The sequence below is a fragment of the Loxodonta africana genome, chromosome 26 (assembly GCF_030014295.1).
Source record: "Loxodonta africana isolate mLoxAfr1 chromosome 26, mLoxAfr1.hap2, whole genome shotgun sequence".
In the NCBI taxonomy this organism is placed as follows: Eukaryota; Metazoa; Chordata; class Mammalia; order Proboscidea; family Elephantidae; genus Loxodonta; species Loxodonta africana.
Genome location: NC_087367.1, coordinates 45,678,061 through 45,804,019, shown reverse-complemented (window position 1 = coordinate 45,804,019; position 125,959 = coordinate 45,678,061). Strand labels below are relative to the sequence as shown.

Here is a 125,959-nt window from a genome sequence, read left to right as displayed (position 1 = left end):
GGCTGCAGTTTTCAACAGTTCCCACCCATCCCCACTGATTTTCCTGGCTGCTTCTCTTAATATAGATATTTGAGTGTGAAGCCCTAGTGTTATCCTAAGCAGGTCCTGCCTGGCATGGCTTTTTGTCAATAAAGATACACCAAGGTGAGGAGGGACGAAGAGTGTTTATTGCAAGAGTGCAGGCAAGGAACAAGAAGCAAGGAGGTGTACACCTTAAATCAAGCTCCCCGAACAAAGAGAGGCAGAACCTTTTATACCATCCTTCACAAAGCAGTACATACAAACATGATGGACTACATAGGTTATCATGGCATGCAGGCACAGTAAGACAAATTACATTTTTGTGTTCTTAGTATGTACAGAAAATGGTGGATAAGTCCTGCCCTGGGTGGAGATCTTATAATTTTTAGGCTAGTAAACTGCATTTGACTGGCTTAAGGCAGGAACTGAGCCACGCATAGCATTCAGTTGCTAATTGAGCTACACATGGTATGTCTATCACTTACGGTTTTGCTTGGTGATGGACAGGAGGAGCAGGTCTTGCTTGATCATGGCTGAGCAGCTACTGACTGCTCTGGTTATCAATCCCTCCTTCTCCTTGGGGGATATGGTGATAAGCCATATTTCTTCGGTTGTGGAGAAGATCTTCTAAACTGGGCAATGGCTTCTTGATGTAGGAGATTGTATTAAACATAAGCTTTTATGTTTGGTTTTTTAAGCTTGCACTGATATAGACAAAAAGGATAGTATAGAATAGCAGACAAAAATTCCTGTTACAATTAAAGTAAATAAAAACAGTAAACAAATGCCCTAGCCAATTATAGCCAGGTATCCAGGAGGTGAGCCAGCCAAAGACATTTGACCTAACTTGATTGGGAATATGAAGCCAAGTGGCTTTCTGACATATTGACAAATCCAACATTTAGTCATGTTGGTCGCACTTGCTACTGATTGGGCTAATCTGACAAAAGCATTACTATGCCAGGCTTGGGCTAGGAGTAGGAACGGGGATAAAAATGTAAAGAACTTCATAGCTTTTTGAACAGAAACTTTACGTTTTGTAAGAGCTCACAGTAGTTGGTGAATCGAGGTCTGGGGAGAGCACAGTCTTTAGCCGGGTGTGCTGAATCCAAGGCTTGACTTCTTTTAGTTTGACCACCACAAGGGTGATGAAAAGCACCTCAAAGCCCCTTTCCACTTGGGCTGGAGTGGCTTGTCTTTTCAGGAACACCTACGCCACAAGGGTTGTCTTGGTTATCTAGTGCTGCGTAACAGAAACGCCACAGGTGGATGGCTTTAACAAAGAGTTTATTCTCTCACAGTCCAGCAAGCTAGAAGTCCGAATTCAGGCGCCAGCTCCAGGGGAAGGCTTTCTCTCCCTGTCAGCTCTTGAGGAAGGTCCTTGTCATCAGTCTTCCCTTGGTCTGGGAGGACCTCAGCACAGGGACCTCAGGTCCAAAGGATGTGCACTGTGCTCCCGGCGCTGCTTTCTTGGTGGTGTGAGGTTCCCGACTCTCTGCTTGATTCCCTTTCTTTTCTCTCTTGAGAGATAAAAGGTGGTGCAGGTCACACCCCAGGGAAACTCCCTTTACACTGGATCAGGGATGTGGCCTGAGCAAGGGTATTACATCCCACCCTAATCCTTTTTAACCACAGGCAGGGATTATGATCTATAACACATAAGAAAATCATAAAATGGAGGACAACCACACATGGCCTAACCAAGTTAATACACACATTTTTGGGGGACATAATTCAATCCATGAGAAGGATTTTCAGGTGCACAGCAGAACCCAATCTCCAGGTTGAAATGGGTAGACCGTCACCTCAGGAGGGTGTTCTTGTCTGGCAAGGGCGTATCTGTGGAGAGAATAAAGGACAGCAGACAAAGAATGCAAATACTCTTGTACAACATTGTCACCTTTTACACTTAGTCAGTCACCCTTCGTCAGCCCATGATTTTTTCAGGAGGGGCTTCCTGTAGACTAGCTCAAAAGGGATTAATTTGAGCTTGCTTCTGGTAGCTGTCCTAACCCTAAGCAAGTCTATAGGGAGAATCTGTATCTATGTTAATTTTGCTTCTTGATACACCTTTGCTATGTGTCTTTTAAGTGTCTGGTTCATTCTTTCAACCTTTCCACTGGCTTGTGGTCTCCAGGCTGCATGTAGTCTCCAACTGATTGTCCAGGAAACGCGTGACTTTTTGGGTTACTTCAACTACAGAGTGAGGTCCATTATCACTTCCTATGGAAGTAGGTAATCCAAACTGTGCAGTGATGTCATGCATAAGATGTTTAGCTACTTCTTTAGCTTTTTCAGTTCTACATGGGAAGGCTTCAACCTAGCTGGAAAAAGTATCTACAAAAACTAAAAAATACTTGTAATTCCCAAGGGTGTGAGGCATCTCAGTAAAATCTAATTGCCAATCTTCTTTGGGTGCTGGGCCTTGGTACTGCGCAGCAGGGAAGGAGGGAGGATGATGAGATTTTGGATTGCTTTTTCTACAGATGGGACACCTTTTGATAACTTTGTTTAGGTGGAATGAACTTTACTGTTTAATATATGCTGTCTTACCCATTCATACATAATTTCACGTCTGTAGTAGGAGGATGCACAGACTTTTTTTCAAAATGGGGTAGAGCATCTCTTTGGGAATTACAACTTTTTCTTGCAGAGTACACTTCCAGTTTTCTACTCTTGAGTGGCTTCCCACTCTTCAGCCCATTCGAGGTCTTCTTCTGAGTACCTGGGTCTTCTCCTTTTGGGATTTCTATCTGGGGTATAAAGGGGGCCACAGCGGCAAAATTGTGACTGTGTTTTGGCCACTGTTTTTGAGGCTTCATCAGCTCTCCAGTTTCCTTGAATAATGTCTGTACCTCCTTCTGGTGTCCTTGACAATGGATGACTTCTACTTTCCTTGGTAACCAGACAACTTAAAGCACCTGGAGGATTTCTGCTGCATATTTAATATCTGTCCTGCAGTACTGAGGAGGCCCCTTTCTTTCCAAAGGGCTCCATGAGCATGCAAAATTCCAAAATCATACTTTCAGTCCGTGTGAACATTCACTGTTTTATCTTTTGATAGTTGGAGAGCCCTTACCACGGTGACGAGCTCAGCCTTTTGAGCTGAAGTTCCCGGTGGAAGTGCTTGGGCTTCAAGAGTTTCCCACAGTGTCACTGCAGCATATCTTGTTACATTTTCCATAAAGCTACTTCTGTCTGTAAAGATCTCAAGGTCAGGGTTCTAAAGAGGCTCATCACTCAAATCAGGTCTGCTGGAATAAGCTTCATCTATTGTTTGTATACAACCGTGTCCCAAATCAGGGGTGGTCTGTGAAGACAACAATGTAGCTGGGTTTAAGGTGGTTGTTTCTTTTAAACTTATAGCTGGGTTGTCTAATAAGGCAGCTTGATACTGAGCCATCCAACTTGCTGTCATTCAGTGGGCTCCTTTTTGTTCTAGGATTGTCAAGGCTGAATGAGGAACAAACACCTTGGTTGGCTGTCCCAAACTTAGCTTTTCTGTCTCTTTTAAAATTAACACTGTGGATGCCACAGCTCATAGACAGGCAGACCACCCCATAGTAGTCAAGCCTAGAACCTTGGAAAAATAAGCAATAAGTTGCTGCCAGTTCCCCAAATAAAGCTCCCCAGGGAGCTTTATTTGGGGAACTGGGGAGGCAGAACCTTTTCTACCATCCTTCACAAGAAAGTACATATAAACATCACGGACTACATAGGTTATCATGTTGCACAGGCACAGTAAGGCAAATTGCATTTTTTTTCCCTTAGTATGTATAGAAAATGGTGGATGAGTCCCGCCCTGGGAGGAGATCTTACACTTTTGAGGCTAGTAAACTGTGTTTGACTGGTGTAAGATAGCAACTGAGCCACACATCCCGTTCAGGGTCTTTGAGGGCAATGTACAGGAGGGGGCAGATTCCACCTGGTAATGGCTGAGTAGCTGCTAATTGAGTCAGACACAATGCAGTCTATCACTTAAGGTTGTGCTTGGTAATGGACAGGAGGAGCAGGTCTTGTTTGAGAATGGCCGAGCAGCCGTTGGCTGCTCTGGCTATCAGTAGCTTTACCGTCTAGGGATGCTGAATTGCTGTGTTTCCTGTACATGTCATTGGCATATACTGATATTTCTTTTTCGCGGGACACCTTGTCTTGTTTTACCCCCTGCAGAAGCTAACTCTTCCTTCAACAGTTCCATTCATTTCCCTCCAGGAGCTTTTGTCTGAACCCACGATGAATTCAGCATCCTTTTCTGTATTCCCACATCGCGCCAAACATCCTTGATGACATCTCTTGCCACATTATATTCAGATTAAAAGTATGTTTGATGCTTGAGTTCCTCACAAGACTCACCTCATGCAGGGAATGACTGGAGATCCTCTGTGGAGATTTCTTAAGCCATTCATTCCATTAATTCATTCCATTGTTCCTTCGACCACCGTGAAGAAAGAGTCAACACTAATCCTAGATTTTAAAAGATGACTGTGCCCCTGGTGGCACAGTGGTTAAGAGCTACAGCTGTTAACCAAAAGTTCAGCAGGTCAAATTCACCAGCTACTCCTTGGAAATCCTGTGGGGCAGATCTTCTCTTCCTATAGGGTCGCTATGGTCTCAATGCCAATGTGTTTCTGTTTTTTTTTTTTGGCGCCCATCAAAACCCTGTTCCCGTCCCCTAGTTCTGCAGCAGCACGGTGTCACAGAGAACTACAACTCCCAACAAGCCCTTTGGCATCCCGGCAGCCCGAAGGAGGAAATAGGACTTCGGAACTACCACTCCCGTGAGACATCGCTCCCTACGCCTGCGCCTGCGCAGAGCTCAGAGCCACGTCGCTGATGCGGCGAAAAGAGACCACGCTCCGCTAAAGGAGACCACGGTCTTCATGGCTTCCGCGGAGTCGCAGCAGGTCAGAGATGGCGGCGGTGCTGGAGGAGCCTTCCAGCCCTACCTGGACTCCTTGCGGCAGGAGCTGCAGCAGAGAGACCCGACGCTGCTGTCAGTAGTGGTGGCGCTTCTCGCCGTGCTGCTGACGCTGGGTGAGAGGCCCGCCGGTGGCTACGGCGGGTGCGGGGCGGGTGGCCGGGCTTCGGCCGAGCTGCCGCAGGCGCGGGCTCAGGGCTTTCGGGCCAGCTAAAGAGGAAGGCTCGCCCATCGGGCCGCCCCAGCCCACCGCCTGAGCTGTGCGCTGCGTTACAGGGTGATCCTCGGCGACCTCCGGAGGGACGTCCTAGCCCTTATGGCACGGGTTACTCTTCCTTTATCGGCCCCGGCTCTGCCTGTTCCCACCTTCCACTCCTCTTAATTGCGAAGATTTATAGGCTCTTTACACCACCTTTGAGCTCCTTGAGTTTGCGAGCTGGGCATCGGGGACACAAAGGTTCCAAGATTGCACTTGAGTAGTCCATAATCGGGGAAGGAGCCTTGGTGGCGCAGTGGTTAAGCGCTTGGCTGCTAACCAAAAGTTTGGCGGTTGGAACCCACCAGCCGCTCTGCAGCAGTTAGAAGTGGTAGCCTACTTCCCTAAAGATTACAGGTTTGGAAACTATGGGGCAGATCTACCCTCTTCTATAGGGTGGCTATAAGTTGGAATCAACTCCATGACAGTAGATTTGGGTTTCGGTTTTTTTTGGTGCAGACACAGAAAAGTTGACAGTAACTGGTATATAATGGGTCCCTGACAACAACAGTAACAATTATAATGGTGGGGAGAACAAAAAAAGTTATGTTCCAGTAGAGTGAGGTATTTTTATGTAGACTATGTTAATTTCCCCACCCCAACCATACATGCAGACCCTTGATAATCAAGGCATAATATTTTGGTGTTTTTTCTGTCTATTCTGCAGTATTCTGGAAGTTCATCTGGAGCAGAAGGAGCAGTCAGAGAGCTGTTCTTCTTGTTGGCCTGTGTGACTCAGGGAAAACGTTGCTGTTTGTCAGGGTAAGTGTTTTTTGATTTACACCTCTGTTAAACTTAATAGAAGATTTTAGGGTATCCCAGTATTCCTGAGAGCTCATGCTAAATGAAAAACAAAACGAAACAAAAAAACCGATGCCAGCAAATTTGGGAGCTAATTCTTGACACACTTGGGAGGACAGAAAGGCTCTTGGAAAATCCATAAACTGGAATTTGTTGACCATTTCTATTTTCAAACTTGCCAAATGCTGACATTTAGTCCTTAATCACATTTAAGGGTTTTATGTAACTAGTTTCATCCTGGAAACCCTGGTGGCTTAGTGGTTAAGAGTTACAGTTGCTAACCAAAATGTGGGCAGTTCAAATCCACCAGGTGCTCCTTGGAAAGCCTATGGGGCAGTTCTACTCTGTCCTATAGGGTCGCTGTGAGTCAGAATTGACTCGATGGCAATGGGGAATGGGTTTTTTAGTTTCATCCTCTGGCTAAGGATGACCTGTATATAGTTTATAACTAACTTCTGAGAAGCTTATCAAAAAAAGTTTTTTTAAAGGGTATTTTTCTTTGACATATTTGACTACTTAGGCTTATTTTTACTAATATTTAATATGTCTAGTATTTTTAATTCTGTGCATGTGTGTGTGTTTGTGGTACTATGACAAATAACAGGAGAGGCTTTCTCCTTTTTACACTTCCCTTTGAGAGTCTAAATTGTTTCTTTTCCACTAAAGAAGTAATCTCTATTAGCTTTCTTTCTCTAATTTTTGATAGTTAAAAATATTTATGGAAGGTCAGTAAATTTTGCCACTAACCTTAGTTTGAAAATAATATCATTTTTTTTTTTTTCCTCCTAGTGGAAGAGGGAAATGAAATTTGCAATTAATTAGATTGTTCTACAGGTTCAAACAAGCAAACAAAAAAACAATTAGGTGTTACAAGCAGCATTCATTTATATGACTTTACATCTGGAAGAGCTAGAGCAATAGTATGCCTTTTAGGTTTGCTATTACGTTTACTCTGATATCTCCCATGTCGTTTCTCACAGTTGTTAACAGGCCTTTACAGAGATACGCAGACTTCCATCACTGATAGCTCGGCTGTGTACAGAGTCAACAGTAACAGGGTAAGGTGTTTGTGGAGTGTTAGAATCTGACGGTGTTACTTTACTGGGGTCAGTAAGTGCAGTTCCAGGATGAATTAGTCTGAGGTTGTGGGTGCCATTTGTAACTTATTTTTATGGAGAAATGTAGTTTGTGTGACAGATTCTCCTCTTGACCACATGTGCTGCAGATTTAATCAAGCCCACTTCTGTTTTCTTGTACTTTAGGCACATTGATGCTGAATCACATTTTAGTCTTATTTTTTTGTTTCTGTGTGTTTCCAACTTTAGTATGAGTTCTTAAGTGTGGATGTTAAGCTTTTGCTTTTCATTCATGTTTTAAATGGGTAATACATGTACATGGGACAAAAATTCACAAGGCTAAGAATATTTGTTGGAAAGTAATTTTGCCTCCCCCGCCCCATTGCCCAGGTTCCCTCTTTAGAAGCAATAACTGTTAACCTTTTCATGTGTAACCTCCAGATGTTCTGCGCATATACAAACTTCTGTGTATCTATTTCCTCTAATTTTTTTTAACACTCTGTTCTGCCCCCTTGTTTTTTTTTATTTAAAGCTATAGCTGATACAGCTTGGAATTTCCCTGCACATTAGTACCTGGTTCATTTATGAGCTGCATAGTACTTCATTGTGTGGCTGTGCTATACAATTAAATTTTTAGTTAATCAGAGCCCAATTAATAGCCATTTAGTTTTGTTGTTATCTTTGCTTTTACAGACAATGCTGTAATGCATATCTGCAGAGTATATATGAGTATATTTCAAAAATATCAAAAAAGAATCATGGAAAGACTTTTTATATGCCTGTCTAGCTCCACAACGGAGCTCTGGTAGCTCCAGAATGTAGGCAGTATCCGCCAAGTTGGTTATAATGTTTAATAAATATTTGGTGAGTGAGTGATGGAGCGAGGGCTGGGTGGATAGAGGAGTGGATGAATTAGAACGATGTTAGAGACGTTTTCGCCTTCTCCTTGGTTCCCCCCACCTCCTCTGTGGTGCCTCAAGAATTAAACGTTGTAAGCAAAGCAAAGATAAAGGGACGTTCCTTTAAATGTCTTTGAGAAAATTTTGCCTTTTTCAATAATGGTACTCTTTCTGGTCCAGTCCTTTTTAAACTTCCAAGGAATCTGATTTTGAAATTTCAGGTTTAGGAGCTCATTCAGGTTTTTGGTATTAGTTTTTTTATATGGGGGGTATTCCAGAGTATACTTTAGACCTGTGCCTTCCAGTACAGTAGCCACTAAGGATGTGTGGGTATTAAATACCCAAAACATGGCTAGTCCAAATTGAGGTGTGCTATGGTGGCGCAGTGGTTAAGAGCTCAGGCTGGTAACGGAAGGTCAGCAGTTTGAATCTACCAGCTGCTCCTTGGAAATCATATGGGTTGCTATGAGTTGGAATTGACTCAGTGACAACAGGTTTTGGTTTATAATGGGTCTAGGTATAAAATGCACACCAGATCTTGAAGACTTAGTATGAAAAAAAAGAATGTAAAATATCTTGTTAATAATTTCTTGTTTTTTATTACATGTTGAAATGATAATATTTTGGCTATACAGGATGAAATAAATATTATTAAAATTAAGTTCATATATTAACTTTTTTAATATGCCTACTAGAAAATTTAAAATTACACATGCATTGCACTATGTTTATTGCACAGTGCTGCTCTAGAACATTTAATAGTTGATTTTTCCTTTTTTCCTCCCTCCTCCCACCCCCTTATGATTTAGATCTAGTCTCTATCTAGATAGTAATGAATCTTCTGGATTGCTTATAGTGTATAAACTGATTTTGAGATGGAGCAGTAGGTCCCCACCTGGGATCCCTGGAAGAAACAAAGAAGCTAATTAGACACATAAAGGGGTTGCACAGACAAACTGGAAGGTCATGATGAATCCCGGTGGCATGATGCGGAGTCCCTCCTGTTGCCTGTGGACAAAGTAGAACATCTGAGCAACGATCGGCGGGTCTGAGACAGGTGCCAGGGCCACGTCAGAGAGGCTTACCGAGCATAGCCACACCTGACATCTCCGCTGAACGTGGCGGCAGGGAGGAAGGCCTGTAGCGGTGAATAGGACTTAGGCGGATGCATAATGGGCTGCTTGATGATGGGGTCACAACTCCTAGGTTTCAGTGATGGCAGTCTGGATCAAGAAGTGACACAAACATTTGATAGAGTAGAACAAATAAATGGCGTATCTGCTAGACAAGTATTTAAAAAGTAGAAATGGTAAAAAGGTGCTTGGGTGCTATAAAGATTGGGATCCCCCGTAATGAGTGGTATCCTGCTACATGATAAATTTTAGGTTCCTGAATTACATGATTTAATTTGTGAATGTTTGTTACTGTTTTTGTGTTTAACCATACTGGTGTGTCTTCTAGCCTCAGATGGACCACACTTCCCTAACTTCCCCAGACAGGGTCAGCTTTCTTATGTACCCTCAAAACATTTGTCAAAGTTGTAATTTCAGATGTATGTGTAATTTTCCACTGTGTTGATCTTCCTCATTATATTGTAAGCCCTGACAGAATAGGGACCATGTCTGTTTTTGCTCACTGTTATCTCAACTTGACTAATTTGTAAGTCAAAGATACTCAGTGAACATTTGTTTGAGTCTTTAATTAATTATGTGCAAGTCTGGTACCTGAAGTCTGAAACTAAATGTCAGTGTTGTGAACATGGAGCTGGACTCAAACATTACTGTTATTTTTGCCATCCTCAGGGTAATAGCCTGACCTTGATTGACCTCCCTGGCCATGAGAGCCTGCGGCTTCAGTTCTTAGAGCGGTTTAAGGCTTCAGCCAGGTAAGTAGGAGGGAATGAAGTGGGTCTGTCTGAAGTCTGTATTGAGGCCACCCATGCTGGCGGCCGCTTTGGTGGTACTTGGGAGGGAGCACGGGGATGCTGGAGTGGAAAGAGTATGAACCTTGGGGTCGGCCAGTTCTGGGGTGCTTTTGTGAAGGTTATACAGATCATGTTTAAAAAGTGATTCTCAGAGTGGGAAGTTTTAACTCTTATTACCATTGGTATTAAATTTCGCATTTACTCTGAGAACAAATTTAATGACATGTAGGATTATTAAAATCTTAAAGAATTTTAAAGCTAAGAGGAATCTTAGAAGTTATTAAAGTCCAACATTACATATAAGTCAGTTCTTAAATTACCAAAAATTAATGCCTCAAGGAATTCAGAATGAGATATTTGCATTTCTTTTAATATCCAGACTCAGTTGACTCTTAAGTGCTTCCTGAAAATTCTTGTGCTGCAGTTTAAGATGCTTTCTTCTTGTTTGCATTCTAACACTGATCAAACCTGGAGGTGAATATTAGTGTGCCACATTTTAACATCTTTAAAATTGGAATGCTTCTTATAGTCAACAGTGTCATAGTTGAGTTGGCAGTATTTCTCTTAGTGGCACCAGAAATGATTACATGTCTTAATGGTGTCTTAGGTTTGATGAAACGTGGTACTTGGTTTTTCCCTTATTTTTGAAGATGTCTGGGCTTATATTTTGTTATTGCTTCCTTGCCCACAAGATGGTGGTGATGAGCAGTCTGTCACAGATGAGAATGTGTGATTTTTATCCCTCAAACAATTGAGACAAATCTGTCTCAGTGACATTTCATTGTGGGTAATGTGCCTCCTTTTTGGGTAAATTTTGTCATAATTGGGCTTAAAAATGTTTTTTCTGTTGTGAAGTCTAAATATTTTACAGCTTGCAGTATGATTACTCTTTGATCCAAGTATTTTGGGTAAATATAAATTATCTTCAAAATTTGAAGATAAAAATGAGTTCAAATAAGTCATAATCACAATAATGCAGATTGAATAAAAAGACATTTGTGACTTCTTTTTTAATCCTTTTTTTAACATTGCCTTCTTAACAAAAGTCAAAAATTAATAATGCATATTTCCTTTTCCTGAACCTTGAAATACCTTAACTTTGATCTTCTTCACATCTTCCTTTTATTTTATCTCCTTTTTAAGCCCCTTAGTAATTAGTAATTTTTTCTCATACGTTCAGTGATAACAGATTTACCAAGATGTTTACAGAGTAATTTGCTCCCTGTTGCTTTCTACATTCTACTCCTTCCTTTTAGGTTTAGTTTTTCTCTTACTGAATATACTGTTTTTTCAGGGAGAGTGAATAAGTGGTAAAATTTCTGGTCCTTTGTTTATTTGAAACTGTCTTTATCTGGCCCTCATTTTTGAATGACTGAGTTGAGTATAAAATAAAAACACTGAAAGCATTGTTCCTGACTTCAGACCCTGTTGTTGCAGCCGAGGAGGCTGCTGTCAGTCTAATTGTCGTGTCATTTTGGGTGATCTGTCCTTTTCCCCCTCTGTTCATGGGTAGATTTTCTTTTGTTCAGGGATAGACTTAGCTTTGTCGTGCTTGGACTTCAAGTGTGTTGTTGACATCTTCAGTTCTGGAAGAGTCTCGCCACTATCTCTTCAGGTAGTGCTGTTCGCCGTTCTCAGTTCTCATCTCCCGGAGCTCTTACTCACGTCCTTGAACCTTACCATTTCTGCCCTTCTTGTGTCTTCTCCATCACGTCTTCCAAACCTTTCTACCTTGCATATTGTGTGATTCCCTCAGATTTCCTTTCCAGTTTAGTATGTTCTTTCCAGCTGAGAGTAATCCTACTTAGCTTTTCCATTAAGTTATTAATTTCATTTACTGTACTTTTCACTTCTAAAATACTTATTTTTTCAAATCAGCCTGTTTTTTTTTATACTATCCTGGGTTTGCCATGAGTCAGAATTGACTCGATGGCAACTAACAATTCTTTTATGGTCTCTAGTATGCGCTTAAGTAATTTTAAACAAACATATTTTATAAGTTGTTCTATTTCTGGTTTTTGGGCTACTGATTATTCTCCCTCAAAATAGTTTGTTTTCTTTTATGGTTTGTAATTTTTGATCCAAAACTTCTCTTCAAGGGAATTGGGTTTTGTTGTTGCTATTATTGTGGTTGTTATTTTTTAATGCGTTAGGATATGAAAGTTTCTCTTCAGAAGGGGTTTCTGTTTATGTCTACTGGGGCCCTAGAGGTTCAATGAATCTGGCCCAAATTTTATGTAAAGCTTTCAGCTTGGGGATCTCACACATGAGGAGGTGTAAAGTCAGACCCCACATTTGTGTGAGGCACAGGAGGCCTGGTGTTTCAGTTTCTCTTGGATTATTTTCCCCTTCACCCAACCCCCACCCCAAGGCCTCAGCCATCGAACTTCCTTAAGGTTTCCCTGAGCCAATGGTAGAGTTTTTCTGTTTCCCTTTCATGGATTAGACTGCTTTTTGAGTTCTAGGCTTTGTGCAGGGGCTTCAGTTCCAGTTCCCCAGCCTGTCTCCATCTGCGCACCAAAACCCTTGCTTCTGAAGGCTAGAGTTTTGATATTATCCCTGATTTCCCTGGGCTGCTGTGCTTTAGCTTTGATATCTTTTTGTTTTTGGCACATGAGGCTGCTTGCTGCCTTACGTTGGGCTCTAACTGCTTCTAGTTTGTCCTCTAAGATTTGTCTTACATTTAGGCACCAATATTCAAGTCTCAAGTTGCAAAATTGAAAGATTCTATGGGGAAAATATTAAACGACTCAGGAAGCATCAAAAGAAGATGGAAAGAATATACAGAGTCACTATACCAAAAAGAATTGGTCGACTTCAAACCATTTCAGGAGGTACCATGTGAGCAGGAACCAATGGTACTGAAGGAAGAAGTCCAAGTTGCATTGAAGGCACTGGCAAAAAATGAGGCTGTAGGAGTTGATGGAATACCAATTGAGATGTTTCACCAAACAGATGCAGCGCTGGAAGTACTCACTCATCTGTGCCAAGAAATTTGGAAGACAGCTACCTGGCCAACTGACTAGAAGAGATCTATATTTATGCCTCTTCCCAAGAAAGGTGATCCCACTGAATGTGGAAATTATCGAAAAATACCATTAATATACACACAAGTAAAATTTTGCTGAAGATCATTCAAAAGTGGCTGCAGCAGCATATCAGCAAGGAGCTGCCAGAAATTCAAGCTGGATTCGGAAGAGGAGGTGAAACCAGGGCTGTCATTGCTGAGGTCACATAGATCCTGGCTGAGAGCAGAGAACACCAGAGAAATGTTTCCCTGTGCTTTATTGATTCTGCAAAGGCATTCGACTGTGTGGATCATAGCAAATCAAGGCTAGCATTACGAAGAATGGGAATCCCAGAATACTTAATTGTACTCATGAGGAACCTGTATCTAGACCAAGAGGCAGTCCCTGGAACAGAACAGGGGGATACTGTGTGATTTAAAGTCAGGAAAGGTGTGCATCAGGGTTCTCTCCTTTCACTTTTCCGATTTAATCTGTATGCTGAGCAAGTAATCTGAGAAGCTGGACTATAGGAAGAAGAACGGGGCATCAGGATTGGAGGAAGACTCATTAACAGCCTTTGTTACACAGATGATACGACCTTGCTTGCTGAAAGTGAAGAGGACTTGAAGCACTTACTGATGAAGATCAGAGACCACAGCCTTCAGTACGGATTGCACCTCAACATAAAGAAAACAAAAAATCTTCACAACTGAAACAGTAAGCAACATTGTGATAAATGGGGAAAAGATTGAAGTTGTCAAGGATTTCATTTTCCTTGGATCCACAGTCAACACCCCTAAAAGCAGCAGTCAAGAAATGAAAAGATGCATTGGGCAGATCTCCTGCAAAAGACCTCTTTAAAGTGTTGAAAAGCAAGGATGTCACCTTGAAGACTAAGGTGCACCTGACCCGAGCCCTGGCATTTTCAGTCGCCTCCTATGCATGTGGAAAGCCGGGTGATGAATCAGAAGACCGGAGAAGAATTGACGCCTTTGAATTGTGGTGGTGGAGAAGAATATTGAATATATCCTGGGCTGCCAAAAGAACAAACAAATCTGTCTTGGAAGAAGTACAACCAGAATGCTCCTTAGAAGCAAGGATGGTGAGACTACGTCTCACATACTTTAGACATTGTTGTCAGGAGGGTTCAGTCCCCGGAGAATGACCTCATGCTCAGTAAAGTAGAAAAAAAAGAGGAAGACCCTCAACAGGATAGATTGACACGGTGACTGCAACAGTGGGCTTAAGTATAACAACAATTGTGAGGATGGTGCAGGACCAGGCAGTGTTTCGTTCTGCTGTACATCTCACTGTGAGTTGGAACCAACTTGATGGCACCTAACAACAAACAACAACATTCTTCGTGAGGTAGAAAAATGTAAACCCCATAAGTTAGTGTGTGACGTCCTTCTTTTTCCAGCATATACCCACACCCCTGAGGTACCAGCTTACTTTGAGTTCACTAGGCCATGTTATTTTATTGCTTTGTGTCTTGCCCATACTACTTTCCACAGTTTGTGCCCCATAACTTGGTCTTGCTAAAGTTCAGCTCAGCCGTTAACATCCATCCTTTAAGTCTTCTTTGATCCGGTCTCATTTATTTATTTATTTTTCTTTATTGTGAGTTAGGTGAACTTTTAGAGAGCAAATTAGTTTCTCGTTAAACAGTTAATACACAGATTATTTTGTGACATTGGTTGCCAACCACACAATGTGTCAGTACTCTCCTCTTTTCCACCCCAGGTTTTCTGTTCTGTTCATTCAGTTTTCCTGTCTCTTCCTATATTCTCTTCTTTGCTTTTGGGCTGGTATGCCCATTAGTCTCTTACACGTGATTGAACCATGGAGCACGTCCCTCATGTGTGTTATTGTTGGTTCTGTAGACCTGTCTAATCTTTGGCTGAAGGGTGAACCTCAGGAATGACTTCAGTACTGACTTAAAAGGGTAGGTCGGGGCCATACTCCGGGGTTTCTTCAATGTCTGTCAGACCAGCAAGCCTGTTTGTGTGTGTGTGTGAATTTGAATTTTGTTCTACATTTTTGTCTCGCTCTGTCCGGGACCCTCTATCGTGATCCCCGCCAGAGCAGTCAGTTGTGGTAACTGGGCACCAGCTAGTTGTTTGGGCTCAGTCTGATGGAGGTTGTGGTCTGTTAGTCCTTTGGACTAATCTTTCCTTTTTGTCTTTGGTCTTCTTCATTTCTCGTGTCTTTGGTCTTCATTCTCCTTTGCTGCAGCCGGGGTGGGACCGGTAGATGTATATTAGATGGCTGCTTGCAGGCTTTAAGACCCTACTCACCGCAGTCAGATGTAGCACATTTTCTTCAATAGGCTGCGTTATGCCAATTGAGCGAGATGTCCCCCAAGACCATGGTCCCCAGCCCTCAGCTCGGTAGCTTTTGGATGTGTCTGTGAAGCTTCTGTGACTCTGTCCTGGTCAAGTGGTGGTGACTTCTCCTGTATTGTGTACTGTCTTACCCTTCACCAGAGCTACCACTTGTCTAGTTAGTGCTTTTCCCTCCCCGTGCCTCTTCTCTCTCATAACCATCAAAGATTGCTTTTTATGTGTGCAGACATTTTCATAATAATGGTCTCATACAGTATTTGTCTTTAATGCCCTCCATGATCTGGTGTCTCACTTAAATGATTTTCTTCTTTCTTCCTTTTATACTGTGTACATAGGTCTCTCCTCACATTTTATCACACTGTTCTGTATATGACTTCTTGGTCTTTGAGGGCAGGCATCATTTCTTATTATCTTTCAGCTACAGTCATTGATACATAGTAGTGCTCAGTAGTTCTTTGTTATGAGCATTTGTGTTGTGTGAGAGCATGTGCACACATCTGCATGTGTCTGTGTGTTATTTACTAGGACCGACTGGGTGGAATTAAGGATACATTTTTTCCAAGATGATGCTGCACTACAATATGATGCGTGTTCACATGCTGGCTTTTCTGGTTTTCCCCCCAGGGCTATGGTGTTTGTTGTGGATAGTGCAGCGTTCCAGCGAGAGGTGAAAGACGTGGCTGAGTTCCTGTATCAAGTTCTCATCGACACTATGGGTCTGAAGAATATACCGTCATTTTTAATAGCCTGCAATAAGCAAGGTTCTGTCATATTTTCTGGCAGTAGTAATAGAGATTTTTCTGGGATTGCTACTAAGAATTAGTATAATTACCTATGAGTTTTATTATTGAGGATGAGAGATAGTTGCCGTGTAATGTACCATAAATTCAAGAATTTTAAATCTTAAAATCTATTTTTGCCCCGACGTTTTTGTCACCTTTCTTACCAGGCTGTTTTAAAGAAGACAACAAACAGAGACTATTAACAATTTTCCCTTGATTTGGTGTTTTTTCTTTTCAGTTATAAATTATCTTACTTCAGTGAGTTAAGCTGATTGGATGGATGATGTATCATACACACAGCTTTGGAGGGACAGGCTAGAGTCTCCTTTCAAATAAGTTTACCATGCAGCAAAATTTATCAAAGAAAGTTTGCAGAAAGTTCTTTAACCTGCTACCTGTTAAAAAACTTTCTAGTCACAACCAGTTAAACTGGTTTTTAGTTTCATTACCTGTAAAATAAGACAGCTGGACTAGATGATCTCCGTGGGCCTCTTTCTGATCTAAAATTCTGTGTCTAGGAATAGCCCGAGACGTTTCTCAGAAGTGATCAGGTAATAGCCCTAACAATGCCAAATCAGGAATGTAGTGTTCGAATTATTACTTGACCCTCTCTTTATTTCTTATTCAGTATAAGGAGGGGAATTAACATTTATCGGGCATCTGCTTTGTGTCAAACTACCTCTTACTCCTTATCTGTTGTGCAGTTGATGCTTTAATATATCATCTGAGTAAAACACCCACCCAATGCCGTCGAGTAGATTCCGACTCATAGCGACCCTATAAGTAAAAAAAAAAAAAAAAATTTTTTTTTTTTTTGACCCTATAAGTAGCAGCTGAAAATAGCTAACTTTACCTTTAAATGACGAGTAGGGTATTATCTGTTCGACTTAAAGCTCTTCTTAAAATTACAAAGTTGGCAGGTTTTCTTTTTGTTAATATTGGCTGGACCTACATATGTGTTCATTTAAAAGGTCTGCAAGGTGTAGAAGGAGCCCTGGTGGTGCAGTGGTTAAGCACTTGGCTGCTAAGTGAAACACAAGGTCGGGTGTTCGAGCCTACCAACTGTTCCGCAAGAGAAAGCTGTGGCAGTCTTGGAAACCCTCCGGGCAGTTCTGCTCTGTCTTACAGGGTTGCTATGAGTCAGAACCAACTTAGCGGTAGCGGGTTGTTTTTGGGTTTTGGTAAGGTGTAGAAAACTGTAGTGAAAGAGCCGAAGTCATTTTTAGGGTCACCAACATAGTATATTTATAAGCATTATCTTAGGAAAACCTTTATGTGCAGATATAAAGCTTACTTTTGATAGAGAAGGAGCTAGCGATAAACACTGTCTTTTTTAAAAAAAAGGAGGGGGCAAGAAAATTAATGGTTTAAATAGGAATTTTCCGTCTGTTCCAGAAGTCTTGGGAAGATTCTTTCTGGTTTAAATGACAACAGTGTATTTATTTCTTTATAGATATTGCAATGGCAAAATCAGCAAAGTTAATTCAGCAGCAGCTTGAAAAAGAACTGTAAGTGTGAACGAGGCCTACTGGGTAATTACGTATCTTAACCGCATATTCGTAGTTCTTTTCTTTGGTTGTGTATAATTATCACAATAAAGCTGCAGATTAGTGTAAAATATACTTGTTAAATACTTGGTGGGAGAATTAATGGAATTATAAAAGCCTTAATGGGATCCTTATAGAGATTTTTAATCTTCATGAGAAGATCTCAGATTTATTGAAAAGGTTACACTCAATTTATTTTACTGTTACACGTTAATAGAAATTAAAGATTTTAGAAGTTAAAAAATTTTAAAGCCATTGGAAATTATTGTTGACTAAATAGGAACAAGTAGGAAGAATTAAAAAATACACCATCTTCATAGCTTCTTTTATGTTTTCAAGCTACTTTAGCAATATCATTTAGCTTGCTTTTAGTATTTAAAAATTTATGAATTGAGCTATAAGCTTTTGAATTTTAAGGAATCTAGCATGTCTTTGTGTTCTGCCAGCTTATAAGAGCCAGCCAAAAGCTTGCTTACACAGAAAAAGATCCACATTTTAATAAAGCCAATTTTTTTTTTATTTCTTTTGTGTAAGGACTTTTTTTAAAGAAAAAGATCTAATAAGGAAAAGTGTGTGAATTCAACCTTTAGCACGTTTTTTTTTTCCTGACGACAATTTATCTGCTCCTTTATTAACTTAACAGGCACCTACGGTGCGTCTGCTGCACGCCAGGCCTCGCTGAGCCCATGGCCATAGGGAGACATATGACGCAGCTCCTGTACTCAGAGCTTAGGGCTGGTAGAGGATGGGTTGTGCCAGGGGTTGGCACAGTCCTGCCCAGGGGTCTGCAAGCTAAGAATGGTTTTACATTTTTAAAGGGCTGTTAAAAAAAAAAGAAGAATATGCCACAGAGACTGAATGCAGCCCACAAAGCCTAAAATGTTTGATTTCTGGCCCTTTGCAGAAAAATTTTGCTGGTCCTGGCTAAATCATTTCCCAAGGTTTCTATGCCTTCTAAAGTTGCATTTTTACCATCTTTTCTTGCCATACGCTTGATGCTCACTCTCTTGAGGCTGTACACATTGCTGTTACTAGGCTAAGGGAATTGGAACAGGTAGCTGATTTGGTTTTTTCTAAAAATTTAGTTGCAATTGTGAGAAATTGTTTTGGGGAACAAAGGCTATCATAATGTTATTTGCATATCAGTTTTTTTTTTTTTAACAGCATAGTCCAAGTCTTCCAATATTTAAAAGACGTATTTGCCCTAGTCCATTTGTGTTTCACTATTAAGAGCCACAGAAAAACAGACCAAGCAGTGAAGTGAAATGTTGGAAAGTTGTAAAGATTAACATGAATTAAGTTAGTCTAATCCGTTGTTTTTTTTTTAATCCGTTGTTAGTCAGAATTACGCCTTACCAGCTTTGAAACACTTTCCTAATCTTCTAAAATCAAGGTTTACTATATCTGCATAACCCTGTGGCAAAGGCTAAATAAATACATTTAATGTTTTTCTATCTTGAAAATTTTTTATTGTAAAATATATCTTACATATGAAAGAGTAAATGTGACACATGCGTGGAGTTTAAAGAAAACTAAAATGAATACCTGTGCACCCACCAGTTTGCTTAGGAGGCAGGCCCCTGTTGTTTCTCCCAAAAGCTTTTCCCTCTTTCCCTCAAGAGATAAATACTATTCTGAATTTTGTTATTAATTATGTATTGTTTTTAAATGCCTCTACTGCTTGTGTATGTGTCTGTCCCTGAACTAAGGCACTGTGTAGTTCAGCCTGTGGGTCTCCATTCAATTTCAGGTACCCTTGCAGAATCAAGAAATGCTTTATTTTGTAAAAAGCAGATAGGTATCATGTGATTCCTCTGTTTCTTGAAAGGGTGGGAGAGGTAGAAAAATGATTTCTTCTGAGAAAAATTCGTGTTGCTTACACATCTCTTTAAGAAGCCATGGTGTTGCAGTGGTTGAGCGTTCGGCTGCCAACTGAAAGGTCGGCAGTTCTAATCCACTCCACAGGAGAAAGATGTGGCAGTCTGCTTTCATAAAGATTTTAGCCCTGGAAACCCTATTGGGCAGTTTTCTACTCTGTCCTGTAGGGTTGCTATGAGTCGGAATGGACCCGATGGCACACAACAACATACACTTCTTTATTGCAGCCAGCAGGTAGCAATAAGGGACGGTCTTAGTGGTTAGAGGCTGGAGAATAGTAATTTTGCCCAAAGTAGACACAGGAATCTGGAGTTCATGGATTTCTAAGCTCCATATCCAAACAGAATCAAGATAAAAATAAATACCCTGTCTACCCACACTTACTCCCAGAAACTAAGTTTTTATAACACACTATAAAAAAATATACTTTATTTAAGAATATATTTCAGAATGGCGTTGTTCAGGAGATCCTAGCTTAGGGGCACCAAGCTGAAAGGTGGCATTGACCTGGGTCCACGACTTCCCTGTCACTAGCTATGTAAGGCTGGAGCCTATCACACCTGTCTAAGAGAGTGATGTACAAATGCAAAGGATTACTAGGCAGATGGTATAATTCAAGGTTATGTATTTGAGTGTTGAAATATTTAGGAACTAATTTGATTCCTTAAAGGCCTGAATTGCCACATAAAAATTAAACTTTTTGCTTCCTGACTTGTTTACCATTTGTCTTCCAGCAACACCTTACGAGTCACCCGTTCTGCTGCCCCCAGCACACTGGACAGTTCCAGCACCGTCCCCACTCAGCTGGGAAAGAAAGGCAAAGAGTTTGAATTTTCACAGTTGCCCCTCAAAGTGGAGTTTCTGGAGTGTAGTGCCAAGGGTGGAAAAGGGGACAGTGGCCCTGCTGACATCCAGGACTTGGAGAAATGGCTGGCTAAAATCGCCTGAGCAGAAGATGTGGATTTGTCTGTGACCGACAGCTTTGGAAAAGGATAGATCTCAGAGTTGATAAAGAAGTCGTACAAAATAAGGTTAGAAACAGTTCCTTGTTCCGGAAACAAATTACTGTTGAAACCAGTTTGGGATTTTTTTTTTAAACTTCAGGTCTTCTTTACTACTTCTTTTCCATCTGTGGTCATTTTCATTTGACTCGTGTACCTTGCTTCTGGTAAGGTGTATGTAATATCCCTTTAGCTTGTGCTTGATGTAGGGTCAAGGTCTTTGTGACATAACAAGGCAGACTCAACATGAGAGGATATTATCATAAGAATGTTTTAACCTGAAAAGTTCTCTTATCCTCTGCTTTTGTGCTTTGGTCCCTTCTTCCTGGAAACAAATCTGCCTTTTTATGGAACCAGTTGATTTGCAGTTGCCCCTGGCTTTCCTTGCAGTACATTCCCTAGTCCTCTGTGAATTCTCACATTTGTAGATCCAATTACAATATGGTTTTCCCCACATTTAAAGGCAGGTAGAAAGCAGCAACACAGAGTGGAGGTGTGAATGCGAGGCAGTGGGCTCTGTCTCTCATCAGCTCAGTGAGGTGCCCACACTCCAGCCTATGGCACTTCTGAAACACACATTCATGAACCCGTGGAGCCACTCCTAGATGGTAGAACTTTAAATGCTAACCCCTACTTGCCAAGAGTCTATGTGTTCTAGTGGTTTCCCATAACCGGGAAATATAGGGAGATTTAGAAACTGGTAGGTTCCACTGGGTGGCTGAGGGCTCCTAGGCTATCTTCATGTGTTGCTCGATCAGCTCTTATATTGTACCTTTAGCTAAAACGCTATGGAACAGATAGGAAATGAAAAAAATTCTCTGCAGAGTTTTGAAGCGCGTATTCATCAATGCAAAAAAAAAAAAAAAAGTCTGCCTTTTAAAAGCGATGTCCTTTGCTGCCTTCTTAAATGTTTTTTTATGGCTTTTATAAATAATTAATACATTTCTTGGTAAATAAAGCAATCTGTCTGGCTTAAAGAAATGAAATAGAATGATATGGTGAGTACAGACATGTTAGAATTCAGGCCTAACTCCAAGTCCCCAGGGCCCAAAGATTGCAAGTGCACACAGGAACCAAGTCCCTTATCCTGGGACAGACTCACCTGAAGTTTCAGAGGAGACACACGGGGTGGGGGAGGTGGGGGGGACAGGCGAGCAGCCAGTCATAGGACCGTGTCATAAGAACCATAGTAGGGGAGGTACAGGGTGCTATGGGAGCACACAGCAGGGGCACCTCACCTGGTCGTGAGGGATCAGGGAGAGCCAAGTAAAAGCATGGGGCTATTCACATCAGAGTTTGAATGTGGTCCCTGTCCCACATACACCACGGCCCAAGCCTCTGCCTGCTGTGTAGCGTGTCTCTGCCTGCGGTTCACTTAGGGGCTCTGGGTAAGTATGTATCACCAGGATCCACTGCCGTGCTGGCAGAACACTCCAGCGCGCCTTCTGCCGGGCCCTTAGCAGTGCTGCTGGTATATGAAAAATGCCACCAGAAACAGAGAAGTCTTTAGACTTTGTCACTGTTCTTATTTGAGAGGCTCATTGCTACTGGTGTTCTTACTGTCTTATGGACTCTTTCTTGCCCTTTCCCTATTAGTGAAGTGGTAGCTTAAGGAAGCAGCTAAGAAAAGTGATCCGACCCTCAGGAAGGCATGTGATGAATGCCACACGTTCTCATAATCATTAGGCGCTCACTGTTGATGGAATAAAAGCCAATGGCTTGATGCCTGTCAAGAGGCACATGTTCTTTTTTAGCCTTTTTTTCTTTTTGTTTATTGGAGGAGGCAATATGCCAAAAAGGTGACTAAAGGAGAGCAAGGTTGGGTTTTATTCAAGGCATAAACATGGTCTTCTAAAAATAGGAAAGTTATATCTGCAATCTTGAGTGATTTTCAAATGTTAAGATTTGTCAGAATTACCTACAGTACTTGTTAAACAAGCTGACTTGAGGACCTGGCCCTTAGGCATTCTGTTTCAATAGTAGGTCCGGTGTGGGCTCCGGAAGCTGCATGGTTGGCCAGTGCAGTACCGTCACGTGGGGATCTTGGGCACACACTTTGAGGCGATCCGGCCTGGAGTATCAGGTGTGCCTTTAGCTTTTTCATGTGCCTTAAGTCTTTGGGACCCTAAGCTCTGCTTTTCTTAACAGGGTGAAGTCAGCAAGCAGGGTGCAAAGTCCCTCCTGGGATATCAGCCTGCTTACTACTTCTGTACTACAGCCATCCTGTTCTTGACGGTTTGGGCCAGGATGAGGTCATGGTGATTAGTCCTTGGCAGCCTGGGAAGGGTTTTTAACAGGATGGAAAAAAGTGGTCAAATGTGATCTCTGCTCTGGTGGTATCCTTTTGTGGCCCTGTAGTCACGAGGGCAAAGTCATTCCATTTTTTCTTGAGATATGGAAGACAAGTGGAAAGAGGGCTGTCAGGTTATGAGGACAGGTAGACTGGGGATGACTGTCATGTATGAGATAGCTGTGCTTGGAACTAACATGGCAGTGTTAGTTAACATGCCCCTTGTGTGTATGGGCACCAAGACCTGTTCCCAGAACCACTGCCATGTGATACAAATGACCTGTTCCATAAGGCTGTGGCGAGAGGCTGCTGGTGGAGGGGCAGCTGTGATGAACAAGCCATGGGCACTCTGTTGGGAAGTTACTGTCTGGTTCTGAGGTGGGATCTTCCAGTGGGTGGTGTAGACCAAGAAGACTCTGGGCACTGGCCATGTGGTTCTTTATTCTGGCTTTCTTGAAACACCTTTTCAAGGTGTCCAGTTCTAGGGCCTTGGCAGCCTCTGCTGCCAGGAGCCTGACGGCTTGTACCGGGTCCTAATTCCTGAGCAAGAACAACTGCTGCTGATGGAAAGCGTCTGGGGTCTGCCACTTACCTTCCTGTGGTCCCCGTGTCAGTGCCTCCTGAGATTCCAGCATGAGGCACTTGGCCATGTTCTGTTTACTTGAGATAATTTCAGCTAGATTATTATGCCTTTTCTTCTTTTTCTTTCTTTGAGTTTAGCACAAAATTATCAAAGCGTCAACTGGCCTATGCCCATTGGTCTATGCCCATGTCACCTGAAAGATACTAGCAATTAAGATGCTTAGCTCCTCTATATCAGCCCTTCGCATATTTAAAGAAGGGTGACTACTACACCTGGCTGCTTCTGCTTAGGAAAGTAATTCCACTTCCCTTTCAGTTCTAAAGCCCTAAATACCATTTCAGCTGGGCAAGACACCGCCCCAGGCCCTGGAAGTAAAAAGCGTGATTCCCTTAGAGGCATACGGTCCCATCTGAGGTTAAAACGGTGCCTCTTCCAAGTAGCCCCTGCTCCCCTCCCATCTCATTACTTGTGTGAACTCCACCATGGCTGCACTGTCAAGTGCCCCAGGGCCGCCCTCACTTGTCCTGCTGTGCCAGCTATGGAGCCCCAACCAGGGCTGCTGCTTGATGGCCCCTTTATTGGTGCTTCTTAGGATCCCAGTGTTTCCCTGTGGCCCTGGTATGTGTGAGCACTTGGTATTGTGGTCACGGAGATCATCTTGTTTCAGCCAGAATGCTTTTTCTTTTACAAACTTTTTTAGCATAAGATTATCAAAGCTCCTTTTTCCACTCTTGGTCACTGGGCAGCAAAGCACAGCTGCTGTGATGAGGAAAACGCCCCCAGGGCAGCACCCCTGGGTGCCACACTGTCCAGTTTAGGCAGGGCATTTCGCGAAGACCAAAATCTCCACGTTCGCGTCTGGGTGATTCCCAGCAGTGCTGTGCGTGGCATTCTTCATCATTAATGTCAGTGAGCCAGAGGGTGCTTCCTTATTCTGGCAGGTAAGACTGCTGGACGTGTATGAGTTTAAACACTCTACAGCGAGATTACTCACTCCCTTTGCTCTCTGAAATTTTCTTGCCCTGAATACCATCACCTTGGGGAATGATTGCTTGCCCTGGAACAGCTTTATTCTGGCTGTAATCTACCCCATACAACACCCACACTTTGGCTTATAGGCCTCTGCCATTTGCTATCTCCTGTACCTGCTCTGCCTCATGTTTTACTTCTGACAGGCAGAAAAAGTAAGGCTTAGTGGGTAGGGGCAACTGCTTCCTGTCTGTCATAGAGATGACTTCATTGAAGTAGCAGATTGGAGAATGTTCCAGAACCTTTAGGAACTAAAGGGGAGAGGTAATTTGTGAAGTTGGACTTGAAGAATGAGACCTGGTGAACTTGGCCTACTCCAAGCCCCAGGAGGTAAGTTTCTAATGCAGCTAGCATCTCAGGCCAAGGCAATTCTGCCCCATTAACCTTGGCTTTTGTGTCCTCTTTGGAATGGTCCCAGAACTATCCTAGCCTTCAGGGCACCTTTTAGCTTGGAGATGACTGAGGCCTGATGCTTCCTGGTTGGTGTAGGGTGAGGTTGCGGGGTGGTATGTGGCAGCTTGGTACACCTCAAAGGTGATTATGGCTCACCTTAAATTCTTGCCTTTAAATGGCTTTTTGGAAGTCACCAAAAGGAAGAGAGATCCAGTCCCTGCACACACCTTCCTAACACCCAGCCATGGTAACTGCAGAGCGGGGATGAAGGAAAAGATCACACATCTCTGAGTCTCAGTTCTGCCTGAGGTCTCCTGTCCGTCAGCCTTTAGGCAGAACGGAAATTGTGGAATGGAAATGAGTGTACATTCAATCTCATCAGTCTGTCCTACCTTCCCCTTCAGAATTAGTGGAGAGACCAGGTGAGAGGAGGAGGAAGCAAAGGGCTTTAGGAGAGGGACATACCTCCCAGACAGAAAAGAAGGGTGTTTGTGGAGCACGGACTTGAGGAAGCCTTTCTGAACCCCCTTGTGTGACTACACCACTTAGAAACATCAGACAGGAGACTCTGTGTTGAGAATTAGGACAGTTTATTGTTTGATCAACATGCTGAGTCTTTTCCACATTTTACACAGTTTTATGTAAAGTCAATATGCCGCTATTGCCTTCTGAGCCAGTGAGAGATGGAAACGCCACCCCCTGTGCTCCTCGCAGCCAGTCACTCTGTGGGGGTGGTGAGAGGAAGGTGAGGGGAGAAGTTGACACACACCATGAGATGCGGGCTAGCCTTCAGTGCTATGGAGGAGTCCCACCTCCTGAAGGAACCACCCAAACCTCCACGCAAGATTCTCCTGATAAACCACACCCTGCTGGGGGTGCCGGCCAGATGGGGTCTGGAGTCCAGGGAGCTTGAACATTGAGACCCCCAAGGTTTTGGAATACCAAAATAGTTCATTTAGAACAAAAATTCAAAAGGTGCACTGGCCTTTTGATGCCTAAAAGGATGTCCAAAGCAATTATGTTGGACTTGGGGATTGGCCCTTCTTTTAGGTGGAGGAGCTCAAAATTCACCTGGATTCTCTCCCAGCTTACACAGATACACTGGGAGGAATCACATCCTCACCACAGAGTACAGCCAGCCTGGGGAACACATCCATGTGCAGCAGTGCTTTCTGCATTAAGTATACAGTCACACCTGTGCACATATAGGTCAGGAATGGATGAACAATACCTTGGTTCTAATCACTTCTGACCTGCTGGGTAATTGTGAGCAAGTCACCCTTCTCTGTCTTGGTTTTCCTGCCTGTGAAAAAGGACCTTTGCCTCACACTGCTGTAGTAAGGTGACAATGCCTTACTACTTGAGGAAGAGGTAGTTTGGAAACTAGTGAACATACAGCCCTACCTTGGTCGATGCACATAGCAGCCCCTCACAGGGCTCAGAGACATGCCTTTCAGTCCTAGGCTACCTGTACTCACGTCCTGACAGCCTCACCTGCCTTGTGAAGCAATGAGGCTGCTTTAGCTGCAGGACACTGGAGTCAGCAGCACTCTCCCCCGAGACTCTTGAACTGGTCTGACCATTGCTCCTCAGACCCAAAAACATTACAGAATGTTTGAGGATGGAGCCAGGAAGAGGGTGGCAATAGTGCAGTAGGGAAGCCTTTGACCCAAGGTAACTCTTGCTTATAACCACCCATTAGGCTAACCTCGGGCTACACAATTACAGTCCTGGCATTAAAGACGCCAGCTTCACTCCTTCATGCTGGTGTGTGTGTACACGTATGCGTGTGTGCTTTTTCATATCTCACTCAATTTTTTTGATGCTTGGGAAACAAAAGCATTATTGAATCCTGAAGTCCCCAAAGAAAATCAGTTGCAGCCAAAAGGAGATGATCCCACCCATCTCCCGGTTCAGAGAGAGGAGCTGAGTTACTAACTTGAGATCATGTCCTAAAAGGAATCATCCACTTTGCCCTTTTCTAGTCTATCTGGATTTGATAAAGATGCAATACTCTTACTGGGAGTGCTGAGGCAATTTCATGACATCTTCTTCAAGGGAGTATGATCATTTTATTGAACTGTAACTCTGAGCAAGATCCTATCTACAAGCAAAAGGATAGTGATGCTACCTGCTCAGGACAAGAGACAAGGACCAAATGCACTTTTGTCAAAGTGGTCTGACTGCCTTAACAGAACCCAGGAAACCAGGGGTAGAAATCAGTCCTGAGGACTGGAGAGTAATGGCATGGAATTGCTAAGATGGGAAGACAACAGCAGGCAATTGCCCTCAGCTTTGGAGGCCCACTGGGCTGGAGAGTCCAGAAGCCAGGGAGAGGATATGGAGTACATGCTAGGAAATGCACGGCTCACTACAGCACATCAAGCCAAACGGCATCTACCACGTCTCTTCCTGCTCCTCTAGGGCCAGGTGGAAAAACAGTCCATGGTGCCTCGGATGTGGGTGCACGTGAGAAGGGAACTGAGTTCCTACTTTGTTTTACAGGAATGGTTTATCAAAAGCTACTCTTTAGTGGCCAAGAAAATAAAAATCCACCATACACTCATTCACTGCCACCCTGTGCGTGGGGAATGGGGCTGTCCCAGAGGCCACCAGTGATGGCATTGCCAACGAGGCTGTATGCTGTAACATGGGCTCCTGTGAAACCTCGTGAGGTAAGTGCGCACGCTTCCCACAAGCACCACTTGGGTGTGTGCCCGTGGTGGGGGGATTCTGGCCCACACAGGCATGTACACCCATGCATATAAGTACAGAGAGAGATGGTGGAGATATCCCCGTGGGTGATTTATGCCTCTAGTTTAAGACGTCTATGCATTATTTTATTGATGGCAAGACAATCGCAAGTTATTTGACAATATTAAGTATTTCTTATTTCAACACATTGCAGTACTTTTGAATTTCCAAAACTGTTACCACAATACAAGTTCCAACTGAGAGCAGGAAAAATAAAAATATATAGTAAGCACATGTACCGCCGTGTGAGAATGTGTTTGTGGAAGGTGTATACATACAAGTCTATCTATATATAATTATGTACACACTTATAAAAATTAAACACACGACATCGGAATTAGGTTCGTACATTGGTCTTTGCCTTCTGGAAGAGGTGCTCAGTGGGAATTCTGCTTCCTCTCTTCTTCATCTGAAGATAAATTCCTCTCTAAATATCAGCTATGACATACAGTCTCCTAGGCTGAAAGCCTGTGGCTGGCCCTTGGACAAATATCAGTGAGTCCCGCCAGGTTTTGCTGCACTTACTGGTCACCATTTTGGATTCGTTTCTGAGAAGTTCCAAAATTCATTCCAAAAACCTTTTTGAGTCCTGTCTTGGGGAAGCGTTCACCCCCCACCACACCACCCACTAACCCACTGCTGTCGAGTCAATTCCGACACCGGAGATGGTCCTTTAGCCCATCAGTGACATGCCCACCAGTAGCCTGGAAGGCCAGCTTAGGAGGCAGGGTTTACCATTTTGGTCAGACTCACTGTCCATGGTCTGGCTTTGCACAGGGTCAGCGTCCACGAGTCTGGGTCTATTTGGAATGCTGGCCAAGTGGGTAACAACACCTATTGAGAAGACAGTGTTCTTTTCAGAGACTTCACAGGTCCTCAGGGCTGAGCCCTTCTCAGGAACGAGTCAAAAATGGCAGGGACAGCTCGCTGCGGGTGGGGCCCAGGGACCTGCACAGCCTTCTGGAGATCCCACACCTCGCATTCCCTCAGGCAACCACAGTGCTGCTACAATATCCACAAAGGTATGCGCACAAGGATTCAACTGTACTGTGTCAGATGAAAAATCAAGAAGTCGACTTTTCCAGAACAGCACTCAGCAATATCAGCCACTGAGGACTGAGAACAGGTACTTTCAAGGAGGTGGTTCTGCAGACAACCTTCCCTTCCCCAACAGCTGGACTGATCCCACAGGCTCTGGCCTCCCTGACACCCCAGCTCAAGGGGAGGGCTTCAGGGAGGCACGCTGCTCAACACCACACAGTTTCTTTTTGTCCTTAGATTCAGCCCAGATACGTGTGCTGAGAGCTGCGTGGCTGGCTCAAGCATCTTCAGAACTATACACCATTGCCAGTCTATAAACCCCCACTTCACCACAGCCCACATTTGCCAACGGCACCCCATCCTTTCAACGACCTCTTGCTCTGCCATCAATGGGTGGCCACAAAGAACACGAAGTTCCTGCAGCAAGCACCTTCCACACTCTCCAAGGCTTTTCAGGGGAAGGAAAGAAGATGCAGAAGTAATTCCCTTGGGGCCTGCCGCTGGGCTCCTTGCAGTCCACAGGCCTTAATTTCAGCTCAGAGCCCTGGCTGATGTCCCACTCTGGCCACCAGAGGAGGACTGAGTCAGAGCCACCTCTTCAGCGGCTGTTTTGTTCAACCAATGTTTGATTTTAACCACGTAGGGCCTGCCTGGTGGGACATGGTTGGTCTGGAGTCGAATTAAGTGGCCCAATTAATTGTTTTACTGAATTGGGCTGGGGCTGGGAGGAGGGCAGAGGTGATGAGCAGAGAACAGAAAGCTCAGAGAACAGGAAGGAGGGGGTGTGTGGAAAAGGTCCTCTATAAGTTTACAAATATACAAAAACAAAAAGCACATCTTTCAAATAAAAATGACTACATTTTTATCTGGCAAAAAGTTGTATACACATGATTTAAATTTTTTTTTTTTTAATTTTAACAGTTTTTGGCAATCTTAATAAAGTACAATATATTACAACCAAACCAAAAAATAGTTGTTTAAGTAACAGCTGTTAAGAGTGACATGATCCCTGATGCCCAGCCTCCCCCCCACCCCACCCTACTCCTAGAGACAGAGAGAAAAGAACAATCCTCCCATCCTGATAAACTCATTTCCCGCCCCCTTTAGGAAGCTAACCAATAGGAAGCAACACGACAAGCGAGTAGTTTCAAAGGAAGCCAGCCTGTCGGGCTCGCATTAGCAGGAGCAGCCGCCCTCGCTGGCCGGGGGCTCCTGGGGCTTATCCAGCTTGATGTCGATCACTGTGGAGGCTGTGCTAAGGAAGACGACTGTCACAGAGAAGCTGCCACCCCACTCAGCCTGTGCACCCCTCAATGCCCTGCACAACCCCTGGCAGCTGCTGCTGTTCTCTGCAAGCTCCAGGAGGACGGATGAGGAGCCACCAGCTCCCACTCCTCCCTCCCCGCAAAGCAAAATCCCCCCAGGGCTGTGGTATCGCCACTCGCACACAGGCCAGAGTTCCTTTCTCAGAAACCTCCCTGGAGACTGGTGCTCAGGCTCCTGGCCATGGCCTCAGCTTGCTACCTCTCGGCACCACCCCAAAGTGCACTGGGGTGGAGAGTACCCCGGGAGGCTGGAGTTCTGGTTACACCCAGAATTCTCCCAGCTCAAAGCACTTTTTTTTTTTTTTTTCAAAGCACAGGCATATGTGGACCCCGGAATCCTGAGTGGTGCAAATGGTTAACGCACTCAGCTGTTAACCGAAAGGTTGGAGGTTCAAGTCCACCCAGAGATGACTCAGCAGAAAGGCCTGGAGATCTACTTCCGAAAAATTGGCCACTGAAAACCCCTGGAGCACACATGGGGTCAAACCGACAGCTCACGATTACTGGTTGACGTGGGCCCTGCCCTCGTCCGCAGCAGGCCCATCTACTCAGGCCCCAGTCAGAACATCACTTACATCCTGGAGGTGGCTGCTGTGAGACGACATGATCCCTGCGGCGAGAAGCAGCAGCCACGGAGAACTGCCGAAGCGCAGCCCATTTTCCAGCCCTTGTGGGGCAGGGCCGGAGAAGCACCTATCAGAGTCACCAGAGGACCAGGCTGTCCCCTCTGCCTCCACCAGGCTGAAAACAGCAACTTTAATGATTTGAGGTTTAAACCTGTATCCAACTAGACCTAATTACAGCTGAGGACCAGGCCCTGTGGTAGGTCCCAGTATTGTTCTTCCTGGACTGGACTTTGGCATCCGCTATAGGATTGCATGAGGGTGGGTTGAGTGGGGGTGGAATAAGAAGCCCTGCTATTGGACTTGTTGCTGATATCCTAGGCAATCAACTGCTAACTGAAAGGTCGACAGTTCAAAACCACCAGCGGCTCCGCGCGAGAGCTGTGGCAGTCTGCTTCTGTAGAGATTTACAGCCTTGAAAACCCTGTGGGATTGCTGAGTCGGAATCAATTCAACGGCAATGGGGTAGATTATGTGAGGACTATGGGAGAGATTATTTCAGCTTTAAGTATCAAAAGCCACGCTTCTCTGGACTATCACTTCTTCCCTCTTTGTCTTGGCTGCTAGGAAACTCAGAGCCAATTTTTTGATTATGACTTTATCTCTGAATTTTCCTCGTTGTCCTACCTTTATTCTCCCTGTGCCCAATCTTCTTATGTGTGTGTGTATACATACACACAAATAACTTTATCTTGTTTTTTATGCATGTGTTTCCATGCGTGGACTTTTTATAACATGGCAAAATCTAAGTGGTGAAGTAAACAGATAATGAACAACTGCCTTCTTTCCCCACGCTAGTCCACCTTTTGTCTGCTCTACTCCAGTCAAGCACACCTGTTTCTCCACTTCTTACTGTTCTTGGCAAAACCCACTGCCACAAATGCTCTGCCCAGCAGTGGTTACAAAGCACTACAGGCCCACGCCGGCCCAGCAGCCCCAGTCTACTCCTGCACTGCTGGCCCAGGTGTAGGCCTCACTGTGGTCTCCTGGTCTTCCCCAGGTGCCCCTTCTGAGCCTAGCTGGTCCCCTTTCAGCCTGGTGGCTTCCCAAAGCTAGTTACGGTGACAACCACGTCACACTCCGGTGCAGAGACACAGTGTCCACAGATCTCTCATTCTGGTGTTTAAGGTCTCCCCATGAGTCAACTCCAGCTCCTCCCCTCCCTCAACCACACATTAGTTCCTTCAACCAAGTTCTCTCTTCTTCAAACATGTCCTACACTTTCCTTCTTTGCTTTGCTCATGTTGCTCCCACCTTTGAGAAGTGATATCCCCTCCCCCAGCCCAGGCCCATCTGTAAAAAATGTCCTCATTCTTTGGTCTAAGGCTTTAATATTAGTCATCTCTTCTGTGAAGCCTTTTCAATTAATACTGAGCACCTACTGTGTGCCAGGCTCAGTGCTAAACCCTGTAAATGCATTATCTCATTTCAACATTCCAAAACCAAACCCATTGCAGTCAAGTAGATTGCAACTCATAGTGACCCTATACAACAGAGTAGAACTGCCCCATAGAATTTTGAAGGAGGGCCTGGTGAATCTGAACTGCTGATCTTTTGGTTAGCAGACATAGCTCTTAACCACGACGCCATTAGGGTTGCCCATTCAACATTACAACCCCATTATTATAATACTTACCTTCCAGCTTGGAAACGGAGGCACCTGGGTTCAAATTCAAGGCTATGTGATCCTGAAGTTTATGCTTTTCTATGACCTGGCCGTGCTAAGGCCCTCTAGCACAGGTCCCGCAACCTCAACACGACTGACATTTTAGGCCAGGTAATTCTTTGTTGTGGGGACTGTCCTGTGTATGCAGGATATTTAGCAACACTCCTAACTTCTTTCCATCAGATGACAATAGCACTTTCCTCTCACTTGTGACAACCAAAAATGTCTCCAGACATTGACAATGTCCCCTAGAGGGGAGGAGGCAAAATTGGCCCCAGCTGAGAACCACTGCTCTAGCCGGAAGAACAGCCACTGTTACGTCATTACCTTCTGCTCAATGTTGAAGTTATCTGCCTGCCGTTAAAAAAAAAAAAAAAAACCTCTCATGAGCAATTGGAGCCAGATGCTTCCATACACTGCACAGCGGTAGTTCACAAATGGACTGCATCTAAATCTCCTGGGAACCTGTTAAAAATGCATCTCCCTGGGACCCACCCCACCTCCGTAGATCTGGGGATGGGCTGGGGTGTGTATTTTTAACAAGTTCCGTGGGAAATTCCCAATGCACAGAAACCTGGAGAACCAATTCTACTGATACTTTCAGAGCCACACTGTTCGACAGAACTTTCTACAGTGGTGGAAATATTCTGTATCTATACTGTTCAATATGGTAGCCAACAGCCGTATTGGCTATTGAGCACTTGAAATGAGGCTAGTGTAAATGAGGAAGAATTTTATTTAATTTAAACGTGGTGACAGTACTGCGTAACACAAGTCTAGATCATCTGCTAGGTGCTTTCACGCATACTAGAGATCTCATTTAAAGTCACCTGGCTCCTTGTAATGCCCTGTTGTGCTGAAACATGGTGCTGAGGGGTTCATCACTGATTGGAAAGGCCAGGAAGAAATCAGTGGGCCCAGGGTCTAGATAATGCCCCAGGAGAGGAAACTCACTGTTAGCATTTCCCATAAGCCTCGGGAGACTTAACATATGCCTTTCCTGTGGGCAGAGCCAGTGTCCACCTGCCTCTTCCCTCTTGCTCAGGAATGGCCCCATCACACACCTCACGTAAGGGCGAGTGAACCATCATCATCAGGTGCCCACCGCCTCTTCTCTCTGGTTTCTGGAAAAGTGAAGGGTGGCCCCAGACAGCTTGTTACAAACTTCCCTGATGCTGGGTAGCTCCCCCCATCCTGGTGCCTCTCCATGACTGCACGCACAGATGGGGCACAAAGCCTCCCACAGCTCCGTGTGGGAATCAGTAGAGAACACAGTGGCTGTGTGCTCCAAGCACTTAGATTTGGGTCCAGCTTTCTCAATCAGCCATCTGGGAGGCCCTGGGCATGCCCGACCTTGTTTGGGCCTCACTGTCATCAACTGCGTGGAACCACTTCATAGACTGCACGTTCTTGCTGCTACTTTACATCTGCCACCCTTGTTCGGAAGGAGCCCAGGGCCTTTGGGGTGGAGGAGTACTGTGTTTGGGCAGAGAGCAGGGGGAAAAAAAAACAAAAAAAAACCCAGTGCCATCGAGAGAGCAGGAGAGGGGGCTATATATGCAGACTCAGTGGGGCTTGCAGCTATGCCATCTTGTGGCCCCTTGGCTCCCCCTTGTTGAGAAAGTAGGGATGTGTGGGGTGGGGCTGCTGAAGTGGGAGGGTTGCCAGGGCTGCCCTTGAGGGATGCCTGATGTCTTGGGTATAATGACAAGATACAGCAGCCATTCATCTGGCCCTGGAAGCAGGAGACAGAAACTCCCAGGCCTGAGCCCACTGCATGAAGCCCAGTACTTACATTTCATCAGCATCACAAAGCAGTACCTCTGTGTGGCTGCTACTGTTGCATACAATTCTCAACACGACCCGAAGTATCCATCTTCAAAAAGTCTGGATTTGAACTGCAGGCAAACAGGAATGCCTGTACACTGCCCCCGCAGACCCGGAGCGGTGGCTGTTCCAAGCTGGTAGCTGTTCCAAGCTGCACCAGTACCCACCTGGCTGCTGGCTCCAGGGCAGTGTGAGAGGGTGGGGTACATCTGCCCAGATCGGGGGACCCTAAAGCTGGAAGGGACGCTGGCCACATCTCCCTCCATGGTTCGCTTACAATCTGCCTTGTGCTTTTTTTCCTGAAGAGTCCAAAGGTTCCCCACAGCTGGGGGACACCAGGCACACCAGGATGGTTATAACACGGTAGCTGTCAACCTGGACCCTGAGCCGAGTCTGACCTGACTGTGGGCCCAGCACAGAGCCCTCCTCCGTGAGCCTCTGGGAGAATGCAAGGGAAGGAGTTACCACTCAGACCAGTCTGCGAAGCTGGTAGGAGGGGCAGCAGGCTGCCTGCCTCATTTTCTTCACTTGCAGATACCACAGAGAACCCCTACTCCTTGCCCCTCTGCTCTCTCTGGGTCTCCCTCCTATCCTGCCTCCAGCTGGCTACTGTATGCTCCTGGCATCTCAAAGGAGCCCCATGTGATGCATGACACTGTGGTGTGGCAGAACATAGCTCTCTGAAGGGCTGAGCAGAGCTCTGCTACTGAGAGCTGTGGGGTGCCCCTGACAAGCCTCTGAGCCTCAGTTTCCTTACCTGTGATTGGAGGCTTCATGGCTACCCAAACTGGAGATACTCTAAAGGGATGTGCAGGGCATGGGACTGCCAGCAGTGCCTTTTCCTTGGCAATGCTGTCTGACCCAGCGGGGGTCTCAAGTCTGCTCTAAGAGCTTTGCACGGAAGGCCAAAGAGGGCCCAGCTTCCCTTGCAGTCTCGTCACTCAGTGTCTGGGTCCCTGCCCCACCCGAGCCCCAGAACCAGGTACCTCAGGTGGGTAAGTGGAAGCACAGCCATGAAGTTGTCTCCTCCTAATATCAAGCTATCCAAGTTTCTTTTGTTTCATCCGTCATCAGCCTGACGCTGCCCTTCGATGGGCCCCATGGTCCTTCTCTGGTCAGTCACAGGTGTCTACCCTTGGAGGCCAATGGGGATGAGGGGCAGGACGCTGGGAAACTTCGTGGGGACATTTCTGAGGGACACAGGCCAGGAAATGAGTATCCAGGGTTTAGGGGCACCTGACTGCCTCCTCTTCTGGCGGTCTAGTGCAAGGAGGCCAGTCCACCTACAACGTCCTCACCCACCAAAACAGTTTTCCTGTGATCCTCTCAGATGCCTTTGGAGAGACACAATGTCCCAGAATGGAACAGGGCTGCACATGCAGGGAGCAAATCCTAACTCCATAACGTACATGCTGCGTGACATCGGGCAAATCAGACAACCTCTCTGAACCTCAATTTCAGCCACTGGGTGTTGCCTTAGGTTTGGGCTGGATGATGTGAGTGGTGTGCAGACCCTGTTCCACAAAACACTGGAGAGGTGCAGGGGCTGTGCAGGGGTGCCTGCAAGGAGCCAGCGGGGCCTGGAAGCAGGCACGTGTTGGGAGCTGTCTTTTGTAGCCAGTTGAATGAAACATGCTGAAACCATGTACTCCACGTATAGAAACCTCACTTGCAGTGGAGATTCTACTTGTATTCATGACATACAAATCGATGTTCATTGTAAAGATGGGCAGAGAGTTACTATTTATCACTTCCTGCCCCCCACCATCCTCCATACACGGCCCTTTGGTACCCCACGTGGTTTTGAAAGTAGAAGTATCGATGGACAGAACTGTCACAGATGGGTAGAGTCAGACAGGGGCTTAAAGACCATGGAGTTCAGCTTCGTCTCGGAAGGAATGAGCCCTGGGGCCTCAGAGAGGAAAGGACTGCGCCACACCGCCCCCACCAGTCCAGGAAAGGCTGGGCTGGAGACCCAGCGAGTGCCCATCCACTTCAATAAAAAGCTAAGTGGATAAATACACAGATAATTGGCTTCTCCAGTATATCATTTCACTCACTTGTCAAAAGAAAAGGATACTCCCTTCTTTGCTTTTCTCCTGGACATTCTCCATTCCAGGCAGAGCTGACGCCACACGTCGGAAGAGCTGATGAGAGCGGGAGACACCACGTGAACCCCAGCCCCTCCTTCTCCTCCCAGCCTGTCCCGTGCCTCTTCTGGGCCCCCATCCCCTCTGCACTGCCTCCCCACCATCTCACCTCTTCTCATCCTGAACAGGGGGCTTTCCCTTCCTGTCTGCCTGCTGACTGTGTGCCCCTAGGGCAGGGCTGTACCAGCTTCTCTCTCCCCTCAGCACCCCTGCGTCTCTCACACTATTAAGACCTCAGTAGATATTTGTGGACACCACATCCTTAGGGACAGCTTCAGCCTTACACTGAAAGAACTGGGAAAGCAGTGGACGTGGTCAGAGCATGCCAGTGGCAGTCCAGCTGCAGGGGAACACTTTGCCCTGGGAGCTCTGGGGACCAATATAGGGGTACCCTGGGACTGCCCCTGGCTGCTGCCCTTCCGCCCTCTCTCTCTTCCTGCTCTTCTGTGTCCCTCCTTCCCCATGCCACCTAGTACTGCCCCTCCCCCCATGGGGTAAGCCATCACTGCATCCAGAAGGTCAAGGTCATGGCTATACTGCTGCATGGCAGGCTGTCCAGTATTCCCAGGCTCTGCAGAGAGTGGCAGGGTCCAGTGAAGCCACGCTCTTCACTGAGCTTACCCCCAATCACCCACAGGGTCGCTATGAATCAGAACTGAATCAACAGCACCGAACAACATAACATTACATTACAAAGTGATAAGAAATTATCTGTGAGTTCTTCTGGTGATAAAGTCACGGGTGCTGCTAATAGCACTGAGGCTTGCTGCCTATATTCATCACTGAAGGAAATGCGAAAGATCAGTTCGAGGTTCCCTTAAACCTGTTGCTATTCAGTCGATTCCGACTCATAGCGACCCTATAGGACAGAGTAGAACTGCCTCATAGGGTCTCCAAGGAGCACCTGTTGGATTCGAACTGCTGATCTTTTGGTTAGCAGCCGAACTCCTAACCACTACGCCACCAGAGTTTCCAGTTAGAGATTGGTGAAGATAAAGGTGGTGTTTTTTCCAGCCCAAGTCTGCTGAACTGCTGAATTGTATCCATGGGCTACCTGAGCTGTGTGGGCCCAGGTTAAGCACCGCTGCCCCAAGGCTCAGCTCTAACTCCACCTCCTCTGTGGCTTGTCTGACTGCGCTGATCCACGAGACCTCGCCCTCCTGTGAGCTCCAACCATACCACAAGGCCACTTTCTTCTCTAAGCCCGCCTCACCCTCCGCAGCCCAGAACACTTGCCAATGACAAGGCACGAGTCCCTCAAAATACTGACAGAATTGAATTTCCAAAACATGGTAAGATGCCAGGGAGACCTCGGTTCTCGCTGCCACATGCAGGTTGGTGGCTGGACACTCTGACTGGACTCCACAGGGCCACTTCACTGGTGGCTGCACACGGCGGCTAATGGCTGACATTTGCCAGGTGGCCCCTCTGAGGGCCTGTGCAGCTTCCCTCTCTTATGCTTTACCAGCTCTGGAGGTCAGCTTGTCCCCCCAATAGGTGGCTTTATGGTTGCTCTGATTGGCTGCTCCCAACTGAACTGCCAGTCCCTCGGGGTAACCATGCCCAGAACCCTTGCATGGGCTTCCACCGTCAAGCTTGGCCAGGACCAGTGTCCTCACCTGCTTCACGTTGTAGCCGGTCTTTGCACTGGTCTCAATGAACATGACGCTCAGTTCTTTGGCGCGCTGCTCCCCTTCCTCAATGGTGATCTGCCTGGAGATGAGAGGCAGAGGGGAGAAACAGTTCAGCAGAGGGGAAGCCCCTGGTAGAGGTGGAGGGAGGAACCTGAGGTGAGGAAGGGGCCTGTTCAGCAGGGCAGAGGGAGAAGACCAGGTCCCCGAGTCAGCCCTGAGGACAGGGCTGTGATATCCGGGGTCCCCCTCGAGTCTCCAAGCATAGTCTCTCCAGGACAAAGAGGGTACAGTAGGACACCAGACCCTTTCCCTATTCTTTCTTTAGTACCTGCCCAGCTTAGGAGCAGGTCCTGGGGCAGGCTTGGGGTGGGGGCCGTGCCATACCTGCCTTGCCCAATTGTCAACAATGCAAGAGTCTATGATGGTAAAGTTCTCATGGTGACCCCATGTGACAGAGGAGAACTGCTCCATGGGGTTTTCTAGGCTGTAATCTTTACAGGAGCAGATCGCCAGGTTTTTCTCCCATGGAGCCACTGGGTGAGTTCCAATCGCCAACCTTTTGGTCAGCAGCCAAGCACTTAACTGTTGCACTAGCAGGGCACATGGGGTCGCTGAGTCAACAATAGGCTCGATGGTGCCTAACAACAACAACGTGTTTACAAGGAGCTTCGAGCCACACACCACCTTTCTGGGGTGGCGTTATTAGTCTTCTTTGCCAAATGAGAAAACAATTTAAAAGTGGCTCCCCCAAGATCACAAAGTTACTTAGGGAAGGAGCTGGGATTTGGGCCGAGCTTTCCTTACTTCAAGGAGGGGCTCTAGAAAAGCAGGATGCAATTCAGATTACCCTGAAATGGTCAGGGTGCATTTCCGGAAGCCCAAACTGCTTTGCTGGAGTCTGACCTGTTGCTGTATCTGCCTAAGTCAGGGTCACAAGAGATGAGTGGACCAACCAACCAGCTGCCATTGAGTCAATTCTGACTCTTGTGATCCCACGTGTGTCAGAGCACAACTGTGCTCCAGGGTTTTCAAGGCCGTGACCTTTCAGAAGCAGATTGCCAGGCCTTCCTTCTCAGGGGCCTCTGGGTGGATTTGAACTGCCAACCGTTGTTTAATAGCCAAATCTTAACCATCTGCGCCACCTGGGGACAGATGTATGTAAATGGCATGAAAACCAGTTCTCTGCACAGGAGGGCAGGGATGCAACGGCCATTACAGAGAAAGCTTCACATCCAGACACAGGAACAAACCAGGGAGAACGGGCCGTGGAGGCACGTTCACGCTGTACAGAAATTCTGCATGGTCACACCTGAGGACCGGGATATTCACCCGCCATACACACTAGTGCATGCGTGGCACAGAGGCAGAGGCATGAGGCCAACGCAGAGGCCAGCTGGAGCCTGAGGGACTGCTGTGTCTGGGGCTGTGCACCGCTGGGCTGGGCAGAGTCCCATACAGCCCAGTACACAGGAACACCCTGCCCCTGGCTCTGCCTGGTGGTAAAAGATGGGAGCTTTAGACATGAGACACTGTGGGTGGAGGCTCCCCTAGGTGTTCTCGAAGGCCCCAGTGTACCAAGGGGCTTTCCCCACAGGCATGGGGACAGATCAGAAGCACAGACTCACCACCCACACCTCCCAGCCCCCTGCACCTCTGCGCCTTCGCGCCTACCTCTTGTCAGCCAGGTCGGTCTTGTTGCCCACCAGCATGATGATGACATCACTGCCCCTCTCTGTCCTGACATCATCAATCCACTTAGAGGTCTGTTGGAAGGAGTTGAGATCTGGAGATGGAAAGCAGAGATAAAACTGGGAGTGAGAGCCAAGCTGGGGAGGATGGAGAGGGAGACCATGAGGGAGGGGTGGAAGCAAGTCTGCACAGACCAGCTGGGCCTGGGACCCTCCAGAGGGAAGCCCATGTGTGTCTGTAGAGCTGCCACAAAGGAGCTGGGCCCTGCCCTGGGCCCTGGGAGAGCCCCTAGCACTGCTGAGCCACCCTTTGCGGGAGAGGGGTTACTCCACCCAGAAGATCACTGTGCTGTGACTTGCTGCACGGACTAGTGACTTCAGGGCCCACGTGACAGACAGGCCTGACTTTGGGGGCACAGAGCAGAGAGGAATGGGTGCATTGGAGGAGGCTGAGTGGTGCAGGTGGATAGAGGAGGGCCAGGGAAGCCCCCAGAGAAGGAGGGACACTACACGGCAGCCTCCCTGCCAAGGCCCCTGTGAAGTCCGGCTCAGGCTGCTGGGGAAAGGCTAAGGGGTTTCTGAAGAGAATCCTCAGGCTCTCCAAGTGAGAGGAGAGAGGAAAGGAGGCCCCAGGGCCAGAGTCAGGGGAGCCAAGAGCAGATAAAAAACCAGGAGAGGCAAGGCCATTTCTGGGCAGCCCTCTTCTCAGTCAGAAGCCATGACAGGCCTTGCAGAGAGGAGCAGTCATAGAGCACCCAGGAAATGCCTTCTACAGCAACAGAGGGCACTGCTTCAACACATGCATGCACAGAACGCCAGCTGTGCACACGCGTACACACACACGCGCGTGCACGGGCTGCAGCCTGGTTGCTATTTCGCCCAGGTCCTGAAGCCCCCGTGAGCACCCTCTCTGGGCACCCAGTATGCACTCACTTGTGATGTCATACACCACCACGGCCACTGTGGAGTCCCGGATGTAGCTGGGGATCAGGCTGCGGAACCGCTCCTGGCCTGCTGTGTCCCAGAGCTGCAGCCTCACCTGTGGCAGGGAGAACCGGGAAGAGGGCAGAGGGGTCAGTGTGGGGCAGCCAGGTCCCTGTGGTGGGGGTCGGGGTGGCCCAGGCTCTACAATCTTGACACTGGCAGCGCCAGCGCCCCAGGTGGGCACAGCTGAGCGTCCCAGGTGATAAACCCAAAGGACTTGCCCCCCCCACCCAGTTCTAAAGATCTAAAGGTGGCACTCACTGTACGATCCTCCAGGTACATGGTTTTTGACAAAAAGTCAATCCCAATGGTTGCCTGTTAGAGAAAAGCACAGAAAGGTCAAAGTTTAAAGGTCTCAGACAAAGTGGCAAAAGTTCAGTAACCCCAGGTATCGGCATAACCAGCAAAAGGGACGGCCATGCTAGTTGTCCCTGTGCACCCTCCCAGTGAACCCTTTTCATCCCTCTCAGAGGAGGGGATTTAAACTACAGGTGGGGTGGGTTTTTGCCTCTTGTTGGGGTGGGGTGATGGTACACTTTGAGGAGAGGAGCCATGCTTCAGGGATGGGGTAAGAGCGTGGTGAGGTTTCTGCAGGAACAACGTCACTGGAATGTGCACCTCCTGGCCTCCCTTCAGGTGGGAGCCTCGAGGAAGCAGGAGCCACTGAGGCCCCCCTGCCTGAGCCTGCCATCTCCCCCTGCCTTCCTCCCCTGACAGCCTTCCCCGTATGCTCTCAGAGCCTCTCCCTCAGCCCTGGGATACAACCTACTCAGGCCTGGTTTCACTACTGCCCCAGGGTGGGAGCAGAGAGCTTGCTGCTGCATGGGGGCAGGGAACAGGGGATTCCTCTCTGCTGCGAGCATTCGAAGACCACCTAGAGCAGTCTTGCTGGGAAACCCCACCCACCACCCACTGGCTCTTTTTTCCCCAAATCCACATGTTGGGAGCCAAATGTCACTACCATCTCTGCACCGTGCATGCCTATGCCTGTGTCCTGGCCCCAGGGAGAGGCAGCTGGGGAGGGTGCAGTCAGCCTTTGAATCAGATGGCCAGGAAATACCACTCACTTGCTATGTGACCTCGGGCAGGTCACCCAACCCCTCTGAACGTTAACTGCACCCAGTGTCTGTGAATAGGAGCTCAGCTACTGTCAGTGTGAAATGGGGCTATCACTGCTACACAATTAGTAACAATGAAGAATCAGACACGGACGAATATTCAGGACACCCACGTGATCAGGATCCTAGCAGCCATTAAAAATCATGTTCTTGAAAAATATTTAAGGATTTGGGGAAGTGATCATTGAGTGAGAAAAGCAGTTTGCAAAACATCAAGTTTAGTGTTGTGTGATCCCAATGTGATTAACTGAAAACATGTGTGTTTGTTTTCTTAGACACGGAACTAAAAGGAATACACTGAAGCGTTGATAGTGCCAGCATCTTAACATGTGACAATAAGTGATTTTTTCTTTTTTGCTTTCTTCATTATAAATTTCTTACGTTTCTATAATAAACATTTAATAGTTCTAGAATTTAAAAAAATGTATTTTGAAACAAAAAAATAAAGTTTAAAAATAAACTTAGTTGTATGGAAAATTGTGCAGTGATTTCTCGGCATAAAAACACAGCCAAGGGAAGCCCAAGGTAATAGAAAAACCCAAGCTTCAGGACCCCCAGGCTGACTGCAGGCATGAGTACATGTGTATGCATGTGGGCATGTGTGTTTACATATTCACACTCCCAACTCATCGAACAGAAGATTTGAAGTGGCTGAATCCTCCTGGAAGCTTGCTTTAAGGCAAAGATATGGAGCGTAAAGGAACCACAGAATTTTAGAGCATGGGTGCTAGATAAACACTTTAAACACAATCCAATCCAAATCCCTTCCTTTGGAGATGAAAGAACAGACCAGGGAAGTTAAAGGTTATTCTTCATGTGACTCTGCCAACCAGCGGAAGAGCTGGGAGGATCTAAAACCTTAACCGCACTTAGGCTTTTCCTACCCCAGCTTTGCACACTCTTCCTGCACATGTAGCCCCTGGGGAACAAGTCTGTAACTGAACAGTGGCTTGTTGAGGACTTTGTTTCTCAACAGTCACACACATCTACTCATCGGTACATATCAGAGAACTAGGGTTGTGGAGAAGGCGCGAAAGAGGTGGAAATCTCTCAACTCATCAGTGCTCAATGGGCTTCACAGGGAGTGCCAAGTTTCTTCTGTAGAGCGAGTCTTGACTAAGAATCAGGTGCGTGTGTTCAGAATTAGTAGCAGGGACTTCCAGCTGCTCCCATATAGGTAATCTCCCTTTTTATACTAATAAGACTCTGGGTATGTAAATGGACTCATGGCTACCCCAAATAAAGACTATATTTCTCAGCTTCTCTTGCAACTGGGTATCTAAGTTCTGGTCAGTGGAATGTGATAGTGATGCATGCATCTTGGACAGGTCCTTCATGGGTGGGGCTGTGCCCACAGGTGCCCCTTTTCCCCTTCCTACTGCTTGGAATGCAGACCTGGTGGTGGTGAGTCATACTGGTCCATACAGATGAGCATGACAGAGTAGTGATGACACATCAACAAGACAGAGGAAGCCTGAGTCCTCGACACTGCGGAGTCACCTCAGCACCCTTGGACTGCTTACACCCAGACTATATTGTTTAGGCCACTGTTATCTTGGTTTTTTTTTTTTAAACACAGCCAAACTATATACTAACTAAAAGAGCAAAGAACCATGAAGATATGTGTCCCTCAAAAGTGGGCACCATTTATGGTGATAATGATGTTATTGATGATAACTGTAACAGTGACAACACCATGTCATCTCATGTGTGTGTTAAGGCATTCTGCTTCCCATGAGGTCAGAGAAGTCACCAGGTGACATGACTAGGAACTGTGCCACCTGGATTAACTCTGGCAAAGCTCAACCCAGTGGCCTGCATAATCATAAACATCATTTACTGGACACTCGCTCTTACTATACCTCATAAGAGCTTGACCAAAATAGGCGGTAATGAGAAAACAAAGGCCAAAAGAAGCCAACTTTCTATCTCTCCAGCTTTCTAACACCTTTATTCTCACTTCCACGCTTCTCCTACTGTAGAGAAACCTGTGGTTCCCGAACCGTCCACTCTTTCCTATCTGTTCTGGCCTCATTTCCCACCCAGCCAGGCCACAGAGCCACTGCAGACCTTTCCACAGCTATAAAACTCAGTATCATCAGTCAGAACAAGGCCAGGGGCCCACTGCAGATCAGACCATCAATTACTCATATGCAAGTTCAAGTTGAGACTGAAGAAAATTAGAACAAGCCCACGAGAGCCAAAGTACAACCTTGAGTATATTCCACCTGAATTTAGAGACCACCTCAAGAATAGATTTGACGCATTGAAAAATATGGAATGACATCAAGGATATCATACATAAAGAAAGGAAGACGTCATTAAAAAGGCAGGACAGGAAAAAAAAAAAAAGACCTAAATAGATGTCAGAAGAGACTCTGAAACTTGTTTCTTAAATGTCGAGTAGCTAAAGCAAAAGTAAGAAATGATAAAGTAAAAGAGATGAACAGAAGATTTCAAAGGGTGGTTCAAGAAGACAAAGTAAAGTATTATGATGACATGTGCAAAGACCTGGGGATAGAAAACCATAAGGGAAGAACACGCTAAGCATTTCTCAAGTTGAAAGAGCTGAAGAAAAAATTCAAGCCTCAAGTTGCAATACTGAAGGATTCTATGGGGAAAATATTAACGACACAGGAAGCATCGAAAGAAGATAGAAGGAATACACAGAGTCACTATACCAAAAAGAACTGATGTTCAACAATTTCAGGAGGTAACACATGATAAGGAACTGATAGTACTGAAGCAAGGCGTCTAAGCTGCACTGAAGGCACTGGCGAAAAACAAGACTCCGGGAATTGACGGAATATCAGTTGTGATGTTTCAACAAACAGATGCAGCACTCAAAGTGCTCACTTGTCTATGTCAAGAAATTTGGAAGATGGATGCCAATTCCCAAGAAAGGTGATCCAACCAAATGTGGAAATTTTCGGACAATATCATTAATATTACATGCAAGCAAAATTTTCCTGAAGATCACTCAAAAGCGGTTGTAGCAGTATATTGACAGGGAACTGCCAGAAATTCAAGCCGCATTCAGAAGGGGATGTGAAACCAGGGATATCATAGCTGATGCCAGCTGGATCCTGGCTGAAAGCAGAGAATACCAGAAAGATGTTTACCTGTGTTTTATTGACTATACAAAGGCATTCAGCTGTGTGTATCATAACAAATTATGAATAACGTTGTGGAGAACAGGAGTTCCGGAACACTTAATTGTGCTCATGAAGAATCTGTACATGGATCAAGAGCCAGCTGTTCAAACAAAAGAAGTGGAACTGAAAGATTTAAAGTCAGGAAAGGTGTGCATTGGGGTTGTATCTTTTCACCATACCTATTCAATCTGTACGTTGAGCAAATAATCAGAGAAGCTGGAATATATGAAGAATGTGGCATCAGGATTGGAGGAAGACTCATTAACAACCTGCATTACAACCTTGCTTGATGAAAGTGAAGAAGACTTGAAGCACTTACTGATGAAGATCAAAGACCACAGCCTTCAGTATGGATTATACCTCAGCATAAAGAAAACAAAAATCCTCACAACTGGACCAATAAGCAACATCACGATAAATGGAGAAAAGACTGAGGTTGTTAAGGATTTCATCTTACTTGGATCCACAATCAGCATTCATGGAAGCAGCAGTCAAGAAATTGGAAGACGCACTGCATTGGGCAAATCTGTTACAAAAGACCTCTTTAAAGTGTTGAAAAGCAAAGATGTCACCTTAAGGACTAAGGTGCATCTAACCCAAGCCGTAGTGTTTTTAATCATTTCACATGCACGCAAAAGCTGGACAATGAATAAGGAAGACCGAAGAAGAACTGACGCCTCTGAATGGTGGTGCTGGAGAAGAATACTGAATATACCATGGACTGCCTAAAGAACGAACAAATCTGTACTGGCGGAAGTACAACCAGAATGCTCCTTGGAAGCAAGGATGGTAAGACTACATCTCACATACTTCAGACACGTTATCAAGAGCGATTAGTCCCTGGAGAAGGACATCATGCTCGGTAAAGTAGAGGGTCAGCGAAAGAGAGGAAGACCCTCGACGAGATGGATTGACACAGTGGCTGCAACAATGGGCTCAAGCATGGCAACAAACAATTGTGAGGATGGCATAGGACCAGGCAGCATTTAATTCTGTTGTGCATAGGGTTGCTACGAGTCAAAACTGACGATGGCACCTAACAACAACAGCTTGTCCCTCATTGCCTCCTACTCCCATCTACCTCAACGATGGTTCATAACATTCTCCCCTCTGTTTTGTCCCCTACTCTATCCCTAGCACTTCTCACTCTCAGTTACTGTTGTTGTTAGTTGCTGTTGCGTTAACAGAGAGCCCATGGGTGCAGAGTAGAACTGCTCCATAGGGTTTTCAAGGCACTGACTTTTTTGAAGCAGATCACCAGGCTGCTTACAAGTTGCCTCTGGGTAGTAAAAAATTAAATCTTACTTTACATCATTAGTCATAAACCATCTCAATATGCTGCTTTTACCCTCCAATAAAACAGAGAAAATATTGACGTTATCAAGGATTTCATTTTATCTGGATCCACAATCAACACCCATGAAAGCAGCAGTCAAGGAATCAAACGACACACTGCATTGGGTGAATCTGCTACAAAAGACCTCTTCAAAGTATTGAAAAGCAAGGATGTCACTTTGAGGACTAAGGTGCGCCTGACCCAAGTCATGGTATTTTCAATCAGCTCATATGCATGCAAAAACTGGACAGTGAATAAGGAAGACTGAAGAATTAACTCCTTTGAATTATGGTGTCAGCAAAGAATATTGAATACACCATGGACTGCCAGAAGAATGACCAGATCTGTCTTGGAAGAAGTACAGCCAGCAGCTCCTTAGAAAGGAGGATGGTGTCCCTAGAGAAGGACATCATGCTTGGAAAAGTGAAAGGTTACTGAAAAAGAGGAAGACCCTTAACAAGATAGACTGACATAGTGGCTGCAACACTGGGCTCGAGGATAGCAACAATTGTGAGGATGGCACAGGACCGGACAGTGTTTTGTTCTGTTGTATTATGTAGGGGTGCTGTGAGTTGGAAATGACCTGACAGCACTCAACAATAACACCATCTAATAAATGTAACAAAAACCACAATGATAACTACAGTAACAATGATTAAACACCTGAGTATCTATTATACGCCAGCCTCTACGCTAAGTGTTTACATCATTATTTAACTTAATCCTGATAATGAACCTGTGCTATGAGTTAAGCTCTTTAGTATTCTTATGTCACAGCTATGAAGACTGAGTATAAGAGTACGTTACTTGCCCCGAGGCAACGGGGCAGAGCCAGGATTCAAAGGATATTTGCAAAGTTGTCTACATGTGTCCAGCCTTACCGTCCCTGCCACCCCCCTCCCCGCCACCGACCCCGGTTCTGACTATTTACTCCTTCTCTTGTTCAAAGTAAGCCTCTCCTTGGAGGTCCTCTTGGCCCTGCTCTTCTCCTCGCTCAGATGATGCTCTCAGTCATCTCCTTTCTCTTCTATATCTTCAACTTTCATTCTCTACTTCTTCTTTCCTTTCATCCAAGAAACTGTCTCTAGATTCTCACAATCTTAAAAAAAAAAAAAAAAAAAATCCTTCCCTGGCAAATAAGTTGCTCTCTAGCTGTCAATCTGTCACATCTTCTCAATGGGTATGCTTCTTGGGAAAGGACCCCAAACTCACTGTACCCACTTTCTTTCCTCCTATCCATTGCTTAACTAGGGCCATTTGGTTTCCATTCCTTTGCCCGTTGAAGCTGCTCATGCTATGGTCACTGTTTTAGTTATCTAGTGCTGTTATAAGAGAACTACCACAAGTAGGTAGCTTTAACATAAATTAATTTTCTCACAGTTTAGGAGGCCAGATGTCTCAATTCTGGGTGCCAGCTCTAGGGGAAAGCTTTCTCTCTCTGGTGGCTCTGGAAGAAGGTCCTTGTCTCTTTTGCTTCTGCTTCCTGGTTCCTTGGAAATCTCCATATGTCTTGGCATCTGTCTTACCCCATTCTCTCTTCTGCTCGCTTGTTTAATCTTTATCTCAAAAGGGATTGACTCAAGATACACTCTACACTAATCCTGCCTCATTAACATAACCTAATCCATTCCAAAATGGGATCATAACCACAAACATAAGGGTTAGGATTTACAACACATATTTTTGGGGGACATAATTCCTATCAGTCACCAATAGCCATTTCATCTCCAAATCCTATGGATACTCTATAGGCCAGACTCTACTTGATGCTATTTTTGATGCATTTGACCCTATTGACCATTTTCTCTTCCTTGACAATCTTTGCTCTGTTGGTTTTTGTAACACTACTTGTTTCTGGCTTTCCCTGCCTCTCTAACTACTGTTCCTTATTGGTCTCTTGTAGGATCCTCTTCCATTCTCTGTCCCTAAAATGTTGGTGTTCTCTGTTTTGTTTTCAAGGGGACCTCATCTACTCATCTATAGATATGCTGATGGATCCCCAATCTATACACTAACCATTACCTGTCTTGAGCCTCAGATATCCATATATCCAACTGTTGACTTGACATCTTCCTCTAATAGTCCTCTGGACATCTCATTAAACACAGGGTATACCCAACATAGCCTATTATCTCCCTCCAAACCTGCTTCTCCTGTTTTCCCTATCTCAATGAATGGCCTCTCCACCATCTTAGATGCTCAAGTCTCTGGAAGCCTGGGAGACCTCCTAAATCCTTTTCTCCACTTGCTCTCTCATCTACTCTCTCATATCAAATGAATACTGAAGCGATTACTTTGCTTCCTAAGTGTTTTCGATTATTCTCTCTATCCCCACCACCACTGCCCTAGTTCAGATCTTGAACCCCTTTTGCCTGAATAACCTCAAGAGCTTCCTGACTGGTTTCTCTGCCCTCTGGTCTTCCCCTTCTAATTAATCTGTCACGCAGCAGCCAGGGTTATCTTTCTAAAATGGAAATCTGACCCAATCACTCCCTACTGCCCCAAGGAAAAAGTCCAAACACTTCAGCTTGACTTACAAAGCTGTTCAGGGCTTTCCCTTTGCCTCCTGTGGTGCCAGTTCCCCCTTGCCCAGCCTGAACTTGACACTCTAGTAACACTACTCTTGCTGGGACTTCCCATATACAGCAGCCATCTCGTGTTTCCCTCCCCAGAATGCTCTCCCATGTGGCTAATACCGATTGTTCAGAGTTCAAGACCCAGCTCCTCTGCAAACTGTCTTCTGAACACTCAAGTGGGCCCTCATTTAAGAGATTCTTTATTGAATTGGAATGATCCCATTCTGGTTAGTCTTTCTTATTGGCCAGTGATTCTCAACATGTAGCCTGTGAACCACTTGCATCAAATCACACAGGAAGCTTTTAAATATGCAGATTCCTGAGTCCCACTTAGACTGAATCACAATCTCTGAGGTGTTAGCCTGGGAATCTGAATTCCAGACAAACCCTCAGATAATTCATTTGTGCAGTAAAGTTTGCAAACAACTGTCTAGATTCTGGGCTGGAGTCAAGAGAAGGTGTGGCATTCAGGGGGAATGCCAGATCCCCTGCATGGGGTGAAGAGACAGAGGGAGATGCCTCTTTCATGTGGAAGGTGCTATTCACAGATGAAGAAACCGAGGCCCACTCAGGAGCAAGGTCACACAAGTGGTAGTAGCAGGGCCAGGATTTGAACCTAGGTCTCTCTAATTGCAAAGCCCCTGCTCTGAACTATCCAGCTTGACTCCTTCTGCTTCCTGAAAATTCCTTAATTTCTGAAGCTGTCAACTGTCCTCTGAGACTGTTAATGGGTTTACGTAGGGAGAGGGGTCACATCCTGTCTGGCTCCATATTGTCAGAATCTTATGGTCATTAGCTATAACAGATCAGCAGAGCCCTCTTAAGAGGAAGTTCATTTGCATTTTAACAGGAAAAAAAAAAAAAAAAGCACAGCTCTCTAAAGCCAGAAGAGATCAAAAAAAAACTTTTAAGCTGGCTTTGGCTGGGCCTCGGCTACCAGCTGAAACTTCTAGCTACTTGACATCTATTTTTCCAGACACAAGGCACAGAGCAGCTGGCCCCACAATACTGCCAGCTGGAGCCTATCTCTCCCAGGAAGGCCAGATCTGCAGTGAGAAGGTGGTCGTTAGTCTTCCCTGGGCAGCTCCTTTCTGACAAACAGTGCAAGCAATTAACACTCATCCACTTACTCATTCTTGAGTGCCTACTGTGTGCTAAACACAGAGCAGAACAAACCATGCCCTCTCCTCATAAGGAGCTTGCAACCTTATGGACAAAATACCTTATGGAGCCAAGATACGCATACAGAACTGTGGTTCCTGACAGATGAAAAAAACTACTACAGTTAGAGGAGCCCTGGGGGTGCAGGGGAGAAAGACCTTGCTTTTGACTTATTTCTTGAGGAAAAGTGGGGAAGCTATGTATGGCCTTAAATAAATACTAACTTTCCAGTCAGTGAAGGGAGGGGAATAGCGGAGGATGGAAGGGGTGGGGAGAAACATCCCAGATGAAGGGAATGGGGGAGTTTTGCTTCTGGTAATGGCAGAGCTCATATCAGAATAAACATCTTGTGGGTTACTATTATAAACAAAACAAAACACCCATTGCCACTGAGTCGATTCTGACTCATAGAGACCCTATAGAACAGAGCAGAACTGCCCCATAGGGTCTTCAAGGCTGTAATCTTCATGGAAGCAGAATGTCACAGCCTTCTCCCACGGAGTGGCCAGTGGATTAGAACCGCCAACCTTTCAGTTAGCAGCCGAGTGCTTAACCATGGTCCTACGGGGACTCCTCTACTATTATAAATAGTATAATTTAAATAGTGTAAATAAAACAAATATAACAACTATCTGAAGGGACTGGAAAATCACCAAAAGCAGGTAGAAACTGGAGTGAAGCCAACACCTGAAAGAAGGGAACAGCACTGGGTGATGTTCCTGTTTATGCCTGAAAGCAGGTCCCAGTTGAAACTGAGGGCTGATTAAAACTTCGAAAGAAAACACAGTTTTACTGGTTGAGAAATCAGAGGACAGATTGCAAAGCTATCACAGCAGTTGGAAAGTGAAGTGGAAAATCCTGGAAATGAGAAAGTCAAAGAGAGGCCACCCCAAATTCTGCATATAAATGCTGCCCAAATCTCTGACTGGCCCAAGCAAACCCCAAGAAGCTTACCTAAAAAAAAAAAAAAAAAAAAAAACTTTCGACTGCTGCCTACCACAGTGAAAAGAGGTGAGAATTCTAGTCCAGCCAATTTAACTGCTTGCTAAAGCAAAGGTGATTACTTCTGTTCTCTTTGGAGGAGCAAACAGAATCCACAATCTCAAGCACAATATCTAGGACACAACCCCAAATTTCTAGACATTTGAAGTAAGAGGGAAATGTGAGCCATTCTCAAGAAAAAAGGGGAATTAATGGAGGCCAACTCTGAGATGACTCAAATGTTGAAAGTAGCAGACGAGTATTTTAAAATAGCTAACAATTATGCTCAAGTAGACACATAAAATTATAAAAGCAGCTACCAGAGAAAAACGACACATTACATACAGGGGAACAATGATAGGGATGACAGCTGACATCAGAAATAATGGAGGCCAGAAAACATTGGCACGACAAAACTAAAGTGCTGAAAGAAAAAAAGTATTGGCTCAGAATTCTAAATCCAGTGAAAATATTCTTCAAAAGTCTAAGCAAAATAAGAACACTTTTAGATAAATGAAAGCACGAAAACAATTTACGGCTTGCAGAACTTCACTATAAGGAATGTTGAAGGAAGTCGTTCAGGCTGAAGGGAAAAGATACCAATGGAAACCAGGAAGAAATTAAGAGTTCCCGAAATGGTAAATTCATGGGTAAATGCAGAAGACTCTCTGTTATAGCTCACACACTTCGGACATGTCATCAGGAGGGATCAGTCCCTGGAGAAGAACATCATGCTTGGTAAAGTAGAGAGTCAGTGAAAGAGAGGACGACCCTCAATGAGATGGACTGACACAGTGGCTGCAACAGTGGGCTCAAGCATAACAACGACTGTGAGGATGGTGAAGGACCGGGCAGTGTTTCGTTCTGTCGTACATAAGGTCACTATGAGTCGGAACGGACTCGACAGCACCTAACATCTGTTAAAGATGAAAGGAATGCTTTCAGCAAAGAACCTGTGGTGTGAAGCCACACATTATCTTCCCAAAACCAAAAATGATTCAGGACCAATGGACTGTGATTATTTGTAGAGTTGTTGAGGAGAGGACAAGTGCTCAAAGGGGATCCAAGGCAGATAATGGGTTTGGGTCTCCCTTGTAGTTTGGGCTTTGGAAAGATCATCTTGCTGAAGGATAGAGAATGGGACAAAGGCAAGAGAGACAAGGAACCTGCTGCAAGGGTCTAGGAAATGGGCAAGGAGGTATGGGTAGAAAAGAGCAGGTTGGAGAGGAAGGGGCACATGTGAATGACATCAGGAAAAACAGGTGGAAGATGAGAGGATAAGAGATGCAGAGAGGCTAGGTAACCAAGACAAGGGTAACCTTTAGCAAGAAATGAGGGAGTGGACTGCATGTCTGGGAATACCATCTCCACTTTGCAGATGGTTTGTCAACCATAGCTTCACAGAAGGGAAGTGACTTGTCCAAGGTCTCACAGCAAGTCTGCAACATCATGAGGTATAGTGCAGAAGGACTATATATTGATTCTTTAAGTCACGAGAACTCAACACCTTCTCTGATGCTAAATCATGGCCTTTCTGTCAAGGAAGTAAAAGAAGACCTCTATGGCCTGGCAGCTTTGGAGCATATCCAGCTAGGGTAGCCTTAAAGGGCATGGTAGCACCTTGGGCTTCTCTGGGAAGCTTCTGCAACCACACCACCAGAGCTAAGAATAAGTGACCACACTTGGGTGGCACTCATGTAATCTGCCAGAGCCAGAATGATGGGCATTCTCCTTCCCATAAGGGATGCTCATGGTCCAGGAGTCTTGGGAAGTGGCTGGGATGACCAGGCATTGCTCAGCATGAGAGCAGATGGGGCTCCTGAGGTTCCCGGGCTCCTGGGGCTGTCTAGGAGCTGTGTCTACCACAATTCTGCTGGGTGCTCCAGACTCTGTCTTATGCCAAATCACATCCTCAGCAGCCACGGGCCCTGGCTGCTTTGCCCAAACTCTCCAGGATGGTTTCAGCCACAGCTGAGCCAGACAAGGTGGGCATCACACTTTGGCTGTCTGTGACAATCCGTGTCACAAATTACCATGCGAAGCATGTCTCTGCCTCACCGGTCACACTGCCATTTTAACACCCTGCCTGCCAAGACATTTCATATGCCTGTTTGCATACTGGCCCAAAGAAACCCCGGGTTCTAACCCTGACCATGGGCCCTGGCTTGCTGCATGACTTTGATCAAGTGCTAGCAAAGTATGGCTCGCCACGCAAACCCGGGAGCTTCTTACCTGGGACCATCTTGGTGTTTCCTTTCCTTGTGGCCGTCAGGAGACTCAGAGCTAAATGCTGAGCTCCTTGCAGTATTTCTGCTGCCACTATCTCCCCCACCTTCCTTTCTCCCTCAAGTTTTTTCTCCTCTACATCTGTGGTACATACATATCTGTGGTTTCCACTTCAGGTCCTCTTTGGAGGCATATGGTGATATCAGACAAAAACAATAACTACCTACCCAGGTAGACCACGTTCTTATACAAAATGCCCAAGTAACCTTGGTGATTCCCAGCTACCATGCTTCTCAATGGTCAGAACAGGGCAGTTAGGTGGATGAGTGTGTACTGATGGGAACACGTGTATGGGTGCATCTGTGTGTGGCCCACGTATGAATGCGCATACATATTTGTGCATGTCACTGTGTATTTAGCTGCATGTAGAAGTATGTGTATGTGGGTATAAATGGGGATATTATGCTTGTGCAGGTATGAGTGTGGGGCTGGGGAAGGAGTCACTTCAGCTTCAAAGATAAGACCCAGATCCATGATATGTACACAGCTCCAGTGAATCCAGTAGGCTGGGTGAATAGGAGTCTTCATAGGCCTTTCTAAGGAATAGGATCGGGGACGATTTCTGCCAGTGAAACTAGCCTCCCTGTCAATGCCTCCCAGGGCAGACCACAGCCACTCCCAGAGGATCTGCTGTGCGCACAGCTAGCAGAGTGGTCCACCGAAGTAGGCCGGGCTGGCGTCATGTGCCCAGAGGGGTCCCGTATGACTTCCAATTCCTTTCCCCAAAGAAGGTCTTTTTTAAGTGACTTTGTTCTAGTGCCTTAGTAGGGTCTGAGTGCTCTGTGGTGGGCTCAGAAGCACACTGGATTGAGTCAGAAGACGCTAGTGTCCTGGAAAAATGGCTCAGCCTCTCTGGACCTCACCTTCCTCATCCACAAAATGAGGATAATCAAATGTCCTTTTAGGATTGTTGGATTAAATGAGTTACGATACGAGAAGGTACTCTATATTCTGTGATATGCTATACAGACAAAAATGAACAATTATTGTTTGTGACCAACTGACCTGGGTTTTCCAAGAGAAACTGTAGAGCCAACCCCATAGGAGACCCTCTAATGATGTTTCTCTGTCTGGCCATGTGAAGTATAAGCCCTATGAGACCGTATTCAGGAAAAAAGGCAACTGGGAACAGTATTCCTGGGAAAGGTTACATATCTAGCCCCCTGGAGAGCCATAACACACACTCTTATATAAAGGTTCTGAGAAATCCTGTGCTGAAGAGACATGGTCAATTTCATCTCGCCCATGTTTGCCAGTGTTTCTATGACCCAGGAGCTATTTTGCTTGTAATCCCTACTGTGCTCCCAAAGCTTCAGGAAAAGCTGACCCTCAGAGAGTAGGTTCCGAAGGAGGTTATGTCCCTCTTCTGGCCTGCCATGGAGTCTTCGTCAAAGAGTTCATTCTCTGTACCTCATTTCCTCTTGCTAAGTTTGGAGTAAATTATTCTTGTTCATAACTATTCTACTGGCATGTAAGGATGGGACATCAAGACAACAGAAGCAGCAGTCTTGACTTCGGGGACCCTCCTGCCAGTCCATGACTCCCTCTTCACCATCTCTACTATGGCGTATGTGCCACCTGTACTGTGTCACACCCCTCTGAGGAGGCTGGGCTGCATTCTGCTGGGATTAGGTCGTCCCAAACCCAGTAGTGCTTGTTTATTCCTTTAATATCTTTGAGCTGACAAACTGCACTGCTTATGAAAAATAGCAGGCACTTCATTTTATACAAAATGTGAGGAAACTTAACACGCACAGATTTCAGGGCCGCATCCACATGTTTCTTTTCCGAACGTGCTATTAAACAGTGGCAATAGGGGTTCAGACATATAGCACAGAGCGACTGTACACTACATGCCTCCCTCTGCACAGACGCTTCCAGTGGCCCAGCTGATCCCCGAGGAAAGAGATGTTTCCTGAGGCACTCGTTGTAATCTTCCTTGCTATGTGCATTTATTATGAAATGTAATTTTGTACCGACATTCTGACAAGACACTGTAATAAAGTCTGCAGTGGAAATCTGCATTGTAATTTGTATAAACTGACTCAAGATTCTCTTCTCAGGAAGAGAAATAATGAAAAGGCAAGTATGTGTGTCTTCATTTTGCCTGGGCTAAGCCTTGGCCCATGGCTGGGGAAGCAGCTGAAAGTGGCACAAAGCAGCTGGGCATGACAAGCCCTCGACAATGAAGCTGCTGTTCGTGCTCTGCACCACCAACCATCAGACTAAAGCATCCGGGTAAAGGCATGCAAATTGGCATGCAAATGACGCTGGCAAAATTTAAGGCTGGCAAGTGGGTGCTTTAGGGGGAGGAGCAGCAGCTCCTGGCAAACATGCTGGGCAGGAGTTGTCCTTGCCTGAATCTTAGCAGTGAGCTCTGGGGGAGGGGATGCTGGCTCATGGGGCCACAGTGCAGGTACCTGGATTCTTTCAGACACCTCAGCTTCCAAGGGTGCACCTTCCACCTTCCCAGTGGCCACCATTCTCCCACTGAGAGTGGCTTGTACTTTGGTCGCACCCAATTTAAATATTTATTGTTTTTTTATTTCATGACTACTGACCAAACCATATGCATCTTCAAACTTTAAATAAGGAGTTAAATGTCATCAGAATCAGTCAATCCCTTCAAAAGCCACCTAATTGCCCAGGGATGTGTGGTTGGAAGCTCCCTGACTGGTTTCCTGGAGGGTTACAAATGGACCCAAGTGTGCAAGCTCTCTCCTTAGCTCTATAGCAAAAGATGCTCTAGGTGTGGACTACTGAGGACGTTCAGGTGTTACGTCAAGTCCCTGGGTGGTACGAATGGTTAACGTGCTCCTCTAGCTGAAAGTTTGGTGTTTAAGTCCGTTCAAAGGTGCCTCAGAAGAAAAGTCTGGTGACCTACTTCTGAAAAATCGGCCACTGAAAACCCTGTAGAGCACAGTTCTACTCTGACACACCTGGGGTCACTATGAGTCAGAGTCAACTCCGTGGCAACTGGTAAGAGCTACCTACCTATGGGTAACCTAAAATGTGTATTAGGAAGGATTACTAAAATATGGGGCAGAGAAACTACATCATGAGCCCATTTAGCTTAGGAAATGTAGCTACTGGTGGACTAACCCATACCCATTGGCAACCCCTTCTCCCTTGCTGGCCACTATTTTTTAGACTGTAAATGCTAAACACTGCTGTCCCAACCTCTCTAGAGGCAAAGGGTGACCACGTGGCCCAATTCTAGCCAATAGGACACAAGCAGCAGTCTGCTGAGGGTGGGATTCTAGGACAGCTCTTGCTTTCTCCTCCTGCCTGGGACGCAGATGTGACGCCTGCAGCAGCAGCAGTCGGCCTACAGGGGGAGGAGAACCCATATGCCAAGGAGGCAGGAAAGAGTGAGAGCAAAAGCCGGGGCGCCCAACAGTATCACTGAGCAGCTATGCCAACCTCAAGTGCCTCCATGACTTCTTGTACCTGGAAAGCCAAACATCATTCTTTGTTTAAGCCACTACTAGTTAGCTTTCAAGGGGCAGTGTGGCTCAGTGGTAGAATCCTCACCTTCTACGCAGAGATCTGGGTTCAGTTCCTGGTCAATGCACCTCGAGCACAGCCACCACCCGTCCGTCAGAGCGGGCTTGTGTGCTGCTATGATGCTGAACAGGCTTCAGCGAAGTCTCCAGACTGACAGACTGTGAAGAGAGGCCTGGCGATCTACTGAAAACCAGTCAGTGAAAACCCTACGGATCACAACAGTCCGATCCCAACTCATCATGGGGATGGTGCAGATCAGACAGCGTTTCCTTCTGTTGTGCACGGGGTCACCACAGGCTGACTGGATGTCAGCTAATAACAACAGTCCGCTTTTATGAGAAGGTGGCCACATTCCTAATTATTAACATGCCATCAGACTACGTATGCTTGAGAAAAGAGAGGGAGAGGAGAGGGGTGGATGGGAGGAAGTGTGCTGGCCAGACCCCAGCGGATCTGAGGGTAAGGCATCTCAGGGCACTGACTGGCATTCAGGGCAATTTCACTGTATAAGACTGTCACCTCACATTTTGTCTGTAGAGCCTGATGTCTGCAAAAGATAGAACTTTACTGTATTAATATAATAAAATCATCATGTGGTTAGAGACAACCAAGGACTGGAATTCAGTGTTCTCCCAGAAGTCTGGAAGCCAAGCATCATCTGGCAGGGTTGCAAAGCCACTGCCTGCACAAGGACAGAGGGAGGGACAGCCGGGATGCCCCCGATTTCCCCTAAGGATCCTGCTTTAGCAGGGGTTCCCAGCAGGGCTGCCCCGCTGCTGCTGCTCTTCACTTGCTGCTATTCGTACTTTTAAATGACAAGTTATTGTTAGTTTCACTTCATCATTATTGACTTAGTTTGTTTGTGCTTTTCTGCACAGGATGTGGCGCAGTGGTTAAGAGCTCAGGCTGCTAACGAAAAAGTTGGCAGTTTGAATCCACCGGCCACTCCTTGGAAACCCTACAGGGCGGTCCTACTCTGTCCTATAGGGTTTCTATGAGTAAATCGACTTGATCACAACGGGTTTGGTTTGCTTTTGGTACGGTGTGTAGTAATGCACATTTCTATCAACTGTATTTCTGGCCAATAACTTTCCATTTTCTAGACTTTAAAAGCTGTATGAACGTGGTCTCAACATGAATGAAGCACTTTCCTATTACAGAAGAACTATACGTGCCAGAAGCACAGGTGCGCACACGCACGTGCACACACACAGACCACCTGCCTGAGGTCTGGCTGGCTGAGCGTTAGCAGAACGTGTTGCCCCACAAGAAGAGACTTCAGATCATCAACAGCCACACGTTTCACACACTGTGATCCCTGAGTATTCCTGAAGCTGAATCGTATAACCTGCTCAACCCACACAACCCGTTGCTGTCAAGTTGATTCTGGCTTGTAGTGACCCCACAGGACACAGTAGAACTGCCCCAAAGGGTTTTCTGGGTGGATTCGAACCGCTGACCTTTTAGTTAGCAGCCTAGCACTTTAACCACCGTGCCACCAGGGCTCCTGTTACTTCCCTAACAAACCCCATAACCACGAGTATGGTCTGTGAGTTCTGTGTGGCCACAGCAATGAATTACTGAACCCAGCAGAGAAGTAGAGAGTGCCATGGGAGGGATGGTGTAGGGATAGGTAAAAACCTTGGAGGGTGGATGCATGTCTCACCTTCCCTACACGGCAATCAGCCTTGGGCTGCTGATCTTGATTCTCCTTCCTCCTTGTGAAGTCAGAGGTGGTCAGACACCACCCCCATGTCATTTTTACACTTTTTTTTAATTAATATTTTTTTATATAATTTTTATTGTGCTTTAAGTGAAAGTTTACAAATCAAGTCAGTTTCTCACATAAAATCTTATATACACGTTGCTACATACTTCCAATTACTCTCCTCCTAATGAGACAGCCCGCTCCCTCCCTCCACTCTCTCTTTTCATGTCCATTTTGCCAGCTTCTAACCCCCTCTACCCTCTCATCTCCCCTCCAGGCAGGAGATGCCAACATAGTCTCAAGTGTCCACCTGATCCAAGAAGCGCACTCCTCACCAGCACCCCTCTCCAACCCATTGTCCAGTCCAATCCATGTCTAAAGAGTTGGCTTCGGGAATGGTTCCTGTCCTGGGCCAACAGAAGGTCTGGGGGCCATGACCACCGGGGTCCTTCCAGTCTCAGTCAGACCATTAAGTCTGGTCTTTTTATGAGAATTTGGGGTCTGCATCGCACTGCTCTCCTGCTCCCTCAGGGGTTCTCTGTTGTGCTCCCTGTCAGGGAAGTCATCGGTTGTGGCCGGGCACCATCTAGTTCTTCTGGTCTCAGGATGATGTAGTCTCTAGCTCATGTGGCCCTTTCTGTCTCTGGGGCTCATAGTTGTTGTGTGTCCTTGGTGTTCTTCATTCTCCTTTGATCCAGGTGGGTTGAGACCAATTGATGCATCTTAAATGGCTGCTTGCTAGCATTTAAGACCCCAGACGCCACTTTTCAAAGTGGGATGCGGAATGTTTTCTTAACAGATTTTATTATGCCAATTGACTTAGATGCCCCCTGAAATCGTAGAACCCAAACCCCTGCCCCTGCTACACTGGCCTTCGAAGCATTCAGTTTATTCAGGAAACTTCTTTGCTTTTGGTTTAGTCCAGTTGTGCTGACATCCCCTGTATTGTGTGTTGTCTTTCCCTTCACCTAAAGTAGTTCTTATCTACTATCTAATTTGTGAATGCCCCTCTCCCACCCTCCCTCCTCTCGTAACCACAAAAGAATGTTTTCTTCCCAGTTTAAACTATTTCTCAAGTTCTTATAATAGTGGTCTTATACAATATTTGTCCTTCTGCAACTAATTTCACTCAGCATAATGCTTTCCAGGTTCCTCCATGTTATGAAATATTTCACAGATTCCTCATTGTTCTTTATCAATGCGTAGTATTCCATTGTGTGAATATACCATAATTTATTTATCCATTCATCCGTTGATGGGCACCTTGGTTGCTTCCATCTTTTTGCTATTGTAAACAGTGCTGCAATAAACATGGGTCTGCACGTATCTGTTGGTGTAAAGGCTCTTATTTCTCTAGGATATATTCCAAGGAGTGGGATTGCTGGATTGTATGGTAGTTCTATTTCTAGCTTTTTAAGGAAGCGCCAAATCGATTTCCAAAGTGGTTGTACCATTTGACATTCCCTCCAGCAGTGCAGAAGTGTTCCAATCTCTCCACAGCCTCTCCAACATTTATTATTTTGTGTTTCTTGCATTAATGCCAGCCTCGTTGGAGTGAGATGAAATCTCATTGTAGTTTTGATCTGCATTTCTCTAACGGGTAATGATGGTGAACATTTCCTCATATATCTGTTAGCTACCCGAATGTCTTCTTTAGTGAAGTGTCTATTCTTATCTTTTGTCCATTTTTAAATTGGGTTATTTGTCTTTTCGCAGTTGAGTTTTTGCAGGATCATGTAGATTTTAGAGATCAGGAGCTGATCGGAAATGTCATAGCTAAAAACTTTTTCCCACTCTGTAGGTAGTCTTTTTACTGTTTTGGTGAAGTCTTTGGATGAGCATAGGTGCTTGATTTTTAGGAGCTCCCAGTTACCTAGTTTTTCTTCTGCATTCTTAATAATGTTTTGTATACAGTTTATGCCATGTATTAGGGCTCATAACGTTGTCCCTATTTTTTCTTCCATGATCTTTATCATTTCAGATTTTATATTTAGGTCTTTGATCCATTTTGAGCTCGTTTTTGTGCATGAGTGAGGTATGGGTCCTGTTTCATTTTTTTGCAGATAGATATCCAGTTATGGAAGCACCATTTGTTAAAAAGACTGTCTTTTCCCCATTTAACCGTTTTGGGGCCTTTGTAAAATATGAACTGCTCATATGCGGAAGGATTTATGTCTGGATTCTCAGTTCTGTTCCATTGGCTGTTTTGACTACTGTGGCAGTATTAATAGGTTCTAAAATCAGGTAGAGTGAGGCCTCCCACTTTGTTCTTTTTCAGTAATGCCTTATTTATCCAGGGCCTCTTTCCCTTCCATATGAAATTGGTGATTTGTTTCTCCAACTCATTAAAGAATGTTGTTGGGATTTGGATCGGAATTGCATTAAATGTATAGATTGCTTTTGGTAGAATAGACACTTTTATAATGTTAAGTCTTCCTATCCATGAGCAAGGTACGTTTTTTCCACTTATGTAAGTCTCTTTTGGTTTCTTGCAGAAGTGTACTGTAGTTTTCTTTGTATAAGTCTTTTACATCTCTGGTAAGATTTATTCCTAGGTATTTTATCTTTTGGGGGGCTCCTGTAAATGGCATTGATTTAGTGATTTCCTCTTCGATGTTCTTTTTGTTGGCGTAGAGGAATCCAACTGATTTTTGTATGTTTATCTTGTATCCTGATACTCTGCTAAACTATTCTATTAGTTTCAGTAGTTTTCTGGAGGATTCCTTAGGGTTTCCTGTGTATAAGATCATGTCATCTGCAAATAGAGATACCTTGACTTCTTCCTTGCCAATCTGGATGTCCTTTATTTCTTTATGTAGCCTAATTGCTCTGGCTAGGACCTCCAAGACAATGTTGAATAAGAGCGGTGATAAAGGACATCCTTGTTTGGTTCCTGATCTCAGTGGGAATGCTTTCAGGCTCTCTCTATTTAGGGTGATGTTGGCTGTTGGCTTTGTATAAATGCCCTTTATTATGTTGAGGAATTTTCCTTCTATTCCTATTTTGCTAAGAGTTTTTATCATGAATGGGTGTTGAACTTTGTCAAATGCCTTCTCTGCATCAATTGAAAATCATGTGATTCTTACCTTTTGTTTTATTTATATGGTGGATTACATTAATTGTTTTTCTAATGTTGAACCATCCCTGCATACTTGGTATGAATCCCACTTGGTCATGGGTAATTATTTTTTCGATATGTTGTTGAATTCTATTGGCTAGAATTTTGTTGAGGATTTTCACATCTACGTTCATGAGGGATATAGGTCTATGATTTTCTTTTCTTGTGGTGTCTTTACCTGGTTTTGGTATCAGGGATATGGTGGCTTCATAGAATGAGTTTGGTAGTATTCCGTCCTTTTCTATGCTCTGAACTACCTTTAGCAGTGGTGGTGTTAACTCTTCTCTGAAAGTTTGGTAGAACTCTGCAGTGAAGCCGTCTGGACCAGGGCTTTTTTTGTTGGGAGTTTTTTTTTTTTTTTTTTTTAACCTTTTCAATCTCTTCTTTTGTTATGGGTCTATTCAGTTGTTCTACCACTGTTTGTGTTAGTTTAGGTAGGCAGTGTGTTTCTAGGAATGCATCCATTTCTTCTAGGTTTTCAAATTTGTTAGAGTACAATTTTTCATAGTAATTGGATATGATTCTTTTAATTTCAGTTGGGTCTGTTGTAATATCGCCCATCTCATTTCTTATTCGGGTTATGTGCTTCCTTTCCTGTTTTTCTTCTGTCAGTTTGGCCAGTGGTTTATCAATTTTGTTGATTTTTTCAAAAAAACTGCTTTTGGTCTTGTTAATTCTTTCAATTGTTTTTCTGTTCTCTATTTCATTTGGTTCAGCTCTAATTTTTATTATTTGTTTTCTTCTGGTGCCTGATGGTTTCTTTTGTTGCTCTTTTTCTATTTGTTCAAGTTCTGGGGATAATTCTTTGATTTTGGTCCTTTCTTCTTTTTGGATGTGAGCATTTATTGATATAAATTGGCCTCCGAGCACCGCTTTTGCTGTGGCCCAAAGGTTCTGATACGAAGTGTTTTCATTCTCATTGGATTCTATGAAGTTCTTTATTCCATCGTTAATGTCTTCCATAACCCAGTCTTTTTTGAGCAGGGTATTGTTCAGTTTCCAAGTGTTTGATTTCTTTTCCTGTTATTGATTTTGACCTTTATGGCCTTATGGTCAGAGAAGATGCTTTGTAATATTTCAATGTTTTGGACTCTGCTAAGGCTTGCTTTATGACCTAATACGTGGCCTATTCTAGAGAATGTTCCATGTGCACTAGAGAAGAAAGTATATTTGGTTGCTGTTGGGTGGAGTGTTCTGTATATGTCTATGAGGTCAAGTTGGTTGACTGTGGCATTTAGATCTTCCGTGTCTTTATTGAGCTTCTTTCTGGATGTCCTGTCCTTTGCTGAAAGTGGTGTGTTGAAGTCTCCTACTATTATTGTGGCATTGCCTATCTCACTTTTCAATGCTGATAGAGTTTGTTTTATGAATCTTGCACACCTGTCATTGGGTGCATATTTAATATGGTTATATCTTCTTGGTGTATTGTCCCTTTAATCATTATATAGTGTCCTTTCTTATCCTTTCCGATGGATTTAACTTTAAAGTCTATTTTGTCAGAAATTAATATTGTCACTCCTGCTCTTTTTGGATTGTTGTTTGCTTGATATATTTTTTTTCCATCCTTTGAGTTTTAGTTTGTGTCTCTTAGTCTAAGGTGTGTCTGTCAACAACACACAAAAAAAGACATCAAAATGATAGCACTAAATTCATACCTATCCATAATTACCCTGAATGTAAATGGACTAAATGCACCAATTAAGAGACAAACAGTGGCAGAATGGATTAAAAAATAAGATCCATCTATACGCTGCCTACAAGAGACACACCTTAGACTGTAGGCAGCATATAGATGGATCTTATTTTTTAATCCATTCTGCCACTCTCTGTCTCTTTATTGGTGCATTTAGTCCATTTACATTCAGGGTAATTATGGATAGGTATGAATTTAGTGCTATCATTTTGATCTCTTTTTTTGTGTGTTGTTGACAGTTTCTTTTTCCCACTTAATTTTATGTGCTGAGTAGATTATCTTTATATATTGTCCTTCCCTCATATTTGTTGTTGTTAATTTTGTTTCTGCTGAGTCTGTATTTTTCCCTTGTATTTTATTTGATGAGTAGGATAGTTTGTCTCCTTTGTGGTTACCTTATTATTTACCCCTATTTTTCTAAATTGAAACCTAACTTTTATTTCTTCGTATCGCGGTATCTGCCTCTTCTTATGAAGGTGTATGATTACATTTCTTAGTCCCTCTTTATTAGTCTAATGTAGTCTTCTTTTATATAATAACGTCGCTGTTACCCTGTTTTGAGCTTTTTTTTTTTATAATCTTGCTTTGTTTTTTTTGGATTTTCCTCTCTGGGTTGAATTCTGGTTGCTCTGCCCAGTGTTCTAGTCTTGGGTTGATACCTGACATTATTGATTTTCTAACCAAAGAATTCCCTTTAGTATTTCTTACAGTTTTGGTTTGGTTTTTACAAATTACCTAAACTTGTGTTTATCTGGAAATGTCTTAACTTCACCTTTATATTTAAGAGACAGTTTTGCTGGATATATGATTCTTGGCAGGCAATTTTTTTCCTTCAATTTTTTAAATATGTCATCCCATTGCCTTCTTGCCTGCATGGTTTCTGCCGAGTAGTCCGAGCTTATTCTTATTGGCTCTCCTTTGTAGGTGACTTTTCATTTATCCCTTGCTGCTCTTATAATTCTCTCTTTATCTTTGGTTTTGGCAAGGTTGATTATAATATGTCTTGGTGACTTTCTTTTAACATCTACCTTATGTGGAGTTTGATGAGCATCTTGGAGAGATATCCTCTCATCTTTCACAATACCAGGGAAGTTTTCTGCCAACAAATCTTCAACAATTCTCTCTGTATTTTCCGTTATCCCTCCCTGTTCTGGTACTCCAATCAATCGTAGGTATTTCTCCTGATAGACTTCCACATGATTCTTAAGGTTTCTTCACTTTTTTAATTCTTTCATCTGATTTTTCTTCAAATATATTAGTGCCAAGTGATTTATCTTCGAGTTCTGAAATTCTACCTTCTACTTGCTCAATTCTGCTCCTCTGACTTTCTATTTAGTTGTCTACTTCTGTAATTTTATTGTTAATCTTCTGAATTTCTGATTGCTGCCTGTCTATGGATTTTTCCAGCTTATTAAACTTTTCATTATGTTCCTGAATAATCTTCCTAATTTCTCCAGTTGCTTTATCTGTGTGTTCCTTGGCTTGTTCTGCATATTGTCTCATTTCCTTCTTTATGTCTTGAAGGGTTCGGTATATTAAACTTTTGTATTCTGCATCTGGTAATTCCAGGAATGCACTTTGATCTAGATCCCTGGATTCTTTGTTTTGAGAGCCTGTTGAGGTGATCATGGCCTGTTTCTTTATGTGACTTGATATTGACTGTTGTCTCCGAGCCATCTATAAGTTATTGTATTAGTTTATGCTTGCTTACTATGTCGTAGCTTCTTGCTTTGTTTTGTTTTGGTATACCCACATGGGTTGCTTGAGTGAGCTAGCTTGATTATTTTCGCCTTTGGAGCTCTGACGTCCGGTCCCCAGATGGCTAGAGCTGTTATCAGGTGTATCAGTCTAGGAGTCCATTCAGTTTTCTTGCATGAATTCAGCTCAGGTTTCCAGGTAGCTGATCATCAAGTGTGTGGTACAGGCTCTGTCCTCCAGTCTTAGAGGGGCAGTGGTGATTGGCATATTTACTGGTATCTGATTGTAGCAGGGGTCACACTCTGAACAAGGCAGGGGGCTGAGAACCGAGCCCTGAGTGTCTCTGAGGAAAGCGCATCCCTGTTCCCTAGAGTGTGCAGGTGGGTGGGTTCTGCAGATGGACCCTGGGCACCCAAAGTTTTTGGTTGTAAGAACTGGGAGGTATCAGTTATCTTTGGACCCCTGTCACAGGTGGCTGGGTGACCTGAGTGGAGCTACCAGTCCTTAGGTCCCTGATGTGGGTAGGTGGGGACCTTGTTTAATAGGCAAAGCAATGTCAAACATCAAACACCCACATCTCCACCCCACAGCTGAAATGGTCGGAGTCTGCCAACGAGGGCCTATTCTCCCGAAATAGGCCCACACAGGTCCATGTAGAGGGGAAATGTCCTCAAAGTCCATGGACGGTTTATGCCTGGACAGGAGCTGCTTCTGTCCTGAGCTCCCCCAGTTAGTGGAGCTAACAAATTATCTTTTCCCCCAAATGCAAATTTTTTCTTTCCCCAAGGCCGGGAGGATGGCTCTAGGTGCTCAAAAGGGCCTATCTCAGGCCCAGGGAATTCAGCCGCTGAAGCTGGTTTGCGGGGGGGGGGGGGGGGGGGGGAGGGGGGGGGCGGAGCGCATTAAAATATATGCAAGTACTTAGCTTTTGCCGAGAGCGCCCTTCTCCTCAGATTCCAGAGGTGGGAGTGGGCTGCGCGGCTGGCTGCTTTTCCCTGAGGAAACTGGCCCAAAGCTAGGACCAGCCCGCTGCCAGCACCGCTCCGGGAATGGTGCCTGAGGGCTCCTGGCAATTCAGGTCCAGTAACTCCTCTCCGCTTCTGAACGGTCTCTTTCTCCCCTGCCCCTCAGTTCATTTTCTAAGCTTGCCTTTGAAGCTCAGGCTCCCAGCTTGTCACAAATATACTTGTTTCATTTGTTTTTTTCTGTCTTTGTTGTAAATTGGGCTCGCTGGAACCATCTGTCTATTCCACCATCTTGGCTCCGCCTCTTACATATTGTATTGAGATTTTGATGAAAGTTTACAGAGCAAGTCAGGTTCCCATTTGACAATTTCCACACATATTGTTCAGTGACATTAGTTACATTTATCATAATGTGTCAACACTCTCTTTGTGTTCTATTTGCTCCATTTCCAGTACTCTAGTTTCCCTGCCCCCTTACCTTATCCTTGCTTTTGAGTAATTGTTGACCTTCTGGTCTCATACTGATGATTTTTAAGTAGGGCCCTGATCATATGTGTAACATCCTTTATTTTGTGTGTCACTCTGCTATTTTGCTAAAAGATGATCTCAGGATAGCCTCGGTTCTAGGTTTAAAGAGTGTCTCAGGGTGATGGTCTCAGGAGGGTCCTCTATTCTCTACTGTTTCAGTTTGTCTGGCTTTTTTTTTTTTTTTAAATAAGAATTTGAGTTTTGCTCCATATTTTTTTTCCCATTCTACCCAGGGCTAACTATTGTGTTTTCTGTTTTGCTTTGTTTGTTCTTACATGACTCAAACTTTAATAGCATTCCCATCATACAGTCAGGAAGTAGAATAAGCCCTCAAGAAAAAAGCAAAAATCCAAGTTCTTCTCCAACCGCAAGTATTTTTAATCTATGAAACAGAATTTCCACACAAATGAAGTAGTTTTTACAGTAATGATATATATATCATTGATGTGACCTGTTTAATGACTGTTGTTAGAGGGGAAGTTGGGTTGTTATGTTTCCAGAAATTGAAAAAAAGTACCAGTTAAGATAAGGAAGAGAAAGATCTGTATCTGTCTTCTTGGAACCTGTAAGGTGATAGCGCAGTCTCCCAGTTGGAGATTTGTGAATATAGCTGGAGAAAATGGAAATGCTTTCCAGTAAGCGGGGTAATCCCTCTTCCCTGAACACTGTTGTTTTGGCCAGAAATTTTCACCGTAGATGGGTAGTCACCACTGGGTGTGTTTCGTCTTTGTTCCTGATTAGAAGAGTTGAAATGGGGAAATCCTGCACTCTCAACCCTTAGCTTCTGGTAACATCTTGCATCCAACACAACCATTTTGGGTGTTACACTATTACTGGCCTTATAATCTTGGAGTGGTACATAAGCCTCTGTGAGTTGGATTCCAAAAAGAGTGGCTAGAGAATTACTGATGCAGCACGCGATCTTCTTGCCAACAGCTAAAGCACAGAAGTTCTGTTGTTGTTGTTAGGTGCCATCGAGTCAGTTCGAACTCATAATGACCCCATTTACAACAAAATGAAACACCGCCTGGTGGTCCTGCACCATCCTCACAATTGTTGTTATGTTTGAGCCCACTGTTGTGGTGGCTGTGTCAAACTATCTCATTGAGGGTCTTCCTCTTTTTTCTTGGCCCTCTACTTTACCAAGCATATAGTCCTTCTCCAGGGACTGGTCCCTCCTAATAACATGTCCTAAGTACATGAGACAAAGTCTCACTGTCTTTGCTTCTAAGGAGCATTCTGGCTATACTTCTTCCAAGACAGATTTGTTCATTCTTCTGGTAGTCCGTGGTATATTCAATACTCTTCACACTAACACCGTAATTCAAAGGCATGAATTCTTCTTCAGTCTTCCTTATTCACTGTCCAGCTTTTGCATGCATGTGAGGCAATTGAAAATACCATGGCTTGGGTCAGCGCACCTTAGTCCTCAAAGTGACATGTTTGCTTTTTAACACTTTAAAGAGGTCTTTTGAGCAGATTTGCCCAACGCAATATGTCGTATATCATTTTCTTCATGCCACTTTCACCTTGTGTTGCTAGAATAATCCCACATGGCCACATCTAGAAGGTTCCAAACCCAGGTCTTAGAGGGCTCCTTGAGGAAACTTTCCTGGTAGATTCTCACTACAAGGTCCTCCACAGTAAGAAGTTCTAGGTTGTACCTGATTTCTGAGGCCTTTGCTATAAGCTTCAAATGCCAGTTGATTCTGTGTCTATCGTCAGACTTGGAGTAGATAGGTGGCCAGTTCCCTGGGTCGGGATGAATAAATCTATAAACGTTTTGTGACCCGTTTGCTTGGTCATGCCCAGATTCAAAGTTTGACATAGGAATCTTGTGACTAGAATCACTTGCAGCCTGACAATGAAACCTAAATCCTTGTGGAATTTCACCAGGATTTATAAAACTGGGGAAATCTGCCGAAATACTTTTTTTTCTTTTTTTGTTGATTCAGATTACACTTCTATAGACAAACACCAGACTTGTACCTGATTATAAACGCAATAGTGTGGCTCATTTGGGTCATAAGTCCAATCGACCTGACTGAGTCAGATTCTGGTCCTACTATTGTCTGCTGAGAGATTTCTTGTACTGTGGTTGATGATGAAGAACATGACAAAGAAGAAGAGGAGGGGGAAGATGATGACTGCTGGCTTGAAGACTTGGGGTTACTTTTGCTCTTTCTCACTCTGCCAGCCGGCTGCTGGTGACCTGGCGTTCTGTGTTAATGTAGTCCTGGGTGCTGAAGGTGATGGGTAGCCAGTTGTTACCCTGAGCATTGGCAATTCTTTTCCCAGCCGCAAGTCATTATCCTTAAATGCTTCATAACTGGCTTTTAAACTTGATGTTTCTTTGTCCCTCTTTCATCTGAGCTATAACTTGAACTGCTTGAGCTCTGCCATGGTAACTGCCCCGGCACCAGGTCCTGAAGATAGTGAGCCAGTGCTATAGGATGCCACGGGCCGGAGAAATTCACATTGTAAGCATGATTAGAAGAGGCTGTGGAATTGTTCTTCCCACTCCTGGGTGCATTTTCCCTGGCAGCATCTGACGTAGTAGATAGAAGAGTTTCAGATTTAAACTTCTCGGGGATAACATCTGTCGTCGTATGGTGAGGATCTGGGCTGTATCTCCTCTTTTCCATTGCAGTATGTGAATGAGTGTGGTGATTATTCACTGCCTATGAAGGGATATCTAATTCCAAAGATCGGCTCTAATATTTCGGCAATTCCAGCATTATCAGCTTCCAGCTCTGTTTCAAAACTTAGCCAGTTTCTGATCCAGCTTTCTCAAGTGTCAGCCTACCAAGTCATAAATCTGGTTTGCCAACTGTACCTTCTCATCTGCATCTTCTAAAGCTTTACAGTAATCTTTTCGGGTGGATGTCATTTGTTCTTCTCTCCATTCAAGTGTATTTTTCTCCAGGCTGACGAGGACAGGTGGCATCTCCCGGGACCTGCCAGCAGACAGAGCCTCTCAAGAGGTCTAGCAGTGAGACCTAGCTCTGCATAGCTGGGTCCTGGCCAGCCTCTCGGGGCCTCATGCTGTTGAGTACCAGGCAAATGGAGGATTTACCAACTGCCACCCAGGATAGGGGATGACCCCCCCTCTCAGCCTCCATGACCCAGCTGAGGGCAGGGCTAGATTCTTGGTCTCTCCAATTGCCACTCTACACACAGAGCAGGTACTTGACAAACACCTGTCTTCAGAATGAGTGACTGGGAGGAGAGAAGTGGAGTGGGAAAGAGACAGGGACACGCAGAAAGAATGGATGTTTCTACCCTGGGCACTGTCTGGGTACCTTAGCTGATCAAGGCAGGGCAGGCTGTGCGGCTCCACTGCTGAGTGACAGGATGTTTATGAGGGTGGCAGGGAGTCATGGTGCTGGGGAGCAACTTGGAAACAGTAAGGGTTAAGTCTGCCCCGCAAAACCCTTGAGGATCTTGTCTTCTTCCCAAATCTCTCTGCCACCATGTTTGGAAAACAAAATAAACAAAGTAACATGTCCCCCTCTGGACCTCCAGAGAATTCATTAAAACGAGCATGTGTATGCACAGAATTGGAGCCCTGGCCACCCAGGCTAATTACCATTTTAAAGGGGATTGGGAAAAGAATTCCACCTGCTGCAATTAAAAAAAAAAAGGCAACCAACCAGGCCTGCAGTGGGGAGGGCAGTTGCTTCTTTCTGGGTCTCATCACAACGAGTCTGTGGCCTCAGTCTGACAGGGTCTGAAGGCTGACGCAGACAGTGCATCTCCAAGTCACTTTCATTCCCACAGGCACTTGTGACACTGGCTACAGCCAGACCCTGTGCTGGGCCCAGGAGTGCGGCCAGAAGCACATCGGGAATGACTGCAGAATTGGGAAGGCTAGGTTAGCCCTGAGGACACTGTGCCGCAGGAGAGAGGAAGCACAGGGAGCCCACAGCAAACATTTGCCCTGAACCTTGATGAGTCGGAAGAATTTTTCACAGCAGAAAGGAGAAGAGGGGAGGGCTTTCCAGCAGGGCCCGTGGCGTGAACCCACGTGTGGGGAGCAGCGAGCAGGCAGGCCCACTGGACCATAGGGTGTGGGACTGGGCAATGGGATACGACCTTGGAGTTGGAGGTGGAGTAAGGTTTTGAGGGACTCAGATGGCATGGGGAGTTGAGGCTTTGGCCTACACCTATGCAGAATGCTGCAAAGGCCTGAGGCCACCTCTGCCACCCACCGCTGCCAACAACACCAACTAGACAAGAGTAGTACTGTAGACGACAACAGGAGGCATTACTGTATTGTTAGTTGCCATTGAGTCGAATCTTGACTCATGGTGATCCCAAGCGGGCAGAGTAGAACTACTCTGTAGGGTTTTTAGGCTATGACCTTTTGAAAGCAGATCACTAGGTCTGTCGTCCATGGAGCTGCTGGGTGGGTTTAAACCACCAACGCTTTGGTTAGTAGTCTAGTATGTAAGAGTCTGCTCTGCCCGGGGACTACTAGGAGGCATTATAAGTGACTTAGTAATAATAATAATAATAATAAAAACCCAAATAATCAAAATTCAATAATCAAAAAAATCAAATAATTAGATATCTGAGATCATTTACACACACACACAAATGAACATGTCAGACTTGAGAACTGAAGTCTGTTAGAATTGTCATCTCTAATCCAAACTGATGCAGCAGAACTCCCCTTATCAGAAGGACAGGCTTTAGCAAGCCCCTGGTGGTATAAAACCCTGGTCTAGAGAGGACATGACAAAGGCAAAGCGAGGCCAAGACCTACATCCCAGGGCTGTGTACATCACTCAGGGCTGTGCGCATCACTCAGGGAGCCTCTCCCAGGGAGCCTCTCCCAGAGCCTTGTGTTCTGACCTTACAGTCAATTCTTACCAAGTCTGCTATTTCACACCACAGCAGAGTAAAAGTGGGAAATTAGAGGAAGGCAGAGAGAGAGGCAAGGACGACGGCTGGTTCAGATGGAAACAGCCAGACTAAAAAGTACACACAGAACTGTGAGCTGCAGTGAACCATGTGCCATGTTCTCTATGACCCAGTTAGGGAAGCGGTGGACACCTTAGAACTGCAGTCTCCAGTGAGTTCTATAAATATTCGTCCTTTGAGAACTTGATGACAAAAGGATTCCATTATCAAATACATCTGGGAGATCCAGCACACTACACACCTTTTCAGCAAATCCAAACCATACATGGACATAGCATAGGCCCTGAGAAGTCCTGCGGTACAGAAGTCGATCCACTCTCGCTCACTCAGTGTCCCCCAAATCTGTGCAAGGACTTAACCTCTCTCGTCCTATTTGTTTTCAAGGAACACTTACTAATATCTCTTGGAACTAGTATCTCATAAAACCCACTGGCCTCAAAAACGTATTACAGTTCATCTCTAAGGAAAGTAAGTATCTTCTCTTAAAGTGGTTGAGAGGATCAAGTTTGGCGCCGTTTGAGAAAAGCTACAGTTGCAGGGAAAATTCACTTGCACAAACCTCCCCACTCACCAATGGTACCCGGAAAGTGAAAGTCCCTGACCCCCACAAGCTCACCTTTGTACCACCTGGAGCACAGTTCTGGGCCTCTGGCTGGCCCCAGACCACCCTTCCAGAGCCATGAGCCGAAGAGGTCCCTCAGTCCAGCCTCCTGCCACATGGAGCAGTGCAAGGCGCCAGGCAAACCACCCCCGGGGGAAGGCAGTGCCTTAGCAACCCTGGGTCATGCATGGCCACGCTCGTCGAGAAGTAAGCTTCCCTAAAGCTTTAACTTTCACCTCTCTTGTTTTTCCCTTTGTGCATCCTCCTCCACCTGAGGACCCCCCCCGCCCCCGCACCAAGTAACCAAACATATGATGGTTTAAGGCTGCCCATGAAGAGTGAGATCACGCAGACTGGAATGCATCATCTCTCTAATTTCAGAAGTTCCCTCTAGAAAATTTTTCCTTGACCAAGGACTGGATTTTCAGCAGGGCTCGGAATCTTCACTGGGCTGGGGCCAGCACACAGACAGGAAGCTCCTCCAAGGCCAAACGGACTCCCTGGCAGCCCAGGACAGTCCCACTCTTGTCCCAGCACTTCCAAGTCCTGGAGAGAGGCTGGGTTGTGCACTCCAGGCAGCTGTCACAGCTGCAGACACTACGGGGTTGGAGGGCAGGGCCCAGGACCTCACCTGGTATGTGTTGTCGAAGCTGTCATACATGAACCTCGTGATCAGAGACGTCTTCCCGACTGCAAAACAAGAAGAGAGTTGCTCAGCCATGGCACTCCAAAACTAATCAGCTGCTGTCGAGTTGACTGACTCATGGTGACCCCAGGTGTGTCAGAGTAGAACTGTGCTCCGCAGGGTTTTCTTCTTCTTTTATTTTAAGTTTAAAACTGTTTATTGTAGGCCTTCCTGAAGCCTACAATATCCCTGAGAGATATTGTTGGCTCCACTGCCAACCGAAAGGTTCAAATCCACCCAGAGGTGCCTCCGAAGAAAGGCTTGTTGATCCACTTCTGAAAAAGCAGCCATTAAAAATCCCAGTTCCATATAGTTCTCAAAGGCTGATTTTTCAGAAGCAGATCTCCAGGCCTTTATTTGAAGGAGCCTCTGGGTGGATCAAACTTCCAAGTTTTCTGTTAGCTGAGCATGTTAACTGTTTGCACAAACCCAGAGATAGGCTCTTCTGAACACATTTCATTCAAAGAAAACAGGAAAACTAAAACAGAACAAAAAGCACAGAGGAAAAATAAGTTGTAAAAACAGGAGTGGAAAGCAGGCCCTGGGCTAGGCACCCCAGGACTCAGTCTCTACACCAGGTGGGATGCTGGCCCAAGTGCTGAGGGCACCTCCAAGAAAGGAGCCTCCCACTGTCCCCAGAATTCTCTCCACCCAAATCCAGGTCTTCTTTGGCCCAAGGAGCCTAACTGATCCAAAGCCATCTATGGAGAATGGAGCAAGTGGGCACAAGACCAGGTGCTCCTCTCACATGTGCCGTGCTCTTCATTGGTCACACGCAGGGATGGAAGCACGTTATTTCCCATTGATTAAGTCTTGGGAATGGTTAGGAAGGTGGCTTTCCATGGAGCCGGGAGACACGGCAAGCACATGGGTCATTCCCTAGCATCTCTCTTGGGCAGTGCGTGACTGACCGTCTAGCTCACTGAAGAATGGTTAGTCTCCCTGGACCCCACCAACAAATGCCAAAAGGCTGGATCCCCAGTCACTGTGACCACCCAAGACTACCCTGCACATGGGCCAATGCCCTCTAAGGGGCAGTAACATCCCACTGCGACGGCTATGAGAAACCATGAAGTCTCTTGGGAATCCCAAAAATGCTGCTAATTTCCCAAACTGCAGGAGTTGGCTTCTGACCTCACCCTGTGCAGGTCTCCTGGGGGCTGGCAGTGGCGGAAATGCCTACTGCTGCATTTCTAATCATTTGGAGGGGAAGGAGGGTGAGGGAAGTAAAGGAACATTTGTTAGGTGAGGCTGCCACAGACTGCTTCCCGACACTGTCCCCTGAATCTCTGCCATGGGCCTGTGAGGCTCGGCGGGGGCACTTGTCTGGTTGAGCTTGGCTCCAGCTGAGCCTCTTTTGCTCTGGGCTGCAGGACACTGACAACCCTGGCCAGGGACGCAAAGCAGGCAAGAGCTGTTCATTCTGCCCCTCCCTCTTTCCCGAGGTAGGATGTGCACAGGCTGGCCGGGCAGGGTGGCTGGTCGCTGCCTCAGTGGAACAACAGTGCAGCCCTCTCCTGGGAAAGGCTCTTTACCAGTTTCGAAGCCTCGATAAAAAGTCATCTGCTGTCAAGTCAGCTCCGACTCACGGCGACCCCCATGTGCGACAGAGGAGAGCTGTGCCCTACAGGGCTTCCGATGGCTGAGTTTTCAGAAGCGGATCACCAAGCCTTCTTCCGAGGGTGCCACTGGGTGGACTAGACCCTCCAACCTTTTGGTCAGCAGTGTTACATTTTGCATCACCTAGACTACAAAACAGATCAGTGGAATCATCTCTCAACAGCAGACATGTGCCAAGGGAAAAAGAATTGTCTTTTATCCAGAAGGAACATCTGACAGACTGTTTGTGTTTGGGGTAAATTCAGAAGGCTCCACCTTTGGCCAGAATTAGTTAACCAGATTCAAATCTAGCTGGGGTGCTTATTAGCTGTATCGCCTTGAAATGGTCACCGCCCCCTGGACCTCAGTTCCTCATTATAAAGTGGGATCAATAATAGCAAAGATCTCAGAGGGCTGTAGTAAGAATTAAATAAGATAAAGTGCCGGGCACATAGAAAATGCTTAATGGTGGAAGGAGGTAGCAGTATAGTATCTGAAATAGCTGATGCCATTTCTGAACGTTAGAGGGAAAAAAACAATAGCCCCGCCACATTTCTGGAGGAAAGTCTCAGGGGTACGCAGCAACGTATCCAAGGTCTCTTCTAATTTTACCTGTAAATGCTTTGTGCTTCTGATAGAAATTAAAGCCGTAAAGTGCTTTGAATTTGGTTTAAATCTCTCCTTAAAAATTTCACAGGAATGTCAGAAGCGGGGGGCTTCCCACACCTTAAGGATCAGCTCTGAGGGCAGGAGGCCTTGGGCAGACCTGGCAGGGAGCTGCAAAGGCGACTGCAGAGTGAAAGCTGAGGCAACCCTGAGCTAGCAAAAAAAAAAAAAAGGCAGGGAAATTCGAGCGGGAAGAATAGCCTGCTCCCTTTTAAGTGCAGTGGAAAGTTACTGACGCCTCAGGAAGAGCCTACTGGCAACTCCTCTATGCACCTGACACCTCAGGGAAAAGGGGCGAGTTTCAGGGAGCAGGGCGAGGAGAGAGAAGGAAGACACGGATTCTCTTCTCCCAACAGGTCCTTCCCTGAGGCAGCTGATGGGGCAGAGAGGAGAGACAGTGGAATCCTAAAAAGCCACTAAAGGAACAGGAGGTTCATGAAAGTAGTGGAGAATTTAGAACTTCCTACCAGGGGTTTGGACGCCAAGTTGGCCCTTCTAGAGACACGAGCCACTGACAGGGGAGCAATGCTGGCCTGCAGGGCGAAGTCTAAGTGGAAGGAGAAACTTCGAACAAGGTGCTTACCGGAATTGTGTCAGTGGAGGCTTGCATGGTGCTATGATGCTGAACAAGTTTCCACGGAGCTTCCAGATTAAGAAAAACTAGGAAGAAAGGCCTGGTGACCTACTTCTGCAAACCAGCCAATGAAAACCCTGCGGACCACAACAGTCTGATTGTTTCTGTGCACGGGACTGCCGTGAGTCAGGGAGCAACTTAACAGCAACTAACCGCCAGGACTGTGCAGGAGGAACTCTGAGGTGGAGGGTCCTGGCCAGCACCAACATTTTCTGAGCATTCCCACGATCCCCGTAATAGGCAAGACGTGCAGCCGGTATTTAGGTGCATGTTCCAGGCACAGGGTGGGGGCCGTGCCAGGCACAGGGTTTACTCGACAGCAGTGAACAGAAGAGACGCGGCACCCGCCTGCCTGAGGCTTGCAGCTCTGTGCTTGCAGCCACACTGCATTAAGGCCCTTAGCACCACCCCTTTTAGTCGTCAACTCTAAAGCTGGTACTAATGTAAGTTCCATTTTACACAAGGGGAAATTAAGTGGACAGCTACTTGCCCAAGACCACAGAGCTGTGTGGGACCAGGATGTGGCTGCCTGACCAGGAACTGAGTTCCTATTACTCTTATCCCCGGCCTTCCTTGGGATCTTTGGGTCATGCTGGGCCACAAGATTCTGCCAGGTCATTACTGCCGCCATGGTGGATGTCACTGAGCTCTAAGAAATAGCCCTGGCCATGCCAAAGCACCTTTTTATTGCAGCAGGCTGGAGGTGAGACCTCTCTCCACTCAGGGGGTGCTTGATGCAGTCTGGAAGATCAGAAACAGTGGCATAAGGAGGGCCCAGAAAGCAAGGGTGAGTGGACTCTCTTGAACACCTGTTTCTTTAGGCCCAATTTTCTCATTTCTCAGAGCAGAGGTCCCCTCATGCCCCACCTACAGATCTCCTAAGGCTACCCATACCTCCCTGATGCCAGAATACTGTGGTTCAGCCCCAGTGTGAGCCTGTTGGCTCAGCCACCTCTGCTTCAGTCCTTCTGGTGCCTCCCCATTTCTTATAGTGATGTGCCCAAGCCCCCCAAGGCCCTCCTCATCTGTGCCCCACCACCTAAGGGTTCACCTTCCTTCTCTTCCAAGTGCCCTGCTAGTCAGACTGGAATCCTTGTGACCTAAAGATGTGTCCTACAGGGAGAAAGGCACTACCTGCCCCCCAACGTCTCTTGGCCCCTTCTACTTCAGAATAGTTCCTGATGGGCCCAGCCCACACCTCTCATCCTTCCCCGGCTCCCACAGCCCTCGGCGGGACATCTCTGTTCTTCGCAGCATTCCATCTGGTCAGTGTGTAGGTGTCCTACCCCCAGCCACCACCTTGAGCAACTCTGTGACCTCAGGGTCTCTGCCCTGACCCCTGGCTCTGCGGCCCCCGGGTGGGGCACACCAGCGTGCAGGGGGCTGACTGCAGTCAGAGCAAAGCTGGGAAATACATCCTGACACGGCCTCAGGGAAGGCACCCTCCACACTGTCTCGGGAAGCATCCTAGGCAGAGCTGATTAAAGGAGCCCTCTTGTCCACCGCTGCCCAGCCTCTACCACGGGATACATAACAGAGCCGAGCAGGTTAGGGGGCTGCCCTGTGCTAAGCTCCTTTCCTCTCTAAAGGCCAGAAGCCCCTTCCTCACCCCACACCCTACCTTCAACAACTGCTGGGTAGAAGGTGCTAGAACCTGGGAACAGAGAGCTTGACCTAGCTGTACGTTCTCGCGGTCTCATCATGGAAGGTGAGAGGGACAGTTGGCACCTGTCACCTGACTGGGCACTACCATCAGGTTGTAGCCAAGAGGGGCAGCGCCTCTGACCAGATCGAACAGGGGTGGGTGGGGGGAGAAGTTGAGGGCCTCCCCTCTGAGCCCTCCTGCCCTCCACCAGCTGCTGGAGCCCCTGAGGGAGCCGGAGCCCCTGAGGGAGCCGTCCTCCACACATGGCTTTGTTCTCAAGGTCACGCTGTCCTCTATCCCTTCTAATAGCAGCTCACGGACACCGCTGCAGCGCAGCTTGGTTCCTTCTGAGGGCACATTCAGCTCCGATGGCAGGATTTTATTAAAAGCAAGCAGGCTAATCATTATTGAGTTTTTTTTTTTCTCCCTGCTCATGGCTCAGCAATATTCTTATAATCTTCTGGTAGTTTAGTCCCACATGATTAAGCAGGGAGATAACATTTTTCCCCTTTCATTGAAATGAGGGTGAGAAAATTCATTATTGAGCCTTTCCCAGGTGCCTGGCATTTTACAAAGGGGAAAAGAAACACTAACTCTTACTGGGTCTGTACTCGGTGCCAGACAAGGAATTCGGTGCTTGGCGTAGTCTCCCTCATTTAATCCTCATCACGATCCAAAGAGTTAGTTACTATCCCCAAGGTCACAGAGCTAGTAAGCAGTAGAGCTGGGGTCTGAACCCAAATCTGATACCAAAGTCCCCACCTCATCTATGACACCGTGTTGGTTTATAGAAAGGTTTGACAAGCAGCCAAGAAGGGGGTCCCAAAAATCAGGGTCCAGGCAGCTGGGCAGTCAGAAAGGCTGTAGGCAAGAGGCAGGACGGCTGAGCTAGAAGGATGAGGGTGGGGGAGAACAGGTTTTCCAGGCAGAGGGAACAGTGTGAGCAACACACAGAGGCGGGGAGATAAAAAGCTTGTGAAAAGAGACAGGCCAGGCTAGATGAGGTGGGCTGGGGAGCAGGAGAGTATCCAGGGGTGACGCAAGACACACTAAGAAGCCCCAAAGTCTGAGGTTTATCACAGAGAAAACAGGGCCAGACGAGGTGAGGAGACCAGTTGCCACTGACCGACTTGTGGCGACCCCACGTGTGTCGCAGTGGAACTATGCTCTCCGGGGTCTTCAGTGGCTCACTTTGCAGGAATAGGTCACCAGGCCTTTCTTCTGAGGTGTCTTTGGGTAGACTCAAACCTTCAACGTTTTAATCAGTCCCTGAGTACGTTAACCATTTGTACCACTCGGGGACTCCACAAACTGTTCAAGGAAGTTCCACGTGGTCACTGGGTCGATTAAAACCAAAATCCATCTTGGGGGCCAGGACAGGGGAGGGAGGTGACAGGTAGCCAGCAGCAAGGCAGGTGGAGACAGGGGCCAGACCCCATAGGCCATGCTCACCACATCAAGGAACGTGGATTGTGTCCTGAGGTTAGTGGGAGTTTCAGAAGGGTTTTAAGTAAAGGTGTCAAATTACGGAAGTTTGTAATTCCCAAGATGGGCCCGCCAATATTCCCCATCCTGCATGCCCTTCTACAATGTAACACTGACACTCCAGCAAGAGGTGACTCTGGGTGGGCCTGTGACCATGGCAGAAACGACATCGTGTGACACCCAAGGCTAGGCTGGAAAAGGCAGTAGGTTCTGCCTGGAGCATTCTCACTTTCTCATACTCTGGAAGCTAGCCTTTCAATCCAGCGACCATGCTGGGAGAAAGCCCAAAGTAGCCTACATGGGGGAGACCACCTGGAGATGCCCACATGGACAGAAACTGAGGCCCCCAGCCAACAGCCAGCATCAACCACCAGATATGTGAGTACATGAACTTCCAGATGACTCCAGTCCCCAGCCTTTGAGCTGTCCCAGCTGATGACGAGTGGAACAAGTCCCTCTAAGCCCTGCCCAGAGTACAAATTTGTGAGCAAAGTAATTATTCTCTGTTTTGAGTCACTATGTTTTAGTGTGGTTTGTTACACAGCATTAGGTAACGAGAGCAACAGACCTATTTTTTAAAAAAGAAAGAAAACTTACACGGCTACGGGAGAATGGCCTACAGGGGCCACAGCAGGGCAGAAGTCCAGCGAGAGATGGCAGGATCTCAAAGAAAGCAGAGGCAGTGAGGAGGGGAGAAATGGACAGCAGAGGAGGGAGACAGGACCCAGTGACCACTGGTCAGGTCTGGAGGAGAGCTCAGGACGCCTCCCTGTCACCTGCCTTTGAGATCGGCAGATGACAGAGCCATTCCTTGGCCCAGGCAAACTGGAAGAGGAACAAACACCAAACAATCACCCTGGATTCAGGTCACCCATGAAAGCCTTCTTTATAATTGTCAAACCAAAGCACAAACATCACCACTGTGTTCAGGAAAAAAAATAAGAATAAGAGTAATTCAATGCCATGAGCTGAGGACCTAAGCTTATTTTCCATTACTGGCATCACAGTGAAACAGCTATTTTCTTGCCCACTGTGAGCTGTTGGCCAGGGGTCTTGCATACCTGTGGGCTGTGCAGAGGGGCTGGTCCCACATACCCTGGGAATTTCACCAACGCAGGATGGACTGAACGCAGGCCTTCTCTATCAGCTACCAGTGCCCACCTGGACCGCACTCATGGGGCCCTCACTCCCCCAGCCTCCCACAGGCCCCAGGCCCTATCTCTGCAGCAGGTCCCAGGTAAATATGTTTTTGTGCATTCTGGTGGCTTCGACTGGTGGTCACAAAGGACAGTGGGGCTCCTCCACCCCCTCAGCAAACACTCCCCAGGGGCTTAATCTGGCCAGGCCTGTGCTGGACACAGAAACCACAGCAAGAAACCAGATGCACCTCTGCCCTCAAGCAGCCCACATGCAGTGGTGGAGGCAGATTCAGATGCAAACATCTAACACACAGGCTATATGGGAGGGGTGGTGCTACTGCAAGGCCAACAGAAAAGGAAGGTCACTAGCTGCCCTGCTGGAGGAACCACGGAAGCTGCCTGGAGGAGGTGACACTTGGGCTGGGCCTTGATTGGTGGAGAGGGGGATCAGCGGAACAGCACTCCCAGAAGAAAGAGTGGAGGGTGATGCAGGGCTGAGGAATCCTCTGCATACAGCAGTCATTACCCACATTTCTTCACCATTCCACATGAAGCAATACCACCCAGGACTGTGGATCCAGTGCCTAGGAGGGCTGGTGCACTCAGCTTGTGCCAGGCGACAGCTGAAAGCTGTTCCAGACTCCTGATCTGACACACCTCCGTGAAGGACACCTCTCTTTCCTGTCATCTCCCACAGTACCAGCTGTGACCCCAGGTAGCACTGGGTAGGAGGGCTGTGTGTGGACGGGTGGGAGGTGTGTGTGTGTGAGAGAGTGTAAGTGTGCAGGTGGGAGGTGTGTGTGTGGGCAGGTGGGAGGTGTCTGTGGCTGGGTGGGAGGTGTGTCTGTGGGTGGGTGAGGGGTGTGTGTGTAGGTGGGTAGGAGGGATGTGTGGCTGGGTGGGAGGGGTGTGTGGGTGGATAGGAGGTGTGTCTGTGAGCATGTGGGGAGTGTGCTCTAAGGGCTGAAATAGGGCAGAATGTGGGCAGAGCACAGGAAATCGGCTGGAGACTTTGTGAAACACAAGGAAAAGCTCTGTGTGGAGGGTTTTCCATGACCTGGCAGAGGGTGTACCGCCCACCAGGTAGCACGTGGCCGAGCCAGGCCAGAACATTTACCCAGAATCTGCTCTCTGGTGTCCAGCCACATGTAGCACCTCCACCAGCTCTGTGATGCTCCTGGACAGACAGTGGGACCCTGCCTGGCTCTCCTCCTGGTCACAGAGCACAGGACCTGGTGTAACTCACTGCCATTTCTAGGCCTCCCTGGTGACCTGCCCACCTCTTAGTTGCTTGTGGTTTCAGGAAGGCAGTCCCATGCCATGGATGGGGTCTCTGCATGCTCTGCCCACAGCCTCTATCAGCCAGCCCCAGGTCAGAAGGCGGCCCTTGGGGCTCAATGGGAAATCTGCTTCCTCAAGGTTTGGGCCAGCAACCCATGTCTAGGATGGGCCTGGCTGAGCCAGACATCCCCTCTGCTCAGCTTCCGGCACACAGATGGGATGCTGTGCGAGTGCCAGGAAGTGCTTGCTGAGGGGTCTCAGCTCTTGCCCTGAAGCTGTGAAGGAGAGCAGGCCATCCTCCACCACTTCCCTGCAGCCCCTGCCCACAAAGCTCCCATGACTGCCCTGGCTACCGGGTGCATGGCCTCTGGGCCCTGCAGTAAGGAAAGAAATAGGTGGGGATACCAGCTACATTTCTCTGACCCTCGTTTCCTTTTGCCCTATTTTCACAAAGCAGAAAATCTAGTGCCAGCCCTCCTGTGAGGTAGACAGGGCTGGGGGCCTGGGGGCCAGGTACCTCCCTCCCACCCCCAGCTACCATGCTCCGAATGACCATGGTCACATGCTCTGACACTCCTATCTCAGCCTGAGGGGCCAGCTGGCTCACTGTAGACTAAATGAGGAAACACATGAAAAATCCCATTTCAAGCCATCCCCCAAAAGACCCAGACAGTAATTAAGAACTATGCAAAGTTCTTCATTGGACATTTTAATTAAGTGTGTGAATTCCCTCTGCCAGAGGATGCTCAGCTGCCTGGGCCTCTCCGAGGGACCCAGAGAAGATGGGACAGAGGAACTGAGAACGAAGTTGGGGGAGGTCAGCAAGACAGAGGTAGAGGGGGTCTGGCCCAGGCCTGTTCTCCTGCACCAGCTGGGAGGCTGTCACAGACCTGTTTCTCACCCGTCACCTCCCCATTGGGTGCTTCTATTTCATGGTTCTCCCCTACCTGGTCCCCATCTCCTCTATCCAAGACCGGGGACTCCAAAAAATCTGTCCTGACTCAGGGGCTGTGGAGTCCCGCCTACTCCCAACACAACTGTCCTTCACCCCATCTCTGCCTGTTGGAAAAGGCCAAGCCAGGGGTTGCAGGAAGAAGCTCTGGCCTCATTCTTGCCCCTGACTGGCTGTGTGACCTTGGACCCATCAGTACCCCTCTCTGAGTCTCAACTATCCCATCAAGAAGGGCAAGACAAGTAGGTCTTATATAATCTCATCAGTGTAACAGTCCATGCTTCAACTGTGTAGGAAGGATAAGGACAGAAAAAGGAAAGGCAAAATAATGGTCAACGTGACACAAGAGACCTAAGGCTCCAGATGGGAGTGTTCCCAACATCTAAGAGCCCAGGATGACCTCCCAGGATGGGTGGTCCTCCACGTAGGTGCTGCATACCATTCGCTCCTTGTGAACACATTCAGCTCAGCTCTGTGGTTGCCAGGGACATGACAGTGTGCTGGGGCTCCACACAGGGATCAGGGCCTGGGATTTGAAGGTTCAGCCTCAGTTTCCTTTCCTGACCATCCTTCTTGGCCCACCTCTTGCTTTTGTTTTTTCTCAGGGGTTCCACCTTTGGCAGGAAAAGACAAGTCCAGGGAAACAGGTTGTCATAGGGGCTGGGCTGGGAGAGGCCCTAACCTGAGAGGCCCATAACAGCACCTCTGGCTTTGGGAGGGCTCAGCCACCCATCATTCTGCCTTGTACAGGTGTGCTCTCATCTTTGGTTTTTCCCTTTTTCTGGATCTCTAGTTCCCCTTCTTCACTTTTCAAAGCCCCCAGCCCCAACTTGTACTAGGGAAGAGCCTTGGTTCTTCCCTCCCACACAGCCCCATGAGCTCTCAGGAACCCCGTGCCCAGCCCAGCTCCTACCTAGCAGGACCTTCCAACTAAGAGAGTCCACAGCTTACCTAAGACATCTGGTGTGTGACTACTGTATACAAGGAGTACATGCACTTATTTTTATTGCCTGAGTAAACCCCTCCCTTTATTTTCCTGAAAAAGGATTATTTGGTGATTTGTGAAAATAAGATTTGAAAATATAATTCTTTAAATAATATCAGGATATAGTAGCTATCAATAGTGTTAGCCTCTTAACCACTTTGAATAGCTTTACCGGGTTTGTGGAGGTTCAAAACCATCTATCCCAATACAGGAGCCTCCTTTGCAGCTGGGTTATAAGCACATGACCTAGGCTTTTCCATCAGATGCTCCCATGAGATTCTACAAGAAACTACCAACATGAATCTAGTGGGCCATAGAATCCACTCTAGACCTGGTGTACGGAGGCCGCCAAGATGTAGTTCTAGCATTAGCTCTGCCAATACCCAGTAGAAGAACTGTGTCTGTTCCTGGACCACTCCTGGTGTGATTCAGGCTGCTGCTTCAAGTCTGGTCCTTTGACCTTCCCAGAGACTCTATGACCTACCCAATCAATCCTCTAATAGATTCATTATCTGCTCAAGTCAGCCAGAGAGCAAGAGCGGATTTTTCTTGTTTGCAACTAGGAATCCTGAGATAGACAAAGGCATAGAATAGGCAAACCAGAAAAGAGAAAGCTAGAGAAAAAGTTTATTACAGAAATACATCTTGTAACATCTTACCTAGTAATTGAAGTCAGACTAAGAAATTGCCTGAGCTCCCTGGCAGTCAAAGCAAAAACAGGAAATATGACCAACTGTAATATTCACAGTATTCATGAAATAAAACCATTATCAGTTGCTAATATCGAGCTTTTCATAAGAGTTCATAAGAAAGTTCTCACAAGAGAGTCTGCAATGCAGAAATTATGTGGCTAACTTAAGAGCAAATCTACATGTATAAAATCAACTGAATGAATATCACCAGTGAAAATCAATACTGCTAACCAGACCAGACAACCCTCGCCCCCAACTCAATGCTCACAGCCATACAAATGAATAAATGAAAAACCAAGCGCTCAGGACTTCAGCTTCTGGCCAAGATAGAGCTGAAACAATCAAACCACAGACAAAATATATGAAACAATTTTTGACACATCAGACATCAGGCAATGAAGGACAGTTAGTCTCGAGAGACAGAAGACAAAAGAGGGGAGTTCCCACAACTGCCCAAGCCTATTGCCTTGAGACAGTTTCAGGCCACAGCATGGAGAGGACGGAAATGTACAGAGAGAAAACTCCAGAAATCTGCAGAATCTCCCTCAAGTCTTCAGCTGAGTATTAATCAGCATGTGTGTGTGTGAGGAAACTCATAACCCAAGGCTAGGGAAAGAACAACCAAAATGGGTTAGAGGAAACAATGCCTGGCACTCACACAGGGTTGAGAATAGTGCCTGTTCCTACCAGTCAGAGCAGAAAGCTCATTATTCATGGGCGATTGATTGGAGAGAATGCTCTAAAGGGTTGTGCCTCAACCAAACCAAACCAAACCAAACCCACTGCCATCGAGTCGATTCCAACTCATGGTGACCCCGTGTGTTACACAGTAGAACTGCTCCATAGGGCTTTACTGTGCCTCAGTAGTGGGTAATAATTAGCCCTAGACTGAGCACTACTTCAGTCCCTCCTAACAAATCTTAAGAATATTTATAGGAATACAAAAACGCAACATGGCAAAATTCATGATGTCTGGCATCTCTAAGGAGATTTAAGTAATAATTGTAAAAAATCTTACACATTTACCTATCTGGTGACTGTTTCTTCTGCTATCATTCCTTTGTATAGATTCACATTTTCATCGGGTAACTTTACTTCTTACTAAATTTAGGACTTCCTTTGACATTTTTTGTAGTGAGGGTCTACTGCTGATGAATTCTGTTGCCTTTGTATATTTAAAAAGTCTTTTTCTTCTTCATTTTTGAAAGATAGTTTCTGTGGATATAAAATTCTCGGTTGATAGATTTTTGTTTGTTTTTCTTTCAGTATTTTATAGATATTGCCCCATTGTCTTCTTGTTTGCATTGTTTCTGACGAGAAATCTGTTGTCATCTTTGCCTACCTTTCTCTGTAGGGGAACGTGTCTTTTTTTCTCTGGCTACTTTTATGACATTTTCTTTCTTTTTTTTTTTTTAATTTTTATTTTGCTTTAAGTGAAAGTTCAAAAATCGAGTCAGTCTCTCATATAAAAATTCTTGTAAAAAGACCAGACTTAACAGTCTGACTGAGATTAGAGGGACCCCGGAGGTCATGGTCCCCAGACCTCCTGTTAGCCCAAGACTGGAACCATTCCCAAAGCCAACTCTTCAGGCAGGGATTGGACTGGACTATGGGATAGAAAATGATACTGGTGAAGGGTGAGCTTCTTGGATCAAGTGGACACATGGGACTACATGGGCAGCTCTTATCTAGAGAGGAGATGAGAGGGCAGAGGGGGTCAGAAGTTGGCCAAATGGGCACGAAAAGAGAGAGTGGAGGGAAAGAGTGTGCTGTCTCATTAGGGGGAGAGCAACTAGGAGTATATAGCAAGGTGTATATAAATTTTTATATGAGAGACTGACTTGATTTTTAAACTTTCACTTAAAGCAAAATAAAAATTTTAAAAAATGTGTAAGATTTTTTACTATCATTACCTAAATCTCTTTAGAAGACAATTGAATTCAATCAAGTATACAAGACCAAATGGGCAACACCTATTCAAAAGCAAAGATGAGAAGGCAGGAAGGGACAGGAAAACTGGATGAACGGACATGGGGAGCCTGGGGTAGAAAGGGGGACAGTGCTGACACACTGCAGGGATTGCAACCAATGTCACAAAATAATTTGTGTATAAATTTTTGAATGAAAAACTAATTCACACTGTAAACTTTCACCTAAAAGCACAATAAAGAAAAAAAAGAGATAATTGAATATTTAAACAAAAATACAAGCGATGCATTGGATCATACACTCTTCTAAGAAAACATAGAAGAAAATCTTTGTAATCTTGCCAGGAACTATGCAAATCAGAAGAAAACGGAGCGGCGGTGCTACAAGAAGTACTAAAAGGACAATACTGTCAACACAGAATTCTAAACCCACCAAAAGTCTTTAAAAAATGAAATGAAATAAAGACAAACGCTGAGACAATTCACTGCTAGCAGGCCTATGTTACAAGAAAAGAAGTTCTTTGGGCAGAAGGAACAGGACTCCCGCACATTCACACTCACATCACAAATGGTCAGTGCTTATGCTTTAAGGTCTGGCACACCTGACGTTTAATCCTGACTCTGATACTTATTTGCTGTGTGATATTGAGTTAGTTTCTATCCTCTCTGAGGCTCAGTTTCCTCATCTGTACAATGGGGGCAGGAATACCTACCTCACAGAAATGTTGCAAGTTCTATGAGAGCAGTAAAAAGTTAACACTTGGAGAATGTGAGTGAAGGGCATATAGTAATCCTTTGTACTATTCTGGCAACTTTTCTATAAGCCTAAAATTATGTTAAAATAAAAAGTTAAAGGAAAAAAAGGAAATCACATCAGTTATATAAATAATATAATCATGTACACACAGGCACACATCCATGTCTTTCAGACTCTTGGCACATTCAGGAAATGGCTTGTTCTGATTAGTTAAACCTTCGGGTCAACATGAAATTTTTCTAAGGAACTGGAGTATAACTGCACTTGACATCAACTTAGTCTTCACAGAGGACCAGGGCCTAGCTGGGCAATGGTGGAACTGCTGTGAGTCCTTCCAACCCCAGGCCAGCAGATGGAGAAGGCCTGCATGAATCAGCCTGGAGGACAGTGCCCTTGTATAACCGCCACGTGTGCACAAGCAGAGAGGTGCATGCAAGTACACACACGTGCATGCCCAAGCCAGCAGGCGCCAGGGGCCTGGTGCATGTGGAAACCCCCTAGTTTCCTTGTCTCTTGTCTGTGAGAACTAAGAAACTTGCCCATGATGACACCTTCCAGATTTGTTCAGAATCTCCTGAAATCTGACCACGCAGCTGGCAGAGCTACTGCCTATCACTATCAGCCCACTCACTGTATGAATCCTCTCTGCCCTACTGCGTCATCTCAGCCTCTTCAGCTTCGAAAAGGCACATGCTCCCGAACTGGTGCCAACAGCAGCACCAGCACCATCTAGCTCTGTGTCCTAGCCACACTCCACATACAGCTCAGAGAACAGGAGGCCCTGCCCACAGCACACAGTTACCCTTTGATGTGGTTTCTCTGGAAAGCCAGGCCAGGGCAGGCAGAAGGCACACCGTTGCAATTGGCTTGGGGCTCAGCCCAACTCTGGCCAGATGCTGTACAGGCCACTAACGTCCATGTGTTTGAGCAGCTGCGTGGACACTGTAAAGAATGAATTCATAATGAATACACGTATGTTTGAGAGAAGTAGAACGCACATGCTAATTTCGCACCACCAGCTGACCCCTTTCTTCCCAAGGTTAATTGCTGGTGGTGTTGATGTAAAAAGCCTCACTGATAAGAGAAGGGTATGGCAGTGAGAATAGGCGGCCAGAGTGTTAAAAGGCACGGCTTGTGTCTCCAGGCTGTCAGCTGCACTCTAGTCAGAGTGGCTTTGTGACAGAGCCAACACCATGGGGGCACAGCTGTGGCCTGGCAATGAGACCAGGTTTGCTCAGGCAGATGGAAGGCAGCCTCCAGACCACAGGCTGACGTAGGCAGGGCATCTTCCCATATGCTCACTCCCTTCTCAGAAGTACCCTTGGGCTAGACAACCATTGGGCTAGGTGGCAAACCAAGGAGACTCTGTGGTCCCCATGAGCATAGGGAGCTGCTTCCTGCACTCCTGCTGGCCCCAGCTTCTCTTCCTTTCTTTGCATACAATCCCGCACAGCCTGCTCACTGCTTTGCCATGGGGGAAATGGGCACATTCCCAGCCCTTGCACCTCCATCCTTGCCTGAAGTCCTCTCAACCCCACTTCCAGAGCCAACTAGTAGAGGAGACCTTCTAGACCTCCTCATTCAGTCAACAGGAAGACCCTTCACCCAGCGCTCAGAACAGACTCAATGTCATCTGCTCAGGATTCACACAGCGAGTAGGAATGGCCTTCTGGGTGAAGTTTAGAGATGAAGACCATTGTTTCTGGGGCGGAAAACATACTCTAGATCTCAAGGACCCTGCACCTGGGAGTAGGCAAAGGGCCACCCTGAAGGCAGGGAGGGTCACTGTATCTCCAGCTCTTGTGGGCCAGAGACTACTGATAGTCAGGCACTGGGGAGGCCAGAGAGCCAGCTCAGGGAGAAGGAGCTGGATCAATATCCACATCTGTCCCCCAGACTCAGATGCCTGGGTGCCAGGGCAAGAAGATAGTAGCTAGGCTCACTTTGTTCCTATCCTGAAAGTCCCAGGTCCCTAAGGAGCCCTTCTCAAAAGCTTCACCACAGCTGGTGTGAGGCACAGGGGACTCTGTAGCTGATCTTGTCCAAACCCCTCACTGAGCAGAAGAGATGCAAGGTCAGGGAAGAGGACCTACTTGCTCAAAATCACATAGCACCAGGGTCACAGCCAGATGGTATCTCTCCTGATACACAGCCAAGAGTTCAACCTCAAAGACTGTGCTCCTTACTCCCATTCTTCCTGCTAATCACAGCCTGCCAGGCTCACCAAAGTGTCCCTAGGATAGGCACGTCCTGCCTCATGAAGCCCCAGTGGAAATACGCAACTTGGGAACTACCATTAAGGCCCAGAAGCCTGGCTTGTAGAAGGATCACAGATTAGAATGGCCTCAGAATACCGAGTCATGGCAGGAAGAAGCCTAGAGAATGCCTGGTCCAAGGCTGCATGTGGCAGATGAAAAACCTGAGGCCCAGGAGGCCAGAGGATCTGCTCAAAGCCACACAAAGAGAGAGCAGTTAACAGAGCAAGAACTACAGCCCAACCCCCAGCAGCCTCCCTCAAACCTGCTTTGGCTTGGCCCTGACCAGCCTTATAACCTGGGGCAGGTCACAGCCGCTTCTGGAAGCTCCAATTCCTTCTCTGCAAATAAGGACATCTCTAAGGCATCTCCTCCCTCTAAAATCTTCAGGCCATGTGTATTAGTTTTCTATTGCTGTGTAACAAATACCACAAGCGTAGTGGCTTAAAACTACGCTTATTATCTCACAGTTTCCAGAGGTTAGGAGTCTGGGCACAGCTTAACTGAGTCCTCTGCTCAGGGTCTCACAAAGCTGCAATCAAGGCTTGTACAAAGCTCCTTCCTGGAGCTCAGGGTCCTCTTTCAAGCTCATGTGGTGTTGACAGAGTTATGTTCCTTGCAGTTGCAAGACTAAGGTCCCATTTTCTTGCTGCCTGTCAGCCAGGGGCTGCTCTCAGCTCCAAGAAGCTGCCCACTGCTCCCTGACCCATGGTCCCCTCCACAACTTGGCAGCTTACTTCTCCAAGGTAGGAGGAAGAGTCAGTCTTATAATGAAATATAGTCATAGGTATAACTATCCCATCACCTTTCCCATATAATGTAACCTAATCAAGTGACATCCCATCTCCTCTGCCATACTATATTGTTTAAAAGCAAGCCAGAAGTTCCACCTGCACTCAAGGGAAGGGGATTAGACAAGAGAGTGACTCATTGGTGGGTCACCTTAGGGTGTGCCCACCACACTGTCTGTCCCACATACACAGGCTCCTAAGAGATGGTGCGTAAGTATCACTGTGGCTAAAATGCAGTCATTACTCTTCACTCAGCCTCTGCTTTCTCTCCAACTTTGGTGAACTGGGCTGATCACCTAGAAAAATACCTCACAAATCTCTTTCCCTTAAGACTGAAGCTGTCCCATCTGGTCAATAGCCTAGACTGAGGCTATGGGCTGCAGACTACGTGTAGGCAGGGGCTGAACTCTGCTCCTTCTACTGCACCGTGTATTTGCGCTCTTCCGTGCTCAGTTATCAAGTGCCCTCACACGCACATCAACCCAGTTCTTTCCCAAGCTAAGGTAGGTAGAAGAGCTGCCATTGCTATCCAGACCAGAACTATGGCATAACTGCTTCTCAGTATTTTGGCTAAAACCGAGTGTAGAATTCTGGCTTAGATTGGCCCTTTTGCTGCATGATGGAGGCAGGAAGGAAGCTGGTTTCTCCTGGCCCAACATCCAGGACTCTGCCTCTTCTGGTGTATGGGAGAGGACTGGGGTGGGTGGACTAGTTAGTTGGTGGGCAGCTTTCAGGCCTTCATTCTACATTCTAATCTGGGGAGCAGCCTGCAGTGTTTTGGCGGGATGTGGGTGGGGTGTGTGGGTGGGTGGGGTTTAATATTGGAATCGGGGAGAATTTCCAGATGCTGATGCTACAAGTAGGGTATGTGAATACCCTAAAAATAAGTGGCTAACTTGGGAGTGTTATTTCCTCCATGGAAGAAACTTTCCTTGGAGATGCGCTCAACTCAGGGAAGAGGAGAACTAAAACATCTTCTGGCTCCAAGATCCATTCCTACTCGCAGCAGCCCAGGGACAAAGTCTGGGAAACACTGGGTCACAGTGGGGTAGAGCCAGGTGGCTTCGGGGGCAGGGAAATGCCAAAGCTCAGTCTGCTCCTCAAAGCCCGGCTTTGGTAGCACTGAGGCAGTGAAGCTGATGAACATCCTCCTTCGCCCCCCAACGACATGGTTAGAGCCCTCCTCTCCACTCCTTCTGCTCTGCTAGGTTGGGGACATCAGCCCTCACTTACAGCAGCAGCCCCTGCTCCTCATCTCACACCACTCCTGTGCCCAATACTCATCAATGGCTCCAATGGGAACCTCCAGCCTATAATTTTATTTGGTCAGCACCTTGGAGTGGACAGCACCACTGCTTGGTGCTGCAAACCAGTCTGGTTTCCAAAGCCCCAGTGGCATGGCCAAGAAGCACCATAACTGTGGCACATCTAGGTCTGTCTGTGTCCCCATGTCTGTTCCCTATGTGTGTGACTGTGTCTGGGGGGCTCAGCGTCTGTGGGCATCTCCCTCCTCTGTCTCAGTACTTCCACGGGTCTCTCTTGCCTTGTACCTCTTGACTCCCCCTCTTCTTCCTTCTGGCTCTCTCCCTCAAAATGGCAGGGGAAATAAACAAACATTTGTTCTCAATGCTTCCCTTTACTGTGTTCAGCCTGTGTGGTGTTTACTCTCGCTCATCAAAAGGGTCAGAACAGAACATTTTCCCTTCCTCAGAATCAGCACATCCCCGCCCCGAGGAGATTTTCTTTGTCTCCAGGGACCTATATCTTGGTGTGAAAGCCACAGTCCACAACTCTCCAGTCCTGAGCTGGGGATGGGTCTTCTGCCTGTCCCTGTCCAAAGTATGGGGGCAATGATGGATGACAGTGGGTTTGGACAGGCCAGAGTGGGTACACTGAGTTGCTTGTGGCCAGCTTCTAGGCCAGTTTTCCTCTGACCAGCAACTGTAGGCAGGGGAGACACCTTTACTGAGCACCAAGCTGAGGGGACAGGTCTTCCCACTCACCCCGACCTACAGACAATTAACCTGGCATTGGCTCAAAGGGGCCATTGGCAGTGGCTGGAAACTGCTGTGATCACTGAAGATGCATAGTTAGGATTCTCTCCGCCTAGCAGCCACACTGACAAAGGAATACCCAAGTGGTGCTCAGTAACCTCCGTGGGCAGTGACTGAGCAGAAGATGGGAAGGGCAGGAAGCAAAGGTTACCAGGGCACTGGGGGGTGAGTTTCAGGCCCAGAGAGAGCATACATCCCCAGGAGAGCAGAACTTCAGAGCCGAAAGGAAGCTTAAGCGTACACCTCTTACAAGTGCCTCCTCTAAATTCTACCCTCTGAATGTTCACGGCCTTACCTGGTTCGGGTCACCCAGATCTCCTGCCTCCTATCAAGCCACATCCTGCCTTTTAATCCATCAGCATGTCCCTCCTCCATCAGAATGCCCCAGTGGGTCCCCACTGCCTGCAGGGAAGACCTTGCATGTAGAAACCAGGCCTGACCCTGCCCAGTTCTCCACTACTCTCCTCCACCCAAGCCAGGTCCTCTCTGCTTCTAGCCCCCGTGAACCATGCCCTTCACCTTGGCTCACCAAGGTCCCCTTGTCGGTTGAAGAATTCTTGCTCATTGTGCAAACCTCCTCTGGGAAGTCTTGCCTCGACTCCTTCAACCAAAGTGTGTCCACAGCCTTACCTGTATATACAATATTAATACTGGCTGTACAGATTTGTGTCTCCCCCAAAATATGTGTTTGAAAATTTTAATCTCTATACCTGTGGAAGGAGCACTCAGCTGCTAACCAAAAGGTCAGTGGTTTGAACCCACCAGCCGCTCCACAGGAGAAAGACGTGGCAGTCTGTTTCTGTAAACGTTACACTCTAGGAAATCCTATTACAGTCCTACGGGGTTGCTGTGAGTTGGAACAGTTTGAAGGCACACAACAAAAACAACATACCTGTGGATGTAATCCCATTTGGAAATAGGATTTTCTTTGTTACATTAATGAGGCCTATCAGTGTATGGTGTGTCTTAAGCCAATCACTTTTGAGACATAAAAGGAGCAAATTAGGCAGCGAAGCAAGGAAGCACAAATGGGGAAGCACTGATACCACCCAGAGATCACCAAGGAACCTTGTATAAGGATTTTCTCCCAGAGCGGACAGAGAACCTTCCCCTAGAGCTAGTTAGCGCCCTGAATTTGAACTTCTAGCCTCCTAAACTTTAGAAAATAAATTTCTATTCATTAAAGCCACCCATTTGTGGTACTTCTGGTATAGCAGCACTAAGAAACTAAGACACTGGCTGCTTACCTTGGGCCAAGTACTATTCTAAACACTTCATATGTCTGAACTCAAATACTCACAGCACCACAAAGCCTCTGCCCCTGCAGCCCACTCAGGCTGGGCCATCCAGGGAAGTACCATCGTTTCGAAGGTGAGTGCTGGGGGTGCCCGTGGGGTGGAGCAGGGTGAACTCACCCCATTTCCTGCTGGTCCAGTGGCTACGTAGGGAATGGGGGTGCGGGTGGGTAAAAGAACACCGGCTAGGGAGTTAGAGGCCTGGGCTCTCGTCCCTGCTCAGCAGTTACCATTTCTGGATCCTGCAACCTGCGTACAGCCTTCACCTCTCAGAGCCTCAGTTTATTTATAAAATGAAGATAAGCGGCTGTACCCGTGGGATCATGAGGATGGCACCCTGTGGCTCACGATACAGAAATTATCAATGATTCACAAAACCTCACACATCTACAAAGGCAGGGGAGCAGGGATCGCTGTCACTATTTCATTAACAAAATTCCCTATCACTTGAGCTTTTAACCAACAACCAACCACTTGCTGTCAAGTCGATTCGGACTCATGGCCACCCCATGTGTTGCTGAGCAGAGCTGTGCCATGCAGGGTCTCCATCACTGTGTCCTGTATTGGTGCATCAGACCTTACGGATTACTCACGTGGTGGCACTGCTCACCTTACTGTACGGGTGAGGAAAACCAGCCCAGGGTGGTCTGACAGCGAGAGGTGGGCTGGGGTAGAAGCTCAGGGCTCAGGAGAACTGATGTAAGTGATGGGGTGCAGGCAGCAACTAGGGTGGGTTTCTAAGTCCCACTTGGTCTGGTCTTTTCCCTGCCCTCCCTGCTCACCACCGCCCACTCACCCACCCACTTGGCTTTAAGAAGGAAGTGTCCTGGGCTAGGAGCACCTGGGAGCATTCTCCTCGGGGGCAGGGGCAGCAGCACACAGCTGTTACATGCCCTGTTGTGCTCACAGGAGTCCTTCCTCTCTGCGTGGAAGAAATATTTCCTGACAGCAGGAAGTGCAGGATAGCCAGCACCTGTTGCCTGGCAACCTGAGCCAAGCACATCACCAGGAGACGGGAACCAGAGTGCCCCTGGGGGCACACCAGGGATGGCTGGGCCCCAGGTGTAGGGAATGCCTCCCAGGAGAAGAGGTAGCAGGGCTGGAGAGGCCCTGAGGTCCTGGTGTAGTTGTGGGAGATAGCTGGTGAGCACCATCCCTTGTCTTAATCCCTGCAACTAGGAGATGTGCCTGCTTCCAGGCTGGGAGTGACACTGGTTAACATCACACTCCAAGCTGGTGCTGAATTATGACACCAGGATTAGCGCTCCATCAGCCCCAGATGTCACCTAGCTCAGTAGCCTCAGGGACACCTGGCGGAAGCCAGGCCCAATCCTACAACCAGCCAGTGGCAGATCCAGAGTCCTGATATCTTCAGGCCTGGACGGAGGGTGTAGCCAGGGGAAGGGTTACCCTAGCGCAGGTGGGAACCAGCCACCTAGTTTGGTTCTTCCTTCCTTAGTAATTCTCAGCTACAACCTGGGCAGCCTCTGTCCTCCATGGCAATGACAAGGTCTGCCTTGTGAGGACTTTAGCTGCCCCCATAGTATCAATTCTCTCCAATCACCCCAAATAAGGAGTTCATTCTGCATTTAATAACGGAGTGTCTGCTATGCAATCCCAGCTTCAACCAGACTCCCACACGAAGCCCCTGCTTCCTTCCTGCTCGTCCCCCCTTCCCCAGCCTGAGGGAGATCAAAGGCTTTTCCTGGACCCCCTCCCATGCTGTGGCCTGCTGGCTCCACTTCAGCAAGAGCCTGGCACATATATTCCCCATGTCATTTATGGTAGACTCAGTGCCCTTTAGACCTCGAAGTTATCCTGCCCTCCCCTGCCCCCACACTCGGGGCCTTTGCCTGCCTTTGAGGCATGAGACCCAATCATTCATTGTTTCTCATTGTGACCTGAGTACCAATTCTAATTTATTCTGCACATGCTAGCAGTGAGTCCTTGGGCATGCCCATCTCTCTCTGAGCCTCTGCCTCCCCTAATCCTCAAAATGGGGGATAATCCCAAGTTATCACAGGGTTTCTGGGAAGCATAAAGTGCCCCGTGTGGTGCCTCAGGCATTGTGGGTGTTCAATAAATGCCTTCCAGGGTTGATGGAAAGAAGGACAGAGAAACTGAGGGCAATCAACTCCGTTGCATCAGACTCAGTCTGGACCCCTCCCAATCCATCCTCCTCTTCAAGGCCCTGGAATGATGGCTCCCTTCCTAGGCATGGATGAGACTGGGTTTCTCCCCAGCTGAAGGTCCTCCAACAGTTGCCCATTTCCCCAAAACAAAGGCCCTGCTCCTGGCTGAGCCAGCCTCGCTCTAGCCACAGGGTGACTGGGTAGGCTGGTTACCTGATATGCTGGCAGCCCCTTTTATTGGGGAGACCCCATTAGGGCCAACAAGCCCTAACGTCCAGTCCCTGGGAGACGGCTGTGGTCGCAGCATAGCATGAACACTGATGGAAGTCTTCTTCCTCCCCTGACCCAACCAGGCCAAGGCACCTGCCACGAAGTCTGCAGCCAGAGCTCCAGCCTGCCATTCTTTCTATGCATGTCCTGGAAGTACCCTTTGCTTTAAGGCCCCTATTCTGCTTTCAGAGGCGAGGTATCATCTGCTTCCTCCTGGACCCCGCCCTCTGCCTTGGGTATGTTGCCACCTGAGGACAGGTGGTGCCTGGTTCAGGGCATGTGGTCTAGTTACTGGGGCGCCCACTAGCCTCGTTACCAAGAGATCAGGGTAAATACGCTTTCCTACTAAAAAGAAATCATTCTATTAAAACTATAAAGTATCTGTAGTAGTGAAAACTTACTTTTTAAAAAGACACCCCTTAGTTTAGGGGAACAACTATGGAAATATTAATAGGAATTTGAAATTTCATGCTCCAGTACACAGAAAAGAAGCTCACGTAAGAGTTCTCGGAGTTACGGATTTCCGTCCTTCCCTTCATTTGTTCCAGGAAGCAAAGACTCCCTACCATTCCAAGTCCCCAGGCCCTGCTTGGAGTTCCATTTCCTGGCAGCCTGCCTTCCTGGTGCAAACAAAAGCATCTTCCAGCTAACCGCTTGCTGCCCATCTTAGAACAATCTGTCTGCTGCTTCCCCTGCCAACCTCCACCCAGAGCTCCCCATCTCCTCTTCTCTGTGGTGAGAAATGAAAAAGGAAGGACAGGCAGACAGCTGAGAAAATGCCCAGTACAGTTTTTATAGCAGTCCACCCAGAGGCTTATGGATTTTGCTGTTCTACCTCTCTCTCATCATCCCTGGACGGTGCAAACGGTTAACGCACTCAGCTGCTGACAGAAAGGTTGGTAGTTTGAGTTCACCCAGAGACACCTAGGAAGAAAGGCCTGGCAACCTACTTCAGAAAAATAGACACTGAAAACCTGATGGAGCACTACGCTACTCTGACACACATGTGGTCACCATGAGCTGGAATGGACTCGATGGCAAGTGGAGACTGGACCCTCTCTCTTACCTTCTTCAGTGATTCTGTCCAACAATTTCTCTCACTTTTTTACACTGAGAGCAGACTGCTCTGCATACCCAATGGGTCATTTATTCAGCAACATGGAGCGGGTGGCCCTGGCAGAGGAGGCAGGGGTTAAAAAAGACAGGGAGAATCTGAAGCCTAGATGCGGCAGAGATGGAACCCCTGCCCCCGGGCCTGCCCTGGGAGAGTTTGCAATATCAGGGCAACAACCAATTAGGACGAATATTCATGGACTGAGTTTAGGAATGTAATAAGTAACCAAATGACAACGAAGTGTTTTGTTATTTTATAATGTGATTCATTATAACTTCAGGGCTGTGAATGATAATGATAATCAGATCATGGAAAAGATGGTAATCACATCTGTACAGCCAGAACACAGCCTAGCAGTCTCTCTTCCCCTGTTTAGTTCTCTCGTCTCCACAGGAAGAGCTGAGGGAACCACTCTTCTCTCATACCAAGTGTGGGCGATTCTCATCCTGCTGTCTGTCTGCCTTGGCTCTCTCACACCTCCTTAAACAAATAGAAAAGCTAAAGTTCTGGATTTGTCCCTAACATTCAAGGTGCCCTCTCTCATCCCAGCCGCCAAGGAAGGGTGAAAAATTGGAGGGAGAGACGAGACTGAGAAACTGAGGCACAGAGCAGCTTGGCTGTTTCTGTGAGATCTCGAAGTGCATGCTGGCAGAGTCGGGCTTGGGTGCGGCCCTGCCGCCTCCTCCTGGGGCCCTGTGCCATTCTGATATTCCAGCATTTGTTTAGAGCTGTGCCCTGAGAAATTCGGGTTCTTTGAGGCGAACTGAGAGTTGGCCAAACCAACGCTAAATAATCAAATCCTCTGAGAAAGATTCTTCAGTGTTGCAGGTAAAAATCTAGGGTTCGAGAAAGCCGCAGGTGTCAAGGCTGAAGAAACCCTATTTCAAAGCTGCCTGGATTCTCTTCGCTTTTAATCTATTGATGGGCCATCCGCAAATCTCACACAGCGAAGATAATCTCAGCGTTTTCAAATCAAGAGATTTAATGAGCATAAACCGCCCGCTGGTGGAGAGGGGTAAAAAGGTGACTAAGACAGAATCCTTGCCCTTAAGAAGTGTTTAAAATTCACTTAGGATTTTTGTGTCTAAAAAGTTAACAAACGTTTTAAAACCCTTAATTAACAAAGATGACAGAAGGGAGGTCACGGGGCAGCAGTTGATTAACTGCGAAAAACAAAATGCTCAGGGCCAAAAAGTCCGTGTCATGGTGCGTGCGGTGGGCTGGCAGCCCAGCCGGGCAGGAAGGAGCTGGGCACACCAGAACAAGGGCGGCCGGGGGGAGCCGGGGAGGAGAAAACATCTGGGGCACGCTTCGGGCACAACCACGTGGTCAGTGGAGGGTTATCTGTGTGGTCATGGGGGGCGAGTGGCTGGTGGGAGGGCAGGGGTCAGGCTAGGCTGAGGACAGAGGCGTGTCAGGTGTGTGAGAGTCTCCAGGCACGCAGGAGGGGCCGTGACGATCCCCAGCCCTTAACCAGAGAGTGACGAGATGAGAATGGTGGGATGACCCCCACTCAGCACCAGCAAGCCAGACACCTGCAAGTCACCCTTATCCTCCTCCTGCTCCTCCACACTATATGCTTTCTCTATAGAGCAGGGCAGAAGAATGGATACTTCTCTCTAGGGACAGTGGGCTCCTTGCAAGACCTATTACCCAGACCAAAGATGAAGGCATACCAGCCTGTTTGTCTACAGGAGCCTCTCTTCCAGGAAGCCACCTCTAACACCTCAAAGCTGGGTCACACGCCCCAGCTCTATGCTCCTAAAAGCAGCCTGTCTCCTCCCTGCTCCCGTCATGACTCTTATAGACCTTTACTGTAATTATGTGTGTAAATATCCGTGTTGCCCGTGGGCCATAAGTTCTATGAGGGCAGCGGTGCACTCAAAGATCTGATTACATAAATGAACAGATGATGGAGGAAGGGAGAAAGGGATGAATGAACCAATGACTGAACAACCAAAGGGCAGCTGCCTACAGGGTCCCTGCACTGCACAACTCCAGGGCACATGGTTCCCACTGTGCTCTATGTAGAGGGGAACTCCTGCTGGGCCAGGACAGGGAAGGCAGCTGGTCAGAGGGAGAATTTGGCTGGCTGGCACTGGCTTGGGAAAACAGGCAGGACTTTCCTGTGTCCATTCCATCCCCAAGCTTCGGCTGGAGGAGTCTCAGGGAAGGGGAGATCAGAACAGACGGGGGTGCAGTAGACACACCCTTCGCCTCCCTCCCACCACCACACACTCAGATGCACTCAGGGAAACCTCAAGCCCCACACAAACCAAAGTCACGGTGGACTGCAGAATTCAGGAGGAAGATGTGTGTCTCACAGGCCCACTCTCCTTCCCCAGACACCTGCTCAGGCTTGTCTTCTCTGGATGCCACCCAGGGCCCCAGGCGGGGACTGGAACACATGTCCCCCATGTCGCCATCACTGCCATCAGCACAAGAGTGTGCCCTGCTGGCACAGCCAGCCATCTGACCACTAGCAGGATTGCACAGCCTCCGTAATGCCAGGATATCTCCTACCCTGGGTCAAACAGCACCCTCCTCACAATTCCATCCATGCCAGGCTGACACTCAGCCAGCCTGTATTCCATGGGCCAGGAGACAGCAGCCAAGCTGCTGCTGGGAAGGGGCGCTTGCTCACAGGCTGGAGGTGTTCTTTTCAGAGTGGCTCCTCAAGGGCTTCCCACTCAAACCAGTTCCCTGGTACCTCTGAAGGCCTGATGTCCACCTGGGGATTATCTGGCCAAAGTACCCTCCAGCTGCCTTAGGCCAATGGCCTAGACTGATGCTGCCACTATGCCACGCACGGGAAGCAAGAGAAGACTGTATCCTTCCAGTGCCTTCCCCTGGCCGCTCTCCGCTCATATAGCCAAGCCTATGCTGCTCAGAAAAGTTCTGCCGAGCTCAGTTGGCCCAAGTCCCCGATGTACTAAAGATGAGGGACCTCTAAGGTCACACAGGGAGTGACAACCAGGGTGGGGGTGACAGTCAGATGGCAGGGGGTTCCTTTAACCTCACAGGCCACAGAGGATGCTGGCACAAAGGACCAACACACACAAAGCTGTATGTAAGCAAGATGGTTTTGGAGTGCAGAAGGAAGCAGTAGCTGCAGTGGAGATCCCCCCATCCCACCAGACTCAGGATGGGCATGTCCCCTACCTAACCCAGAGACCTGCAACGTTCTGTGAAACCTAAGGTAAACAATCCACTAATGACACAAACAGTAGGAGGAGGTTTTTCAGGGCCCTGGGGCTCCCTGCCAGAAGGGACCGGGGTGGCCAGTAGCCAGACTCATTGTTGGCGGTGCCTCTAATCCCTCATGACTGTGTTCCAAGGGCCCATAAACCCTGGCCCCCAACCAATTAGTCCAGCATTCCCACCAGCTCGTCCAACCCAGCCACAGCCTGTGCAGACGGTGGCAACGTTCCACCTTCTCTCAGGAAGGCTCCCCAATTCTTGGCTTCCCCAGTTCAAGGTCATCTCATTTCTCAATGACATGCCAGTGAAAACCGGTGCACTGTGGATAGGAGACACGGGTTCCAGCTCCAGGATTGTTAACAACCCACGATGGGACTCTGGGCAGGCCCACCCCGCTCCCTGGGGCTCAAGCTTCCCATCAACACATGTGGTGGAGGTGGTGGGCTCCATCGCTTAGGTCTCTGACTTTCATTTTTGTAATTTTAGGTGCAATGGGGGGTTTACAGAGCCCATCAGAGGTTCTGAGGGAGCCCAGGGTTTTCACTCAAACTGACCAGAAACATCTTCCTCATCAAACTCCTGGTACTTTGCTGAAACTTGTTCAGACTTGACATAAACGTTTCTTGAGAACCTACAGGCTCCAGGTGCTTTTGAGAGACACTAGGAAAACATGAAGCAGTAAGAGAACTGCCCTCAAGCAACTGAGGCACGAAGAGTGTCTCCAAATTTGCTCACAGTGAAACAGCTAGGAATTCAACCCCCAGGATGCCTGATCCAGGCAGATTTCTCTCCCAAGGCTTCAGGCCCAGTAAAGTCTAGCGGTTACTGGGTCTGGAGGTGAAGAAATACTCTGGTGGCACAGTGTTTAAGGGCTCGGCTAACCAAAAGTTTCGCAGTTTGAATTCACCAGCAGCTCCTTGGAAACTGCGGCGCAGCTCTATCCAGTCCTATAGGGTCGCAATGAGTCAGAATTGACTCAATAGCAATGAGTTTGGTTTTACTTATTTATTTATTTTGGAGGTGAAGAAGACCACTGAAACCCCTTCTAGGCACAGGGAAGAGCCAGGACACAGGACTGGATGGCTGAGTTGACCTTGTTCTGAAATACCTGCTTCTGGTATACCTTCTAACAGCTTTCTCAGGCCCAAGCATTGAGCAGGCAGGAGATGGCCAGATGGCAACCTCCACAACACACATGCACAGACAGCTCAGTAGCACTGTTCCCTGAGACCACTAGATCCTTCCAAAGTTGCCCTTCTCTTGGTCCTTTTGTACAGATCTGCACCAAACCAGGTTAACTGGACTGCAGTGCAGCGCTAGAGCTGAGGGTTCTGCCCTCCAGGGCCTGCCTCCTCCCAAAGTCCAGCTAGTCAGGTCCCAGCTTGTCTCCCTGCAGCCCCAGATGACAGGCTTTCGGAGGGATGCTCTGGGAGCCACTCCTTCCTACAGGTGTCAGCAGGGTCCACGATCATCAATCTGGTCTTCCCACCTTCGGACCAACCCGGGTTTCGGAGAAGCTGCTTACCCCGGGGAGGCTGCTGGGCAGCAGTGAAGCGGTTTGTTCCCTGTTCCTCTTCCCCCACCACTCCTCCCGGCTCTGGACCGCTGCCACGCTGACCTCCCCTCCCCCAAGAATGGCGGTGAGCTGGGCGGTGGGGGTGGGCAGAATCCACTGATGATCTCCCATCTCCAAAGGGGTGCTGGGAGGCCAAGCAGGGCGTGTCCTGGGCCTTTCTCTGCCCAGCACCAGGCTTCACAGCCTCTCTGTGTGAGGCACCTCTGTACCATCCCCCATATCTGCCGCGCATTGGGAACCCTCATTCTATCGCCCAGACCCCTGAGCCCAAAAGAGGCTAACACACGGCGGTGAAGGGCTGCGGGTCTAGAACCTTCTGTGCCCAGTCGGATGTAAGTCTGGGGAGGTAGGCGCCCTCTTCCCCCATAGCCTGTGTCTGCTCTTTCCACAGGAGGCAAGTGTCTGCCTTTCCTCGCCCCACCCGCTGCGGCCGTCTGGCCCCAGGGCCGGGACGTGCCCTAACGCACGGTTCCGGGCAGGGTCTGCAGGGAACCCCTCCCGCCAGCCAGGTAGGGGGCGGCCAGACCCGACCCCGCCCCGTTCTCCAAAGAGGGGCGTCTGTCTCCCCGCATCCCCGCCCGCGCCCTGCCACCTGCGCTGTCGCCCGCAGCCGGTGCCGCAGTGCGAGCCAGCCAGCGAGCCCGGCGCTTTCACGCCTTGGCCGGCGCCCCCGAGAGAGCCGCCGCCCTCCGGCCTCCCCGCCGCGCCGCACCTGCACTCACTCACACCCCGCGGCGCGCCGCTAGCCCCCCACCGCAGACCCCACCCTGACCCCCACCTCTACGGCCCTAGGGTCTCCTCCGTCCCCATCCTTGGCTCTTCCCCAGCCGGCTCCGCCCGAGCCGGCCCCGATCTCCCCCTCTCCATCCCTCTCCGCCAGGGCCGGGGGCGGGGGTGGGGGTCCCCGAGGGATGGATGATTTCGTAGCAGGGGTCGAGTCGGCGCCAAGCCAAGAGAATAAGCCGGGTACTTACCGCTCTGCTCCCCCAGGAACACCAACTTGAATTTTCTCAGTGGGTTCCCAAAATCTCCCCCTGCGGACATGATGCTGGCAGCCGAGGCCGGGCGAGGAGGAGGAGGAGGAGGAAGAAGCGCAGAAGCAGGGAGGAAAGGAGGAAGGCGAGGGGAGGCGGCCGGCGGTGCGGGAGCCGGAGGGGGAAGGGCTGGCTGCGCGCGTCCCTGACTCCCCAGCTGAGTCCCGGGCCGGGCCTGCGGCTGCGTGTCCGGCGGCAGCTGCGGCGGCGGCAGCGCAGGAAGAGGAGGAGGGACGCTGGGGCTGGGCTGCCGAGGACTGCGCTTGCTGCGGTGCGAGGGGCGCGCACTGGACGCCCGAGGCGCAGCGCGGACAGCGGGGCGCGGGTGGAGCCGGGCGCAGAGACGGCGCGCGGGGCGGAGGAGCGCTCTCCCGAGCGGTGCGAGTCTGCCCTCCTCCTGCCTCCCTCCACCGGCGCCTGCGCTCTGCGCGCTCCCCAGCCTCTGATGTCATGCGGGGCCCGCTGCGCTGCGGGGCCGGGGGGCTTACACCCGCCCACCCGGAGCCGGCAGCCGAGCGGGAGAGAGCCGTCTCGCAGCGTCTGCGAGAGTCCCCCAGATCGGACCGTCTCTTGCTGTCTCTACGCCTGTCTTCTCCATTCTAATTCTTTTTCGAACCCAGAAAAAATGACAAGAAATTGTCAGGGGACGTTTGTTTCTGGTCTTTTAAACCCAGATGTCATTCCCCTCCTCCACCTCCCGAGACATCGATGCACGGCGCAGCCGGTCCGAGAGGGCGGAAAGGAAAGGAGGTGGCTTGAGAGCCAGGATGTGGTAGACGTTTGGAGTGGGAAGACGTACCTGGTTCAGATGGGGCTCGATGGGGCTCGACTGTACCTGGTTCAGATGGGGCTCGACTGTCGCCCCCTGTAGCCTCCAGCCCGTCTTCATTGTCTAGGCCCAGACCCTTAATCTCGGTGGCTTCGTGGGGTCCATAGGTGTCCCCGCAGATCTGAACAGTGAGAGAAGAGGCGGTAATATTGGGGGTGCCTACCTCAAATGAATCATTCTTAGGAATAATTTTGTCCTAAATCCGAACTCTTGCCCAACGGGAAAAAAGGAGCAATGACGCCCCAAATGACAGCATGGCCATCTCCAGGACAGTGGTCTGGATTTTTTGACCCTGGGCCCACCAGCCTGACAATGCCACTCCTGCCCTGGCAGTTATGTGCATCTGGGCAATGAGCTCCTGGAGGACAGGACTGAGACCTCCCGGTCGCCTTTATATTTGTTTGGCCCATTGCAGGCACACGAAGTGGGTGTGAATGGGTGAGAAGATTAGATGCCAAAGGCTGGAAGAGCTCCTAAGATAGCCTGATCACAAGGCATTCTGGTTAATTAAGGTTTCACAAAGCCATCTCTTATTGTCCTGCCACCTTGCAGTCTCTTTTATGACTGTTTAGTAAACATTTATTTGGGATTGTAATTCAGATGTCTGGGACCAAGTTTGTGTGTGTGTGCAGGAAGGGAGAGAGAGGAACTGAGATTGAAGTGAGAAGCAAGCTCTCACCTGTGGAGGGGACATTTGATTTACAGGGCATGCTTGGGATTATCTCCTTGTTTTGTTCACCTAGAGTCTCTCGTTGCTAATTAAAAACTTAGACAGCAAGTTCCACAAAAGCAGTGGTTGAGTCTCCAGTTGTAGATGCCAAGGAATTAGCTTAGAGCTTGCACACAGTAAGAGCTTAATAAATAATTGTTGAATGCCGGACAGAATGTCTAAAACCCGAATCAGAACAACTGTTCTATTTCTCATAGTCACCTTTGGTTTGGAGCCCCAGGGTTTGTAGGTCATCACCCTACGATATCTGCCCCGCTGTGCCTGGCGTCGGATCCCTGGCAGCACAGTGGTTAAGGTTTGGCTGCTAACCGAAAGGTCGGTAGTTCAAATCATTGGAAACCCTATCGGGCAGTTCTACTCTGTCCTATAGAGTCACTATGAGTAGGAATTGACTAGATGGCAACGGGTTTGGTTTTTTGGTTTTGGTGCCCAGCATCAGGCTCAGGGTAACTCTCCAAACTCCCAAACCTCTGTTCTGGGTATCCTGCTGTCTCAGGAGATCATGTCCAGCATGAGGCTGAATGAAGCTGTAGAAGGAGGTGAGACTCCCAAGTCACAGTCCATCCCGTGGTACCTCCACAGAAGGGCCAAGGGAATTATTGGTCAAGTCAGTCAACCAGGCAGCATTCCTCTGACACGCACCATCTGTCTTCCTATACCCTCTCATCCTGTCCTGAGAAAATCATCTGTGGTAAGACAAGGCAGCTGAGATGACTCTGTGCACAATGGAACAAAATCCTGCCCAGGTCCTCATGATCAGCTGTGAACTGGACCATTGTGATCCACAGGGTTTTCACTGGCTGAAGTTTAGAAGTAGATCTCCTAGCCTGTCTTAGTCTGGAAGCTCTGCTGAAACCTGTTCAGCGTCATAGCGACTAGTGAGCCTCCACTGACAGACAGATGGTGGGTGAGCATAAGGTGCACTGACCAGGAACTGAATCTGGGTCCCCCGTATAGAAGGCAAGAATTCTGCCACTAAACCAACCACCGCCCCCCAACAAGACCAGGCTGCTGAGGAGAGACAGAAAGAGCACTGTCTTTTAGGTAAGCTTTGGCATGTTGTGTACCTTCTCTGATCCTTCACACACAAGGTGGTGTGGCAGTAGATGAGAGAGGGGAGGGGTACCAGCATTTCTGGGCACCTCTAGGCCAGAGTCAGCCCATGGGCTTATCCAACCCAGATGGCATGACTATGGGCCAGGATGCATGGTGGGAATCTGTCAGTCATGATTCTTCCAATTCATATGACAAAAGCCCAACTCCAAATACTGAATGCACAGCGGCATGGGCTGGTTCATGCGGCTGGAGCAGATATGTTGCTCACAGAACGTGGGCATTGTGCTGTGGCAGTCGGAGCCTCAGGGACTCCAAGTTTGCTCCGGCCTCCTTTTCCCTCCCCTTGGCCCTTCTCCATCTTTTATCACTGTTTTGTCTCCTTTTGTTTTGGGTCTTGTCTTTTACCTGCTCTAGAACAGACAGGCTTTCTCCGGGCAGCAGAAAATGTGACTACTGTGACACTCAGCTTGGCAACCCCACTGGAGAAAATTCCTTCCACCTCGGCTGCCATGAGTCGGAATTGACTCCACGGCAGTGGGTTTTTTTTTTTTTTAGCATCTTTCTGTTCCATTTTTTAAATTATGTAAAGCTTCCTAGTAAGAGTATGTATGTAAGTGATTTAAAAAAAAAAAAAAAGGCCTACCTATAACAATGCCCATGTATGCTCCATCCAGCTGGAGAAGTTGAACGGTTACAATATTTTTGAGGCTTCCTTGGATTTCCCTCTACTCTACCTCCTTCCCTTCCTCCCCCAGGCAGAAATGCAGAACCCTGGCTTTTCTCGGAGTTTGATCACATTTGGATGTGTCCTTCAACAATACCTTGTTTTGTATCTTTTGGACTTTATACAAGGTGTCAAGGAGCCCTAGTGGAGCAGTGGTTAAGGTTGGCAGTTTGAATCCACCAGTGGCTCCTTGGAAACCCTATGGGGCAGCTCTACTGTGTCCTATAGGACCTCTGTGAGTCAGAATTGACTTGACTCCAATGGGTTTGTTTTTTTTTTAAGGTATCAAACTGTATATTTTCTCTTATGACTTGCTTTTTTCTTAGCATTATATTCCTGGGCATTATGTTAATGCATATAGTAGCAGTTCTTTCACTTTCACTGCTGTTTAGTCTTCCACCGTTTGCCCCAGCTTACGTAATCGTTTGCAGTAAATTATGTCCAGTTTTTAAATTTTGAAATAATTTTGGACACACATAGAGGTTGCAAAAATAGTACAAAGAGATCTAGTGTATCCTCACCCAGTTGCCACTGGTAATAAGATCTTACATAACCATAGCAAAACCAGGGAATTCACATGAAAAATGCATCCAGTTTCGTCTCTGCTAATACAAGCAATGCCATTATGAATATCGTTTACATGTTCCCTGATGCACCCGTGAAAAGGTTTTCTAAGCTATGTATCAAGTAGATAAGTCGTGGAGTAGAACCAAGTGTATGTTTAATTTTGTTAGGTAATGCCAAACTTTTCCAAAGAAGCTTGTCAGGTCCTATAGCTCTCCATCCTCACCAGCATTTGGTGTTGTCGCTATTTTTATTTGTTAGCCATTCTGATAGATGTGTAGTGATATCTCATTGTGGTTTGAATTTGCATTCCTCTAATAGCTAATGAGGAGCCCTGGTGGCGCAGTGGTTTAAGAGCTTGGTTGCTAACCAAAAGGTCAGCAGTTTCAACCCACCAGCCGCTCCTTGGAAACCCTGTGGAGCAGTTCTACTCCACAGGTTGCTATGAGTCAGAATTGACTTGACGGCAGTGGGCTTGGTTTGGTTTTTAAAGGCTAATGATAATATCTTTATATGTGCTTATTTGCCGTTTGTATGTCCTCTTTCGTGAAATGTGTTTTGCCCATATTCTAATTGGATTGGTTTTTTTTTATTGTTGAGCTTTGAGAATTCTTCATATATTCTAGATACCAGTCCTTTGTCTGATATGTGGTTTGCAAATATTTCCTCCCGCTCTGTAACTTGTTTTTTCATCTTCTTTTCAGAGTCTTTTGCAGTGCAAAAGTTTTAATTTTGACGAAGTCCAATTCATTGATTTTTTTTTTCTTTTATGGATTGCGCTTTTGGTGTCATGTCTAAGAATTCTTTACTAAGCCCTTGGTCCTGAGGATTTTTTTCCTAAATTTTTTTATATTTTTACATTTTACATTTAGGTTCATGATTCATTTTAAGTTATTTTTATGTGAAGTATAAGCGTTAGGTGGAGGTGTTTTGTTTTGCCTGTGGATGTTCAGTTGCTTTGGCACCATTTGTTGAAAAGGCTATTTTTTCTCCATTAAACTGCTTTTGCACGTTGGTCAAAAATCAGTTGGGCGTGTTTGTGTGGGTCTACCTCTGGTTTCTCTATTCACTTCCACTGGCCTGTGTGTCTTTTGCCCCACCAATACCAGACAGGCTTGATTTCTGTAGCGATATAAATCTTGAAAGCATGTACATTGATTCCTTCAACTTTGTTCTTCTTTTTAGAAATTGTTTTAGCTATTCAAGTTCCTTGGCATTTCCACATACATTTTAGAATAATCTTGTATATATCTACAAAAAATCTTCCTGAATTTGGTGGGAATTGTGTTAAGCCTGTATATCAATTTGGAGAGAATTGACATCTTTACTATGCTAAGACTTCCAATCCATGAACATGGTTTGTCTCCCAATTTATTGAGATCTTCTTTAATTTCTTCCATCAGTGTTATATAACTTTTAACATGAGAGTCCTGTACATGATTTGTTAGACTAACACTAATGTGTTTCAATTTTTGAGCAGTTGTAGATGATATTGCATTTTAAATTTTGGTGTCCGCATGTTCATTGCTAGCATACAAAAATAATTTTTTTGTACATTTATCTTATATCCTGTGACCTTGCTGGACTCACTTCTTAGTTACAGGATTTTTGGTGGATTCCTTGGGGTTTTCTACGCAGTCATCAGAAAGTAGGGACAGTTTCATTTCGTCCAGTCTGCATGGCTTTTATTTCCTTTTCTTACCTTTTCACGCTGGCTAGAACTCCTAGCACTATGCTGAATAAGAGTGGACATCTTTGCCTTCTTCCTGAAGCTAGGAGGAAAGCATTCAGTCTCTCCCCAACCATCAAGTCTGATGATCACTATAGGTGTTTTATAGATGCTCCTTATCCAGTTGAGGAAGTTCTCCTCTATTCTGATTTTTCTAAGAGTTTTTATCATGTTATGAGTGTTGAATTTTGTCGATACTTTTTCTGCATCAATTTATGAGCATGTGTTTATTCTTCTTTAACTTGTTAATAAAGAAGATTACATTGATTGATTTTGGAATATTGAACCATACCTGCGATAAACTCCACCTCACCATTGTGTATAATTCTTTTTATATACCCTTGAATTCTATTTGCTCATGTTTTGTTAAGAATTTTTCTCGTCTAAATTCATGAGGGATATTGGCCTGTAGTTTTGTTTTTTTTGGTACCGTCTTCCTCTGGTTTTGGTATCAGGGTAATACTAAAAAAGCCCACTGCTGTTGAGATGATTCTAACTGATAGAAACCCTGTACGACAGAGTAGAACTGCCCCATAGGTTTCAAAGACTGTAACCTCTACGGAAGCAGACTGCCACATTTTTCTCCCACGGAGTAAGTGGCTGGTGGGTTTGAACTGCTGACCTTTGGGTCAGCAGCTGAGTACTTAACCACCACACCGTCAGGCCTCCCTGGGGTAATAACTAGCTTCACGAAATGAACTGAGAAATTTTCCCTCTTGTTCTGTTTTCTGGAACAGATTGTGTAGAAATGAAGTTAATTCTCCTTTAAGCGTTTGTTAGAATTCTCCAGTGAGACCATCTGGATCTGGAGATTTGTTTTTGGGGAGTTTTAAAATTAAGAATTCAATTTTATTTTTAGTTATAGGACTAGTCCACATTATTTCATATTGGGTGAGTTGTATTTTTTGATTAATTGTTCCATCTCATTTAAGTTGTCAAATTCATGTGTATAGAGTTGTTCATATGACAAAACCAAACCAAACACATTGCCGTTGAGTCAATTCCGAGTCATAATGACCCTATAGGGCGGAGTAGAACCACCCCATTGGGTTTCCAAGGAGTGGCTCGTGGATTCGAACTGCCAACCTTTTGGTTAGCAGCTAAACTCTTAACCATTATGCCACCAGGGCTTGAGAGTTGTTCATGTTCTTTGTTGTTAGGTGCCAGCGAGTTGGTTCTGACTCATAATGACCATATGCACAACAGAACAAAAAACAGCCCTGTCCTGAGCCATCCTTACAATCATTGTTGCAGCTCATTGTTGCAGCCACTGTGTCAATCCACCTCGTTGGGGGTCTTCCTCTTTTCCGCTGACCCTGTGCTCTGCCAAGCATGATGTCCTTCTCCAGGGACTGATCCCTCCTGACAACATGTCCAAAGTATGTAAGACACAGTCTCGCCATCCTTGCCTCTAAGGAGCATTCTGGCCGCACTTCTTCCAAGACAGATTTGTTCGTTCTTTTGGCAGTCCGTGGTATATTCAATGTTCTTCGCCAACACCACAATTCAAAGGCGTCAACTCTTCTTCGGTCTTCCTTATTCATTCTCCAGCTTTCACATGCATATATGATGCGATTGAAAATACCATGGCTTGGGTCAGACGCACCTTAGTCTTCAGGGTGATAGCCTTGCTCTTCAACACTTTGAAGAGGTCCTTTGCAGCAGATTTGCCCAATGCAATGTGTCTTTTGATTTCTCAACTGCTACTTCCATGGCTGTTGGTTGTGGATCCAAGTAAAATGAAATCCTTGACAACTTCAATCTTTTGTCTGTTTATCATGATGTTGCTCATTGGTCCAGTTGTGGGGATTTTTGTTTTCTTCATGTTGAGGTGGAGTCCATACTGAAGGCTGTGGTCTTTGATCTTCATTAGTAAGTGCTTCAGGTCCTCCTCACTTTCAGCAAGGAAGGTTGTGTCATCTGCATAATGCAGGTTGTTAATGAGTACTCCTCCAATCCTAATGCCCCGTTCTTCTTCATATAGTCCAGCTTCTCGTATTATTTCTTCAGCATACAGATTAAATAGGTATGGTGAAAGAATACAACCCTGACATACACCTTTCCTGACTTTAAACCAATCAGTATCCCCCTGTTCTGTCCAAACAACTGCCTCTTGATCTCTGTAAAGGCTCCTCATGAGCACAATTAAGTGTTCTGGAATTCCCATTCTTTGCAGTGTTATCCATAGTTTGTTATGATCCACACAGTCGAATGCATTTGCATAGTCAATAAAACACAGGTAAACATCCTTCTGGTATTCTCTGCTTTCAGCCAGGATCCATCTGACATCAGCAATGATATCCCTGGTTCCATGTCCTCTTCTGAAACTGGCCTGAATTTCTGGCAGTTCCCTGTTGATATACTGCTGCAGCCGTTTTTGAATGATCTTCAGCAAAATTTTGCTTGCGTGTGATATTCATGATACTGTTCTATAATTTCCACATTCGGTTGGATCACCTTTCTTGGGAATAGGCATAAATATGGATTTCTTCCAGTCAGTTGGCCAGGAAGCTGTCTTCCATATTTCTTGGCATAGATGAGTGAGCACCTCCAGCGCTGCATCTGTTTGTTGAAACATCTCAATCGATATTCCAGCAATTCCTGGAGCCTTGTTTTTCACCAATGCCTTCAGAGCAGCTTGGACTTCTTCCTTTAGTACCATCGGTTCCTGATCATATGCCGCCTCTTGAAATGGTTGAATATCAACTAATTCTTTTTGGTATAATGACTCTGTGTATTCCTTCTACCTTCTTTTGATGCTTGCTGCATCGTTTAGTATTTTCCCCATAGAATCCTTCACTATCGCAACTCGAGGCTTGAATTTTTCTTCAGTTCTTTCATCTTGAGAAATACTGAGAGTGTTCTTCCCTTTTGGTTTTCCATCTCCAGCTCGTTGCACATGTCATTATAATACTTTGTCTTCTTGAGAGGCCCTTTGAAATCTTCTGTTCAGTTCTTTTACTTCATCAATTCTTCCTTTTGCTTTAGCTGCTCCCCACTCAAGAGCAAGTTTCAGAGTCTCCTCTGACATCCATCTTGGTCTTTTCTTTCTTTCCTGTCTTTTCAGTGACCTCTTGCTTTCTTCATGGATGATGTCCTTGCACAACTCGTCTGGTCTTCAGTCACTAGTGTTCAATGCATCAAATCTATTCTTGAGATGGTCTCTAAATTCAGGTGGGATATACTCAAGGTCATATTTTGGCTCTCGTGGACTTGCTCTGATTTTCTTCAGTTTCAGCTTGAACTTGCATATGAGCAATTGATGGTCTGTTCCACAGTCGGCCCCTGGCCTTGTTCTGACTGATGATATTGAGTTTTCCATCATCTCTTTCCACAGATGTAGTCAATTTGATTTCTGTGCATTCCATCTGGCAAGGTCCATGTGTATAGTCGCCGTTTATGTTGGTGAAAGAAGGTATTTACAATTAAGAAGTTGTTGGTCTTGCAAAATTCTATCATTCGATCTCCGGCCTTGTTTCTATCACCAAGGCCATATTTTCCAACTACTGATCCTTCTTCTTTGTTTCCAACTTTCGCATTCCAATCACCAGTAATTATCAATGCGTCTTGACTGGCAAGACTCAAAATGAGAAGAAACAGCAGCAAACATCCATTAATAATCGGAACCTGGAATGTACAAAGTATGAATCTAGGAAAATTGGAAATCATCAAAAATGAAATAGAACGCATAAACATTGATATCCTAGGCATTAGTAAGCTGAAATGGACTGGAACTGGTCATTTTGAATTGGACAATCATATAGTCTACTATGCTGGGAATGACAACTCAAAGAGGAATGGTGTTGCATTCTTCGTCAAAAGGAACATTTCAAGATCTATCCTGAAGTACAACGCTGTCAGTGGTAGGATGATATCCATACGCCTACAAGGAAGACCAGTTAATACGACTATTATTCAAATTTATGCACCAACCACTAAGACCAAATATGAAGAAATAGAAGATTTTTATCAGCTGAAATTGATTTAGCAGTCTGAAACTGATCGAACATGCATGAGCTGTTCATAGTTTGCCTTATTACCATTTTGATGTCTGCAGGGTCTATAGTGATATCCTCTGTTTCTTTCCCAGATATTGGTAATACCGTATTTTAACATAAATAATGTGCGCCTTCTACATTTGTTTGCCAACCTCGCCCTCCCACCACAATGTATTTTCATAAGTGCCACCACCTCACTTTATTTTTTTACATGTTCCTGTAAAAAAATTAGTATAGTGTGCTTACGAAAATATCTCTTGGGGAGACGATGCAGTTGGCAAACAAACGTAGAAGTTACACTGTATTTTCATAAAAGTACATATGTTTTTTTCGCTGTTTTGTTTTTCTTTGTCAGTCTTGCTAGAGGTTTATCAATTTTATTGATATTTTCAAAGAAACCACCTGTTTTTTTGTTTGGTTTTCTTTATTGTTTTTCTGTTTTCAATTTCATTGACTTTTTTCCTTATCTTTATTTGCTTCCTTCTGCTTGCTTTGGCTTTATTTTGCTCTTTTTCTTCCAGGTTCTTGAGGTGTGTCTTAGTCATCTAGTGCTGCTAGAACAGAAATACCACAAGGGGATAGTTTTAACAAAGAGAAGTTTATTCTTTAACAGTCCAGTATGCTAGAAGTTCGAATTCAGGGCACCAGCTCCAGGGGAAGGCTTTCTCTCTCAGTCAGCTCTGAGGAAGGTCCTTGTCATCAGTCTTCCCTTGGTCTGGGAGCATCTCAGCAAAGGAAGCTCAGGTCCAAAGGGTGCACTCTGCTCCCAGCACTGCTTTCTTGGCGGTATAAGGATCCCCCTGTCTCTCTGCTCACTTCTCTCTTTTATATCTCAAAGAGATTGGCTTAAGATACTGTCTAATCTTATATATCTCATTGATGTAATTGCTACTGATCCATCTCATCTCATCATAGTGATAGGATTTACAACACAGAGGGAAATCATGTAAAATGATGAACGATCACACAATACTGGGACTCACGGCCCAGCTAAATTGGCAGATATTTTGGGGGACACAATTCAATCCACGACAAGGTGGAAACTTAGGTTATTGATTTGAGACTTTTCCTCTTTACTGATATATGTATTTGGTGCTGTGAATGTCCTTTGCAGCGCTGCTTTAGCTGTATCTCACAAATTTTGATGTGTTGTGTTTTCATTTTCATCAGTTCAATGTATTTTTTAAAATTTTCCTTGTAACTTCCTTCCATGGATTATTTACTTTAGTTGTTTAGTTTCCAAGTGTTTGGAAATTTTCCTGTTATCTTTGTTATTCATTTTTAGTTTGATTCCATTGTAGTCATAAAATATACTCTATATAATTTCAATTCTTTTAAATTTGTTAAGTTTTGTTTCATGGCTGAGAATATGGTCTCTCTTGGTATATGTTCCCTGGGCACTTGAAAAGAATGTGTATCTTACTGTTGTTTAGTAGAGTGTTCTGTAAATGTCACTTAGATCCTGTCGATTGGTGGTGTTTTTGAGTTCTTCTATATACTTGTTGATTTTCTGTATAGTGGTTCAGAGAGGGAGTGTCGAAGTCTTAAACTATAATCATAGATATGTCTATTTCTCTTTTCAGTTCCATCAGTTTTTGCTTCGCATATTTTTTTGCTCTGTTTTTGGTGCTTTGCTATGTCTAGTGAGTTGATCTTTTTATTATTATATAAGTTTCTCTCTGTTCCTGGTAATTTTCTTTGCTTTGACATCTACTTTTTCTGTTATTAACATACCCAATCCTGCTTTTTTGATTAAGACTTGCATGATATATCTTTTTCCATTCAACCTGCCTATACTATTATAAGGAGACCCTGGTGGCGTAGAGGCTAAGTGCTACAGCTGCCAACCAAAAGGTTGCCAGTTCAAATCCACTAGGTACTCCTTGGAAACTCTATGGGGCAGTTCTAGTCTGCCCCATAGGGTCACTATGAGTTGAAATTGACTCGATGGCAGTGGGTTTGGGGATTCTGTTATATTTGATGTGAATTTCTTCTAGACGGTATATAGTTGGATAATTTTTTAAAATCCACTCTTCCAATCTCTGTCTTTTACTTTGTGTATACATATAAAAAAAAAAAAAAAAAAACAAACCCGTTACCCTCGAGTCGATTCTGACTTATAGCAACCCTATACCGCAAAGTAGAACTGCCCTATACGGTTTCCAAGGAGCACCTGGTGGATTCAAACTGCTGACCTTTTGGTTAGCAGCCATAACTCTTAACCACTATGCCACCAGGGTTTCCAATTGGTGTATTTAGACCATTTAACTTTAATGTAATCGCTGTTATGTTAAGATTAAGTCTACCATTTTATTTTTGTTTTCTTTTCTCCTCACTTTTTGTGGATTACTTGAATGTTTTTTATTACACCTTTTTGATTTATCTATAGTGTTTTTGTGTAATTTTTAGTGGTTGCTCTAGGTATTGCGTTATGAATATGTAAGTTACCACAGTCTACCAGTTCATCATTGTACCAGTTTGAGTGAAGTGTAGTACTTCTGTTTATAATAATTTTATAATTTTTGCTCCGACCATCAAACATATTTAGAAAACTCAAGAAATGAAGGGAAGTCTACTGTATTTACTCATATCTTTGTGTACTGTCTTCTTTGTTCCTTCCTGATGTCTCTTTTTTTATTATTTCCTTCCTGTTTAGAGAATTTTTTTTTTTTTTAGTCAAAGAAATTTGTCCTTTAGAGTATTGTATTTTTAGGCAAATAACAAATGCCTTTTGTTTGCCAACCACACCCTCCCTCCACAAGGTATTTTTGTAAGTGCTGCTAACCAATTTTTTTTAAATATTGGTGTAAAAAAAATTATCCCAGTGTGCTTACAAAAATACCTCGTGGGTGGAGGGCATGGTTGGTAAACAAATGTAGTAGGTCCGCATTATTTGCATAAAAATGTGGTAAGTTTGCTGGTGACAAATGCTCTTAGTTTTCCTTCATCCGAGATTGTCTTGATTTCCTGTTCATTTCTGAAGAATATTTTCCCTGGACATAGGATTCTGGGTTGACTATTCTTTTCTTTCAGGACTTGAAAAACATTGTTTTACTTCCTTCTGGCATCATGGTTTCTGATGAGAATTGTTTTTCCCCTATAGAGATAAGATGCCATTTCTCTTGTGCTGCCTTCAAGATTTTTTCTTTGTCTTTAGATTTCATAAGTTTGACTATATGATGTGTCTTACTGTGGATTTTTTTAGTTTTATCCTGTTTGGAGTTTGCTCAGTTTTTTGAATCTGTAGGTTAATTTTGCTATATTTGGGAACATTTTGACCATTATTCCTTGGAGTACTTTTTCAGCCCTACCGTCTTTTTCTTCTCCTTCTGGGATTTCAAAGATGTGAATGTTAGATTGTTTGTTATAGTCCCACAAGTCCCTGAGGCTCTGTTTTTCCTTTTCTTTTCCAGTCTATTTTTTTGCTGTTGTTCAGGTTGGGTAATTTCTATTATTTTATCTTTCAGTTACTGATTCTTTCCTCTGTCCCCTCCATTCTGCCGTTGAGCCCACCCAGGGAGGTTTTTATTTTGGTTATTGTATTTTTCAGTTCTAAAATTTCCATTTGATTCTTCTTATAAATCTTTAATTTCTTTGCTGAAATTTTATTTTTCTCATTTGTTTCAAGTGTGTTCATCATTGTTCATTGAAGCATTTTTATGTTTGCCATTTTAAACTCTGCCATATGATTCTAACATCTCTGTCATTTCAGTGTTGGCATCTATTTCTTGTCTTTTTTTCCTTCATTTTGAGATTTTGTTTGTTTCTTGACATAATAAGTGACTTTTTAAATTAAATGTGGACACTTTGGGAATTGTGTTATGAAACTCTGGATCTTATTTAAACATTCTGTTTTAGTTGGCTTTCACTGATACTTGATACTTCTCTGACAATAGAAGGTGGAAAGGGTACCACCTCATTAATTCCAGGTAAGGATAGAAGTTCAGGATTTCCAAGATTGATACTTGAAGGCAGGGGAGCTCCTTGTTATTGCAGCAGGGCTGGGAGTTCCAGCTCTCCATTGATAACCCCTCCACTGGTACCTCCTTGACTGGGAAGAGTAGGAGTTCCTGGTTACTGTTCCTCATGTGGTGCCTACATAACATGGGAGTGGAGGTGTTCTTATAAACACTGAATGGTTGTCAAAGTCTTGACTCTCAGCTAAGTCTCCTCTCACACTACTCCAGCGTAAAGGGAGAAGGGTGCTTTGTTACTGCTTCGTGGTGGTGGAGGTCCAGCCTAATGTCTAGACACCTTGTTATAGCCTAGTGAAAGTGAAAGACTAGGCTCGCCATTTGGCTTTGCTAGCATGCGTGGATGAGGGCCACAGTTTTTTCTGTGGTGTTTGGCTGGAGTACAGCAGTCACTGTCTAAAACTTTTCTATCTTGCTAGGTCACTTATTTCCCAGTCCTTTGGCTAGAGACAGCAAGTTTTTTTGATGCTTTATTTTTGTCTGTGCTTGTTGGTGTTTCTGGGTTGCCAGCTTATTCACTTCCAAGCCTGGGATATATGAGATAAAAAAGAAAACCCAGGGAAATAATCATTATGTTGTTCCATAGGTCCCAAGGCCCGTAACCAGTCTGCCTTCTTCAGAGTCTTCTTACATTTGTCTTGTATGTAATATCCAGGGTTTTCGGTTTTACTTGGCAGGAGGAATAGTGAAAAGGAAGAGTGAAAAGAACATCTACTTCATATTTCTACATATACATTTAAAAATAAAATTTATTGAAATATAACATGCATGCATGAAACCAAATAAAACCTAAGTGTAGTTTCATGAATTTTTACAAAGCGGGCATATCCACATAACCACCACCCAGATCAAGAAAAGGAATATTACCAGCACTCTGGAAGCCTTCGTCATGCTCCATCCCAGTCATTACACTTCATCCACAAAGACAATGACTATTCAGATATATCAACGTAGAGTATTTGAACTTTGTGTAAGTGAAGTCAAATAGTATGTGCTCAGTGTCTAGCTTCTTGCGGTCAGTATTGGGTTTGTGAGATTCGTTCATGGTGTTGCATGTATTTGTAGTTGATAAATTTTCATTGTTATTGGAACTCCATTGGTGAACATATCACAGTTTATCCATTCTACTGTAAAGGTCCATTTAGTTTGTTTCTACTGTTAGTTTATTATAAATAGTGATGTTATGAAAATACTCGAACATGTTGCTTGGTGAACATGTATTTATTTATTCTGGGCATATATTTGGCATGGATTTGGTAGATATTTCCAGTTTTCCCAAGTGGCTGTACCATATACAATGTAATATGAACGTTCCATACTGAAGCCTGTAGTCTTTGACTTCGATCAGTAAGTGCTTCAAGTTGTCTTCATTTTCGGCAGGCAAGGTTGTGTCATGTGCACGTCACAGGTTGTTAATGAATCTTCTTCCAATCCTGATGCCACATTCTTCTTCATATAGTACAGCTCCTTGAATTATTTGCTCAGCATACAGATTGAATAAGTAGAGGATGCATCTCAGCCACAGACCTTTTCCAATTTTGAACCATGCAGTGTCCCCTTGTTCTGTTCCAACAACTGCTTCTTGATCCATGTCCAAGCCATGCATGAACACAATTCAGTGTTCTGAAATTTCCACTCTTTGCAATGCTATCCATAATTTGGTAGGATCCACACAGTTGAATGCCTTCACATAGTCGATAAAACACAGATAATATCATTCTGGTATTCTCTGCTTTCGGCTAAGATCTGTCTGGCAACAGCATTGATATTCCTCATTACATGTTCTCTTCTGAATTGAACTTGAACTTCTGGCAGTTCCCTGTTGATGTCCGGCTGCAGTCAATTTTGGATTATCTTCAGCAGAATTTTGCTAGCATGTGATATTAATGATATTGTTTGATAATTTCCACATTCCTTTGATTGCCTTTCTTTTGGAATGGGAACAATATGAATCTTAGCTGTATAAGTAGCTGTAAATTTGTCTTGAAACACACACACACATACCCCACACAGAAACCACACACACAAACTCACCTGCATGAATATTGATGAAGATTTCATTGAATCTATAGATCAGCTTGAGAAGAATTGACATCTTAACAATATTGAGTGTTTCAATGTATGAACATGGTGTATGCCTCCATTTATTTGTTGTTGTTAGGTGCCATTTAATTAATTCCAATTCATAGTAACCCTGTGTATAACAGAACGAGACACTGCCCTGTCCTGCACCATCCTCACGACCATTGCTGTGTTTGAGCCTATTGTTGCAGCCACTGTGTCAATCCATCTCATTGAGGGTCTTCCTCTTTTTCATAGACCCTCTATGCCCTTCTCTGAGGACTGATTCCTGCAGATAACGTATCCAAAGGATGTGAGATGAACTTTCCCCATCTTTGCTTCTAAGGAGCATTCTGGCTGTACTTCTTCCACGACAGATTTGTTTGTTATTTTGGCAGTCCATGGTATATTCAATATTCTTCACTAACACCATAGTTCAAAAGCATTAATTCTTCTTCGGTCTTCCTTATTCATAGTCCAGCTTTCACATGCATATGAGGTAATTGAAAATACCGTGGCTTGGGTCAGGAGCACTTTATTCCTCAAAGTGACACTTTTGCTTTTTAACACCTTAAAGAGGTCTCTTGCAGCAAACTTGGCCAATGCAGTATGTCATTTGATTTCTTCACTGCTGCTTCCATGGGCGTTGATTGTGGATCCAAGTAAAATGACATCCTTGACAACTTCAATATTTTCTCCATTTATCATAATGTTGCTTACTGGTCCAGTTATGAGGATTTTTGTTTTCTTTATATTAAGGTGTAATCCATACTGAAGGCTGTATTCTTTGATTTTCATGAATAAATGATTCAAGTCCTTTTCGCTTTCAGCAAGCAAGGTCGTGTCATCTCCATATTGCAGGTTGTTAGTGAGTCTTCCTCCAAACCTGTTGCTGAGCTCTTCTTCATATAGTCCAGCTTCTCGGATTTTTGTCTCAACATACAGATTGAATAAGTATGGTGAGAGGACACAACCCTGACACGCACCTTTTCTCATTTGAAACCACTCGATATTCTCTTGTTCCATTCAAACAATTGCCTCTTGGTCTATGTACAGGTTCCATACGAGCACAATTAAGTGTTCTAGAGTTTACTTTCTTCTCAGTGTTGTCCATAATTTATTATGATCCACACAGTTGAATGCCTTTGCATAGTCAGTAAAACTCAGGTAAACATCTTTCTGGTATTCTCTGCTTTCAGCCATGATCCATCTGACATCAGCAATGATATCCCTGGTTCTACATCCTCTCCTGAATCTGGCCTGAATTTCTGGTAGTTCCCAGCTGCAACAATTTTTGAATGATCTTCAGCAAAATTTTACTTGCATGTGATATTAATGACATTGTTCAATAATTTCTGCATTCTGTTGGATCACCTTTCTTTGGAATGGGCACAAATATGGATCTCTTCCAGTCAGTTGGCCAGATTGCTGTCTTACTAATTTCTTGGCATAGACGAATGAGTACTTTGAACATTGCATCGGTTTGTTGAAACATCTCAATTGATAATCTGTCAATTCTTGCAGCCTTGTTTTTCACCAATGGCTTCAATGAAGCTTGGACTTCTTCCTTCAGTACCATTGGTTCTTGATCGTATACTACATCCTGAAATGGTTGAATGTCGACTAATTCTTTTTGGTATAGTGACTCTGTGTATTCCTTCCATCTTCTTTTGATGCCTCCTTCGTCGTTCAATATTTTGCCCATAGAATCCTTCACTATTGCAACTCAAGGCTTGCATTTTTTTCATCAGTTCATTCAGCTTGAGGAATTCTGAACCTTTTTGGTTTTCTCACTCCAGGTCTTTGCACGTATCGTTGAGCTGCCCTTTGAAATCTTCTGTTCAGCTCTTTTACTTCATCATTTCTTCCGTTCACTTTAGCTACTCGACGTTCAAGGGCAAGTTTCAGAGTCTCTTCTGACATCCATTTTCATCTTTTCTTTCTTTCTTCTCTTTTTAATGACCTTTTGCTTACTTCATGTATGATGTCCTTGATGTTATTCCACAATTTGTCTGGTCTTTGGTCATTAGTGTTCGATGCGTCAAATCTATTCTTCAGATGGTCTCTAAATTCAGATGGGATTATTTAAGGCATGTTTTGGCTCTATTTTACTTGTTTTAATTTTGTTCAGCTTCCACTTGAACTTACGTAGGAGCAATTGCTGGTCTGTTCAGCAGTCAGTTCCTGGCCTTGTCCTGACTGATGATATTGAGCTTCTTCATCATCTCTTTCCACAGATGTAGCCGATTTGATTCCTATATATTCCATCCATTGAGGTCCACATGTATAGTTGCCGTTCATGTTGTTGAAAAAGATATTTGCCATGAAAAGGTTGTTGTTCTTGCAAAATTCTATCATGAAATCTCCGACATCGTTTCTATCGCCAAGGCCGTCTTTTCCAACTACCAATCCTTCTTTGTTTCCAACTTTCGAATTCCAATCTCCAGTAATTATCGATGCATCCTGATTGCATGTTTGATCAATTTCAGACTGTAGAAGTTGGTAAGAATCTTCAATTTCTTTATCTTTGGCCTTGGTGGTTGGTTCCTAAATTTGAATAATAGTCATATTAACTGGTCTTCCTTGTAGGTGTATGAATATTATGCTGTCGTGGACAGCGTTGTACTTCAGGATAGACCTTGAAATGTTTTTGATGATGAATGCAGTGCCATTCCTCTTCTCAAGTTATTGTTCCCGGCATAGTAGACCATATGATTGTCCTATTCAAAATGGCCAATACCAGTCCATTTCAGCTCACTAATGCTGAGGATATGGATCTTTATGTGTTCCGTTTCATTCTGAAGATTTCCAGTTTTCCCAGATTCATACTTCATACATTCCACATTTTGATTATTAAATGGATGTTTGCAGATGTTTCTTTTCATTTAGAGTCGTGCCACACCGGTAAGTGAAGATTACAAAAGCATTACTCCATCCATGTAATTAAGGTCAGCTTTGCTTTGGGGAGGCAGTTCTTCCCCAGTCATACTGTGAGTGCTTTCCAACCTGAGGTGCTTATCTTCTGACACTATATCAGACAATGTTCCACTGCTATTCATAAGGTTTTCACTGGCAGATTTTTTTAGAAGTAGATCACCAGGGTCATTCTTCCTAGTTTGTCTTAGTCTGGAAGCTGTGCTGAAACCTGCCCACCGTGGGTGACCCTGCTGTTATTTGAAATCCCAGCAGCATAGCTTCCAGCATCACAGCAACATGCAAGCCACCACAGTATGACAAACTGACAGACAAGTGGTGGAATGTGGCTACTAGGAAATTTAAAATTGCATATGTGGCTCACATTATAGTTATCATGGGCAGGGCTGTCCTGTACTTTCTATATTCATTTAGGTTTATTTATATATTTACCAAATGGTTGCTTTACACTCTTTTCTGCATCTTTCATCTGGGATCCTTTTTCTTTTGGTCTGAAGAAGCTATTAGGTATTATAGTGTGTCTGCTAGTGAGTAATTTTCTCTTTTTTAAAAAATATTTTTATTTTGCCTTCATTCTTGAAAGATTTTTACTAGGTATAAATCTCTCTCAGTTGTGCCTTTTTATAAACATTTTGAAAATATTGCTTCATTGTTTTCTGACTTCCACTGTTTCTGTTGAGAAGTCAGCACATAGTCTAACTCTTGCTCCTTTCAAGGAAATCTGGTTTTTTACCCGCTCTTGCTGCTGTAATGGCTCTCCTTGCTTTTTTTTTTTTTTTCCAGAAATTTGATATGCCTAAGTGTGCTTTTCTTTTGATTTCCCTACTTATAGTTCTTAAAACCTCTTGAAACTGTGGTTTGATATTTTTGGATAATTCTTAGCTATTATCTCTCTAAGTATTGCTTCTGCCCCATTCTCTCCCTTTTCTCCTTCTGGGACTATAGTGACACATATGTTAGACCTTTTCGCTGCTGATTATAAACCTTTTATCTCTTATTTTCCATTCTTTTGTCATTCCAAGCTCTATTATGGATCTTTTCATCTGATAACCTTCTCATATACTAATTTTCTCTTTAGCTGTGTCCAGTCTTGATAAAATTCATCCACTGAGTTTCTAATTTTGATTATTCTATTTTAAGGTCTAGAATTTATATATACATATGTATAAATCTGGTGTATTCTTTTAAAAATGTATCCTTTTTATGATTTTCTTTTCAAGCTTTTTTTTTTTTTAATCCCATTGAATATAGTAAGTGTTATTATTTTGAAGTCTAATATCTTTGAAGGATCCCTGTTGATGCAATGGTTAAGTGCTTGGCTGCTAACCAAAAGGCTGGAAGTTTGAACTCACCGGCGCTCCACAGGACAAAAGGTGATCTGTTTCTGAAAAGATTATAGCCTAGGAAACCCTATGGGACCGTTCTCTGTCCTATAGGGTCACAATGAGTTGAAACTGACAGCTCACAACACCAACAATCTAATATCTTCAGGACTCCTTGGTGGCACAAATACTTAAGTACTCAACTACTAGCTGAAGGGTTGGTGGTTAGAACACATTCAGAGGCATTTTGGAAGACAAGCTTGGCAATCTGCTTCCTAAAGGTTGCAGCCTTGAAAATCCTATGGAGTAGTTCTGCACACAAGGGGTCACCATGAGTCGAAATTGACTTCATGGCAACTAACAACGACAGCATCTACTATCTTCAATATATGGAGTCTCTTTCGGTCTGTTTCTGTTGTCTTTTTGTTGTTATTGTTCTCCTTTTCATTCATATTGTCATGTCTCCTCAAGTGTCTGATTGTTTTTATTATGTGCTAGGTACTGTATTTGAAAAACTGCTTGTGTAGAAATAACCTGAGGCCTAGAAACATGTTATCTTCTCTAGGGAGGATTTACATTTGTTTCTGCAAGATGCCAAGGAATCCTAGAAAACCAATATTGCTTTAATCCACTTTCAGAGATTGAGATGATGTGAAGCTGACTGGATTCTCTGTGAGAGCTGGTGTACTTGCATCCTAACCTTATTACTATGCTGCAGTTCTCTGGGTTCTCATCCCAACATGAGGTTTTCTCCTTTGGTGAGCCCTAGACTCCAAATTTTTACCCCATTCTTTTAAGACTCTCCAAAGCACTGCTCAGGCTTTTAGCTACCTCTTCCAGAATTAATAAATACCCCCAGGGTTCGAGGAGACCACACTGTTGATCTGCCTGTGTCCAAGTTGTGTTTCGTTTATTGTATATCTTTTAGGGTGGTTGTGTTCCTCAGGTCTCTACTGGTTTTGGTTTACGACCTCACATTTCCTTTGTGGTTATCTGCTGCCCAGCCTGCTAGTGGGCACGGGATGTGATGAAGGTTTACCCCTGTTTTTGTCTCTCCTGGTGAGTTTAAAGAAAAGACTGGGGTGAGCTCCAGAGTGGAGAATTGCTGCCCAGCATCCCTTTTGCTTTTATTTCTTGTAGAAATTTCTCTAGTTGAGGATTTCTCTTTAAATTCTTTGGTAAGAACAGCAATGAAAGGAGACAAAATCTTAAGAATGGTCATCCACCATTCACGAGAAGGTTATCCACTGTCCTTGGGATGGTCATCCACCATGGCTTTGGAAGGGATTTTGTGGAGGAGGAAATGGGAGAGTGAATTCCCTTGGCAGTTGATCAGCCTGCACTTGTTTTTTCTTTTAATTGACGAAGGTTTACAGAACAAACAAGTTTCTCATTAAACAGTACACGTGTTGTTTTACAACATTGGTTAACAACCCCATGACGTGTCAACACCCTCCTTTCTTGATTTTGGATTCCCTGTTACCAGCTTTCCTGTCCCCTCCTGCCTCCTAGTCCTTGCCCCCGGGCCGTTGTGCCCCTTTAGTATCGTTTTTTTTTATGGGTCTGTCTAATCTTTGGCTGAAGTGCGAACCTCAGGAGTGACTTCATTACTGAGCTAAAAGGGTGTCCCGGGGCCATACTCTCAGGGTTTCTCCATTCTCTGTCAGGGCAGTAAGTCTGGTCTTTTTATGTAAGTTAGAATTTTGTTCTACATTTTTCTCCAGCTCTGTCTGGGACCCTCTATTGTGATCTCTGTCACAGCAGTCAGTGTTGGTAGCTGGGCACTATCTAGTTGTACTGGACTCAGTCTGGTGGAGGCCGTGGTAGATGTGGTCCATTAGTCCTTTGGACTAATCTTTCCCTTGTGTATTTTTTTCTTCATTCTTCCTTGCTCCCAAAGGGGTGAGAACAATGGAGTATACTAAGTGGCCACTCACAGGCTTTCAAGACCCCAGATGCTACTCACCAGAGTAGAATATAGAACATTTTCCTTATAAACTATGTTATGCCAATTGAGCTATATGTTCCCCCAGACCAGGGTCCCCACAGCCCTCAGCCCAGCAAATCGGTTCCTCAGGGAGTTTTGATGTGTCTGTGGACCTTCTATGACCTTGCCTTGTACGATTGCAGCCTGTACTTGTTTTTATCAAAATTTCAAACCAACATGGCTTTGATATTACCGTGGCATTCCTGGGCAGACTGAGATGTTGCTACTGATTATCTTTCTCACAGTGGAGCCTCCAGTCTTATTCCCTGTTCCCAGGGGGAAAGGAATGAGCAGAACTTAAAATCTCCCCACCCCTCTTTTTCCCCACTTCAGACTGCCACCAGGTTACCACACCAGTTCATCCCAGCTTTAGTTTCCCCAGGGTTAGTACAGTTTTTACATTGACTCTTCTCATCTCTCTTGTGTAATTCCTTCATGGTTGAATTTCTGAAAGACAAGGGCCGGTTCACTATCTAGTCAGGAACTTGTATTACTCTTTCTCTTCCTCCTCCTTGAACTCCTCATTCTTCCTTTCATTAGTCTCCTCTTCTTCTTTCCCTTTCTCTTGTCCAATGGTAAGTTTGATTATAGTTGCCTTATCCCCACGTTGCAGATCACTCTGTAAGAGAGTCTGTAAAGGCTATTTTAATTTCTGTCCATTTTCCTATTGATTTGTTTTGACTTGTGTTTTTCATGAATAGGCTTGATCCAATCATTCTATCTGTGAATCGCTCATCTGAGTAAGAAACTGAACTTCTATCACCCCAAGTTCTTACTAAGGTCCATTGAAGTGGTGTTTCCACACTGCTTAACCTTCAATGGGAGTGGGCAGAGTAGATGTTAAATTCTGTGTAATTTGATAGGTCACATTCAGTGCTGGCCAGAGGGCTAATCAGTGAGTGGATTGATGGAAGGTTGTACTCCCAATGAGTTCATCAGGTCAATGATGGGAGGAGGTAAAAATGACTACAAATATGGGCAAAATTTCTGCCTCTTGGTCTGAGAATGTAAACCTTGCTCATGACTCTCCTACCATTTAGGGCAAAGGAAGGCTTCAGTAAAGAGGGGATCAGCTACAGTTAGATGTTTAGAAGGCTAAAAAAAAAAAAATTTTTTTTTTTTTTTATTCTTGGGGAGGCTGTAAATAGATGGCCTCAAGTTTAAGAGGATCCTGTAAGACTCATGACCTCTATTGCAATAATTTTTATATGGGTGAGAAACAATTAGGCTGTGAGCTCACAGGAGCCCTTATTATACCCGTTGAATGCTGTGGTCTTCCCTGGATGGCTGGGAGGTGGAACCAGATCAGAAAAGAGTCCTAGAAGGACACCATTCCTTATTCTCTGGAAGATCTGGGATTCACAGTCATCAATGATGAGATAGATTGATGAACTGGTTGGATGAGTAAATGAATTAATGTTGTTAGTTTCTTTCGAGTCGGCTGCAACTCATGGCAGCCTTATATACAACAGAATGAAATGTTGCCTGGTCCTACTCCATCTTCATAATCACCAGTATCTTGGAGTCTATTGTTGCAGCTAGTGGTTCCTCAGTCACATATTGAGTGCCTTCCAAGCTGAGGGGCTCATCTTCTAGCAGTATATTGGGCAAGAGGCTGTCGTTGGCTAATTTTTGGAAGTTGCCTTAGGCTGGGTTCTCTAGTGAAGCAAAACCAATGAAGTGTATGTGTGTGTGTATAAAGAGAGAGAGGGGAAGGAAGAAAGGGAAGGAGGGGGAGAAAGAGAGAGATTTATCTTGGGGAAATGGTTCACATGGTAAAAAAAAAAAAAAAAAACCCACTGCCATCGAGTCGATTCTGACTCATAGCGACCCTATAGTACAGAGTAGAAGTGCCCTACAGAGTTTCCAAGGAGTGCCTGGTGGATTCGAACTGCCGACCTCTTGGTTAGCAGCTGTAGTACTTAACCACTATGCCACTGGAGTCTAAAACACCCAAACCAAACCTATGGCTGTCGAGTTGATTCTGACTCATAGTGACACTTAGGACAGAGTAGAACTTCCCATAGGGTTTCCAAGGAGCACTTGGTGGATTCAAACTGCCAGCCTTTTGGTTAGGAGCC

At 45.8% G+C, this 125,959-nt stretch overlaps 2 protein-coding genes and 1 pseudogene across 3 annotated transcripts; 1 reads left to right on the top strand and 2 right to left on the bottom strand.

Annotated features, from left to right (window-relative positions):
- The first annotated feature begins 4,826 nt into the window (after positions 1-4,826).
- Positions 4,827-21,414, top strand: SRPRB (SRP receptor subunit beta). Of its 2 annotated transcripts, XM_023538835.2 has the most exons (7): positions 4,829-5,055; positions 5,863-5,957; positions 6,977-7,054; positions 9,774-9,856; positions 15,873-16,009; positions 17,484-17,538; positions 20,190-21,414. In XM_023538835.2, the coding sequence occupies exons 1-7, from the start codon at positions 4,902-4,904 to the stop codon at positions 20,401-20,403; spliced, it is 816 nt and encodes a 271-aa protein (XP_023394603.2). In that variant the 5' UTR covers positions 4,829-4,901; the 3' UTR covers positions 20,404-21,414. The 2 variants fall into 2 exon arrangements, with proteins under 2 accessions (XP_064133364.1, XP_023394603.2); XM_064277294.1 differs by lacking the exon at positions 6,977-7,054 and having other exon boundaries at positions 4,827-5,055.
- Positions 21,415-29,633: 8,219 nt separating this feature from the next.
- Positions 29,634-102,042, bottom strand: RAB6B (RAB6B, member RAS oncogene family). Its single transcript, XM_064277295.1, has 8 exons — positions 101,911-102,042; positions 72,432-72,490; positions 40,705-40,758; positions 40,393-40,498; positions 39,443-39,554; positions 37,757-37,850; positions 36,068-36,134; positions 29,634-29,787 (listed from the first exon to the last, which is right to left on the bottom strand). Exons 1-8 carry the CDS (start codon positions 101,978-101,980, stop codon positions 29,723-29,725), a joined length of 627 nt encoding a protein of 208 aa, XP_064133365.1. The 5' UTR covers positions 101,981-102,042; the 3' UTR covers positions 29,634-29,722.
- LOC104846838 (inhibitor of growth protein 3-like) lies at positions 68,025-69,222 on the bottom strand (annotated as a pseudogene).
- Positions 102,043-125,959: the final 23,917 nt, after the last annotated feature.

Excerpts from the sequence above, each read along its gene's own strand:
- SRPRB (XM_023538835.2), top strand. The coding sequence starts at position 4,902 with ATGGCTTCCGCGGAGTCGCAGCAGGTCAGAGATGGCGGCGGTGCTGGA. Across the intron at positions 7,055-9,773 it reads ACAGAGTCAACAGTAACAGG|GGTAATAGCCTGACCTTGAT; the intron begins GTAAGGTGTTTG and ends TGCCATCCTCAG. Across the intron at positions 16,010-17,483 it reads AATAGCCTGCAATAAGCAAG|ATATTGCAATGGCAAAATCA; the intron begins GTTCTGTCATAT and ends ATTTCTTTATAG.
- RAB6B (XM_064277295.1), bottom strand. The coding sequence starts at position 101,980 with ATGTCCGCAGGGGGAGATTTTGGGAACCCACTGAGAAAATTCAAGTTG. Across the intron at positions 40,499-40,704 it reads TGTACCTGGAGGATCGTACA|GTGAGGCTGCAGCTCTGGGA; the intron begins GTGAGTGCCACC and ends TCCCTGCCACAG. Across the intron at positions 29,788-36,067 it reads GGAGAAAAGCAAAGAAGGGA|TGATCGACATCAAGCTGGAT; the intron begins GTATCCTTTTCT and ends CAGCCTCCACAG.